The following is a 144,179-nucleotide window of genomic DNA, read 5'->3' on the forward strand; positions in this document are numbered from 1 at the left end:
GACTAGATGTCAAAACAACAGGCATGTTGAGGTTTGACAGAAAACAGCAAAATTCTGTAAAACAACCATCCTTCAATTAAAAATTGATTACTTAAAACAACAACAATAGGCAGTGGTAGAGCCTATTGAGAGCTAAAAAGTCTGTGGCCCACTAAGGGTCTTTAGACTCTAAACACTTTTCTGGCCCAAGAAAATATTTTTGTGACTCAGATTAAACGTGGGCTGTGAGTTTATGACCCATGGTTTATACTTGAAAGATACTTGTTGAAAAATAATTATTGCCTCTGAACATGAAAAGAAGCATTCCCTAAGCAAAGCCAACTGCCTCATTCAGCTGGCCCTACAGTCTTTACTCCAAAAATGTCACATGAAATGGGCTGGCGGGAACTCCAAGATGGACAAAGGGCTCGAAAATTAATAAGCATTCTCTTGGGAAGCAAAAGTAGGTGTCATATAAAAACATAAGTGAATGAACAAACGATGACTGCTTTTCTGCACTCCCTTCCTCCGTACCTGCTACAGGCGCGGAGCTCACTCACTTTCAGAACCTGGGAGTGATGGAAGATGCATTTATAAATACACCCACACTTGTGAATCTCAGCAGCTTCACTCCACATCCCTGGAGGACTGACTATAGGAATCCATTAAGTTAATGAGGGGTTGGGCGCAGCTATATCTGCAACATGTGACAAGCATCACCCCCTAATTGAATCAGGAACCTTCTGCAAAGACTCTGAGGGAAAAGTTCTGGTTTCCATTTCTTGAAAAGCAGAGTGCTGGGCACATAAGGGGAAGGTTTTACTAGGACCTGATGGCAGGTGTGTGAACTGTGAGAACACGAATACTGTATGAATAACTCCCTTTTCCTCCTCCTTCAAGGAATCCGGTTTGCTGTTTCACATCCTCTTCTTTGGGGAGGGGAAGAGCTGTCAAGAGGAAGCCTCTGAGTTCGGGTCTAATTGTATGTCAGGGTATCTGGGATATGTGGGGACATTTCCTATTTTTGACTTTTTTATTTAAAAAGCTAGAAAAGACATGTCTTCCTGTGGTGTGCCCAAATCAGGGAGAGGGTCAGGCACAGACTGATTATTGATTTTCACTGAGGGTGTAAGGTGTCATTCTATTACTGATTTTTTGTTATTTGATTGTTTGAAGAGCCACTCAAATTTAATTTCTTCTCCAGACCTAGAAGGGGCATTAAGAAAAGGACTCCTCTGAAGAAATGACTTGGGATTTTCCATCAGTTTTAGATGATCCAGGTCCATCTCCCCTTGGTCAGTTTGCCTTGGAATACTGATTTCCCCAGATACTACTATATCTACTTTTTCATCTCAATTTCAGTTACATTGTTTCACTTGCCTGTTTGTCTTTGCTGGGTCTTTGCTGCTACAAGGAGGCTTTCTCTAAGTGTGGCAAAAGGGGGAGGGGGCAGGGGCTGGGCCGGGGGTTCTCTTCCTTGCGGGGCACAGGCTTCTCTTGCTGTGGAGGACAGGCTCTAGGTGCTCAGTAGCTGCGGCACAAGAGCTTAGTTGCCCCAGGGCATCCGGGATCCTAGTTCCCTGACCAGGGATTGAACCTGTGTCCTCTGCTGAGGCAGGCAGATTCTCAACCACTGCACCACCAGGGAAGTCCTGCAGTTACCTCTGAAACTGGCTACTGAGACGGCTCAATAAGCAACATGTAGGATTTGTGCTCCTTTAAGCAATTGTCTCCTCCTCTCTATATTCCTATATTCCCTTTCTCTCAATTCTCTCAATTTCCCTTTTGACTCTCCCTGGCCCTGGTACTGCCTCAGCTCAGAGATACCACTTCATTTGGGGCACACCTACACCCCCACCCCACCCCCACCCTTCTCCCCCACAATCTTGCACATTCTTCCATCTTGAAGAATTAATGCTTTTGAGCTATGGTGTTGGAGAAGACTCTTGAGAGTCCCTTGGACTGCAAAGACATCCAACCTGTCCATCCTAAAGGAGATCAGTCCTGGGTGTTCACTGGAAGGACTGATGTTGAAGCTGAAACTCCAGTACTTTGGACACCTGATGCAAAGAGCTGACTCATTGGAAAAGAGTTGAGAAAGATTGAGGGCAGGAGGAGAAGGGGACGACAGAAGATGAGATGGTTGGATGGCATCACTGACTCAATGGACATTGGTTTGGGTAGACTCCGGGGAGTTGGTGATGAACAGGGAGGCCTGGCATGCTGCGGTTCATGGGGTCGCAAAGAGTTGGACACGATTGAGCGACTGAAGTGAACTATCTTGCACAGTGGCACCTGGTGGCTCCCCTCTGCTGTTACAGCAGGACAACAAAAGCAGTCGGCCGGGGCGGGGGCGGGGCGGGGGCTGGGGAGGGGGCGAGGGGAGGTGCCGCTCATCAAATGAATGGAAACAAAGCTTTGAGGACCATTGCATGAAAGAAATCAAATGACTGATAGAAAAAAATTCCTCCTTTTGTGGAATGGCCATAAATTCACAAGTTGTATGAATGCAGAGTAAGGATTGATTCTGTAGGGACTAGTTTAACAAACATCAAAACTATATTCTTATCCACATCTTTGAAAACACCTTTTATATTGTATTTTGTTAGTGAATGAGGGTGACTTTGGAGTGGTTAACCACTCTCTATGGAAGTCCTCCCTTTATAGGCTTCTGAAAGCAAAACTGTAAATGGTTTTCTATTATCTAGCAAATTATGATGAATCATCAATATTATTGATACTTAAGAGTTTATCCTTTCAAACAGCTGCAGCGACCTTAGAACGAAAATTCCTGCTTCATACAAAGCATCTCCCTCTCACAATGGCTAGCTCAGTACTGTCGTCCTGGGTCCTGGCTGATATTTCGCCACGTGAAAGAAAAAAGAACCAAGTGGCAGTAAGCCTTTTATCATTTATCCTTTTTTTCCCCTTTAGCTGTGCTTTGGAAATAACTAAAAATGTTTGTCGGTGTGATTTTTAAGTTTACCTGTTTTAAAATATAGGTGCTGCTTAGTGATTTCCACTTCATAGTTACCTGTGGTCAATGCCAGTCTAGAAACTGAGGGAAAGAGGTCCTTTAGCCACCAGCTTCGTCCATCCCACTGATTTCCTCGCCCAGCACAAGCCCCTAATGGAGCTTGAAATGAAGGCAGCTGTGCTTTTGTTCTCTGCCTCTGTGGGCACTCCTCTGCCAGAGGCCAGCGGTGGTCTAAGCCTGGGGCACTCACTCTGCAAGAAGGCTATCTGCCCCTCCCAGTGCCTGACAAACGGAAGGTTGGGGTGGGGGGGGGTGCCATTCCCTTCACTGGGCCTGGAGCTGAACTACAGGGGAAGGGCTTGTAAAAGACATCGGAACCAAGAAATTACCAACTCAGGTAGAAAAGTAGGGTGACAGTGCTGGGCATGTTAGAAAAGGCCAGAGGACGCCACTCCTATCTTAAAAACTACAAAATAAGACAGAGTCACAGATGTACAAAATAAAATTTTGGTTACCAGGGGGTAAGGGAGGAAGGGATAAATTGGAAGATTGGCTTTGACACATACATACTGCTGTATATAAAATAGATACCTAAGAAGGACCTCCTGAATAGCACAGAGGACTCCACTCAGTACTCTGTAATGGCCTCCATGGGAAAGGAATCTGAAAAAGCATGGATCTATGTATATGCACACGTATGGCTGAGTCACTTTGCTATAAAGCAGAAATTAATACAGCATCGTAAATCAACCACACTACAATAAAAACCATCTAAAAACACAAAATAAGAATTATAAAATGCATCCCAAACAGCCCAAATGGGGATTATGCACACAGAGGAAAAGTGAAAAGGAAGGACATGTATACAAAGTCTTCCCGAGCTCTCCAGCAGCCATGGGTCTCCCTCCCCTCCCTCCCCTCCCTCTCCTTCTTCCTCCCCTTCATCCCTTCTCTCCCCTCCCTCCCGTTCCTCTCCTTCCTCCCCTCCCTCTCCTTCCTCTTCTTCCTCCCCTTCCTCGTTTTGCTTCCCTTCCTCTCCTTCTTCTTCCCCTCCCTCCCCTTCTTCCACTTCCTACTCCCCTTCCCCCCTCCCTTTCCTCCCCTTCCTCCTCCCCTTCCGCCTCCCTTCCTCCTCCACCTCCTTCTTCCACTTCCTCCCCTCCCTCTCCCTTTCCTCCCCTCCCTTCTCCCTCCCCTCCCTCCCCCTCCCGCCCTTCCTCCCCTACCCCTCTCTCCCCTCCCTCCCCTCCCCTCTTCCTCTCCTGCTTCCTCCCTTCCTCCTCCCCTCCCTCCCCTCCCCCTCCTCCTCTCCTGCTTCCTCCCCTTCCTCCTCCCCTCCCTCCCCTTCCTCCCCTCCTTCCTCCCCTTCCTCTTCTTTCTCTCTCCCCCTCTTCCTCATAGACTCAGGAAGACTATCCCCACAAACAGCTGAATCAGTGAGTGTGGCCGAGGACCCCATGGACCCTACGAGAGATAAAATAACCCACAACGGGGCCCTTCTGGATCTGAGATCCCAGTTTTTCCTTTTGGAAGAAAACTGAAAGAAAAATTTGGCCTTCTTAATCTCTCCCAGACCCACCGCTGCTATATTGGGAAGACCACGTGGCATTTCTCCGACTCGGTATGAGAGTAACTGAAGCTCGCTGAGGTGGCTACGAGCCCGGTCTACCTCACTGTGAGGTCAGGGGGCTGGGGCTGCTCCCAGGGCCTCTCAGGGAAGTTTACTCAACAGCTTTCAGCCAGAAGAGTGACCCAGTTCTCATCAATCCCCTCGGGGAATTTCCAGAAACCCAAGAATGGACTATATTTCTCCACTGGTTTAAGATTACAACTGGGGTTCTGTTACTGGACTTGTGTGTGTGTGTTAGTCACTCATTCGTGTCCGACTCTTTACAACCCCAGGGACTGTAGCCCACCAGGCTCCTCTGTCCATGGAATTCTCCAGGCAAGAATGCTGGAGTGGGTTCTCATTCCCTTCTCCAGGGGATCTTCCCAACCCAGGGTTCAAACCTGGGTCTCCTGCATTGCAGGCAGATTCTTTACCATCGGAGCCACCAACTATCACCAAAAATACGTGGCTATAAAGGCAGGAACAGCTACCACTCTCCATAATCATTCTGAATTGTCAAAATTGTCTCCCTCTTGGTAAACTTTTAGTCTAGGCTTCAATATATGTGGGATTCCAAAGTGCCACGAAGAATATATGTAACATAAAAACATGCAACTCTACTTGGTGGTAGAGATAATCTCAAACAATCAGTCACCATATAAATGTTGAGTAGTAATAATGCCCTTTTAGAGTGTGGAAGAGTTTGAGACAATTTGGATTTAATAAATTTCTTTTTAAAAAAAATGTTGTCTGGGGAAACTTAAATTACTGCGTTCTTTTTCATATCAATAAATTTCCTCCCAGCAAAAAAATGGAAGATATTCCAAAATGTGTAGTCCTCACATAGGTGCATTTCAGGTGAGGATTATTCTTCTCAAAGAGAGCAGTGCACCACAGGATGCCCTGAAGACCTGGCCAAGAACTTTGTGAAGATGTGAAAAGAAAGGATGCCTTTATGATCTTCATGTTTCTTTCACCCTCCACCCCTCATTTTAACAGATCGGCAGTACTGCTGCCCGCATCAGACCGTCATCAGCAGAATTTGAGCAATGGTTGGGGGAGGGGGCTTCCCAGGTGGCATTAGTGGTGAAGAATCCGCCTGCCAATGCAGGAGACCTAAGAGACACAGGTTTGCTCCCTGGGTCGGAAAGATCCCCTGGAGGAGGGCATGGCAACCCACTCCAGAATTCTTGCCTGGAGAATCCCATGGACAGCGGAGCTTGGCATGCCATAGTCCATAGGGTCGAAAAGAGTTGGACATAACTAAAGTGAGTCAGCACGCACTCACGCACAAGGCCAAGGGAAAGTGACCCCCGCGGCCCCCGGGAGTTACAAGATTTGTTGGCGCCCCCTCCTCTCCCTGCAGGTGGCTCTCTGAATCGGCCCTGTGCTCCAAAAGCTGAGGCCGGGCTGTGATGCAAGACAATCAACAGAGAAGTCCAGGTTAAGTGATGATCAGTGACATCAGGTGAGAAGGACAGGAGTGAGAAGCATCTCCAGGGCTCCTGGGATGAGTGGGGCAAGTTTTTGTAGGCTGTGCTTTCCTTCATTGGAAATTGCAACGTGAATATGAGGTAGATGCTTACAAAACATCAAAGAAAGATTGGAATTTGTTTGCAAAACCAATTTTCTTTACTTAATATGTGTGTTTATATTGGGTTATTGAGAAAGAATATTAAACTCCGGCAGGAAAAAAGAAATTCAGTGCAGAGAAAATAGGCACAACAAATTTTAATGACATTTTTCTTGATTACAGAGTCATTTATGATCATTGTAGAAAATTTATAAAACATAGAAAAGTATGTAGAAAAATACAGATCAACCCAAGTTTCACCATCCAGCGATAACCACTGCTCACATGCTATATATAGACTTTCTTTTTTTGTATTTTTCTAAGTGATAAATCAAAGTCCATATGGGGTGAGCACTTTAGGCTAGGATTCCATGTACTTTAGGAACATTATCTTAATTTGTTCTCACTGAAATTCATGAGTTAAGTATTGCTATTTTCTTCCTTTCATATTTAGGAGACTGAAACTTGAATTGAGATCACACAAAAAGGTAAGTTCTGAACAGTGATTCGCATGATCTCAAAATCAACTCTAAGCCAGAACTACTCAAAGTGTGGTCCATGGACCAGTGCCAGACTGTCTGTTACTGATCCCTGCAGAGACAAGTACAAAAAAGTAAAGACAAGCACTTAGCAACGTCTGTAGCGATTTCACATTTGCAACATCAGGGGCTCCTCTGGATGAAGAGGTCTGGGGACCCCCAACACACACAGTGGGTCATGGAGTGAACTGCATACTAGTTACCCAGGAGGTCATGCACTGGTCTGCAATCAATGAGAGATTTAAAATGAAATGAAATGAAAACCCTGGTCTTGCACCAAGAATACTTTGAGGAGCACTGCTCTAAACCACGTAAACCATGTTTTTAAATGTAGGTGTTATTATTTGTTGTTCAGCTATGGTGAGCCAAATGGATGAGGGGGGCCACTGAAAAGATAGTTCGTTACTCACAGTTCCAAGAGGAGGGGGTGCAACACGCCATGCAGGGCCACCGAGGGGAGCAACAGGGTCAGTTGGGAGGTGGAAGGCGTAGGAGGAAAATGCGGGCAAGAGCCGTTGTTGTGGTTTCCATGGAAAAGAACAGGTGAGGCAGGATAAGCAGACTTAGAATTTGCCGGTTTGCATAATTTCAATGGGCACTGGGGCATAGGGGCTGACTCTAGTGTCTGGTACTGGCCTTAAGATGCTTAGGACAGGGGGTTAGTGGCTCAGACCATGCGAGTACCATCAAGAGGTGGCTGGGGTGTGGACCCTGGATTGTTCCACTTGCACGTGGAAGGCAGATCCTTTGCCATCTCTAGGGACTGACAACCCTGGGCAGGGCAGTGTCTCCAGGGTCAGGAAGGACTCAGATGTCGAAGTATTAGAATCAAAATATCTGCTTAAGACAAACAATTTGCGTTGCCTCCTAGGGTGATAACAGTGAAATAAAGGTAGGAAAATTGGCTGCTAAGAAATAGAAAATGCATAATATGAAACAGCTACAGAAACACTCTGCTGCCCACACACACACACATGCTTATTTCTGGTCAGCAGCTTCTGGCAAGTCCTTGTTTCACACAATCATTGAAGGCAGGCTGGATAGGGGGTTGTATGCAAAGCTGGGGGTGGGAGAAAAAAAACCTGCCAAGGTCTTTTCCATCCCCATTGCGGCAGAGCCTGCCGGTTGCCCCTCACATCTGTCCTTCCCTTCTCTCATAACAGACTTCTTAGCTGAAGACACAGAAAGCCAGAATAAAGATTTGTTTCACGCTTCCCTTGCAGCTAGGTGTGGCCACGTGACCATATTTAGAAAAAAGTGGACAGACTTTGGATCTGTAAATGGCCTTCCACCCAGGACTCCGAGCTGCACAAGATCAGAAACTGTGCCTACAGATCCCCACTACATCCCAGCCCTCTGGCGGAATTCCAGACACATGGTAAATGATGCAGAAATACTTGTTAAGTAAATAAATGGCCAAGCACTGCCTCTACCCACTCTTCCAGCTCTGAAATGTGGAGGCCCATGATCCAAACTGAGGCTAAGAGAAGTGACACATGACTGAGGGCAGGGTGGCCGACTCAGGCCAGTTTCCTTGGGTGCCTCCAGGGGTGCCAGGGTGAGAGGGTCACGCTGGACTCTGAGCACAGTTGGGTGAGCTGACTCAGAGAAAGCTGATGCTGTGGCCTCACTGGTAATTTCGCTGAAGCACTGGTCAGAACAGAGAAAGGGCATTGTTTTGACCCTGAGAAAATATTTTTAGCATGTGTATCTGACAAAGGACTGTTATCATGGATGCCTTTATTTTTAATTGTATGATTTTTTTTTTTTTTTTTTTTTTTGGTTAAACCTGTTTTTACTAAAGTATAGTTGATTTACAAAGTTGTGTTAGTTTCAAATGTACAGCAAAGTGAAGTCATCCTCTTTGGTTTATCGTCTCCATCTGGTACCTGACTTCATGCTTTGGTTCAAAACCACCTTAGTTTTTCTTTTTTTGTTGTTGTTGTTTTTTGTAATTTTCCTAGAGCACTAGTAAAAACCAGAATAAAGATTTGTTTCATGCTTCCCTTGCAGCTAGGTGTGGCCATGTGACCATATTCAGAACAAAGTGGACAGACGCAGAAGCCAGTTTTAGACGCAGACAGTTGTGGCCAGTTTTAAAAACTTTCTTTTAGTCCTTTTTTTCTTTAAAGGGGTAGTGGCTAAGAGACGTGACACAGACTGAGGGCGGGGTGGCCGGCTGGGGCCACAGCTGACTTACAGCGGTGTCTTAATTTCAGGTGCCACGCAGTGACTCAGTCACACACGGACTCATTCATGTGCAGATTCTTTTCTCATATAGATTATCTCTGTGCTATACAATAGATCCTTATACATTATATATAGTAGTATATATTATATATATAGTGTGTATATTCTTCCCAAGCTACTGATTTGTCCTCTCCCCACCTGTTTCCCTTTGGTAAACATAGTGGTTTTTTTTTTTTTTCAATATCAGCAAGTCTATTTCTGTTTTATAAATAAGTTCATTTGTATTGTTTTCAGAATTAGACTCCACGCATGAGAAATATCATATATTTGTCTTTCTCTGGCTTACTTTACTTAGTGTGACAATCTCTAGCTCCATCTATGTTGCTGCCAAAGGCATTATGTCATTCCTTTTTACGGCTGGGTAATATTCCACTGTGTATATGTACTGTGTCGTCTTTGGGTTTCCTAGCTGGTGCTCATGTAAAGAATCCACACGCCAGTGCAGGAGATGGAAGAGATGTGGGTTGGATCCGAGCCTGGAAGATCCCCTGGAGGAGGGCACGGTAACCCAACCCATTTTTACCTGGAGAATCTCATGGACAGAGCAGCCCTGGTGAGCTACAGTCCATAAGGTTGCACGGCTGAAGTGACTTAGCACACACACACCAGATCCTCTTTTCCCTTTCCTCTGTCGATGGACATTTAGGTGGTTGCCATGTCTTGGCAGTTGTAAATTGTGCTGTAAGGAACACTGGAGTACATGTATCTTTTCAGATTTGGTTCTTAGTTTTATCTAGTTAGGAAATAATCTGCTTATTTCACAGGAACACATTGTCAAGAATTTAAGTAAGAGATGGTTTACGATAAGTAACTTTTATGATTCCTAGCCCCTAAATGTTTATAATATAATTTCAATATTTTGTCAGTAGTTGAATGGTTACAGATTTCTACACTGAAAGTCAGTCACCCAAAGCTTAAATGTTCCATTTCATTTTCTTCCAATATTAAAAGCTGCTAAAATTTTTGATACATGAGTTCTCTAGTCTTTCATATAAGACAAAACCGTCCTTAATACCATTTGAAGGATTGGAAAATTCCTAACAAAAATGAACCATTTTCCCACTCTCTGCTAGCATCTCCAGTTCCCTGGGGAGCAGTTCCCAAGGCCCTTGCAAGATCTCCTGCTGATAATCCTAGAAACAGCTACAGCAATTGCCTGGATACATCTCCTTCCTTACTTTGACTAATGTACAGTGTTGCCATTTACAAAAGCTACAAGTGAAAAGCAAATGTGCCCCATACTTGTCTTGTTGTTGTGTGTGCGCACTCAGCCGTGTCCAACACTTTGTGAACCCGTGGACTGTAGCCCGCCAGGCTCCTCTGTCTAGTCTATTAGTCTGTTCCCACTATAATATTCCAGCTCTTCACACACACACACCGCACACACACCCCTACCTCACTCTGCCTCAGGTATAGCTGTTCACAGCTTCTGCTTCAGAGATGACGAAGAAGTCAGATCATCACCACTTGGCAGATTCTTAACACTCTAAACTGCTTTCAGAGTTCAAAGCCGTTAGGTACCAGGTCAGAGTTTTGAATGGGAAAATTATCATTTATTACTGAATTTTGAAAACAAGTTTGGATTGACTGAAAGGCCTACGCTCTTTCATGTGGAAAGACAAAAATTGAGATTTATGATCATGGCGTTTCTACTGATGAAGAGTGTGCAGGGAGTGAAGATAAATTTGTTCCTTTTATCCTGACATCCCAGAACTAAGGGGATATGGCAAAAATCAAAGGCAATGCCAGCTTACAAATCCATTTAGTAATGCCCGGGGTACTGGAAGGACCCTTGGCAATCCGATCCCAAAAGTTGCTGAGGCTCAGGGGAGGTGAACTGAATTAAAAGTTCCTCTCTGCTGGGCGAACCATTGCGGGCAATTTCGCTCTTTTGAGCCTCAGATTCTTCAAGTGTAGAAGGTGGGGACCCATGTGAAAGGACTGCCAAGACGATTCTTCTGAGAACCTGAGAAGCAGTTCTGGTTTACATACATACCTGGAGGGGGGGGGGGGATAGTTAAATGTGTAAATAGTACTTGCAGTTTTGGGTTTCCCTGAATTTCAGCTCTGGGTGCCAGGTCCCACTCCTGGTCCCTGAAAGGGGAGCCAAGCCCTTACCCAGTGCCGGGATGAGAAGGGGCTGCCCCGTGACTGGGTATAACTCTGGCCCCTCTGGGGCTCTGCTTCCTGCTCCTCTTTTCCTCATATTAAGTATTTCTAGGGACCTGATGAGGTGACTAAATAGCTAATATATTTGATATGCATGAGTGCTCAGTCACTCAATCCTGTCTGACCCTCTGCGACCCCATGGACTGTAGGCCACCAGGCTCCTCTGTCCATGGAATTTTCCAGACAAGAATACTGGAGTGGGTTGCCATTTCCTACTGCAGGGCATCTTCCTGACCCAGGGATCAAACCCCTGTCTCCTGCATTTCCTGCATTGGCAGGTGGATTCTTTACCTCTGGGCCTCCTGGGAAGCCCAAGAGACACTATTAATTTGAGCTAAAATGTTACTGGTTGGTAATGACTTTTGACTTGCTGCCATTCCCATAAACTCCTATATTTTAACCCAAACATTCAATGACTTAGCTTAAAGAAATGATTGCTTTGCGACCTTCTAGTTTCTCCGACAAACCAAGGCAGGAAAAAGTAACGTGTATAAACAGAGGGCTCAGAAAGAAAGGAGGCTAGCGCCAAGAGTGTGCCCACACACAGTTTACCCAGCATCAGCAGACTTGACACTTCCAACCCAATCATTCTTTCTCTTTCCAGATCCCAGGAACAAACTCAGTTTTCAGAGGCAGCTGCAAGGAGCAGTGAATGTACACAGATCACTGTAAAAGCAGCTGGCTCGTGAGGATTCAAACCCACGTGCTTAGGGACAGCATCCCACGATCAACTATCACAAGGGTTCCCTAAACTCTCTGAGTAATATCCCATCTCAATGACTCTCAGTGCAAGGACAGCCTCCCCGTTACAAAGCTAGTGTTACTTCCCAGCAGATATACTTGAGGAATGTTTCTCTGTGGGACTGGTTACAAGATTTCTTTATAAGAGAGCAGTGTCCAACCATTCTGGCACCAGAAACCAGTTTTGTGGAAGACAATTTTTCCATGGACAGGGCAGCGGCGGGGTGGGGGTGGGGGATGGTTTCGGGATGATTCGAGTGTATAACATTTATTGTGTACTTTATTTCTATCATTATTACATCAGTTCCACCTCAGATCATCGGGCATTAGATCCTGGAGGCTGGGAACCCCTGCTATAAGGAATGGAACTGTTCACCAAGTTTCTACTCCTCCTGGCCACTTATAATGATTTCTCAGGTGAGTCCAAAAAAGGAAGCCTCTGAGGCTGGAATGATAACACAGGTCACCTAATAGAAAATGGAAATAGACTGTCGTAGCAGAGCTTATAGCAGTGACGTTTACCTGACTGGGATGAATTAAGGATGGTGGCAACCTCTCCATGATGTTCAGCACAGTAAGAATGTAGTTGGTAGAGAAGCAGAGAGGAAAGGCCAGCCAATTTCTTCTTGCTTTGCGGGGACAGGGGTGATCCCATTTATCAGTGGTAAGCCATTCAAGAGACCATAGCTGTATTGTAGCTCTCATCCCCTGTGCATGCATGCTAAGTTGCTTTAGTCATGTCTAATTCTTTGTGACCCCCATGGACTGTAGCCTGCCAGGCTCCTCTGTCCATGGGATTCTCCAGCAAGCATACTGGAGCGGGTTGCCATGCCCTCCTCCAGGGGATCTTCCCAACCCAGGGATTGAACCCGCATCTCTCTGTAGTCTCCATTACTACAAACGTGCAGGTCTGTCTTCCTCCTGAACTATGAACCACTAGAGGGCAGAAAACATGTGCCTGTTTGTAGACTATCTCCGGCCCCCTAGCACAGAGCCTGGCACAGACTAGGTGTTCAATAAATATTGCCGAGTGAATGGGGGAGTGATCGAAACACGGAGCAGCATAACAGTTGCCTCCCATTCTGTTCGCTCCCTCTTCCAATGTCCGAACCATTTATCTCAGAAAAAACAGGCCAAATGATACCAAATACAACTCCTACACACAAGGAGGCAGAAGGACTCAGCACAGCCAGTGCTTTGGAGGAGAAATCAAAAAGGCCAATTCGTACCACCCCAGGGCTCCTCCGAAGGGGCTCAGCCACAGCCACCTCTGCTCCAAGCCCCTGTGGGAGCTCGCTCAGTGTGGGCGAGGCAGCAGCCTCTCCCATTCATTCTCCAGTGCTTTCCAGAGAGGCCCTTGCATGTAGCCTCCCTTTCATAGCCAGCTGATCGTTTCTGGGAAGTTTCCTGATTTCAGGACTGTTACAATTAGCGCAAGAAGAAGAAGAAAAGTTGGGTAATTATCTAATTCCAGTAAAACTTAATGGGGCCCTTCCCACCTCAGGCTAATGGGTGATGCAAAATGTTAATTTGAGTTAGGCTGTCTAAGGCTGGGGAAGTGTAAACTATTCAGCGGGGGAGGGGGCATTACCCCTCCTGAGAGGCAAATTTTATAGCAGATCTTTAGATCAAGGTAGGATCCCCGCCCCACCCCCCGGGGGGGGGTATTGATTTTGCCAGAAGAGGTCAAGAGCTGGGAAGATGACGCCCTGCTCAGAACTAGCAGCCGGAGGGCCCAGGCGGGGTGAGTGCTGTGTCTGCCACTGTGGATAGAGCAGCAACGCCGGCAGGAGGGCCCGAGTCGGGGTTCTAGCCAAGGCTCCAATAGCCCAAGCAACTCAGCGAGCCCTCTCTGGACCCAGTCTCCTTGGGTCTGTCAATGGAGACCAAGAGAACCGCCTGGAGGGGCTGGTTTCTCTCGGGGGCGGGGCGGGGGTGGAGTGGGAGGCGAGCACCTCGCCCACAAATTGCAATCAGCATCTCCGCCTAAGTTGGCCTGTCTCTGATGTCTTCTCCCGTCCCCTTCCCCCACCACCCCTCCTAATTCGTCAACTGCTGAAACATCTGCCTGGCTGAAACCAGCTCCTCGCCGCGCGCCGGGGACTGTCCCCAGGTGTTGCTCTTTGTGTTGGGAAAACTTTGCGAGAAACCGAGGGCGCTGGACAAAGAGCGAGAGAGGGAGGGCGTTTGCCAGGCGGCGGGGCGCGCCGAACGGTGCGCGCTCTTCCCTGGGGCTCCGCTTGGTACCCGGACGCACGCGGTGCCCCCGAGCCCAGCCTCCCTAAGTGGGGAGTGGCTGGCTCCGGCCACATTCCAGCGTCCTCGGGAGCGAAAAGAAGGCAGGCGGGAGAAGCAAAGGCCGGAGGCTGGACACTGGAGTTGCCTAGAGTGGGAGGAGGAGAGCAGGGGCGCGGAGCGAAGCTGTCAAACTGCGCGCGGGCCTCGCGCGGGGCGGGGGAAGGGAGGGGAGGGGAGTGGAGAGGAGGGGCGGACGCGAGCTGAGAGCGAGCGAGCGGGCTCGCGGCGCCGGAGCAACCCTTGTCTGCTGCCGCCGCCGCCGCTGCTGGCCCGGACTCGGCCGGAGCGCAGCGTGTCTGCCCGGCTGCGCGCCGAGGCTCGGGCGCCTGCCGCTGCGCCCCCCAGCTCCAGCTCTTCTCGCCGGCCCGCGCGGGTCCCGGTGGGCGCGAACCCACCATGCAGCTGCAGTTCCGGAGCTGGATGCTGGCTGCGCTCACGCTGCTCGTGGTCTTCCTCATCTTCGCAGACATCTCCGAGATCGAAGAAGAAATCGGGTAAATAAATAGCTGCGCCGGGGCCCGTGCCGAGCCCGGGCGGAATCTCTTCCACCCCGGCACTCTGTATCCACCCTTGCACCCGCTTTGTGTGCGCGCCGCGCCCCCCTGTCGCTCGCCGGGAGAGGTGGGGAACGATTTGGATCCCGGGTGGCGGTGCCGGGGGCCCGGGACTGTCTGCGCAGCGGAGGGCGGGGGCGCGGCTGCCGCGGGAAGTGCCCGGGCCGGGATCACTGGCAGTCTCCAGCCGGCCCGCGTAGGGGAGCAGACTTGCCCACCCTGCCTCCCTTCCTCGGCCTGTCCGCGCGCGTCGTCGCCGGGGTCGAGGGAGGGCGCCGGGGAGTGTCTGGGGCGGGCGGAGAGGCCGAGAGTGGAGGAGGTTGGAGTTTCTTTGTCTCCGGCTCGGCCGCTTTCTCGCCTTAGCAAAGTGGGCAGGGGGCGCGCGGGGATCTCTGTGCTGGGGGAGGGGATCCCCGGGCCCAGGGGGAAAGGCGGGGGCTCTCCACGGGCTCCCGGGAAGGCGAGGGTCCCCAGGACACCCAGATACGCACACGCGCCTCCCGCCTGCCCGGGAGCCCAGCACTGGGGCGCGGGCTGGTAGGAGCGCGCAGGGGTTAGCTGACATCCCTTCCCCACCCTCACGTGGTTTTGGACATTCAGCTAATTCCGCCGCGCCCCCTGCGCCCCCGGGTTCCTGTGCGCTCTGGTCTCGGAGACGGAGACCTTTCGGCAAAGTCTAGACCGCCACCCGCTTGTCCTGGCTGCGGGTTGGGGCGGGGCGGGGGCCCGGGGTTCCCAGGCACACGGTCTAGCCCTCGCTTTTCTCCCGATCTCTCCAAGGGCGGGACCGAGAGCCCCGGTCCTGGCGCAGGACTTCCAGGAGTGCGCACTCGCGGCGCGGGACGCACCGGCTGTGGGTCCGGGAGGCTGAGGCTCGCGCCCCGCCCCGCTGCCGCCCGCACGCTGGCCAGCCCTTCTCCACAAAGAGCCTCCACCCCGCGATGGGCAAGTGTGGGGAGGGGGCTATCCAGGGTTCTGAGAGGCCCTTTGGATAGCCTCCTGGCCCAGAGCAGAGAGAAAGCGAGGTCACAGAGTGGGCAGAAAGTCCCTTTCCTCCGTGGGGCTAGCCCCGGGCAGGCTACCTCCCTCTGGTCCCGCGCCGCGCGCGCCCCTCCATTGTCCCGCTGGTTATTTCATTCACTCTCGGCGCTAGTTGAGGGCGGGCTGAGCCGACAGGTTCCTCCAAAGGGAAATGCCAGCCCTGGCCCAGGATGCCAAGGCCCTAAGGACTGAAACCGGGGGGCGGGCGCCACTGCCTGCTCTCGCCTTTGCTCCCCGCCCCTGCCCGGCTTGGCCACCCCAGCATTTCTTCTGGGAAGTCCCCTGCTCTTCAAGAACCCGCTCTCTTTCTCTCCCTCCTCCTCCTCGATTTCTCCAAGAGCTCAGAAAACTTTCACAAATACTGTTCAAGTAATACACGACAGGCTCCCACGCGGAGATAAGAGAAACGCTCCTTTCGGTAGCCGTTCGTCTCAAAACTGTGGATCGGAAAGCAAATCCGGTAGGACAAGTCTTGGGGTGACGGAGGACGCGGTGGGGAGCGCCTTCCTCTCGGCTCCCCCCCTTCACACACACACACACACACACACACCCATTCTTCCCCAAGATGTGGGCTCTGCCTGGCCGAGCCACTTGGTGACCTTGACCCACGGGGGAAGGAACAGCGGCTGCCCATTGTTGTGCCAGGAAAACTTAAGAGCTGGGCGCTGTTAGGGATTGCTTGCTTGTCCCGTCACTGAAATTTTCCCGAATTTCTTCTAGAGACCAGTGACTTTTAATTTGTAAAATATGATCAGGAAATCACTTTGCATATAATGCTGCGTTTTCCTGCCAAATACCTTGTAAACCCACTCCCCAGTTTAGGTTGTTTCAATAGGGTATCCGGAAATAAGCTCCAAGAGGGGAGCTAAGAAGGACATTTACCATATGCTTAAAAGCCAGGGCTCCTCTGCTGTGGGTGTGTTTCCTTAGATCTATTTTATTGGGGTTGGGGAAGGGGCACATTTCTGCTTGAGCCCACTTTGGGGAAAATTGTCAAACAAGTCAAATGTGTTCTATCGTGTGGCATTACCCCCTCCCCCCGCCTCTGGTGCTGCTGTCCTCAGGCTGACCCCTGGCCTGACCAGTCCTGACCCAGGCCTGAGACAGTCCTCTCCCTCAGCCCTCCTCAAGCGCCACCCCCAGTCTGCCCCACACATGGGTCACTCATCTGGGATTTGCCATGACTCGAGGAGGAAGAACATGGAGCCCAGGAACAGAATCCAAGCTTACAAGCCGAGTTGCAAGCTCAGTCACTTATTTAATCCTTGGGAGCACCCCAACTTTGGACAGCCAGTGGGGGCTCAGTGCAGTAAGTGCCCTGGCACAGTAGCCGGTGAGGGGCGCCAGGCACCGGACTCCTATCTTCCTCAACCTATGCCTTGCCTTCCCGGGAGACCCGGAATCGAACGTCAGACCATGGGGCTGTGGCGCCAACCCTGTGCCCCGGAAGACTGCAAATCAGCTGCCGCAGTGCTGGTCCCTAGGAGAAAATAGGGGTTCTGTTAAAGGATGACTGTTTCTGGAAGACAGTGGTAGGACCCTGTGATCTGTTAGGAAGGAAGGAAGGGGAAAAAAATCTCTTTTTGGAGTAAAATTTCCAAGGATTAACAAATGAGAAGTAAAACAGGAAAGACGATTTCATGTGTGTTATCTAGAGGAACAAAACTGAGATACATTTTTGCTAAGCTCTTGATTCCTTTTAGTATTAAGCCTTTTGATGTGGTGTTCTCAGAAGTTCTGTCCTGCCCAAGGAATCGTCTAAGGGGTTTCGAAGGGCACGGCTTTCTTCCAGGGGCTATTTCCCTAGAGACACGTCTCTTGCTAACTAATGATTTTCACAGTTCCTTTTCTAACTTACTTGCTTGTGGAAATGCCTCCCTGGGGTTGAATGGGAAAAGAAAATGTAAGAAGATGAGTTCTTTGTTAAGATTTTGAAGAGTGAATTCAAATTCTCAATCAGAGATTGGGTGGAACTTTGGTAAAAGCTCCCCTCAACTTATGCAGCAGCCCCAAATTTTAGAGTCCATTGGACAAAATCATAAGCCAAACTTTTTCTGATCATCCCCTGAGCTTTCGTCTTGAGTATAACCTTCAAGAGAGAGTTGTGAGCATGGCTGTTTTGCCCACCACGGTGGCCTCAGAACCTGACACACAGAAGGTATTCAGTAGGCATCTAATGGATAAATATCCCCCTGGGGTCTGGCCCGGTGATGGACATGCATGGCATCCTTAGAGAAGGCTAACACTCACAGTCTTGAAACAAAAAGGGAGTGCAGGGCTCCGCCTAAGAAACCTCCTCTCTTTTTGTAATTGGGGTAAATTTGACCCTGAGAAGTAGCATCACTTACCCAAGATTACACCCTGGCTGGTTGAGGACAGAGCAAGCCTGCTCATTTAAGCTGGTGTCGTCACTTATAACCCCATGCCCCAGTCCCCAAGTGAGTTCTCTAATCATAAAAGAATAACAGAACTCTGGACAAACAGGATGTGCACACATGCTAAGTCGCTTCAGTCATGTCTGACTCTTTGCGACCCTATGGACTGCAGCCCACCAAGCTCCTCTGTCCATGGGATTCTCCAGGCAAGAATACTGGAGTGGGTTGCCATGCCCTCCTCCAGGGGATCTTCCCGACCCAGGGATTGAACCCACGTCTCTTATGTCTCCTGCATTGGCAGGTGGGTTCTTTACCACTAGTGCCACCTGGGAACTCCCAAAGAGGATGTAGCTAGTAATAATAATCATAATAGAAAGCATGGCAATGGCACAGATGAAGACGATGAGGGTCATTAACGTTTATTGATTTATTGAGTGCTTGAAGCAAGAGCTACGCCAAGAGTTTTGTAGATGTTAACACGTGTCATCCTTGTGGAGACCCAGTGGTCCCCTGCTAAGTGGCCCCAAGAGCTACTGTTTGTCAAGCACAAATAGCGCCAGACGCCACACTTACTGCTTTAAAGCACTAGTTCGGGACTTCCCTGTCGATCCAGGGGTTAAGACTCCGTGCTTCCACTGTAGGGGTGAAGGTTTGACCCCTGGTTGGGGAACTAAGATCTCACATGCCCCCAGGATTATTTTTGGCATGGTAAGATCAAAAAATCAATTTAAAAAGTGAAATCAATAAATGACTTAAGCGTTAGTTCACTGAGTCCTCACCAAACTTCTTGGAACTAGCTAGGTACTATGGCTACCTTGAGGTCATCAGTGAAGACACTGAAGCTCTGAAAGATTGTATAACTTGCTCATGATAAAGCCAGTGACCCTAATTCTATGAGAAGCCCAAGTCCCTGCCTTGATTGCCCTTGATTGCCCTAGACTGCCCTTTATCTGAATTCTTTGCCCCCTGTACTGGCAATACAGAATAGGTCTCAGATCTGGCCTTCCTAACTCATTCCCCTGAGTTCTTCCAAAGGCCCAGTTTCCCTAAGGATGTGGTCTGACTTAGTAGTAAGCACCCCCGCCCCAGCAGTTTAGAATGAGGGCAGGTGAGTGATGAAGACTGAGAAGGACTTGGGGCTCATCTCCCAAAAGTGCCCCCGGTCCGCTCAGGTTCAGTTTGGTGCTGTCCCCTGGTTACAAGTTCACTGGCCATGGGCTTGGGCATCCCAAACTCTCAGGTGTGGCCTTGGACTAAAGCTTCAGAAGGGGGGAAATCTCCCATTCCATTGCAACTCTGATTCTGATGTCAGTTGAATGTACCTTCCTCACTTCTACACACCATGTGATTGGGCATCCAGGCTTCTGGACTAGGGCTGACAGTAAAAGATGCTTAACAACTGGTCCCTCTAGGGCACCACCCTCTTAGAACGGACATCTGATTGGTCAGAACTGATGCCCTCTAGTACATCATGGCCAGGGTCCTGGTGCACCCCAGTCAGACATCAGACGCTGTCTGGGAAGGTGATGAATGAACCAGCTCTGATCATCAGACCCGTGAGCTGGCAACTACTGCCATCAGCCAAGGATGAGTGAGGTGCACCTTTTGGTGGATGAGTCCAAGTGGGGATGAAGGGAATGACCTTGGACAGTTGAAGTCCAGGCACTCCGTAAGAAACACACATACCTGTACAAGATGAGGCAACGTTTTGTTTTTTTTTTTAAAGCCCAATCTTCGCCCCAGTCCTCGTGTACTTCACTCAAGTATAAACATGATTGGAGGATAAAATAGGACAGAAAGAAAGTCTGGTTTTTAACTGACTTGCTCCAAGTCCTTGTTGCCAACTGTTCCTAGCATCAAATTTAAATTGTAAATAGATATCCTTCTTAGAAACCAATTCGCCACTCAGGGCCTCTTTCCCCTTGTAAAGCAGGGTTGCTAGGTTTTAAAATTGCTTAGGTTTTACAAATTGGGGATGTTGTAGATTACAAATTATAAATACTTCTCAGAGAGAGTGGAATTCTGTAAAGGCTCCCATTGCTTTTAGTGTGGCATACAAGATAATACGTAATCTGGTCCCTGCCTGTCTCTCCAGTCTTCCTGGGCTCCAGCCATTCTGTATTGCTCACATTTCCCTGGAACATACCATGACTTCAGGCAACTGTGCCTTTGCTTGTGCACTTACTGCTTTCTGGAACAGCCTTCTTGCACACACTATTCTTCCTGACCCCGCCGCATCCATCCTGCCTTCCTCTGACTCCTCCTTTAAGGCTTAGAGCTAGTATCACCTCCTTTGCAAAGCATTCCAGGACCCAGACCTTCCTTGGACAGTCTGGTGTAGCTGCTCCTCCTCTGTATACCCTTAGTATCCCAGTATCCTAAGGAGATGGACTCAATGATTATGTCTTTCCCCCTTCCCCCTGGCCCCTGGTGATAAGTATTGCCATTTAGTTGCTAAGTCATGTCCAACTCTGCAACCCCACAGACTGTAGCCCACCAGGCTCCTCTGTTCATGAAATTCTCCAAGCAAGAGTACTGGAGTGGGTTGCCATGCCCTCCTCCAGGGGATCGTCCCTACCCGGGGATCAAACCCACACCTCCTGCATTGGCAGGCAGATTCTTTACCATGGAGCTACCTGGTGATAAGTATATGGTTTAGTAAATAGAGCCCATAAAGTATTTTTAGAAGGAACAAACTTGGGCCCCAGTTCAGTTCAGTTGCTCAGTCATGTCCAACTCTTTGCAACCCCATGGACTGCAGCACACCAGGCTTTCCAATCCATCACCAACTCCTGGAGCTTGGTCAAACTCATGTCCATCCAGTCGGTGATGCCATCCAACCATCTCATCCTCCGTGGTCCTCTTCTCCTCCTGCCTTCAGTCTTTCCCAGCATCAGGGTCTTTTCCAATGAGTCAGTTCTTCGCATCAGGTGGCCAAAGTATTAGAGCTTCAGCTTCAGTATCAGTCCTTCCAATGGATATTTAGGACTGATTTCCTTTACGATTGACTCGTCTCGGGCCAAGCACATGGCAAATATAAGCATTCACCCTTTCTGCTCCCAAAGGTCTGTGTGTTAGTTTCTCAGTTGTGTCTGACTCTTCGACACCCCATGGAGTAGCCCACCAGACTCCTCTATCCATGGGATTCTTCAGGCAAGAATATTGGAGTGGGTTGCTATATCCTACTTCAGGGGATCGTCACAACCCCAGGGATTGAAACCAGGTTTCCTGCATTGCAGATGAATTCTTTACCATCTCAGCCACCAGGGAAGCTCTCCCCCACCAAAGGTCCACACAGTTGTAAAGCAATTAAACATCCTCCACTTGCTCAGAAAGCCCCTTGCTTTTCACTACATGTGGTTCCAACATGGAGGTCACAGCCCAGTTGAGGGCCCAGTTTTTGTCATCTCAAAGGCTGGGGAGCAGGCCATGGGAATAAAAGGAACTTTTTAGTTTCTTAAAGAGGGGGCCCCAGTGGTAAGGCTCCTGCTGCCAGTTCAGATAACAATGCAAAGATGTAAAGCTCCACTTCCAAGACTCTGTCCAGTTCTTTTTTCTCCAGAGAGCTCTTTCTAGCTCTGCCACTGCCTATAATGCCAGCACCCCCACCATCCTCCTCTTGCCTCGAAAGGAAGTGCCCACTATGTCCATCTTCATCATCTCCACACTGGCAGTGAGAGCAGACTTAACTTGAGGCCAGCCGTTTCCTTCCAAGGGCTGGTCCCCGGAAAGGATGCCGAACAGAAACACAACAGAAAGATGTTGTGTGTTTGAAACATTGAGGGAGGAAGAATTAAGAGGTCAGATTGATGCATTGTTGTTTAGTCGCCAAGTTGTGTATGACTCTCCGCAACCCCACGGACTGCGTAGCACGCCAGGCTTCCCTGTCCCTCACCGTCTCCTGGAGTTTGCCCAAGTTCATGGCCATTGACCAATGTGCATCATCTCAAAGATCTTCTCTACTAAGCACCTTTAAGTGGCGTTCTGATAAACACTGGTCAAACCAGGGAATCATGATGGATCGGCCAAGACGTCTAAGCAGCTTCTAGGACCCTCAGTGGGGTTCAGGAGCCTTGCCCTTTTCAGCTGCCTCAGGCAAAAATGACTTCATGAGGCAGGTGGAAAGATACAGTGAAAAGAGTTGGGCGGCGGGGGGCCTTCCCTAGTGAAATAGTGGTTAGGTGTCTGCCTGCCAACGCAGGGGATATGGGTTCGATCCCTGGTCGGGGAAGATCTCACATTCTGCAGGGCAACTCAGCCCATGTGCCACAACGTTTGAAGTCTGTGCTCTGCAACAAGAGAAGCCACTGCAATGAGAAGCCCATGCGCCGCAACTGGAGAGTAGCCCCCACTCGGCACAACTAGACAAAAGCCTGAGCAGCACCCCAGACCCGGCACAGCCAATAAATAATCACAAAGAATGGGGGTGGGTAGGAACATGAACACCACTGGGGGCGGGTGGGGGCGGGTGGGGGTGGGTGGGAGGGGTGGTCAGGTGGCAGCCTCCCACGAGGAGGCGGGCACAGATCCATGTCTCCAGGAGAAGCCCCAGGGAAGCCCCATGTGCAAGCAGGGAAACCATCCCCTGTGTCTGAGTGACTGCTGGTCTGGGGCTTGTCCTTAAGTGTTGAGATTAGTCACTCTTCTGGGCGGCAGCTGGGCTGGTTTTAAATTCTCCCCAGTCTCCTGCAATTTGTCACTCGGCTAGGAAACCGCCCAGTGTCCGGACGGGACCTGTTTGTCCTAGCATTTTCTTAGCTTCAGCTGTCGCAGACTTTGCAGTGGCAAAGGGCACTGCTCCAGAGGTGTCTGTTCCATGGTGGCAGGGAGTGGGCTCCTCCCGGACACGTCTGGCACTTGGAATCCTGGTTGACTGCTCCTGGAAACCCCGAGTCCCTGTGTGGGTGTGTGTTTGAGTTCTGAAATTGCTCTTTGAGAAAGAAGCTCTCTGCTCTGTCACAGAGTTCTCCAGCATTTGGCTATCATTATTACAGGAGCACGGAGGCACGCAGCTCTGGTTCCTGGTCCCCTTTAAAGACTCAAGGCTGCAGTTTCTCCTCCGCCTCTTAGTTGATGGGGGGAGGTTGAAATGACCCTGAGGCCAGCGGTTCAACATGCTGATCTGCAGATGGGTGGTGACCCAGGAGGAAAAAGGAAAGAGAAAATAAGAGATACAATGTAGCCATGACGATTCTGTTAGTTTCAAGTTTTTAACCTGTCATTTCCTGAGAACTCTTCTATCTTCTGAGATGATGTTCTTTTTCTTTTGGGTGTTGATGTCCTTTCTTTCCTAAAAGAGGGTGATGGTAGATAGTAGTGTTACACATTTTTCCTAAACTGAGCGCCAACATGTTTTTTTGGAGGAGTGCAGTGGGGGATCTTAGTTCCCCACCCAGGGAGCAAACACACGCCTGCTGTGCTGGAAATATGGTATCTTAACCATGGGACCATCCCAGAAGTCTCCCAGCCCCAATTTTTTTGGAAATGTTATTGATGGCTGAAACCTATAGTCTGGGATCTGAGTTTACCTTGTAAACAGAGAGCATTGCTTCTAGAAACAGGGGCTCACTCCTCACACATCTTTTCTCAGCGGAGGCTGACGGCAGCAAAGAATAACAATGGTCTTATTATTATTATTATTATTTTGGCGTATCTGTTGCGTGCATATGACAGCCTAAGCACCTTAGCTCTGTTCGCGCCTGTAATATTCCCGACAATCCTATGAGGCCCATGTTGTTATTACCTCCGTTATACAGATGAGCAACCCGAGGCATAGGACAGTTAAGCAACTTGACCAAAGTCACCCAGCCAGTCAGTGGCAGAGCTGGGATGTGAACCCAGGTTCCACGGAATCAGGAGAGCGATCTATAACTGATGTACGAGATGACATCCAGTGAGGGAAACATGCACGCCCATTCCCCCAAAGGATAAAGCCGGGAGAGAGAGAGGTCTGTGGGAGAGAGAGAAACCTGGGAAGCAGCCACGCTCGAGGAGCACTCCGGAGAAGGATGCTAGAGGCGAGGCTGTAATGGAATATGGCAGCCCGGGAGATGGATGCGATTCACGATGGCCAGCTCCGCGGCGTCTTGTTTTGGATGGTGCTCCCCCGCTGCCTTCCCTCCTTCCCTCTCCCCCAGCCCCCTCCTTGCCCCCGCCGGGTCTCATCAGAGTGGCTCTGGAGTGCATTTGTTTGATCAACTCACTATAGGAGACACACACACACACTGATGGAAGAGAAAAAAACAACACAAATGATTAAAGCCTGGAAGAATTTTTTTCTGGGGAAAGACAGAAGGGCTAGGGTGGTCAGCTTCCTGGATCCTGGCAAGGAAGGAAGGAAGCAGGTGGGGAGGAGACTTCTGCAGGGAGGTTGTAGGGGCCCAGGGAGCCTCTTTCCTAGGGGCTGACGTTGTACTCGGAGCTGCCGAGTTGGTTCACCTGCAGATGAGGGACTGGAGGCCCAGAGAGGACCAAGTCTTGCTGAGGTCACACAGCCAGTAACAAGGAAATGAGATGCCAACCAGCGTTGCCCAACTCCATCACCACGCTCTCGATGACTTCTGTGTCCCCTGTCTCCCGCCTCCCACCCTGGGCCATTTTCTGTACCACAAAGACGGTTTGCAAAAGGAAACTGGAAACACTGGGACTTCAGCAAGGGCTCAAGGCCGGTCAGATGAGCCTCCCGAACACCGTGGCGACCCCATACGTGGGTGCAGCATTTCAGCCCACGTTGAGGAGGGGCAGACACACCCTTGGACAGTCCAGTGACACATGGGTGCTTGCCATTAGGTTTCCGATATCCAATTTCAAGCACAAGAATATCGGCCGCGCTTGGAGGAGTGATCCGCAGGATTAATTCACACCTTCTTGCTTAGTAAATGCCAGAGTGGCTTAAATAATGGAGCAGGGAGGCTAAGACACCCAGAGAAAATGAGCTGGTAAACTGATCCGGCAGGTGACTTGCACTTGCTCTTCTCCTATAAGCAGCAAACCCTCTCCTACTGCATTCTGAGGCTCCTGAGGTTTGGGAGCTGACTCGTAAGTGAACTCTGCCTTTTGTCCAAACTACACCCCAGTCTATAGGCTTTGTTCGAAGGAGAGGTGAAGCGAAGGGTGGGAGAGGAACCCGCAGTGGTGTGAGGGTCCTGGCCGGAGCTGGGAGCCTCTTCCCCCGAAGCAGCAGGGCAGCAGCCCTCAGACAAGTAGCTCCTTAAAGAACAGCCAGCCTTGGGGATGGAGCCAGCCCAAGGTGCCGCAGCCCCATCCCCAGCCTACGGGTACCCAGGCCAAAGCTCTGCCCTTCAGCATCGTTAGAATATGACTCCCTTAGGTCTGCATTGTAAATCTCTCCCAGCTGCCAGCCTAGGGTCTTCCTTTTCTCCTGTCTGTAAAAACTGGGGCTTCGCTGGTGACTCAGACAGTAAAGAATCCTTCTGCACTGCAGGAGGCCGGGTTCGATCCCCGAGTCGGGAAGATCCCCTGGAGAAGGGAATGGCTACCCACTCCAGTATACTTGCCTGGAGAATCCCATGGACAGAGGAGCCTGGCGGGCTACAGTCCAGGGGGCTGTAAAGAGTCAAACACAACTGAGCGACTGACACACACAGAAGAACTGGCAAGTCTTCCCTACGAGCCAGACTCACTGTTCACGCTTGGAGACCCTGGACCGCACCTCTGGAGGCCCTGGGAGCTGCTGCGGGACTGATCACTGATGAGACACTCATTGCCTGTGTGACCTCAGGCAGGGGGCTTCCCTTCTCTGAGCCTCAGCTCCCTAAACTTTCTAAAGGAGTTGATGGTATCCTGTTCATAGTGTTCTGAGGCATCAGTAAAATATAACTGATGGGAATGTAAAATGGTGCAGCTGCTGTGGAAAACAGTAGGGTGGTTCCTCATAAAATTAAAAATAGAATTACCATCTGACCCAGCAATTCCACGGCTGGGCACATACCACAAAGAATCCAAAGCAAGGATCTGAACAGGTATTTGTACACTTGTGCTTATAGCACTATCATTTTCAGTAGCCAAAAAATGTCCATCAGTGGACGAATGGATAAGCAAAATGTGGTGTATACATAAGAAAGGAATGTTGCTGTTATTTAGTCGCTAAGTCATGTCCACCTTTTTGCAACCTCATGAACTGCAGCACAACAAACTTCCCTGTCCTTCACTGTCTCTCTGAGTTTTCTCAGACTCATGTCCCTCAAGTGGGTGATGCCATTCAACCATCTCATCCTCTGTTGTCCCTTTCTCATCCCTCTTTCAATCTTTTCCAGCATCAGGGTCTTTTCAAATGAGTCAGCTCTTCGCATCAGGTGGCCACAGTATTGGAACTCCAGCTTCAGCATCAGTCTTTCCAATGAATATTCAGGGTTGATTTCCTGTAGGGTTGACTTGGTCTCCTTGCAGCCCAAGGGACTCTCAAGTGTCCTCTTCATCACCACAGTTTGAAAGCATCAATTCTTCAGCACTCAGCTTTCTTTATGGTGCAAGTCTCACATCTATACATAACTACTGGAAAAACCATGGACTAGATGGACCTTTGTCAGAAAAGTGATGTCTCTGCTTTTTAATATGCTGTCTAGGTTGGTCATATCTTGTCTTCCAAGGAGTAAGTGTCTTTTAATTCCATGGCTATTTAATTCATAAAATAATGTAGTACCAAAAAGCATAGTGGGGAAGGAGCAGAGGGAGAAAAAGAGGAAAGAACTGGTACTAGAATTAGAAAAACATCAATGTGAACCATTACTGTGTTATGAGTATATTTGGTTACACTTGCTAGAGGGGGAGGGCAAATTCCCAACGCCTGGGATTTAGGACTGTGTATGTGCAAGTAAGTGTATGTGCAAACATACACTTTTTGTGGACACTGTAAATACTCATTGGCCTGCCTTGCTGTCTAACTTCAGTGGAGGGACCCATATGGTCTGGTAAAAGTCTAAACTGCATGGAAGTCATGGAGTGGTGGGGAAGGGGAGCAGGGGAAGGAAGGGGAGGCCAAGGGTGCAGACAACCCAGACCATCCCCCCTCCCAGACCAGGTTCCCAGAGGTCTTTTTCCTTACCACCTGTGTGTGAGTAGCTTTCGCCAGTGTCTGTGGCTCAGGGTGAGTCTGAATAGGGAGACCCAGAATACTCATCCCCAGAGATCGTCCTGCTGGGCTGGGACCTGCTGAGAGGCAGCTGTCTGTCGCCTTTAGGCTCAGGCGGGACAACGCCCATACAACCACAGACCTGAGCTGGTGCTGCGGTTTCCAGGGGCCGGAAGTGCCAGAGCTGGGGGCTGTTACAGACAGTGCTGGCCACCCCCAAGCTTCTGATTCAGCAGGTCCAGGGTGGAGCCTGAGAACTGGTGTCACTGACAAGCTGCAAGTGATGCTATACCTTTGACCCCTCCCTCCGAGGACCCCTACTGGGAGAACCGTTGAGCTAGAGCCTTGTGGATCAAAGTGCCGCCCTTGGCCCCGCAACAGGGGCCTCATCTGGGGTTTGGGTAGACAAGCAAAACCTCAGGCCTCACCCTGGAACCCACACCTGGTGAAATTGAATCTGCATCGGAACAAGGCCCCAGGCAAATTGTATACACGCTCCCTGCATTGGTGGGAATAATTGGTCTCATGGTCTTTCAGCAGAGCCCCAGCCCAAGGCAAAGACCTTGGTTTGACCCGTCAAACCAGGGGAAAGTTGTCTGACAATCCCTGTTGCCCATCAGAGTTGGCTTTGACCCTTAGATGGATGTCAGAAAAATCAATAATGGCTATTATTACAGCCAGATGCCTGTGTGCACCCAGGAGTCTTCATATGCTGTTTCACACATGTATTATAAAACCCTGGACAAGACTTCCCCGGTGGTTCAGTGGTTAAGACTCTGAGCTTTCAATGCAGGGGGCACAGGTTCAATCCCTGGTTGAGAAACTCAGATCCCACCTGCCACATGGCAAGATCTAAAAAACACACACATTAAAACCCTGGAAAGAAACCATTTTATGGATGAGTAAACTGAGATTCGTGTAAAGTAACTGCTTAATAAACACAAAAAAATAACTGAATTTCATCAAGGGCTGGCTCCCTGTGGATTAAGCTGCTTCTCTTTCTTTCCCCTCCCAAAGTGAGGCCCTGGCCGTGAAGTAAGGCAAGGAGAAATCGTAAACAAGTGTTAAATTGACGTATTAAGTGAGCTTCAGGAGGCTGCAGTGTCTGTACCAGAATAACCTTGACCCACGGCTGGGGCGAGTGATAGAAATTTCCAGAGAAAACTGCTCAGCCACCTGGCCTGTGTCATTAAGCCCCCTCCTGCATTTGGCTTGGATGTGATCATTCACACAGCTGACGGCCCCACTTCACAGCTGGCACGCGCAGTAACAGTTCCCTAGAGTTCTTGGGGTTCCTGAGTGGTTTTGGTGGCCTGCCCAGCCAGCAATCCAATTCCAAATTCCATCCTCAGTTATAAAAAGCAGAGGAATTGATGAGGGAGGCCTCTAGGGGCGATCGAAGGCCAGTAGAGGGGAGCCTTTTAAAACCAATCTGCTACTTCAGATAAAGACAGCCTCGAGGCAGGCTGGAAGCCAGGAATTTAATTTTATTTATTTTTGCCGTTACCTTCTATTTAGGGCAAGGGATATTGGTATTCTATTTATGGCACTGATATTAAGGGTTCCTTTGATGATAAACTCATTTATGTTTTTAAGTGAGTCAGTTTAAAGAAAATATTGTCAGTAAAGTGGAATTAGCAAAACACATGGAAGTAGACGCCAAAAATGACTGAAGTTGATGCTGTGATGTTGTGCTTGCTTGACTTCTCTTTGGGACTATTTTCTAACCCCTTGGCAGCAGAGCCCTGACAAGTCCTTGTAAAACTTCTATAGAGAGTGAGTTAATCTTCCAAAAAAGTACCTAGTTCCAGATACAATGTCTCACTGTATCTGGGAAATTGCCCAGTGCACAAAAAAAAGAGAATCCTCCAATGAAACAATATTGTTGATGACTTAAAAGGCAAGGACGGTTGAGCTCCTCCCCAGCCCCCAGCAGCACTACTAGAGACCCCCTGGGCCCCTCCTGGCCCCCCAGCTCCCAGCAGCCTCTGCTGTTGCTGCTAGGTCACTTGAATCATGTCCAACTCTTTGTAGACCCCATCAACTGTAGCCCGCCAGGCTCTTCTGTCCATGGGATTTCCCAGGCAAGAATACTGGAGTGGGTTGCCATTTCCTCCTCCAGGGGATCTTCCTGACCCAGGGATTGAACCCATGTCCTTTACGTCTCCTGTATTGGCAAATGGGTTCTTTACCACCAGCACCACCTGGGAAGCCCTGTTTTTCAGAGTTCACATTTCTTGCATGGTGCCTCTCCTGCCTGCTAGACTGTGACTTTAGGGGGGCTAGGACCATTTCAGATCTGGGCTGCGTCGGTTTAGTACTTTCAGCCCCTTGCACGGTGCCTGGTAGAGAGTGAGTGCTGGTTTGGAGAACAAAGAAAGTAAAGGAAGGAGTCAGTTCCAGAGAAATGCTCAGAACAGCCCCTGCCACCCGCATTCCACAATCATTTATTTATTCCTTTCCATGGTCAAAGAAGAGAAAATACAGTGGGTTATATGGGCTCCGTGTAACTGTGATTTGAGACCCATTGAGTTCCATCTGGTTTATAGAGGAAACCCACTTTTCCTTCTTCCTTGATTCCATGGACAAAGACCAGCTCACTGATAAAGTTTTCTTAGCAGGGTAATTCACGGTGCTATATAAGCTCCATGGCCTGGTACACAGAAGCAAGGCAGATGTGGATGTGGCCAGAATTGGGAATCTAGCAAGCTGGCTCCTGGCAGGCTAAGATCATGCTGATAACAAGGAGATTAATAAGGGTCTGCAACCTCCTCTATCCTGTAGTATCCAGGAGGGTTTTTAAATCAATGCTGGTCTAGCCGGCTTAATGGTACCTAATCTTACCTTCTGAAGCTGGAGCATTTGAGAGTTGAGATCAATTGAGATAAAATAAAGTAAAATGTGTTCAACTTTTCAGATTTGGGGTCTTCATCAGGGTTCCATTGTGCGTGTTGTTTTTATTTTCTGTCTTGAAAATAGGCAGAGATTAGCCACTGGAGAGGGTTGTTCTGCCAGGATCAGATGATGATATGTTTGCTTTTGTTCTTCTTTTTTTTCCTCTTGCACAAGATGATTCTTCATGAGGGAAAGATCCATTCAGTCCTGTTCATCTCCATATACCCAGGGCATGTCATCTGATAAATGTTCAACGACTATATCTCAAATATAGCGTTTCAGTGTAGCCAGCACACTCTGTGCCCTGGGCCACGTCTGCTGGAAGAGTCAGTCTGTTCTCGATTTGGAGCAGAAACAGCAGCCTTATAAGGCATCCCAGGACCCTGGAGAAATGCCTCAGGATGGCTCACTGGTACCTGTTACCATGAGCTTTGTGTAGTCATCACAAAACATCTGATTTGTCACATGCAGGGGCTCACAAACCCTGTGCAAGATGCTGGTGATATGCAAAGATGTTGTTGATCAGTCACTAAGACATGTTCAACTCTTCATGACCCCATGGACTGTAGCATGCCAGGCTCCCCTGTCCTTCATCATCTACCAGAGTTTGCTCAAATTCATGGCCATTGAGTCAGGGGTGCCATCTCATCCTCTGTCACCCCCTTCTCCTTTTGCGTTCAGTCTTTACCAGCATCAGGGTCTTCTCCAGTGAGTCAGCTCTTTGCATCCCGTGGCCAAAGTATTGGAGCTTTGGCATCAGTCCTTCCAAGGAATATTCAGGGTTGATTACCAACATTTGTTGGATCATAGAGAAAGCAAAGATGAACTCAGCACAGAAAAAGTGCTCGAGGAGTTTGTGATCTGATGGAGGAGAGAATTCTTGTGTGATGATGAGAAACGTGTCATCATCACCGGTGAGGAAGAGTTGGGAGAGCTGTCACCTCGAGGGCAGGCCCTGAGCTCTGAGGACCTCAATTTCCCCATCTGTAACGGAGCTTCCAGAAAGCACAGATCTTCTCCAGCTCCCCAGCATCACCACTGGGTACCTTCCCTGTTGAGTGAGTTCAGACTCGCTGGAAACATCTAATCCTTTTGCTATGCCTCTAAATTTCTCGCCCTGAAATCCTAGAGCAGGATAATAAATAGGTGCTGAGCTATTTTCACCTACCACCTGCTCTACATTTAAAAGGAAAAAAAGTCACTCTAAAGGAGGAGGAAGGCAAACTTACACACGGAGGGTCTTCCGCATGCCCAGCATCTCAGTAGGTGTGTTCACATCTCAGTGAAGCCTCTTGATGAGCAGGCAAGAGGAGCTCACGGCATCCTTATTCCCCACATCTCAGTACCACTTGGAGAATCTTCCTGTTACAGCAGGACTGGTGTTCGAGATGAATCATGCTCAGTATACCATGCTTCCCTGATGGTAAAGAATCTGCCTACAGTGCAAGAGACCTGTGTTTGATTCCCGAGTCAGGAAGATCCCCTGGAGAAAGAAATGGTTACCCACTCCAGTATTCTTTTTTTTTTTTTTAATTTATTTTTTAAATTGAAGGTTAATTGCTTTGCAGAATTTTCTTGTTTTTCTATCACAGATTGACAAGAATCAGCCATAGGTATGCCCATGTCTCCTCCTTTCTTAGCCTCCCTCCCCCTTCCCTCCCCATCCCACTGTTCTAGATTGTTACAGAGCCCCTGTGTGAATTCCCTGAGCCGAACAGCAGATCCCCGTTGGCTATCTATTTTACTTATGGCCACGTAAGTTTCCATGTTACTCTCTCCACACATCTCACCCTCTCCTCCCCTCTCCCCCTGTCCATAAGTCTGTTCTCTAGTTTCTCTATTGTTGCCCTGTGAACAAATTCATCAGTACCATCTTTCTAGATTCCATATGTATGTGTTAGTATATGATATTTATCTTTCTCTTTCCGACTTACTTCTCTCTGTATAATAGGCTCTAGGTTCATCCACCTCATTAGAACTGACTCGAATGCATTCCTTTTTATGGCTGAGTAATATTCCATTGTGTATATGTACCACAGCTTTTTTAGCCATTCATCTGTCAGTGGACATCTAGGTTTCTCCCATGTTCCAGCTATTGTAAATAATGCTGCAATGAACATTGGGATACATGTGTCTTTTTCTTGCCTGGAGAATTCCATGGACAGAGAAGCCTGGGGAGCCATAGTCCATGGGGTCACAAAGAGTCAGACGTAACTGAGCAACTAACTTTCACTTTCATACTATGTTTTAGAAAACACATGGGTGTGTGTAATAAAATATAGAAAAGCTGGCATCACTCAGAGCCCAGCTGGAGCCTTTTGGAAGCCTTCTTCCTGCAGTCATCAGGAAGATTCACTATCAGCAGCACGCATCTCAGCCTAGTGACAGTCCCTGGCCTCAGGGGTGAGCCTCGCCGTGTCATAGAAACAAAAATTGACCTTATCATGCTTATGGCTGATGACTCAGACCTACAGGAGCTCCAAAGAGGAAGTCCACACGGGGCGGAGAGCAAGAGAGACCTTTTCTGGAGCAGGTGGAATTGGTGTGGAACTTGAAGGAATGCTCCAAGACAGCTGTAAGAAGAAAGAAGTTGATGATTCAGATGGGGAGAATGGCCTGAGCCAAAGAAGGTTCACGTGCCCATCAAGGAGCTGCTGCTACCTTCGGGGCTTGGCTGGAGTGGGGGCTTTAGGAGGACCCGAGGGTGGAGGGAAACAGGATAGAACGGTGGGTACAGAGTCACATTGTCAGGGGCTCTGGAACTCAAAAAAGGAGGTTCTTTGAGGGGTAGCTTTGGTCTCAGCTGGTTTCTAAAGACCTCTAAAGAGCCTGTGATACATTTCAGAAGATCCATAGTCGCTCAGTTGAGTCCGACTCTTTGTGACCCCATGGACTGTGGCCCACCAGGCTCCCCTGTCCATGGGACTCACCAGGCAAGAAGACTGGAGTGGATTGCCATTCCCTTCTCCAGGGGGTTTTTCCCAACCCAGGAATCGAACCCGGGTTTCCTGCATTACAGGCAGATTCTTTACCATCACCACCACGAGGGAAGCCCATAGACCTCTTGACATTTTAGGCATTTTTCTGGACAGAGGATCCATACATTTTAAAGGATTCTCCAGGGAACCCACAAAGCTGAAGACGAGCTGCTATGAACAATTGTGACCCTTGAAATATTTTGAATGTGCAGATTGTATGTTGCTGCAAGGGGCAGAAGCTGCGGGGCGGGGGGGGACCACCTGGGTCATCTGTAGGAGCAGCATGGAGGGAGGGCTGGAGGGCAGGGGGCTATGAATGGAAAGGAAGAAAGAATTAGGGAGTCTTGGTCACAGAGAAGAAATGACAACACTCTGGGATCGTCAGGAATGGCTGAGCCCACTGTGTGTATCAGAATCCAGAGGGGTAGCTGTGCCTTAATGGGGAGTTTAACTTTAAACATGATGATTTTAAGAGGACAGAGTTCATCTATATGGGAATGAAGACATTTAAAAATCATTGTGTCACCAATTATTGGAACTTAGGGACAAAAGAAGCCAGCCAGCCCATTTCCCTGTATTTTCCAGGTGTGGCAGTGAGACCCCAAGATGGGGATGGACTTCTCTAGGGTCCCGTAGATGGTAGATAACTGTGACCAGTATGTAAGGAATAATATTTAGGGGAGAGGTCAGAGCTCAGATGGAGATTGGAAGCCAGCTGGAGGGAGACAGTTGAAGCCTTCTTTAATGTTGCTGAGATCCCAGGATTAAGCTACGAGAGTTGGACAAAGGAACAAAATGAGCAAAGGCCATGGTGAAGGACCAAAAGTGTGAGAACCAAGAGACCAAAGCGGTCACCCGGGTGGTGCAGGGTGGGCGTGAGCAGCCCTGCCGGAGCGTGCCTGGGATGAGGGTGCTCCAGGGCCACCAGCGGGGCATCCGCGGGCTCCTGGCACCAGGAGGAGGGGCGACAGAGGATGAGATGGCTGGATGGCATCACCGGCTCCATGGACATGAGTTTGAGCTAACTTCAGGAGTTGGTGATGGACAGGGAAGCCTGGCGTGCTGCAGTCCATGGGGTTGCAAAGAGTCGGACACGACTGAGCGACTGAACTGAACTTTCCTCGGCGTGGTGAAGTGATGTGAAATTTCAGAGAGCTCCCTGATCAAAGCGGGACGTGATTACAATCCAGCCTTGCCAGAGGGTTGAGAAGCAAAGAGAACCAGGTCAGGGGCAGAGAGCAGTCAGGAGGAGAATATTTTAGAAATAAAAAAGCGTATTTGTAAACATAAGGTAAAGAAACAATGAGGGAAGAGAAGGAAAGAGGGGGGAGGTTGTAGGAGAATGCCACAATCTTGAGGCAAAAATGGGACCAATAAACAGAGGTGAGGATGAAGATTCACAGGCCATATTATGGGGCAAGGAGGTCCCAGAAACAACATAAATTTTAAATTGGGAAAACTGGGATCCAGGAACACATCAGGCTCCTCTTGCTTTGGGACCCTGGCTTGTGCATACTCCTCTGCGTGATGCTCTTCCCATAGCGCTTCTGAGGCTGCCCCCTTGTATTTTAGGGTTCTAACAAAACGCCACCTCCCAGTCAGCTCTCCCCTGCCCACTCCCACATACACCCTCAGTCTTGAATCACTGCTTCTCCTGGTTCCTTCTCAGCATCTCCCGTGTATGGCTGAGGGCTCTGATTCTGTTCCTTTGTTGGGGTGTTTCCTGTGCATGCGAGTGTGAGCTTCTCGTCTCCAAATTTCAGTTTTAAGCACCTTCAGACTGGAGACTGTCTCCATCCCCCACCGTGACCCCAGAGCCCAGCCCGGGGCCCATTACAAAGTAGGGGCTCCCTGAACACACGCTTATTGGAGCAAAAAGAAGAGAAGGCCTCCTCTCAAAAAGGTTTACCAGGAACAATAATGAAAATTAAATACAAACAGGATCTGCCAAGTTGTTCATACATACTCATCATCTCTTTTACTCGTCACGGTTTACTCATTTTAAGGGCTGAGGAAGCTCCATTTGAAATGCTCCGCTACTGAAGGGAGAGTCAGCGATCTCATCACAGCCTGTGTTCTTTCTGGCAGCCTCATTTCCTGACAGTTTTGGGTCAAAGAGGCATTTCCATCAAGAGAACTAGAGGCTAGACCTCGTTCCCTGGTCCCCGAGGCCAGGTGCTGGGTAAGCCTTGTGCCCCCCTCCCGGTTCTCGCCGGCAGCATCACGCAGTTCTGCGTGTACCCATGCAAAGCGCTCACGTGCGGGTGTTTTACTAGGTAGAAGAAAAGGCCTAAATTTCCTGTCCACTTGTCGCTCCACTGCGGTCACTCCACTGGGAAGTCTGCAGGTAAAGAATTCCCTTTGCATCTTTTTTGTTCCCTTCTGGCCTCACTGGGTCTCCGCCCCCGCGCGTGGGCTTTCTCCGGTTGCGGTGCCAGGCCTCTCGGCGCAGTGGCTTCTCTCCTTCCGGAGCACGGGCTCTAGAGTGCGGGCTCAGTAGTTGGGCACACGGGCCCAGGTGCCCTGCAGGCGGCATGTGGGATCCTCCAGGACCAGGGATCAAATTCGAGTCTCCTGCTTTGGCAGGCAGACTCTCAACCCCTGGGCATCCAGGGAGGTCCCTTCTCTTTGCATCTTGATTATTCTAAGCCCCAGGGAGGGGCCAGGGTGTCACCCCTTCACCCTGGCCTTCTCCCCCGGCATTTCCTACAGGAATGTGAGAGCAGGAGAAATGGGAAGAGGATGAGGCTCTGAGGGAATCCCCAGATACTGAGCCCTCAGTGAGAACTTGGGCCACTGTCCCCCCGGGCACCATCCAAAGCCACCAGCCCAGACCCTGGAGGTAGGGAGCCTGTAACTGTGATGCCACCTCGGGCCCCAGCCCGCCCTGAACGTCTGGGCCGATGCTCAGGGCAAGAGGAAAAGCAAAGGAGGGGGTACCCTGTTAACCCACCTTTGTTCCTCTCCCTCCTGCTTGTTTAGAACAGAAACCGGTTTCCCAGCCTTCTGCACAGCCTGAACATCCTGTCTGAGGCTGCTGGAAACATTCCAAGTATTAGGGCCAAAGTCTCCTGGAGTGAGGGGGTAGGGATCGAGTCAGATGGGACGACCCCAGGCCCCTTGCACACTCCCCGTGTCCTGACTTGGCTTCACACCTCTTCCTCGTAGCTGTGGCCGGTGGTGGCAGGGGATGTTGCAGGCAGGTGATGTTGCAAGCATTTCTGGAGTCAGGTATGGTGTCCCAGGTAGAAGGACTGCCTGGCCCTGCTCTCCAGCTTCTCTTCGGGGTTTGCTCCTATTACACTAAGCCCCAGTTTTGACTGAGCTCAGGCTTTCACCTCCACCCCCACCTTTTGCAATATTTCCTGATTTGGCAATGATCCATCAGACTGAGGGTCAAATCCTGCAACTCTTGGATAGGCTGCTTAACCTATCTAAGCAAAATAGGGGTCATAAAAAGGCCCACCTCTTGGGACTGCTATAGGGACAAAAGGAGAAAAATCCACAGTGAGAATTTGGTCCGTGTCTGCCCCGTGGTGAGCGCCCAGGCCGTGTTAACTCTGTGCTGCACACTCCTCCCCTGTCCACCCAAGGAGAGTGCTCCTCAAACCCCCGTTCAGACGCCTGATTTAGCATCAGCCTGGGCACAGCCTTAGGTGCCACCATCTTCCCTACGCCCACCTGCACCCACCCCCTACCTGCTGCCAGCTGCAGTGGTATGTTTTGGGAGAAGTCTGTTTCCCTGCCTTCACGCACCAGGGCTGGCGTTCGTTTTCTCCGCCCTGAGCTCTGTCCCTGGGCTTTGCTGTCCGGGCTTTGCTCCCAGGCATTCCGAAAGGAGCTCCCGGAGAGGACCTGAAGGGCAGGTTCCACCCCTAGTTCCTGTCCAGAGCCCTGGAGTCCTGTAGAACACGGGGTGGGGATGTGGGTGGAGACCGCAGCTGACACCTGAGACTTCAGGGCTGAGGATCCTTCCAGAGCCCAGGCCTGCTTCCTCTTAATGGTTTATCAGTTGGTGACTCAACCAGCAAGTCCCAGAAGGCAGCCTCGTGCCACTTCACAGAGAGGAAGGAGCTCCCAAATCCTCACCTCCAGAACTTTTGTCTTCTGAAATTTGTGTGTGGGGTGGGGAGGACAGTGCCCCGGTGGTCCTCTTCTGCTGTGGTTGATTGTATCAGTCAGCATCTTGTCAGTTGTCATTGAAAGAGAACAGGGAACTAGTAACCCCTGCCACTTCCTGTTGGGCTTCCCCGGTGGCTCAGTGGTAAAGAACCCACCTGCCAACGCAGGAGACGCGAGAGATGCCGGTTCGATCCCTGAGTCGGGAAGATGCCCTAGAGGAGGGCATGGCAACCCACTCCAGTAGTCTTGCCTGGAGAATCCCACGGACAGAGGAGCCTGGCGGGCTGCAGTCCAGGGGATTGCAAAGAGTTGGATACGACTGAGCATGAACACACGCCACTGCCTACACACCCTCGGGGCCTGTAGGCTTGCTGTACCTGCGTAAGTGAGGCTTCTGGGTCAGGAAAGGTCATGGGGAAGGTGACATGAGCTGACTTTTGCTGCCTGAGTAGTAGCGGGTCTGGGGATCCCAAAGTCAGATGCCTTCAAAGTCTAGACAGGTCACGTAAATAAGTGAAACAGCTCAGTGAAGACAATAGGGAGTGGTGTGGACGGTGAGAAAAGATGGTTCATACCCGCCCACCCCTGGTGAGGCACGGCTGTTTTCATCTCCATCAATTCATGTGGGTGAGGGCTGCCACTACTTCTAATTGTTGAAAAGAAGTCAAAACTTGATATTGAGTTGGCAAAAAAATGCACCCGGATTTTTCCATACACTGCTGTATTTAAAGTAGATAACCAACAAGGACCTATTGGGTAGCACAGGGAACTCTGCTCCATGTTATGTAGCAGCCTGGGTGGGAGAGGGGGTTTAGGGGACCATGGATACATGTATGTATGCCTGAGTCCCTTTGCCTCTTCCTTGCAACTATAACAACATTGTTCATCAGCTATACCCCAATATAAAATAAAACGGTTTTAAAACGAACAAACTTGTTGGCCAGCCCAATGTTTTATGTTTTATAATGGCTATTCCCTTGAGTTTTTACCATTGGCATTTTAATTATAAAAGATTTAACATTATACAAGCCACCCCCCGCCAAATACATATTTATGCCAGGTACGACCTGGGGCTGGCAGGTCATAAATGCTGACTTAAGTCAATGGAAAACAGAATAAAGGATTCTGGGGAGAGAGGATAGTGTTCAAAGGACGATCTTGTGACCTGACACATTCTGGAAACTGCCCCTCGCTCCGTGGAGGCAGCTGGTGGGTGTGTGAGAAGGTGAAGGTGAGGACCGAGAGAGCCAGCCCAGAAAGGGTCTCCTGTGTATGGCTAAGGATCTGTGCTGACTCATTTTGAAAGCAGTGGGACTCGATGAGGGAACCCAGAAGAGTTTCAAGGAGGAAGCGCCATGTTGCACTGTGCATTTTGGAAATCTGGGTCTCACAAGGGAGCACTTGGCAAGGAGTGCTTCTCTGCAGACAGGGAGCTAATATAGAAGCCACAGCAGAGGGCCCGAGGGAGTGGTCCCTGCTGTCCTTGAGTGGGAGGGTCTGAAGGCTGGGCGATCTAGAGGGGAAACCTGGGAAGAGAGGGTGGGGAGTGCCCACAGCACCCTGATTCCGCATGACTGGGTGGCTGCCATCCCCTGAGAGAACCCTGGGGGAAGGCAGGTTGGGGCATGAGTGCCGGTCAGGTCTGAGGTCTGTGGGGGGCTGTCTGTGCTCTTCTGTGATTCTGGCACCTGGAACACACCATGCCTGAAGGTGCATTGGGAGTTGTGGGCATGTAGATGAACAATGGAAGAGGGGGCTTCACAAGGCCTAAGGGTAGGCTCTGAGAAACTGGGATATGTAGGGGAGGGGCTAAGAAGGAAGGGCTGGAAGGAGCAGCTGAGAAGAGTATCAAAGAAAACCCGAAGGTGTTGACACGTGATGAAGGAGGAGGGGATCTAGGACCTCGGGGACACTTCCGGGTCCATTCAGGAGAAATGATGTGTAGTTAACCCACCCAGGGACCAGGCCATGCTCTGCGGGTCCCGTAGGGGCTCCATCCAGCACAGCCTTGTGGCCGTTGGACAGGCCACACCCAGGCCTTGGCAACATGACTGTCAGAGATGCCTCTGGGCTGTTCAGCTGAGCACATCTTGCTGAAGAGAAGAAAGGGCATTAATTTACTCCTGGGCAGGGCTCCCCTCTGGACGGCCTCAGAGACATCAGACAGCGCAGCAGTGGCAGCGGGAATCAGGGTTCTGCATCCCGTTTTCCTCCATCCAGACGTGCACGTGTGCTCAGTCGGAGCCAGGCTTCTCTGTCCATGGGATTCTCCAGGCAAGAATACTGGAGTGGGTTGCCATGTGGAATGGGTTACCATGCCCTCCTCAAGGGGATCTTCCTGACCCAGGGATCAAACGCTGTCTCTTCTGCCTCCTGCATTGGCAGGGTGATTCTTTACCCCGAGCACCTCCTGGGAAGCCCTTTTCTTGCGTCCCCTGTGCTTGATTTCACCCTAATGGACCGCACTTGGTGGGAGACAGCCTCCCTGAGGACAGCTGTTCCAAGGGGGTTGGTGGCCTGAGGCAGTGGTTTATTCTGATTCCCAAGGCTGCAGCCATCACCTTCAATAACAATATTACAACTAACACTCACGTCTGCCCAGGGCTTCTCGCTGTAATCCCACCGCAGGACCCTGCTTTGCAGAGAAGGAAGGATGTCAAGACCTCAAGAGGCCAAGGGCTGCAAAGCTAGAGTCTGATGAGAGTCAGATCTCCAGCCCCCTCATTGATAGTCCCACTGTCCCCTTTCCAGACGACAGCGAGGTTCCACGAGCGGTGACTGCTGGTTGGGACCAGCAGAGTGGGGAAGGGGGCACATCAAACATCTGGGAGGAGAGTGGCTTTAAAGTCCTCCCCAACCCGAGGGCCCTCCAGAGATTTTCTCGGGGAAAGGCTGCAACTTTCTTAATAGGGACACGGCCTCTGAATGCTGGTCCGTCAAGAAGTGAACAAAGGAGAGGGAAGAAAGGCCGGCTTAAGGCAGAGGCCTTTCAAGTCCCAGCAAGGCGGGTTCAAGAGCGCGGCATGTGGGATGGCCATTCTGCTTCTCTTTAAAGAGCACGGATTTATCCATACCATGTGACATGAATGAAATGAGGAGTTTTCGGGGCTGCCAAACCTCTCCATTAAGGTTTTGCAGGAGGCAAAGGCACTGTCAGTAGCAGACACGCATGGAAGTGCGATGGCTTGAATGTTTTTGTCCCCACCAGATTCACACGTTGGAATCCTAATGCCCAATGTGATGGTTATAAGGAGATGGGGCCTTTGAGGTAGTCAGGTCATGAGGGTGGAGCCCTCATGAATAGGGTTAGTGCCCTTATAGAAGAGGCTCCAAAGACCCCTCAGCCCTTCTGCCTTGTGAGGATACAAGATGCCTGTGACCCAGGAGGGGGCCCTCATCTAGCCACACTGGCACCCTGATCTTAGACCTCCAGCCTCCAGAACACTGAGCGATCAGCCAGGTTGTTTATAAGCCTCCCAGGCTATGGCATTACGTTCTGGCTGCCCAAATGGACTAAAATACGGTTGAATGAATTTTCATATAAAACTGCTCCTAAGCATAACTCTTCATGGCTAGATCATATTTTATCCTTATTGGTGTGGTGCCAGTGGAGAATCTGACTTGAATATTTTCCCAGTTAGCTCATCACATGTCTCACAACTACTTATTGAGTAATCTTTGCGTGTGTGTGTGCTAGGTCGCTTTAATTGTGCCGACTCTTTTGTGACCCCATGGACTGTAGCCCACCAGGCTCCTCTGGCCATGGGATCCTCAAGGCAAGACTACTGGAGTGGGTTGCTATGCCCTCCTCCAGGGGATCTTCCCAACCCAGGGATTGAAGCTGCATCTCCTGTGGCTCCGACGTTGCAGACAGATTCTTTACCACTGCGCCACGGGGGGAAGCCCTGAACAGCCTTTGCTTCCCCTTAAGTCTCAAGCATCTCCCTGACTGTATATTAAATCCTTATGTGCAGCAGGTGAAGGGCAGGGTACAGGGGCCAGCGTTCTGCAGGCACACGAGGTTTGACCACATGCAACTCAAATCCCTGCTCTGCCAGTTTATTTGCTAGGGTTGACCCTGGGCAAATCCCTGAACCTTTTTGAGCCTGTGTGTCCTATTTATAAAACCAAAATATGCAAATTAACATGCCACTGGACATAACCTCAGATATGCAGCTGACACCACCCTTATGGCAGAAAGTGAAGAAGAACTAAAAAGCCTCTTGATGAAAGTGAAAGAAGAGAGTGAAAAAGTTGGCTTAAAGCTCAACATTCAGAAAACTAAGATCATGGCATCTGGTCCCATCACTTCATGGGAAATAGATGGGGAAACGGTGGAAGCAGTGTCAGACTTTATTTTTTGGGGCTCCAAAATCACTGCAGATGGTGACTGCAGCCATGAAATTAAAAGACGCTTACTCCTTGGAAGGAAAGTTATGACCAACCTAGATAGCATATTAAAAAAAGCAGAGACATTACTTTGCCAACAAAAGGTCTGTCTGGTCAGTCTATGGTTTTTCAGTGGTCCCATGTAGCCGATGTGAGAAGTGAACTGTGAGGAAATAGCTGAGCACAGAAATTGATGCTTTTGATACTGTGGTGATAGAGAAGAGCTCTTAGAGTCCCCGTGGACTGCAAAGGAGTCCATAAACCAGTCCTATTCTAAAGGAATCAGTCCTGGGTGTTCATTGGAAGGACAGAGCTGAAGCTGAAACTCCCAATACTTTGCCACCTCATATGAAAGCAAGTTGACTTATTGGAAAAGACCCTGATGCTGGGAAGGATTGGGGGCAGGAGGAGAAGGGGACGACAGAGGATGAGATGGCTGGATGGCATCACCGACTCGATGGGCATGAGTTTGAGTAAGCTCTGGGAGTTGGTGATGGACAGGGAGGCCTGGCGTGCTGCGATTCATGGGGTTGCGAAGAGTCAGACACGACTGAGTGACTGAACTGACTGACTGACTGGTACAATGCCTGGCACAGGGTGAAGCTCAAGCATTTTCACTGCTCTCTTGGAATCCACATCCCTGTCCTAAGGATGTGTTTTGTTAACATGTCTGCCTGCCACTAGGATTGTCACCTGGAACAATGAAGCCATCGCTCTTGGAGAGTAAATTCTGGTGGAGAGGGGGCCAGGAAGCTGTTGAAAAATAATTCAACCATATTTAGTATTTGAAAATTTTGTGAAACTAATATATTTTGTAAGAAAAATATTTTCTGTGTTTTGAAGAAGGAAAGCAATGCTGGACACAATCTTGTTGGGTGTGAATATAGAGAAAAATTGAGATTTTAATTGGGGAGGGTGCCCTCTGTCAGGGGAACAGAATCAAGGAAAAATTTTGTGTCATTTTTAGTAGAACCTTAAAGTGTTTGAGAGGAGATGATTTAAAATAATGGATTTCCAGAGCCAGAAGGAATCTGAAAGATGCCCCGAGGACTCTAACCTTTCTCTCCACTTGAGGCCATTTATCACGTCTCTTCCCAGTAGCTTATTTCCTCCAGAGGAAGAAGGTTTATCCAGGCCCACCCTGTGGCCAGACCCAGGAAGCCCTGACTTTACTAATCCAGGAAGGGGGACATGCCACCGTCATCAAAAGTTGACAGAGTTCAAATACGATGGAGACAGACTTGCCCATCACAAGGTGTTCATACAAGAGCACTTTTGAGAGCGTGATGGAGACAGGAACCAGAATGGAATGGTAGGGGGAGATGGTGAAGTGAGGAGTCACAGACAGTGTAGAAGTCTGCAAAGTGCTGGCGAGAGACACAGGAGTAGCCAAGGGGTGTTCGGAAGGAAGGTCGGGTCGTTTACTGAAGCTGAGAAAAGCAAACATACATAAACGCTAGTGGGGATGAGCCAGCCACATGGTGGGGTGATCAGGAGCTGGTCTGAGCCAGCCTGCTGGGATCAAACCTTGGCATCCCTGCTTGGTAGTTGTGTGGCCCCGGGCAGGATTTTGCCCCTTTCTGTGCCTCTGTTTGTTCTCATGTAGAAATGCATCATCATTTCTGCATCCTCAGGGTACTGTGAGGCTCACATGAACTAATATAAAATTTGCAGAATGGAGTCTGACATATACAAAGACCAAGATAAAGACCAGAATTATTATGCAGCTGAAAGGAAGCTGTAAATAGATGAGGAAGAGAGAAGAAATAGCTGATAAAGTAATAATCACGAAAGACTGGAAGGGATGCAATTCAGAGCATAGGTGGAGGTATCGGGTTTGGGTAAGAGGACAGCTGGCTTCTCTGTTGTAACAAAGGATGGGAGGAGGCAGCTTCCTTCTATTTGTAAATATTCACAGACCTCTCATGATGTCCAGGCACTAGAGGCACAGCAGTCAATGAGACAGGCACAGTGCTTCCGTCATGGCGCTTGCAGTCCTGTGGCAAAGGAAGATCATGCATATAATACATGATATAGTGATAAAAGTGTTAGTCACTCAGTCATAACTCTTTGCAACAATATGGACTGTAGCCTGCCAAGCTCCTTTGTCCATGGAATTCTCCAGGCAAGAGTACTAGACTGGGGAGTCATTCCTTTCTCCTAGGGATCGTCCCGATCCAGGGATTGAACTCGGGTCTCCTACATTACAGGCAGATTCTTTACTGCCTGAGCCATCGAGGAAGCAGCTATGGTTTTTCTAGCAGTCATGTACGGATGTGAAAGTTGGACCATAAAGAAGGCTGAGCACTGAAGAATTGATTCCTTTGAACTGTGGTGCTGGAGAAGACTCCAGAGTCCCTTGGACAGCAAGGAGATCAAACCAGTCAATCCTAAAGGAAATCAGTCCTGAATATTCACTGGAAGGACTGATGCTGAAGCTCCAGTACTTTGGCCACCTGATGCAAAGAGCTGACTCATTGGGAAAGACCCTGATGCTGGGAAGGATTGAAGGCAGGAGGAAAAGGGGGGTGGCAGAGAATGAGAGTTGGATGGCATCATCAACTCAATGGACATGAGTTTGACAAAACTCCGGGAGATAATGAAGGACAGGGAGGCCTGGCATGCTGCAGTTCATGGGGTCACAAAGAGTTGGACACGACTGAGCAACTGAACAAGTGATGTAAAGATAAAAGGAGATGGGAGAGAGGAGGACCTCCATGGAGGAGGAGGACAGCAGATGCCATGTTAAATGGGACGGGCAGGGAAGACCACTCTGAGAAGGTTTGATTTGACCCAAGACTTGGAAAAGGGGGAAAGAAAGGAGGGAGCCATGGATTATCTGTTGGAAAAACTTTCCATGGAGGGAGAACAGCCAGTGCAAAGGCCCTGGGTCTGGATCCCTCTTGGCAGCTATGGGTAGGTGGGTAGTGGGGGTGGGAGTGAGGCTGGGGTTTCCCTTCTTCCTCCCCGAGCCATGCTACCAGAGGGGCTGAATCCTTTTCTCTCCAGAGAAGGAATGGCCTCAGCTTTCTTGACTCATCTATTCATCCAGTAGTCATCTTCAGAAGCACATTGAATCTGCAGGAGACACGTGACCTCCCCTGCTCCATGGCAATACAGAGATGAGCAGGACCTTGTCCCAGGCTTGCCCCCAGTCTAGGCAGGCAAGCCATGTGCTAGGTGAAGCTGCAGTGGTAGCTGAGTGTAAGGAAAACCTTGCAGTAGGTGTGACCACGATACCAGGACAGGTTAAGGGATGCTGACTCACTGTAGAACAGAGTCTTCAGAATGGGTGGGAGGGACAAGGGACTCACAAAAGGCTCTACAGCCAAGAATTACTTACTGGTGATTCACTGGAGAAGGAAATGGCAACCCACTCCAGTATTCTTGCCTGGAACAACCCATGGACAGAGGAGCCTGGCGGGCTACAGTTCATGGGGTCACAAAAGAGCAGGACATGTCTTAGGGACTAAACAACAACAAATTACTGAAGAAATATTCTTTAATGATAGCTTTCACCAGCTTCAACTGCATACATAGATACATATCCAACTCAACCAGCTACGCAGAAATGTATCACCTCTGAGTTGTAACTGCCTTGGTTTCTAGGGTTTTGAGTGATCTGGATTTGTAATGCAGCATTCTCTTAAAAATCTTTATATTATAAAGTCTGTATCCTTTATAAGATGAGTGTAAATTGGAGGAGGACCATTCCTGCATGAATTGGTCATCTCAATTCATGTATCCTTTCCTGCCTCAGTTGTTGAGTCGGTTTATTCCGTAAGTGTTCTGGTCTGGATGACAAATTCTCTGGTATGTCTTCTGGTTGTTGGTGACAGTTTCGTGATAAGAAAGAGGAAAGATCAGGAGTAAGTGTTAGGGAAATGCTTGGCATCCCAGTGGCTTGTTTACTTTTCTGATGTGCGGATGACTAGCATAAGAGACTGGGGAAATTGGCTGGAATCAAAGCCTTCGGTTCTCACGGATGTTTTCTGAGGTGGAGCAGAGGAGAGAGCCGAGAGTGAGCTGGTATCTTTTTGTTCCAGCTGATGGAAGCCGATTCACAAACAAAAGTTTGCTGAAATCACATCCAGCGGATACATCAAACCATATTAAGCTTGAAGGGAGAGGGGATGGCAGAAGAAGGAGCTGAGTGTTCAGGAGGAGGGCAGAAGAAGACAGAAGCCCATGAGCTTGCTGACATGACACCCATTGGCACTTGTAACACCCAGTAACCAGAGATCTCGGTCACCATGGAAACCCCACTGTCAAGGATACCACCTGTCTCCTCCCAGCTCTGTGACTGTGAGGCCCACGGGCTCTGGGGCAATGATCAGACCTGCTGAACAGTGAAAGGCCTCTCAGGGACTGTTGAGGGAGACTGTTAGGCCTGAGATGCCGGAAGTGGAGTGGGCGGACCTGGAGGGGGGTAACCACACTGGTGCCAGACACGGGTGGCACTGGGAATAAACCTAAATTTGGTGCAAGTATCATACTATCAGCAGGGTCATTTGCTGCCTGTAAGGCTGAAGAGGAGACGGGGACGACAGAGGAGGAGATGGTCGGATGGCATCACCGACTCAATGGACATGAATTTAAGTCAACTTAGGGAGATGGTGAAGGACAGGGAAGCCTGGCGTGCTGCCGTCCATGGGGTGGCCAAGAGTCAGACAGGCCTGAGCGACTGAATAACAGCAATAAGGCTGAAGCTGCTGAGAGGGAGCCCCCTATACCTACCCGGGATCCTGGCTGGCAGTCCAGAAGTGACTGGCCTGATCACTCCTTACGAACTGATCTACATAAGGAGCTAGCAGTGCAGCGGTTTGTAGTCCTCACTGTTGGAGCTGTGACTTCAGGAAAGCCTTCCTCTGGCAGTAGAAGCCTACCTCCACCAGAAGGATGTCATCAGGAGACATATGGCAAAGATGCCATGTGGAGGGGCATTTTGCTCCTAACATCCTGGAGAAGAATATTCAGGAAATCAGTCCTGAATATTCACTGGAAGGACTGATGCTGAAGCTGAAACTCCAATACTTTGGCCACATGATGCAAAGAATTGACTCATTGGAAAAGACCCTGATGCTGGGAAAGATTGAAGGCGGGAGGAGAAGGGGTCAACAGAGGATGAGATGGTTGGATGGCATCACTAACTCGGTAGACACGTGTTTGAGTAAGCTCCAGGAGTTGGTGATGGACAGGGAAGCCTGGCGTGTTGCAGTCCATGGGATGGTAAAGAGTCGGACATGACTGAGCGACTGAACTGAACTGAACTGATCCTAGAGAAGGAGTTAACAAAGCATAGCTCACAGGTCAAATCTGGGCAGCTACCTGTTACCATGTGCCTCTCAAGTCAAGATGATTTTACTTTTTTTAAAAAAAGTACTTATTTATTTACATATTTGGCTGTGCTGGGCCCCAGCCACCGCACACAGGATCCTTGATCTTCATTGAAGCATGCGGGATCCCCAGCCATGGGATTTTTTAGCTGAGGCCTGGGGGATCTTTAGTTGAATGGGGGATCCCAACCAGGGATCAAATCCGGGTCCCCACCCCAACACTGAGAGGGCGGAGTCCCAGGCCCTGGACCTCCAGGGAAGTCCCTGCATTTTTAAAGGGTTGCAAAAAGTCAAAATAAGGATAACATCAATATCAAGTTCTTTACGACGTGTCATGCACTGTTCTACATCTCCGCATTCATTAGCTCATTTAATCTCTACAGTCACTCCATGAACAAACATAAGCCTGGAGCAGTAGTCAAAGATCACACAGCTAATGATTAGTTCAGTTAGAATGCAGACCCTTGGAGTCTTATCTCAGAGCTTGTACCCTTAACTTGCTTCCCCTTATGACAAGTTCTCCACACTGTTAGGGCAGATAGAGTGTAAGTCTAGGAGAGAGATTCAGGTAACACAGTCTGGAGAGTTCACCAGAAAGAAGCAGGGGGACAGAGTTTCTGTTGGGAGGGATGAAAAAATCCTAGAGATGGTGATGGCTGCACGATCTTGTGAACAGACCAGATGCCACTGAATTGTACACTTAAAAGAACAAAATGGAAATTTTGTGTTATGCATATTTTTCCACAAAAAGCCTTTGACTGTGTGGATCACAACCAACTGCAGAAAATTTTTAAAGAGATGAGATTACCTATCTCCAGAGAAACCTGTATGCAGGCCAGGAAGCAACAGTTAGAAGTGGACATGGAACAACAGACTGGTTCAAAACTGGGAAAGGAGTACATCAAGGCTGTATGTTGTCAGCCTGCTTATTTAACTTCTATGCAGAGTGCATCATGTGAAATGCCAGGCTGGATGAATCACAAGCTGGAATCAATATTGCTGGGAGAAATATCAACAACCTCAGATACACAGATGATACCACTCTAATGGTAGAAAAAGAGCCTCTTGGTGAGGATGAAAGAGGAGAGTGAAAAAGTTGGCTTAAAACTCAACATTCAAAAAACTAAGATCATGGCATCTGGTCCCATCACCTCATGGCAAATAGATGGGGAAAAAGCAGAAACAGTGACAGATTTTATTTTCTTGGGTTCTAAAATCACTGTGGATGGTGACTGCAGCCATGAAATTAAAAGATGCTTGCTCCCTGGAAGGAAAGTTGTAACAAACCTAGGCAGCATATTAAAAAGCAGAGACATTGCTTTGCTCACAAAGGTCCATATAGTCAAAGCTATGGCTTTTCCATTTGTCATGTACAGATATGAGAGTTGAACCATAAAGAAGGCTGAGAACCAAAGAATTGATACTTTTGCATTGTGGTGTTGGAGAAGACTCTTGAGGGTCCCTTGGACTGCAAAGAGATCAAACCAGTCAAGCCTATAAGAAATCAACCCTGAATATTCATCGGAAGGACTGATGCTGAAGCTGAAGCTCCAATACTTTGTCTACCTTACGCAAGGAGCCGACTAATTGGAAAAAGCCCAAGATGCTGGGAAAAATTGAAGGCAGGAGGAGAAGGGGGCAACAGAGGATGAGATGGTTGGACATGACTGACCCTAGATCATCCTTTCCCTTGATTTTTTCCTCACCATGTGTCTGGGGCACCACATACTTGCGTGTCCTTGGATGGCATCACCAACTTAATGGACATGAGCTTGAGCAAACTCCAGAAGATAGTGAAAGACAGGGAAGCCTGGTGTGCTGCAGTTCTTAAGGTTGCAAAGAGTCAGACATGACTTAGAAACTGAACAACAACAACCCCCAAAAAGAAAAAGTCATTTTAAAAACCACCATTGGACCCCGTTGGGAGCTCTCACTCTTCATGTGACTGACCCGAAATCATTCTCTTCCTTACTCCCTCCTCACCATGTGTCCGGGGCCACATAGCTATCATGTGTCCTTGGAGGAGCAGCAGAGGACCAGCAGTGGAGGAACCCCAGTGGTTTCTGTACACAGGTTGAGCACACACATTCAGTATCCTCCTGAAACTGGGAAGGAAGAATCAGTCACCTGCAAATTCATGACTTTGCTTCAGTTTAATCTTCTATTCTCAGGACTAATCAGCTGTTTAAGTTGGATGCAGACTCTTAATTAAAGCTGTCAGCTCTTGAAAGTTCATTTACTGAGCCTGACTCTCCAGTGAGAAACCAAGGATGTGGGAGATTATAACACAGTTATGAGACCCCAACACACTAGAATGTGACCTTACCTACAAACAACTGGGCTTGGATGAAGAGGCTAAACAGAAGTGCAGTTTTCAGGTTTGCTCATTGTTTTTCACTGAAAACAAATCCAACTATGCATGTTATTCTCTTTTAACATGCTATTTTTATTTACTATCTTAGCTACTGCTTGGAAAGAGTATTATGTTTGTGGTGGGAAGGAGACTAACTTCTCAAAATGTAGAGCTTTGGAGTAATCAACCTCCATCCTAACTATGGCTGAGAATATTGGGCAGGTCATGTGGACAGTGGTTGTTACTAACATTAGAGAGTTCTTTATAACATGCATACATTTTCCCATACATTTTTTTTCACTTGGATGATCTAAGCATCTTTGTTTCTATGATTTCAGAAGTTGATTAATTATCTTTAGCAGATTTTTCTCACCAGATCATCTTCTGTCACTCAACCAAGCAGGTCTCAGCATTCCCCTGTCACAAGGGATGCAGACTTATTTGAATAACAATAAAGGCCAAACCTAATTAGAAAAAAAATCCCTTGCCAATTCAGGCTTCATTTTGAGCCAAACATCTGCAGCCTGAGTTTCTCTGAATGACAGTTTCTCTGAATGCCCCATTCTCTGGGTATCTGAGAGGTGAAACAGTGTCTTGCACAGGTATAAATAATATGTGGGAACACACTATGCAAGCTACTGGAAGGACTTAGGAAGAAAAGTCCCACTTGAGCAAGGTACTGTGCAAGGCTGAGAAGGTGAACAAGACAAGGTCTCCCTGTTTTATTATGTTTTATTATCATTTAATAATAGATAATATCTATTAATGTATTGTATATTAATAGATGTAATATCTATTATTTAGATAATATCTATAATAATAATTTATTGTTTAATAATGATAATTTATTATTATTTAATAATAATAGGCCAACAGATCAGGAAATGGCTGCTGTTGAAAATGGAGTTTGTTATTCTCCCAGACCCCAAGAGAGGTGGCATACCACATCATGCAGGGCTCTATGGAGTAGCACCAGGTCCCTTAAGAGGAAGGGGGAGCTGTGGACAAGAGCCTTTACTGTGGTTTGCAGAGGAAGCAAGGGTGAGGCTGGGTAAGCAGCTTTGGACTGGCTGTTTTGGATAACTTCAGCAGACTATGGGGCATCGGAGCTGACCCTGTGTGTCTGGGATAACTGTAATTCCTGGGTTTATTAATCCAGTAGATGCATAGAAGTACCTAGCTCTAGGTTGATTATGGCAGGTGGGTGGTGACCCAGGGTGTGAGATCCCAGTAAGGGAGGTGGTGGGGCAGGAGGGGGTTGGGCTCTAGATTGGTTGGTTTGCATTTGAAAGGTGCCCGCCCAGGCCAGTGGTTTACTGTCTCTAGGAATTTACTAACCCTGAGAGAAGCTGTCCCTCCAAAGTCAGCAAGCCCGCAGATGTCAAAGCATCAGATAAAGAAAATAAAAGACATGGTTAGTGCACGCCCCCCAGGGGCTTCCATTCTACTGTGGTGAGCAGCCAAGGAAGCTGAAACCAGAACCAAATCTCGAGACCTTGGTTCCTTCAACTATAAGAGGAGGAGTTTAGACTAGGTAAATGACAACATTTCTTTCAAGTCTCCCATCTGTGATCCCATGCAATAATTAAATATGAAAAAGGTGACAAATGCTGTAGTGGGACGCTTTGGGAGGAGAAGGAAAAGGCGGCTGAGCGTTGAAATTTGGGTTTTGAGCAGAAGCACGGGTATTGGGCTTGGAGTTTGGCATGGACTCGGGCTTGGGAAGGTGATGGAACGGGTTGGCTGGTGAGGGAGAGCAGGGGCGGGGATTCATCTCAGAGGCACAGGTGGAAGACAAGAGTTGGAGCAGAGGTTCTCAAGCGGAGGTAATTCTGCCTCCCTGCCCAGGGGCATGGTCTGGAGGCAGTTTTGGTTGTCACAGTTTGCGGGGTGTCAGGAGGGCTGCTCCTGCCTTAGAGCAGGTAGAGGCCAGGGATGCAGCTCACAATTAGCTGCCCCGACAGCCAACACCAACCCTGAAACATCAATAGTGCTGAGGCGGGGGAAAGCCAGGGTTAGAGGAAGTTTTAGTATGAAACCCCAGAGAAGGGAAAGGCTGCCCACTCCAGTATTCTGGCCTGGAGAATTCCAGGGACTGTACAGTCCACGGGGTCGCAAAGAGTCGGACACAACTGAGCGACTTTCATTTACTTTCTTGGTATGAAAAAGTGCCTGGCCTGTGGTACCCCATCAGCAGGCCTCAGTGCTCCTCAGGACCCGGCCTGGAGGCAAGAGAAGAGAAAGATGGTAGGAGGCAGTTGTACTCAGCGTCACGTCCTCTCCAAACCCCTGGTTACAGTAAACCAGATAGATACCCCAATGCAGGGTTCCCCTCACCTGGAGCCCTCATATTCCAGGAAGGACGCTGGAGAGAGTTTGTTGAGCTTTGCAGTTTGTATAAGCAGAATTTTAAATTTTTATGAAGTCAAATCTGTCTGCATTCCCTCTTAGGGTTTCTTCTTACACTCCTGAATTTTAGAAGTCCTTCACATTTGCTCCTCATACCTCATCAAGATTTGATAAATATTCTCTTCCATCTTCATACCAATTTCGTATGGGTTGCCTTCTTTAAATATTTAACTGTTTAATTCAGTCTTTTCCAGAGGTGGTACAAGAGTTCTTGGCGATAATGTAAGATGATCTTGGGAATTCCATTGATAAATATTTTGGGGGGTAATGGTTTTGTGTTCTTTTCAAATGAGTATATTTTCATGATATGAAACCCATATTTTCACCGATGGCATTGCTTAGGTTAAGAACTTTTAAAAAGATGAGTCAATTAAAAAACTTAAGTAGGTAGTAGAATGGGTGATAAACAAAATATGGCAAACTGCTGATAAGAATAGGAGCATTATTAGGGTCTGAGAAACACTAGTTAAATCCACTTGAAATTTATAAATCAGGGAACACTTAACCTGATTTCCCTCCAACTCACCTCCAGATTATTAATCAACTACTTCAAACCATTTATCGAATTTCTCATTGATGTAATTTTTAAAAAATAATACATCAGTTCTAGACAATCTTTTTGTTCCATTAACTTTTCATTAATCTTGAGCTGTGACCACACTTTTAATTACTATACTTGACTTAATATCTGGCCCAGCAAGTGTTCCCTCCCGACAAGGAGTGCTGATTTTGAAAACAGGGGTTGGTGTCAGGGTCAGGGCATGGTGAAAGGTCAGTGACTTGTGGACAGCAGCATGCCCAGGAGAGCCCCTGGGCTCTGACCTAAGTATAATAGATGATGGTTACAGGTCGGAGCTGGCCAGGTAGTCCCAGACCCTTGAATTAGAAGTGTGAGTGATCTGCCATCCCAAGGGGGAATGAAGAGAGACAAGAAAGAGATATTACGCATTGATTGCAACGTGAGGAACCTATGATACTCTGTGCAATTAAAAATTAGACTATGTGTGATGAAATCTGAGACCTGAAGGGAGGCCTGGGCGGAGGCACAGGATGAGTCATAGCACCCTTCCTGCTGCCGGCTCATCGGGCTATGAGGCAGAATGATTCTCACTGCAAACAGTGTTGAAAAGGCATTTCAATCTATCAGGAAAACAAACACACACGCAGTCACATATACACACACACAATGTTATATCTACAAGTATGTGAATCGTAAAGAAATTAAGGATTTCTGGTTTCAGACTTAAAACTAGTGAGGAAATAGGCATTGGCTTCCCCCACAGAGTTCTTTAAATTAATTAATTAAGTTAAATGTTAATTAAATCACAATGATTTTGCAGTGATTTTAATTGTTTCTTTGAAGTATACCAGCACCTTGGCTGAAGGTCTAGATGGAACTTTAAAAAAATGGAAAAAGCATGGAGAACATCTCCTCAAACCACATATCCTACAAATCAGTGGGGGAAATTATTTAATTTAACCATTAGTCTTGATCTTGGGCGGCCTTGGCCTGCAATGGCTTGGGTTCCCAGCCAGAGATTGAGGCCAGGTCATGGTGGTGAAGGAAATGGCAACCCACTCCAGTAATCTTGCCTGGAGCATTCCATGGACAGAGGAGCCTGGCAGGCTACAGTCCATGGGGTTGCAAAGAGTCAGGCATGACTGAGCAACTATTACTCACTTACTCACGGTGGTGAAAGCACCAGATCCTAGCCACTAGACCAGTGGTCAGTGACCAGGGCCCTGGCCTTCAGCTTTGCAGAAAAGAATTCCAACAAAGACGGAAATAGTGAAGCAAGTCAAGTATTATATTAAGAAGAGAAAGAATTGCAGTACATGTGGATAGACACATGGGTGGACTCAGGGAGAGAAATAGAGTCACTGAGTCACACCCTCGTGGCAATTTGAATTACTTCTATGGGACATTTCTTCTGGGTGTCCTTTGGCCAATCATTATGATTTGCCTGGTTCACAGCCCGTATTTGATATATCGCAGGATCCTCCCATGTGTGCACACACATCCCTTAGCCAAGGTGAGTTCTACCAAAAAGGCTTCTGGGTAGAACCTCCCTTAACATGACTCCCCTTTGGCCCCCAAGGAGCTTTCTCTGTGCATGTGTGGTTGGGAAGGTCAGGAAGACAAGTGGTCTGAGCAGGGCCCAGCCTCCTCCCTTAATTGTCCTGCTAGCCTCCTCTTGGCATTTCAGTCAATAGGGAATGAATCTCCAATAGCTTTGCCCTGGGTGGGGGAGGACCATCTGCCTCCTGCCTCAGTCTCACATACAACTTTTTAATAAAAACACACACAGAGCACAAAGTGGGCTGAATACCAAGGGCAGATAGATTTCTCTCTCCCCTGACCCAGTGCCATTGGCAAAGTAGGGTGAAACTTCATGGCCCTATAGCCCCCACTCAGGACCGAGTCTGACAGAACTGCAGAAACGGGGGGACTGGAAAGGGCCTTAGAGAGCTTCGGCTCCCACAGCTTATCCTCCAGAGAAAGAAGCAAAGGACACTCATACTCACCCGTCTCCTGCTCCCCCACAAAGTGACACTGCTATTATTTTTCCTGCCACCAAAAAGCAAATCATTTTCACATTTGGTTGGAGGCACTGGTTGAGTCAGTCTCGCTACCTCTGTTAGCTTCTGAGATCTTAAGTTTGGAGACAGTGTGGTGGACAACATCTCACCACCAGCTGTTGTTGTTGTCACTCAGTCATGTCCAACTCTTTGGGACCCCATGGACGCAGCACACCAGGCTTCCCTGTCCATCACCAGCTCCCGGAGCTTGCTCAGACTCATGTCCATTGAGTCGATGATGCCATCCAACCATCTCCTCCTCTAGTCATCCCCTTCTCCTCCCGCCTTCAATCTTTCCCAGCATCAGGGTCTTTTCCAGTGAGTTGGCTCTTTGCATCAGGTGTCCAAAGTATTGGAGATTCAGCTTCAGCATCAGTCCTTCTGATGAATATTCAGGGCGTATTTCCTTTAGGGTTGACTGGTTTGATCTCCTTGCTGTCTGTCCAAGGGACACTCAAGAGTCCTCTCCAACACCACAGTTCAAAAGCATCAATTCTTTGGCACTCAGCCTTCTTCATGATCCAATTCTCACATCTGTACGTGACTACTGGAAAAGCCATAGCCTTGACTATACGAACCTTTGTAGGCAAAGTGATGTCTCTGCTTTTTAATACACTGTATAGGTTTTGTCATATCTTTTCCTCCAGTGGGCAAGGGTCTTGTAATTTCTTGGCTGAAGTCACCATCCACAGTGATTTTAGAGCCCCAGAAAACAATCTACCACTATTTACACTATTCCACCATCTATTTGCCATGATGTGATGGGGCCGGATGCCACGATCTTTGTTTTTTGAACAAAGTTGATTTTTAGGTCAACCTTTTCACTCTCCTCTTTCACTTTCATCAAGGTAAGTGAAAACAAAAGACAAAGGGCAGATGCTGAGTCAGGCTATAGTAAAGGCTGAGTCATGCTACAGCCGGTGCTGAGTGGTGCTAGAGCATGCTAGCCTGCGGGGTTAACCAGAGGGGATGAATCCCAGAGGAGTCTGTCTCCAAGTCAGATGAAATTCTCAGGTGGAAACCTAGGTGGGAATTGAAACAATGCTCAAGTGGGAGGCAGGAAAGGACCTGAGGTCAGCTTCCCGTCAGAGGCTTGGGTTTGTGGCTGGATCAGGATGCTGTCCCTTCTGGAGAAGCCGGGGTGAGGACGCATCCTCCCTCTGTACTTCTCCAAGGCGGGCTGCAGGAGCTCCTGGTGACTGAAGAGGGCTTTGCAAAAAAGAGCTGGATTTATAAATAATGCATTTCCTTTGTCTTGCAGGAATTCTGGAGGCAGAGGTACAATCAGATCAGCTGTGAACAGCTTACATAGCAAATCTAATAGGTTTGTAAATTAGATTTTGTGTTCATTTGTTTTTGCTGTAAGGCAGCTATTAATCTGCTTCTCCTCTTTGCTGGATGGTGCCCTTCTTACTTAGCAAATAGATCTGTTTCGTTTCACTTTGGCTTTGCATTTCCTAATCAGTGTGAGGGGGGTGGGGAGCTGTTGATAGAAGAGCCCAGGAAATGGCCCCCGGTCTAGGGGCTGCAGGAGATGGAAAATTCAGATGGGTAAGAGTCTTTCTGAAAAGGAGCCCACCCACTTGGAGGCACTTGAGCCACCAATGAGCTTATTCATAACTTGAATTTTTGCCAGATAATGGAGACTCAGGAATCAGGATTTTCAGCCCGTTTCATGGGGAGAGATAAAGATGGAAAATAGAGCACTCAGAAACTTTGTTGAGATCTCTTAAAAATATTTAGGAAGTCATCTCAGAACTGTTAACCTTGACTATTGAAGTCACCAAGTGAAGTGAAAGTCACTCAGTCATGTCCCACTGTTTGTGACCTCATGGACTATGCAGTCCATGGAATTCTCCAGGCCAGAGCACTGGAGTGGGTAGCCCTTCCCTTCTCCAGGGGATCTTCCCAACCCAGGGATTGAACCCAGGTGTCCCGCATTGCAGACGTATTCTTTACCAGCTGAGCCACAAGGGAAACCCATGATTACTGAAGGCACACTCTAAATCTAAAAGAGTGTTTCCCCAAATGACAGTCTTTGGCCAGAGGACAGCTTGATGCTGGAGAGTGAGAAGATGCTTTACAAGCCAACAGGCCCAGGCTTAACACTGGGTATGGTTGGACCATGCCTAGTCCCCATTCAGAGAATCTTCCTCTTGCACACCCTCTTTCTGTAAATGGGGAAACTGAGGCTCAGAGTGATAAAGTAATTTGCCTGTAGTCTCACAGCTTGTGAAATCTTTCCACTACACCCTCTGCCTCTGTTCATGAAGACAGCAGAACTTGCAAAGGGTCAGGTCTTCTGTTTCCTTTGATAGCTCCCTTTAGGCCTGTCAGCTGGAGGAATACCCAAACCCTTGAATTTTCTATTCTCTGCCAAAGTTGCATATTTTTGAATCTCTGACAAGTAGTATCAGCCAGAGGAGTCAGAAATATTGGGAACGGAGGTATGTGGGGAGAAAGTGCCTCCCCCAAATAAATTTCTTCTCTACCTACAGAAGGCAAAATAGAGCCCTGGGTTTAGACCTATTAAAAGAATTTCATCTTTTTTAGCGTGGCTGTTCCAAGGTAAATGCAGAGGCCATAGATGTTTGGTTTGAATCCTTTCAAGCTCCAGAATTTGACATCACAAATCCACTTGTCATTCTAACTGAGAGAATGTGCTGTCAGCACACACAAAAGGAACTTGTGATGTGACCCACATGCATCACTGTGGTTCCTGCGCTTTTAGAGATGTGATTGTAACCTGGTTTCTTAGAAACCCACTAGCTTAGATTTCAAGCCGCTGAATTCAAGCAGGTCCTGTACTGCCTGAGTCAGGTGGGAAGATGATGAAGGCACCCAGAATTATGTATGAGTGGCCTCAGGCATTCAGAGCCAGCCAGCAACTTCATCCATCCAGGCTCCCCCAGGGTCAAATTCAAATTCAGCAAGCACTTATTTATTGAGCATCTGCTATGTTAGACCGTTGGGGAATGCAGAAACGAGTGAGGGAGGTCCCCTGTTGACAGTCTAGTGGGAGAGAGAAACAGAGCTCGAATAACTCTGGAACAAGGCGGGTATTTGAAGAGGCATCTTACAAATGAGGGATAATGAGATAAGGCTACATCCCATTGCCCCAGTATGAGTTTTTGTTTTCCTCTTTATTACATTTGTAAACCATCTCATGATACGAGGTTGTTAATGCAAGTGCTCTGCTGAGTTTTGCAAAAGTGGCCTGAAGAAGGATTACTATTCTGTCAGTGACTGCTAAGTTTCACTCAGAGGAAACATTGTGGGTGGGAGAGGGGAGAGAGATAGTTTATCACCCCCTTCCTGTCTCCCAGAATATATGTAGGTTATACCTGAGGGAGAGAGTTGGTGCATTCTAGAAGATAAATAGACTTCCTTCCCATCCCAGGTAATAACTGCAATTTTGCTCCTCCGAAGAAGTTTACATTCAAGCTCGTGCAAAAACAAAACTATTAGGCTTGTCATTGGCTTGCTAACAGATCATGTCTCCCCTCTTCCTCTTTTCTCCCCTCCTCTTCCAGAGCTGAAGTTGTGATAAATGGCTCCTCGTTGCCAGCTGTTGTTGACAGAAGTAATGAAAGCATTAAGCACAACATCCAGCCAGCCTCGGCCAAATGGAGACACAACCAGACGCTCTCTCTGAGGATCAGGTAGTGGTAATTACCTCTAGGACAAGAGACAGACTTGGCCTTCTTTGGCACAAGCCAGCAAATTGCCTCTCTCCATCACCTAAGGAAGTCAGAATAGAAATAAAATGTTTACCTCCCGCCGAGGCAGGTTTCATCTCTAAGCGATCAATTGAAAATAAAAACCCCAGACAAGCCCGGCAGCCCATGTGTGTGTGGCGACTGGAGTCGGGAGGTAGCAGGAGCAGCCAGCTGAGGTCCTGGGTTTTCGAGGAGCCAGGCTCCAGGTCAGCAGCAGAGAGAGCCTGGTGGGGGTTGGGGGGGATGCACAGAGATCACAGATGGCTTCTTTCCAGAGGAGCCTGAAGCAGCAGCCCTCGCTGCTTCCATCCATCCCCCCCTTTCAGCAGCCAGAGTCCTCCTGTTTGCCTTTGGGGAGTGGTCCACTCCCGTGGTCCTTGAGTCAGCAAGCCCCTCCCTGATGACATGAAAGTGAAAAGTCACATCCCGGCAGCAGGTGACCCAGGAGCTGACGGGACACCTAACCGCAAAGGGAGGGTCTGTTTAACCAAAGAGCAGCTCTAGTCCTGATCTTTAAAAAAAAAAAATTGATTCATTAAGTAATTTTTGGCTGTGCTGGGTCTGCTCGGACTTTCCTCCAGTTGCAGTGCATGGGCTTCTATTTGCAGTGGATTCTCTTGTTGCGGAGCACGGGCTCTAGGGCACGTGGGCTCAGTAGTCGCCGCGTGCAGGCTCAGTGGTCGCTGCGTGTGGGCCCAGTAGCTGCTGTGTGTGGGCTCAGTAGTCATCATGTATGGGTTCAGTGCTCGCCACCTGTGGGCTCAGTAGCTGCCACATGTGGGCTCAGTAGTCGCCGCGTGTGGGCTCAGTAGTCATCATGTGTGGGCTCAGTGCTCACCACTTGTGGGCTCAGTGCTCACCATGTGTGGGCTCAGTAGTCATCACGTGTGGGGCTCAGTAGTCATCGCGTGTGGGGCTCAGTGCTCGCCACATGTGGACTCAGTAGTCACCGCGTGTGGACTCAGTAGTCATCACGTGCAGGCTCAGTAGTCGCCTCGTGTGGGCTCAGTAGTCATCATGTGTGGGCTCAGTAGTCGCCGCGTGTGGGTTCGGTAGTCATCATGTGTGGGCTCAGTGCTCGCCACATATGGGCTCAGTGCTTTCCACGTGTGGGCTCAGTAGTCACCACGTGTGGGCTCAGTAGTCATCGTGTGTGGGCTCAGTAGTCATCACGTGTGGGGCTCAGTAGTCATCGCGTGTGGGGCTCAGTGCTCGCCACATGTGGACTCAGTAGTCACCGCGTGTGGACTCAGTAGTCATCACGTGCAGGCTCAGTAGTCGCCTCGTGTGGGCTCAGTAGTCGCCTCGTGTGGGCTCAGTAGTCATCATGTGTGGGCTCAGTAGTCACCACGTGTGGGCTCAGTAGTCATCGTGTGTGGGCTCAGTAGTCATCACGTGTGGGGCTCAGTAGTCACCCCGTGTGGGTTCAGTAGTCGCCACATCTGGGATCAGTATTCATCATGTATGGGCTCAGTAGCTGCCACGTGTGGGCTCAGTAGTCATCATGTGTGGGCTCAGTGCTTGCCGCGTGTGGGCTCAGTAGTCATCATGTGTGGGCTCAGTGCTCGCCACATGTGGGCTCAGTGCTCACCGCTTGTGAGCTCAGTAGTCATCATGTGTAGGCTCAGTAGTCACCACGTGTGAGCTCAGTAGTCACCACATGTGGGCTCAGTAGTCATCGTGTGTGGGTTCAGTAGACATCACGTGTGGGGCTCAGTAGTCATCGCGTGTGGAGCTCAGTGCTCGCTGCATGTGGGCTCAGTAGTCATCATGTGTGGGCTCAGTGCTCGCCACGTGTGAGCTCAGTAGTCACCACATGTGGGCTCAGTAGTCATCGTGTGTGGGTTCAGTAGACATCACGTGTGGGGCTCAGTAGTCATCGCGTGTGGAGCTCAGTGCTCACTGCATGTGGGCTCAGTAGTCATCATGTGTGGGCTCAGTGCTCGCCATGTGTGGGCTCAGTAGTCACCGCGTGTGGACTCAGTAGTCATCATGTGCAGGCTCAGTGCTTGCCATGTGTGGGCTCAGTAGTTGCCTCGTGTGGGCTCAGTAGTCATCATGTGTGGGCTCAGTAGTCACCATGTGTGGACTCAGTAGTCATCACGTGCAGGCTCAGTGCTCGCCACGTGTGGGCTCAGTAGTCGCCTTGTGTGGGTTCAGTAGTCGCCACATCTGGGATCAGTTGTCACCATGTATGGGCTCAGTAGCTGCCACATGTGGGCTCAGTAGCTGCCTCGTGTGGGCTCAGTGCTTTCCACGTGTGGGCTTAGTAGTCATCATGTGTGGGCTCAGTGCTCGCCGCGTGTAGGCTCAGTAGTCACTGCATGTGGGCTCAGTAGTCACCGCATGTGGGCTCAGTAGTCACCGCATGTGGGCTCAGTAGTCACCGTGTATGGGCTCAGTAGTCATCGTGTGTGGGCTCTGTAGTCATCGTATATGGGCTCAGTAATCACCTCATGTGGGCTCAGTAGTCATCATGTGTGGGCTCAGTAGCTGCTGTGTGTGGGCTCAGTGCTTTCCACATGTGGGCTCAGTAGTCATCACGTGTGGGCTCAGTGCTCGCCGTGTGTGGGCTCAGTAGTCACCACGTGTGGGCTCAGCAGTCGCCACATGTGGGCTCAGCAGTCGACGTTCCCGGTCTCCAGAGCCTGGGCTCAGCAGTCACGGTGCACAGGCTCAGCTGCCCCTCGGCATGGAGAATCGTCCTGGATCTGGCATCAAACCCGTGTCTCCTGTGGATTCACCACCACTGGGCCCCCAGGGAAGCCCCTCCTGTCCTGATCCTTGCGGAGCGATGTTTCCAGAGCGGTGTGGTCATTGTTGGGCGGTGGGAATGGGGAGCTGTTGCGGGGGGATTCTGAGGTCAGCACGGTGGCCACTTGGCTTGGACAGAGCTGCGGTAGACCGGCACAGACTGGTCAGTGCAGCATCCATTCCCTTGCAGGCGTTGTGCTGGGAGCTGACGTGAATCAGACCTGCTCGCAGCAGACCAAGTGTCCCAAAGCTAGAGCCCGGCCGTGAGATACTGACAGTGGGCTGTGTCACCTCATAGAAATAGGTGGGAAAGCTCCTAGAGCTGAGCGCTTCATTTGGTAAGGGGGCTAAGAGGGCCGGCCAGGAGACACTTGCCAGGTGCAGTGGGTTTGGAGGGATACTTAGGAGTTTGCCAGGCATGCCATGCTGCTGCCTGAAGTCTGGTGTCTGTGCTCAGCATTGCTGGAGCACCCCTCGGGAGGAGGGGAGGAGGGGATGATGGTGTGGTAGCCAGGACCAGGTGAGAAAGCTCTGACATCACGGGGAGGCCAAGAACGGGGGACGGGGGCCCGGGAGTCAGCCTGGACCTTAGCCGCTAGAAGGGCCACCACGCAGAGTGGGGAGCTGCCCCCTCCAGGTGGGCTCACTATCAAAATGCCCCCCACCCCCTGGTTCTTGAAGCTTGGCTTTGGGACCTGAGGAGGTGTGGGGAGTAGGGAGGATGAGCTGGGAGGGCTGGCAGCTGACAAAGTGCCTGAAGGAGTGGACCCCTGTCACCTCCCTTCTGCCCACTCTCACATCTCTTCTGAGATCCGTGTGGTGGGGGGCCCGGCCCTCGTCTTACACCCCAACCGCTGCCAGCCTGCCCTTACTGACCCCCGGTCAGCGGCCCCGGGGAGCACTAGGCCTGAGGCTGCTGTCACAAATTTCCACCAACTTGGTGGCTTCAAACAAAAGAAAATGCATTCCCTTACTGTTCTGGGGGCCAGAATTGTGAGCGCGGCCTCTGAAGGCTCCAGGGGAGACTGTGTCTTCACCCTTCCAGCTTCTGCTGACTCCAGGCGCTCCCCATCGTGTGGCTGAGCCACTCGTCTCCGCCCCGTCTTCACAGAGCCTTTCCCTCTGTGTCTGTGTGTCCCCTCTCCTATCTCTGATAAGGACACTTGTCGTTGGATTTAGGCCCAGCGGGGTAATCAAGATGACCTCGAGATCCTTAATTTAATTACATTTGCAAAGATGCTGTTTCCAAATATAGCACCTCACAGTTCTCAAGGGTTAGGAAAGTGAAAGTTAAGTGAAAGTCGCTCAGTCGTGTCTGACTCTTTGCGACCCCATGGACTATACAGTCCAAGGAATTCTCCAGGCCAGAATACTGGAGTGAGTAGCCTTTCCCTTCTCCAGGGGATCTTCCCAACCCAAGGATCAAACCTGGGTCTCCCACACTGCAGGCGGATTCTTTACCAGCTGAGCCACAAGGGAAGCCCAAGAATACTAGAGTGGGTAGCCTGTCCCTTCTCCAGGGGATTTTCCCAACCCAGGAATCGAACCAGGGTCTCCTGCATTGCAGGTGGATTCTTTACCAGCTGAGCTACCAGGGAAGCCCCATGTATTTGGGGGAGCCCCTATTCACCCCAGGCTTGCCTGGTGGCTCAGATGATAAAGAATCTGCCTGCAATTGAGGAGACCCAGATTCCTTCCCTGGGTGGGGAAGATCCCCTGGAGAAGGGAATGGCAATCCACTCCAGTATCCTTGCCTGGAAAATCTCATGGACAGGAGCCTGGTGAGCGATGGTCCATGAGGTCACAGAGTCAGACATGACTGAGCAACTAATACTTTCACTTTCATTCACTCCAGTGTGGCTCAATGGTAAAGAAACTGCCTGCCAATGCAGGAGATGCAGGTTTGATCTCTGGGTTGGGAAGATCCCTGGAGAAGGAAATGGCAACCCACTCCAGTATTCTTGCCTGGCAAATCCCATGGATAGAGGAGCCTGGGGGCTACAGTCCACGGGGTCTCAAGAGGCGGGCACGATGAGTGACTGAGCAGACATGTGCACCAGCTGTGAGTGAAAGCTTTCTGCCAGAACAAGCCCACCTGTGATCTCCGCTTACCCTTTCTCCCACCACCGGGTAGAGAAAGGACATCCCCACCCCTTTGGAGAAGAACAGACTGTGGCCTTCGTAGGGAGCCTGCAAACGCCCAGCCACCCCGGCAGGAACAACGTGCCTTCACCCAGCGGGGAAAAGGATCTCCTTCATCTTCCTTCAATTAGTCACCAACATTATTCATAATAAAGATTCTGCGAGTGATTTGGAATGCTGTTTAATAACTGGTAGTAATTTCTCATAATTAGTTAGAAATTAATTCAGGCACAGAGGAATTTCTCTATGGGCTTTCTGGGGGCTCTTTGCTTTTAAATACTCTGGGGTAAGCAATTGCAAAGGTTTCAGCAATTTCCAAGCCATATTAGTTTGTCAATTGCGTCACCTTTGGTAAAGGTTCAGTAAATAAAAACAATGCCTCTGTTTTCCATTAAGAGATAGAAATTATTCATCAAGGGTGGTTTCCCATGCATGAAAACATGAGATTCAGGTCATTAATAAGGCAAGACCAGTGGAAGAAGAGCATTATGCCCTGTCAAGCATTCTAGCCACCCCTGGGCAATGCCAAAGGCTCCCAAACCTGGACCCACCTAAGAGTCCCCTGTGGGCCTTTCAAAGCGTGCTGAGACCCGGGCCATGCTGAGAATCAGGATTTCTCAGGTGTCAACCTGGACCTTCTGAATTCTTTATGGTTCCTCAAGTGATTGAATGTGCACCCCACCAGGATACATCACAGGTTGTGACCATCTCAGAGAACACGGATTCTTGGGGATCAGTGTTACCATCTGTCCAATGGGGCAGCCACCTTGCAAATCCTTACATTTGCAAAATGTGTGATGGTCCTGTCCGTCTGGAGCTTGGTGGAAATGAAGAACAATCTCATCCTATCTGTTCTAGATGGGGGCTCGCTTGCTATAGGAAGTGAAGTTAATTCCAGCTGATCTGGGTACCAGATTTCCTTCTCCTGATGACTTGAATCATGTCTAAAAATCTTTGGGGCAGTGTGTGTGTGTTAGTCACTCAGTCATGTCCGACTCTTTGCAACCCCACAGACTGTATAGCCTGCCAGGCTTCTCTGTCCATGGGATTCTCCAGGCAAGAATACTGGAGGGGGAAGACATTCCCTTCTCCAGGTGATCTTCCTGACCCAAGGATTGAACCCAGGTCTCCTGTACTAACCGGTGGACTCATTAACATCTGAACCTCCAGGGAAGCCCTTGGGACAGTATACAGTTTTTGTAATAAAACCTCCAGTTAGGATCCCCAACTTCTTGGGATAAAATTCCCCAGGGGATTCTGAGAGGATTCCGGTCCCTTCTCTGACCACATCCCATCCCATTTATGTGCTTTGCTAGATGATTCTGGAACTTTCCCCCCAGAACTCACCCTGGAGCTGAGAGAGCTGTCCTCTTATTTTGTCCTCAACACAAAGCAGTGCTGCTCTATGGGACCAGACCTCTCTGGGCTTCGTAAATCACAGTTGACAAACTCCAAGCTAGATAGCAGTGAGGAGGGCCAGAGAGCCCACAGCACAGAACGGACCAGCGCAGAGACTTCAGGCCGTGTTCTCGGGCCCACCGAGGGGGAGTGGCTGACACCCCCCACTGCCGTCTGGGAGGCCCCTGTGCCCAGACACGGCTGCCAAGGAGGAAAGCGGGCTCTGAGAAGAAGGGACAGGTGTAATCTTGGGTTCCAGTTCCAACTCAGGACTGCTTGTCAGACGGTGACCCTGAATCCCGCTCAGAGAAGGGGGTCCGACATAGGATGACTACAGTCTGGGTTTGCCCAAGGTTCAGAGACACAGTTTGCCCCTGGGGCACAGAGCTTTCAGCCTAAGACCGTGCTTTCCTAGGCAAACCAGCTCGATGGGTCACCCTTCCTTCAAGATCCCTCCGTGATGAACTCGCATTGAGTCCTAATGACGGCATTTCCCAGGGCGGGTATCTTCTCTTAGAAAGCGGGTGTGAGCACAGCTACCAGATTGGCCTCTGGGCCATTTTGCGAGTCTCTGCCTGGAACCTGTTCTGAGGGCATCTGACCTCTCACTTCACCTGGGTGCGGGTCTGCGGCAGCTCTGCAGGGTGACCGAGGAGAAGAAAAGCCAGGTGGGCAAAAGGCAGCTGGCAACAGCAGACTTTTTCCTCATGTGTGTTTGGCTTTTGCAGGAAGCAAATCTTAAAGTTCTTGGATGCTGAAAAGGACATTTCTGTCCTCAAGGGGACCCTGAAACCTGGAGACATTATTCATTACATCTTCGACCGAGACAGCACAATGAACGTGTCCCAGAACCTCTATGAGCTCCTCCCCAGAACGTCTCCACTGAAAAACAAGCACTTCGGGACGTGTGCCATCGTGGGCAACTCCGGGGTCTTGCTGAACAGCGGCTGTGGGCAGGAGATTGACACCCACAGCTTTGTCATCAGGTAACCGCAATAGGTGCTCTGGACCCAAAGTGGCAGGCATTGCCAGTTATCCCAAGAGGCTGAAACCAGGCTAGTTGGCTTAGATCCCTGTGCATTAGAATTGCTTGGGTAGCCTTGAAAAGTCTCAAAGTCCAGGCTGTGCCCCAGACGATTTAAATCCATCTAAAGGGTCAGAGCCCAGGGAGCCTTAGGGCTTCTGATGTTCAACCAAGACTGAGTATCGCTGATCTAGAACGGAAGCAGGCAGACTCTGTCCCACCGCCTGTTTTTATCAATAAAGTTTTATTGAAACAACAGCCAAGCTCATTCATTCTTGTATCCTCAATGGCTGTTTTCTCACGGCAGTGGATTAGTTGGGCAGAGTTGAAGAATCAAAACAGAGACAGCATACAGCCCACAAGCCTAAAATAATATCTGGCCTCTTAACAGAAAAATTTGCTGACCCCTGGATAGAGCCCAGGACAAAATGTCAGTAAAAAAAAAAAAATAGTCCCTTGGCCAGTTTTTGGCCCAAGCTTATAAAACTCTTTTAAGGTGTATGCTACTAGTATCTTTATTACCCTGTAGACAAAACCTGGGAACTGAGGGGGCAACAGAGAAATTTGGATTTGTACATGACTGTTACTCTCTCCAAAGCATCAGCTCTCATTTTCCAGTCACCTGGGGACACATTTGGACCCAGTTACCCACGGCCCTGACATCTGACCCCCCAACCCAGACTCAGAAACAAGGCCTTGCTGTCCCCTGATCAAAAGTAGGGCACACAGAGCCTCAAATTTCATCCCAAACACACCCCGGCCCTGGCGGAACCGCGTCTCATGTTTCTGTTGGGCCCATCTTGATGCAAAGAGAGCCTTGTCCTCGGCTTTGGGAAGTGGCCTTATCACAGAGCTCCCTGGACCTCAGGACGTGGGACTTGATGGTGTCCTGACTCCTGTGTCCGCTGTGATGGACGCGCCACCGCGGCCTGGAACCCACCCTTGTTTTAATTTGTTATCTTTGCCTGGTTCTGTCTGTGCCTGGCATCCCCGGTGGCTCAGTCCTTTTTTGCAAAGCCCTTGAGTCTAAAGATTGGAGACAGAGGCGAGAAGGGAAGGGAAGTGGCAGGTTTGTCTGATTAGAAGCCAAAGCGGTGAGGGTAGGTGAAAGTGTTAGTTTTTGTTTTTTTTTTATTAGTTGGAGGCTAATTACTTTACAGTATTGTAGTGGTTTTTGTCATACATTGACATGAATCAGCCATGGATTTACATGTATTAAAGTGTTAGTTGCTTACTCGTGTCTGACTCTTTGTGACCCCATGGACCGTACCCCACCAGGCTACTCTGTCCATGGGATTGTCTAGGCAAGAACACTGGAGTGGGTTGCCATGCCCTCCTCCAGGGGATCTTCCTGACCCAGGGATCAAACCTGAGTCTCCTGCACTGCGGGCAGATTGTTTTCCACCTGAGCCACCAGGGAAGGCCTTGGTAGGAAGAATATTAAAGATGCAGAGGGACCAGTCACCTCCTGGGGACCAGGGCAGAGGTGACCTGATTTTCACGGTGATCTTTCTTTGCTCCACCCAGCCTGGCCCCAAGATTTCCAGAGGCCGCGGCAGGTTCTAGTCAACATTTTGTTTTGGACACTTGCACAGAGAGATGAGCAGCGTGGTGTCCAGAGTCTGGTCTTGGCTCTGGTACCCTTTTGTCACTTGACTCAGAGTGTGTCACTCCCCTTTCTGGGCCTTGGTTTCATCGTCTGTAAAATGGGTAGTTGGGCTGGTGGTCTCTGAACTTCAACGAGCGTATGAACCACCTGAGCTTATCAAGAGGCAGGGTCATCAGGGCTGGGGTGAGGCCTGACTGATGCCCATGTGCCGATGCATGGACCCCACCTGGAGAGGCTCAGCCACAGCCTGCTTTGCCTCTCCTGGGACCCACATCCGCAGTGGTCCTCACCCACTTAGAATAGAGGGAGCCGCTTGAAGCAACGTGTGGTTGTCCTTTGACCTTGACTCCATGGCTCTTGCAGATCTGCGTGTCTGTGGGGCAGCCTTGTGTGGTCTTTAGGGACAAAAGTCAGATGGCCCGGCTGTGTACACACCCCCATTTGATGCCAGATGGCAGCACCCCCGACACACAGGCCCTTTGCCATCTCACTCTGCTTGCGGCTCCAGCCTCATCCCCACTACGCAATGTGCCTCTCTCAGACCACATCACCAGCCTTCCCCTACATACCAGCACGGGTCCACACCTCTATGCCCCAGGGATACATTCACTGGGGCCACAGTGTGATGTTTCCTAAGCTGCCCAGTTATAAGACTCAGCTGAAGAGCTTGTAAAAGTATCTATCAATTCCTCAACTCGCCTGCTGAATCCAGATCTCCAGGTGAGGGACCTGGGGAGTCTGTATTTTTAACCAGTGCCTGAGGTGATTCTCCAGCTCTTGCAAGCTGGAGAAACACTCTCCTGAGTAGCCTCATCCACAAACAGGCTTCTGCTCTTCCATCCTCCTAGACTTCCCGCCACGGTTCCCACCTCCGGAAGACCACCCGAAGCGCCTCCTCCCTGGGAGGATGCTGGTAACTACACATGTACTGCGCTCTCCCTGTGGTCCAGCAGCTTTCTAAGTACCGTGGATGTCTAGGCACTGCTTTCATCCCTAGGAGGGGGTCCTGCTGTGATCTCCATCACAGAAGCTGTTGTGACTGTTCCTTAGCCAGCAGGGAAGCTCTCAGAAAGCAGAGAGGTTGAGCAGGTGACCTGGAGTCACACGGGTAGAACGTACTAAGTCGCTTCAGTCGTATCTGACTCTGGGTGACTTTACGGACTGTAGCCCGCCAGGCTCCTCTGGCCATAGGATTCTCCAGGCAAAAATACTGGAGTGGGGTGTCATTTCCTCCTCCAGGGGATCTTCCCGGCCCAGGGACTGAACCTGCATCTCTTATGTCTCCTGCATTGGCAGGCAGGTTCTTTACCACTAGCGCCACCTGGGGAGCCCAGGTAGAAAGTATCAGAACTGAATTCTGAACCCAGGAGTGTGTCTTTGGAGCCCACGCTCTGTCACCTGATGTGACCAGGTCACACTTGCTTATAGCATGGCCATCATGTGGACTAAGGGCTCTTCTACAAGATCCTGAGCGCCAGAAGGCAGGCACTGTACCACTCCTGGGCCCAGCAAGTTTCTGTGAATGTGCTGGAGAGAGTGTGCTCAGTCGTGTCTGACTCTTTGTGACCCCATGGGCTGTAGCCCATCAGGCCCCTCTGTCTGTGGGATTCTCCAGGCAAGAATACTGGAGTGGGTTGCCATTTCCTCCTCCAGGGGATCTTCCCGACCCAGGGATCAAACTCGTATCTCCTGCGTCTCCTGCATCGGCAGGAGGACTCTTCCACTGCTGAGCCACCTGGGAAGCCCACAAATATGCTAAGGACCTGATAAATATATGTAGCAGGAGAAGAAACAGGGATGCCAGAAGGGACCAGAAAGTGCAGGAAGGTGCCCTGGGTCTTTGTTTGGGGATGAGGAGGAAGCAAGGGGAGTAAAGGATGGATAAAGTTAAGGATACGCAGTGGTGCCTCAGCTTTCCCCAAAGGGTCATTCATTGCTGCCTCTTTGTCCGGCAGGTGCAACCTGGCCCCCGTGCAGGAGTATGCCCGGGATGTGGGGCTCAAGACTGACCTGGTGACCATGAACCCCTCCGTCGTCCAGCGGGCCTTCGAGGACTTGGTCAACGCCACGTGGCGAGAGAAGCTGCTGCAGCGGCTGCACAGCCTCAACGGCAGCATCCTGTGGATCCCCGCCTTCATGGCCAGGGGCGGCAAGCAGCGTGTCGAGTGGGTCAACGAGCTCATCTTGAAGCACCGCGTCAACGTGCGTACTGCATACCCCTCTCTGCGCCTGCTGCACGCCGTCCGCGGGTGAGCGGCCCCGGGGTGCGGGAGGGGTGGGGAGGCCGTATTCCTTTCCCAGCTGCGTCTGCAGCCCTCACCCACTAGTTGTCTAACTTCTGCAAGTCTCCTGGCCTTTCTGAGCCTCGTGTCCTGGAGAAGTGGGTCGGCAGATGGGCAGCATGTGGCATGCCGGTGTTGACCAAGGGGTATTGCTTGCCCAGAGAGCCGCGTGGAGAATGATCCTCCGACAGCTGTTGAGCGGAGAAGGAACCATAAGGGGGCAGGAACAGAAGCAGGAATATTTGTTGGGAAGCTCTTGCAGGAGTCCAGGCTGGGACTTACAGTGGCTTAGACTGAGATGCTGGGCGTGAATGTGCCACAGTGTGGCCAGATTTGCTAGAACATTTGGAGTAGCGTCTAAGTGTTAGTTGCTCAGTCATGTCCAACTCTTTTGTGAAAGCCACAGACTGTAGCCCGCCAGGCTCCTCTGCCGTGGGATTTCCCAGGCAAGAACACTGGAGTGGGTTGCCATGCTCTTCTCCGGGGATCTTCCCGACCCAGGGATAGAACCTGGGTCTCCTGCATTGCAGGCAGGTTCTTTGCTCTCTGAGCCACCAGGGAAGCCATTTGGAATAGAGGCGGCAGGACTTGCCAATGGATTCTATTTAAGGACCTCAAGGGGTGAGAGAAAGAGAAAATCCAAGGTGACTGTCAAGATTAGAGGTGGAGCAGATGCTTGGTAGGTGATGTCATTTTCTGTGATGGGAGAATTTGGGGGAAGTTTGTGTGTGTTTGGGCATGTTGAGAAACAGAGCTTTTTCTTGGACATCTTAAGTATGAGATGTCTATCACAAATATACCCCGCCACACTCCTGACCCCCATCTTGGTCCTGCATCTAATGATTCATCCAGTCTCCTGGCAGTTCACAGTCTTGCTCTGGTGTCATAAGACAGTTTCTCAGGCATATTGGAATGATCTTCACTGGGGCCTTACTTAGCCTAACTCGGTGTGACCTGGGAAGCCCTCTGAGCCACCCAGAGAGGACTCATGCTATTCTCATAAAGGTGACCCCTCGAGGCACCCAAGCCTGTGACCCACACTGGTCTCATTAGAGTAGGTATCAGTACAGAAACTCATTGCTCCCAAGAAAGACCCAGAGAAACATGCGGTGAGAGACATTCGTGGCTGATGGAGCAGAGCGGTACCTGCATGGACCAGGGCTCACTGCGGCCACATCCCTCATCCTGGAGGCTGACCTGTCAAGCCTCCCTTTAGCGCCCACTTCACCTCCCCGCCCGCCCCCCCCCCCAGGGAGCTTCCCTGGTGGCTCAGACAATAAAGAATCATCCCACAATGCAGGAGGCCCAGGTTCACCTCTGGGTCCGGAAGATCCCCTGGAGAAGGGAATGGTCACCCACTCCAGTATTCTTCCCTGGAGAATTCCAGGGACAGCGGAGCCTGGCGGGCTACCGTTCATGAGGTCACAAAGGGCCAGACACGACTGAGTAACTTTCAGCTCAGCTCATCCCCTCCCAGGGTGGGGCTGCCGCAGCAACCCCAACTCATCGGTTCAGTCTCCATGCCTTTAACGTCATTTCTTCCTGGAAGGAGGTCTTTAGGTGATTTGGAGGTCAGAGGATATAAGGGAAGGAGATGAACTGCCTGTTGGTAAAGAGAGAAAAAGTCCCTTGGCTGGGGAATGGGCAACCACCTGGAAGAAATGATACAGCCAGAGCTATTTCCAGCTATCATTGACTCACTTTCACCTGTCAAAATAGCATTAAGAGCCAGTAATAAACCCTTTAAACAAACAGGCTGTTAATCCTGAGATTGCCTCGTCTTCCTTTGCAGGAACTCCCCGGAGGAAACAGTGCAGGAGAGACAAATGGGGAGGGCTTCTCCTTTTAGCAAGCGGAGGAGGTGGGGGATGAGGGCTTCAGGGGCTTGGGACGGATTTCTGCCAAGGACCGCCTCCCTCTACGGGGACACTGGGCCTTGTAGGGTTTGTGTCAAGCAGGGATCATCGAGGAGATGAACAGTGTCTGTATTGAGAGGAAGGGCTTGCCTCTGTCCTGATGGGAGCTTATCTGGTGTTTACTGCAAGAGGAAGAATGGGCTGATAAGGGGTGCAGAGCAAAGGCCCCTGAGAAAGGACCAAGGGGTCATAGAGGAGAGGGCTCAGGAGGAAGCTGGCTAAGCGGCAATCTGGCCTAGCGTCACAAACATGGGTTTGGGAGGGAGGGACACCCGGGTTCACATTCCCGCTCGGTTACTCCTTAGCTGCGTAACGAGCTTGACCAGGCGGCTTGTCTCGCAAGCCCTGCTTTCTCTGTGTGTCCACGACAGAAGGTACTGTCCTCGGTCCTAGACGGTGCGGCCGCTGCCACACCGGGGGACAGGCACACAGTCAGGCGTGCCTACTGCCGTCACGGCAGCTGCCTCCAACCCCCAGCCGGGGGAGTAGACTGCTTCTGTAGCCTCAAGAGGTAGAATCAGGATCAGAGGGTGAAACCACAGAAGGGAAAGTACACTTAGGCTCCATCTGATAAAGGTTTCTAAGGAACAGTGGACCAAGTCAAATTCACCTGTCAGGAGCCCTTCACCTCAAAGTTCCAAGATGGGCTGTAGTTTGCAGAATAATCTCATTTCCTTATTAAAAATCTATTTATGAGGTTCTTAATCCAGTCTCAACCCTGTTTATGAGGTGAGACCAGATAAACACTTTTTATTGTGGTAAAATATGCACCACACAAAATTTACCATTTTAACCATTTTTATCTGTACAGTTCAGTAGTGTCCAGCATATTTACATTGTTGTGAAACCGATCTCCAGAACGTTTTAATCTTTCAAATCCAAGATTCTGTATGCATTAAACACAAGTCCCCTTTTCCTCATTCTCTGGTATCCACCTGGTCCCTCAAGCTCTGGTATCCACCATTCTACTTCAGGCACTTATAAATTTGGCTACTTTAGATACCTCATATTAAAGTTGCTCAATTAAAGTGTAAGTTGCTCAATTGTGTCTGACTCTTTGTGACCCCATGAACTGTATTCACCAGGCTCCTCTGTACATGGAATTCTCCAGGCAAGAATATTGGAGTGGGTAGCCACTTCCTTTTCCAGGGGATCTTCCCAATCCAGGAAGATCAAACCTGGGTCTCCTGCATTGCAGCCAGATTCTTTACCATCTGAGCCACCAGGCAGGCCCATTAGTTCCCCTAAAAGACACCTCCTATAAGTAAGTAAAGTAATACTTATATGAGCTTTACTTATATAGTATCTTCTCCTTTGTGACTGGCTTGTTTGGCTTAATGTAATGTCCTCAAGGTTCATCCGTGTTGTAGCACGGGTCAGAATTTCCTCAGTTTTGAAGGCTGAATAGCATTCTATTGTGTATAAATGTCATGTTTTGTTTGTCCATCCATCAATGGACGTTTAGGTTGCTTTCACCTCTTGACTCCTGTGAATAGTGTTGCTATGAAGATGGGTGTGCGAATATCCCTTTGAGAACCTACTTTCTATTCTTGGGATATACACTCAGAAATGGAATTGTTGGATTATAGAGTGGTTCTATTTTTAATCTTTTTAGGACTCTCTATACAGTTTTCCACGGTGGCAGCACCATTTTACAGTCCACCGACAGTGTACAAGAGTTCCAGTTTCTCCACATTCATGCCAACATTTGTTGTTTGATTTCTTCACATCCTTACCAACATTTGTTATTTTGTTTTTTGAGAGTAGCCCATTTTAACCATTTTAAAGTGTACAGTTCATTCAGAAGAAATTCACTATTACAGAAAAACATAGGCGAATGTCTATGATCTTGGGTTTGGCAATGGTTTCCTAAGAATGACTTGAAAAGAACAGGCAACAACGACAATAATACAATAGATAAAAACGGACTTTGTCAAAATTAGAACTCAGTGTGTGCCAAAAAAGCAACACATCAAGAGAGTTAAAAGATAAACTGTAGAATAGGAGAAAATATTTGCAAATCATGTATCTATCAAGGAATTAACGTCCAGAATATATAGAGAAGTCTGATAACAACAAAAAAAATCAAACAACTCACTTCAACAATGGCCAAAGATTTGCATAGACATTTCTCCAAAGATATACAAGGGACCAATAAGCACATGAAAAGGTGCTCAACATCACTAATCACTAGGGAAATATAAGTCAAAACCACAATGCATTGCCACTTCACAGCCACTTGGATGGCTATTATCAAAGCAGTGGAAAATAAAAAGTGGGAGGAAATTGACATCCTTGTGCTTGCTGATGGGACTGTCATGTGGGAATTGACTTTGAGACACCCTGTGTCTCTGTTTTATAAATGAGGAACCCGATGCCCAGACAAGTTTTATGACTTGTATGAGGTCACCCAGTTTCTGTATTTGGGCACACTACAACTGTGTGGATCACAATAAACTGTGGGAAATTCTGAAAGAGATGGGAATACCACACCACCTGATCTGCCTCTTGAGAAACCTGTATGCAGGTCAGGAAGCAACAGTTAGAACTGCACATGGAACAACATTTCTGTTATTGTGTTAGTTGTTGTAGAAAACCCAATTCAAACTGACTTGAGCATGAAAGGGGACTGACCTGATTCAAACAAATGAGGACGCTGGGTTATAATGACCACTAGGATTGTGTGGTACGCTGTAACTCTATGTGTGTGTGTGTGTGTGTGTGTGTCTGTGTCTGTGTGTGTGTCTGTGTGACTCGGCATTGCACATCTCCCTTCAGGCTTGTCCTGACCCAACCACAGATGGCTGTTAGGAGCACTGGGGGGTTCTGTGCTTTTTTTAGTTCACATCCAGGAGACAGAGCACTAGGACCAACACTGAGGCCTGAGGAATATCTTGAGCTGTTTATTTAGACCATCATTAGATGGGAATACCAGACCACCTGACCTGCCTCTTGAGAAATCTGTATGCAGGTCAGGAAGCAACAGTTAGAACTGCACATGGAACAACAGACTGGCTCCAAATAGGAAAAGGAGTACATCAAGACTGTATATTGTCACCCTGCTGATTTAACTTATACGCAGAGTACATCATGAGAAACGCTGGGCTGGAAAAAGCACAAGCTGGAATCAAGTTTGCTAGGAGAAATATCAATAACCTCAGATATGCAGATGACACCACCCTTATGGCAGAAAGTGAAGATGAACGAAAAAGCCTCTTGATGAAAGTGAAAGAAGAGAGTGAAAAAGTTGGCTTAAAGCTCAACCTTCAGAAAACTAAGATCATGACATCCGGTCCCATCACTTCACGGCAAATAGATGGGGAAACACTGGAAACAGTGGCTGACTTTATTTTTTTGGGCTCCAAAATCACTGCAGATGGTGATTGCAGCCATGAAATTAAAAGACGCTTGCTCCTTGGAAGGAAAGTTATGACCAACCTAGATAGCATATTAAAAAGCAGAGACATTACTTTGTCAACAAAGGTCTGTCTAATCAAGGCTATGGTTTTTCCAATGGTCATGTATGGATGTGAGAGTTGGACTATAAAGAAAGCTGAGCGCAGAAGAATTGATGCTTTTGAACTGTGGTGTTGGAGAAGACTCTTGAGAGTCCCGTGGACTGCAAGGAGATCCAACCAGTCCATCCTAAAGATTAGCCCTGGGTGTTCATTAGAGGGACTGATGTTGAAGCTGAAACTCTAATACTTTGGCCACGTGATACAGAGAGCTGACTCATTTGAAAAGACCCTGATGCTGGGAAAGACTGGGGGCAGGAGGAGAAGGGGACAACAGAGGATGAGATGGTTGGATGGCACCATCCATCCACCCGGGTTTGGGTGGACTCCAGGAGTTGGTGATGGACAGGGAGGCCTGGCGTGCTGCGGTTCATGGGGTTGCAAAGAGTCGGACACGACTGAGCGACTGAACTGAGTGAGTTCGGGGGGCTGGGAGCTGCTGCACTCCACAGGTGGTCTGAGCAAACCACAGTGGGTAGCAGCGTATCAAGACTCCACAGGCACAGCACCATTGTCCCAAACACAGGTCCGCTTCCCCACCAGGCGGGACAAACAGGAAGGTCAGCACACCTCAGAATAAACGCATGAGATAGATTTCTGTTTCCAGACCCATTTTACTCATAAGGAAACAGGCTCAGGAATGCTAAAAGAGAGAATCACCTGAGCTCACTCAGATGGGGAGGAGGGGGATTAGAATCCACAATAGAGGTTTCAAAGTTCTCTGCTCCTCCCACCGCCACCCTGTTCCCGTGTCCTTGACAGACAGACTGATCTCTGTCTGTTGACCACTGATGCCCCAGAGTCACTAATTGATTGACTACCAGCCTCCTGTCCTGCCAACTGTCTCCATTTTTTTTACCTGTGACTTACATGAAGGCAGGGGCTTCGCAGGTGGCTCAGTGGTAAAGAATCCGCCTGCCAACGTGGGAGACGTAGGAGATGCAGGTTCAATCCCTGGGTCAGGAAGATCCCCTAGAGGAGGGCATGGAAACCCACTCTGGTATTCTTGCCTGGAGAATTCCATGGACAGAGGAGCCTGGAGAGCTACAGTCTATGGGGTTGCAAAGAGACAAGACCTGGCAACTAAACCACAACAGCACAGACGCACATGAAGGCGTCAGTTGTCTGATTAGCAAATTCACAGGTGGTGTGACTTTGGGGGAATTCCCAATATTTGGGTCCTCAGCGTTGAATGCAAATCTCTCTTGTCAGGCTGAAGTGAAAGTGTTAGTCACTCAGTCATGTCCGACTCTTTGCAACCCCCTGGACTATAGCCCGCCAGTCTCCTCTGTCAATGAAAATCTTCAGGCAAGAACACTGGAGCAGACAGCCATTCCCTTCTCCAAGGGATCTTTCCAACCCAGGGATCAAACTTGGGTCTCCCACATCACAGGCGAATTCTTTACCGTCTGAGCCATGAGGGAAGCCCTTGTCAGGCTGAAACAATGAGCCCATCTAAGAGGAAGATATTTCATATGAATGAATGAATGCAAGACTCTCTACTTGGGTTCCAAACGATTGTACGGGTACAGAGGGATCAACAGATGTGTGGTCGCTCAAAGGGATAACGTGATCGTAACATCTTATCTTTGAGAGTCAGGGAGTTCAGTTACGCCTTGGTCAAATCCCACTCAGAAAACCTCATTCAGTTTTGGGTACCAGGCTGGAGAGGGGCCACAGGGGCAAAGAAATTCAAAAGTTGAAAGGATTTGAAAAGAGCAGTCTCCAAAGAGCATGACAGCAGTCTTTCTTCATTCAGCAAATACAGGCACCTTGAGGGTTCCAGGCCTGTGCTGGGGAAACACAAAAATCATTAAATGAAGGCTCCTGCCTTGAAAGAGTCACTGATTTGGGCTGTGAGGCTGCAATGAGTTCTGGGAAAGAATCTATAGCAGCAGTCCCCAACCTTTTTGGTGTGCATGTGTGCTAAGTCACTTCAGTCGGGTTTGACTCTGTGTGACCTTATGGATTGTAGCCCACCAGGTTCCTCTGTCCATGGGATTCTCCAGGCAAGAATACCAGATTGGGTTGTTATGCCCTCCTCCAGGAGATCTTCCCGACCCAGGAATCAAACCCACATATCTTATGTCTACCTGCATTGACAGGCTGGTTATTTACCAATAGCACCACCTAGGAAGCCCAACGTTTTTGGCACCAGAGACCAATTTCATGGAAGACAATTTTTTTCACGGGCCGGTGTAGGGGATGGTGTTATTCTAGCACATTACATTAATTGTGCACTTTAAGGCTGCCACTGATCTGACAGGAGGTACCAGTCCGTGACCTCGAGGCTGGGGACCCCTGATCTAGAGTGAGCCCAGTTTCCTCTGGACACTGGGAAGAACATTCCATCAAATACGATCATCTGAAGTGAGGGTTGCCTCTTAGGAACGGATGAGTTCCGCATTCTTGGAGATGTCCAGTCTGCAAGGCATGCCCCTTCCTGGGCTGTGGAAAGGGAAATCCGTATTATACGGTGAGTGTGTTAGTTTGCAAGGGCTCCCGTAACAAAGCACCACAGGGCGGGTGACCTAAAGACAGAAATGTGTTGCCCTACAGTTTTGAGGCTAGAAATTCTTCTGGGGGCTTTAAGGGAAGAATCTGTTCCACGTGTCTCTCTGTGGCTTGTAGGTGGCCGTCCTCATCATCCTCCCTGTGTGTCTGTCTCCAGCTTTAAGGACATCAGTTGGATTAGGTTAGAACTCAGTCTCATACCCTCACTCTAACTTGGTTATCTCTATAAAGACCTTTATCTCCAAAGGTCACATTCTGAAGTACTGGGAGATATGACTTCAATATACAAGTTTTTTTTTTATAAATTATTTTTAATTTTTTTTTTTTGATGTGGACCATTTTTAAAGTATTGAATTTGTTACAATACTGTTTCTGTTTTATGTTTCGGTTTCTTTGGCCACAAGGCAAGTGGTAGTAGTTTGCCCCAGTCTCCTCCGGCGAACACAGATACAGACGTGAAAGTGTGTTCCATGGTGGAGGTTTAGTCACTAAGTCGTATCCAACTCTTTACCACCCCTGTTTGGACGGTAGCCCGCCAGGCTTCTCTGTCCATGGGATTTCCCCAGGCAAGAATACTGGAGTGAGTTGCCATTTCCTTCTCCTGTGGATCTTCCCAATCCAGCGATCAAACCTGGGTCTCCTTCATTGCAGGCAGTTTCTTTACCAACTGAGCCACCAGGGAATCTCATGGTTGTGTTACCCAAAGAAAGGGAGGAAGGCCAGACTCCCTCTGCCGTTTCTGCGACCTGTTCTCGAGCGCTCAGCGTGGTCCTCCTTCCGATTCGAGATGCCTGTCTGGGGAGGCGGCAACAAGTGCGGGGCCTGTGGGAGGACCGTGTACCACGCCGAGGAGGTGCAGTGTGACGGCCAGAGCTTCCACCGCTGCTGCTTTCTGTGCATGGTCTGCAGGAAGCATTTAGATAGTACGACAGTGGCAATTCATGATGAAGAGATCGACTGCAAATCCTGCTATGGAAAGAAGGATGGGCCAAAAGGCTACGGGTATGGCCAGGGCGCAGGAACGCTCAACATGGACCGGGGTGAGAAGCTGGGCATCAAGACTGAGAGTGTTCAACCTCACAGGCCGACGACAAACCCAAACACTTCTAAATTTGCTCAGAAATACGGAGGTGCCAGGAAGTGTTCCAGATGTGGGGATTCCATATATGCTGCCGAGAAGATCATTGGAGCGGGAAAGCCCTGGCACAAAAACTGTTTCTGATGTGCTAAGTGTGGGAAGAGTCTTGAGTCAACAACTCTGACTGAGAAAGAAGGTGAACTCTATTGTAAAGGATGCTATGCAAAGAACTTTGGGCCCAAGGGATTTGGCTACAGCCAAGGGGCAGGAGCCCGTGTTCATGCTCAGTAGAGGTGCAAACCCAGAACCGAGAAAGATCACACACTGAGAATCTCTACATAATCTAGGCACAGATAATCTAACACTAAACTACGGTGAAATTCTACAGTACTGAAGTACGTATGTTGCCCTGTACTTGGATAGGCTGGCTGACTAGTAGGAAGACAGGACTATATCTTTTCACTTTATTCATCTGTATTTCAAGAACTATTTCTTTTACATTTTAAATAAAACTTCAGCTTGAAAAAAAAGAAAGGGAGGAAGGACTGGGGTGTTAAAGCACAGATGGCATTTGGTCATTTTTAATGGATTGTCTTTTTTCTTAATAGCAGTGTACATAGTCCAAAGAAAAAGTCAAATAGTACAGAAGGATTTCAAGTGAAAAGTGAGCCCTTCTCCACAGAGACAGCCTGTTAAACTGGTTTTTCTATGTGTAACCTTCCAGAGATATCCATTTTCACACCTTAGGGAACATGTTTTAAGTACTGCATTTGCTAAATTCTGAAAATTATTCCATATCGACATGCACCACCTCATTCTCCTTCACAGCTGCCTAACAGTCCGCCGTATCTGGACCATAATTTCTGTAAGCAGAAGGCATCAGTGGGCATCACAGCCTTTTCCAATCTTCTGCTGGTATAATCATTATTACAGAGATCATCCGAGTCTGACATCTACACACATATGTATGTATGTAGGCTTGCTTTTTAGATGTGCTGTTGCTACAAAGAGATGGTTTTTGCTACACACATTGTTAGTTTTCCTAGAGATTGCCAAATTGCCCAACCTAGAGGTAGGTACCAATTTCCACTTCCACCTATGATTATTGAAAATGCCTGTTTTCCCTTAACCTCGCCAACATGACATATTATTAATACCTGCTATCTCTGCCAATCTGGTGAAAAAAAGGACATCTGATTGTTGTGTGAAATTGGATTCCTTCCATTATGAATGAGGTTAAATGTATAAATATATATTTTCTGTTCGGAGTGGCATCAGTTTAGATTCTAGAATCTAGCCAGAAGGTGTTTGTTTTGTTTTGTTTCTTATTGTGCTGGGTCTTTGTTGCTGCTTGGGCTTTTCTCTGTTGCGGGGGGTGGGGCCACTCCCTAGCTGCGGTGCGCGGGCTTCTCATTGCAGTGGCCGAGCACAGGCTCCAGGGAGCACGGGCTTCCGTAGCTGCAGCATGTGGGCTCAGGAGTCATGGCTCATGGGGCTCTAGAACACAGGCTCAGTAGTTGCAGCGCACGGGCATAGTTGCTCCAAGGCATGTGAGATCTTCCCAGAACAGGAATCAAACCCGTCTCCTGCATTGGCAGGCTGATTCTTTACCATTGAGCCACCAGGAAAGCCCTAGCCAGAAGGTTTAAACCCCCAGGAAATGGTTTTGCCAGGTCCCTACATGGCCCCTAGGGACATATGCAATACCTGTGTGAGTGTGGCTGTCTTTTGACTCTCTGAGCAGGGAGCTCCCCGACCCATATGTAGCAGGAGGAACCCGTTAAGTAACCAGCATCTTGTTTTTCCTCCTTTCTTTGGGCAGCATACTGTCTAGGATGCTGTAAACCTGCCTTTCACATGTGAGGATTCAGTGTCTGCCCAGAAGGGTTTAGGGTAAGGCCGGACTCCACCTCTCCTGCCAGTTCCCCCAAAGGGAGACACTAGCCTCTACTTGCTCATCTTCACTCATTGCTTCATTAAATAAAGATTGTGAAGCACCCACTTTGTGGATGAGCTATACTCAGATCTGGGGTAATATGGAAGCAGAAAGTCAACCCACTTGTCTTAGAAATTTAAATTGTAGGGGAGGAGAAAGACAAGTAAGCAAGTCATTATAGTGTGGTTGGTGCTACGATAGGAAAAGAACAGCACACAGGACACAGAAGCATCCAGCTAGGTCCTGGAAGGCTTCCTGCAGGAAGTGGCATTGAAGCTGAGACTATAAGAAGGAGTCAGGAGAAGCAGGAGGTAGTGGTGTCCTGGAAGAAGCCGGAAATCCCTGCTAATGGTGTGGCTGGGCACGCCAGATGGTGGGAGGGATTTCAGGCCCAGATCTCAAGGGCTTCACCAGTTGGGCTGAGGATATTGGATGTCCTCCTGTGGACCCCAGGAGTCACGGGGGCTCTATTGGTGGCATGGTCAGACTTGAGGCTAGCCTGGCTCACTGGAGTGAGAGTGCTGACTTGGGTAATGAACATGGAGGCCTGGAGACCAGGCATCAGCCTCAAGAATCCCCCGCCTCTGAAACAAGCCTCCGATCTCCACTTCCACAAAGCTGGAAAGCCGCATCCTGAGATCCCCCCAAGACACCAGAGCTTTCATGTGCTGCCACGGAAAGGACAGTGATGGGCTGTGGGGTCCCTGGACCACTGCTGGCTGGCGATGTAGTTGACGAGAGACCAGGCTGTCTGAGAGCCCTGCTCCTGGCTTTGCTGCTGATCTGTGCAAAGCATCCCCAAGAGTCCCTCCGCGACCACCTGTGACGCATTCCTGTTCCTTAGGGATGATATGAGCCATATCCCACGAAGTGCTCTCAACTTGGAGAAAGCCCTCTTGGCCACCTTTTCTGACCATGGCAACTGCCACGCTTGCCATGTGCTGAGCATGGGAATCCAGGGAGAAAGACAAAAAAGGCAGTTTGGCGATGATTTTTGGCCCTCCTCATTTATTGCCGTCCACGCTCGTAAAACATGGCGCTTAATCGTCTTGGCAATTGGGGTAACCACTTTGAAAAATAATTACTGCTTTCTTGGAGATTACTTTGCCTTCTAATTAAAACCTCCAGACTGGGATATTAAAGGTGCATTGTCAGTGCAGCATCCCGGATACACCCAGCTAACCTCATTTGGGAAGGCAAAATTAATTAGTCTGTGTTTTAACACCCAGCTGTTATCCTAAGGAAAAGAAATCGTCTACAAGTCGGCCACGCACACCGTCTCTAAATTGGCCAGGGTGGCTGAGGAGAGATAAAGGAAATGGAGAGTGATTTGTTCCTGCATCACCCTGCCGGCTTCTAGAACAAGCTGCTCGTTAGACGGCGGCCCCATGTCCCTGTCAGACCTCGCTCAGGAGTTCTTGTTTACCCAGACAGGCAGAATCGGAAACGAGAGGGTCCCTCCTGCCTCTGCGCTCAGTTCACTCTGGAGCCTCTCCTGCTCCTAATACCTTTCCCTGAGTGATCCTGGGCAGCAGATCTGAGAGGCTGGGCCTTTCTCTTCCTGTCCCAGCCGATCAGACTCACAAAGCTGCGTGCACTGCTAGCCGCCCCTTCCTTTTCTACCACTTCCCCTTTTTCAGTTCCATTTAAGTCCAACACTGGCCGCGCGCCGTGGAAGCTGGGATAATCAGTTCTAGTTTATACTATAGTAACAATCCCTGGAGCGCTTGTGGTTTCGCACAACAGAAGTTTCTCATCCTCGCAAAGTGTGATGCAGGTTGGCGGGGGCTCTCTTCCAACCAGCGATTCAAGGACTTAGGATTCTTCTATCTTAGGCTGACATCTTTCCAGGAGTCACTGAGGTTCTCCAAGGCAGGAGAAAAAAAGCACTGGAGGAACCATTAGTCCAGCAGGGGGCCATCTCCGGCTGCAGCCTGTTGGCCAGAACTGGTCACGTGACCCCAGCTCCTTGACAAGGGATGCTGAGAGATGTAGGCGAGCCCAGGGAAGACTGGTCGAGTGATGCTGTCTCTGCCACAGTGGCTTGCCTGCAGCACACACCGCGCCAGGGGCCTCTGATCGCCCCACAAAGGAGGGTGAGGCATGGCCCCCATTCCTGGGGAGATCACAGTGTAGTTTCGAGTGGAAGCCCAACCCAGACAGTCATGAAGGATCAGCCCCGGTTGAGAAGCACAATAGGAAACATGGGAACAAAACGCATGGTAATAACGGGGGAATGACTAACTCAGTTTGAGCAGAGGAGAAGAGAGGGGAACAAAGGGAGAATTTCCAGGAAGACGTGATTCATGAGCTTAATTTGGGGGCGGCGGGGGTGGGGGCAGAGTTCACCCAGAGGACACATAGGGGACAGGCGTATCTGTGAGGAGGGCACAGCACAGGTCTGGGTAACCTCAGACCCACCTAGGAGCTACCTGGACGTTTCCCCACTGATTTCATTCTTCCCAGCCCCTCTCTGGGCAGAGCATCGATAGCCAGGAAAAAAAAAAAAAAGTAATCTCTAAAGGTCTTACCCTGCTAAAGCCTTGCGATCAGAAAATAAACAAACTGCAAATCCCGAATATGGCATGTGGCTGTTGTTGGGCTTGAATATCTCAGAAAGTGAGCAATCTGTGAGATGCTCCCTTGTGGGGACACAGCCCATGGCTCATGTGTCTGGATAGCGTCAACAGCGGCTGCAGCCAGCTCATCTCAGCCCCGACACCCTCCCCCGCAGAATCACCATGGCGCACAAACAGCCCAGGAAACAGGAGCGGGGAAGCTGCACTTATCCGAGCTCTGTGTGACCAGCTGCGTGAGAAGTTTGCCTCTTCTCAGGCGGGTCACCCTGGATTCTCATTTTTCCCTCTGTACATTGAGAGACGAAAACGAGTTTGATCCAGGAGACCCGTGGATTACTCACAGATGTGGTCTACTAACTCACTCAAGAGGAACCCATGTGATTTTTTTTTTAATGTTTTAAATTAGTTGCCAGCATTTAAAAATTTGGATAATTTGCTTGAAAATCCAGATTTCGGATAGCTTTGAAAAAACTAGAAAACTTGACACCACACAGGACAACCGTAAAACCGGGCGCCCTGTTGGATGCCGCAGGCCACGCTGCTCCCGGTTTCCTTGGCAACACAGAGGCCAGTGTCAGTTTTCCCTCCACACGTGTCCCAGCTCGCTCTGTTATATCCCCTTGCCAGGTTGTTAAGCTGGATGAGTTCTCCAGGCCCAGTCGTCTTTAAAACTCCGTGACTATGCCTCATGCTTACTTTTACCCCTCTCTTTTCTCTAAGTAAGTCTCCTTCTTAGGTTCTTGTAGCAGAACTGCCTCCCAGTTAGAGCAGGGCTTCTTAGCCTTGGCTGTACAGTTGAATTTACTGGGGGAGGTTTTTTTAAAAATCTCAGTGTCCAGGCTGCACCTGGATGGTGGGAGCCAGGCTTTGGTCCTCTTAAAGCTGCAGGCGATTCCAGTGGGCAGCCTAGGGTGAGAAGCGTTGAGTTAAAGCTGAAAGTGCAATGGACTAGCTCAGGAGGGGATGAGCTCCCCGTTGCTAGAGATGGTTAAGCCGACATAGATAAGCACTTAGCAGGGACCAGCTGCTGCTCTTGTGGATCCTTCTCCTCCTTGCACTTTCCCTGTCTCCCTGTCACAGGGTCCCCACAAGCTCAGCTCAGTGCCATTGAGCCTGCACATTACACTTACAGGACTTCAGGAAATCCCTGACCATCCAATAATTAAGACTCCACACACAGCACAAGGGGCACGGGTTTGACACCTGATCAAGGAAGATCTGGCATGCCATGCGATGGGGCCAAAATTTTTTTTAAATCAAAAAAAATAAAGGGGCTCAGCATAGGGTAAGTGGAAGGTTTTACTAGAGATAAAGAGGTTGGACCACACTCTCATTCTAAATCCAAGCAAGAGAAAAACCATGATGGGAAACAAAAGTGATGACAACGAGAGTGGCTGTTTTCCCACTTCTGGATTATATGGAACTTGGAGGCTGTCTTTGTTGTTGTTTAGTCGCTCAGTCATGTCTGAATCTTTGTGACCCCATGGACTGTAGCCCACCAGGCTCCTCTGTCCATGGGATTCTCTAGCAAGAACACTGGAGTGAGTTGCCATTCCCTCCTCCAGGGCATCTTCCCAACCCAGGGATCGAACCTGCATCTTCTGCATTGGCAGGTGGGTTCTTCACCACCAAGCCACCTGGGAAGCCCCCGGAGGCTGTCTTGGTGATCCCTTGGTCTGTGCCCCGTCATCGTATAAACGAGAAAAGTCGGTTCAGCAGGGAGAAGCAACTAGCTCAAGGGCACACAGGTGGCTGTTGACAGAACTGTCACTGATACCCCCTTCCAACCTCTGTCCCTTAGTCGGTGAAATGGGGGTGGTTTCTTCCTGACTGTTCTCTTGTGCAGGTAAACTGAGGTCCTCTGTGCACGGAGGGAGCTCAGTGCCTCACTCACAGGAAGCCTTAGCCTAAGGCTCCACTCTTCCCCATACAGGAGACGTGGGTTCAACCCTGGGTCGGGAAGATCCCCTGGAGAAGCACATGGCAACCCACCCCGGTATTCTTGCCTGAAAAATCACATGGACAGAGGAGCCTGGCGGGCTACAGTCCATGGGGTTGCAAAGAGTCGGGCATGACTTAGTGACTAGACAACAACAAGCACTCTTCCCCACCCCGCCCCTGTCTCCTCTAACTCTCCTGGCAGACTCCGTTGCAGGACCCAGCCGCATAGGGCAGGCCACTGTTTGCTGCTCCCTCCCCCCAGCCTCCAGCCCTCCAGGGAAGCCACATGTGCTCAGAGATGGGCAGCCCACATCAGAGGGTTGAGGGGCCTGTGGGCAGGGATGGGAAGGAAACCTGATGATGCTTAGAAGGCAAGGAGATCAACCCCTGCCAAAGCCAGGCATGGCGCTAGGTGGTGGGCATCTTGCAAGAGGTGGCCCCTTATCTGAGTTGGCCAGAGCACTAAGATCGGCCACACCCGCGTGTGTGGTCTGTGGCTCTATTTAGCGCCATGACGGCAAGTGTGGCCACCACCTGGCCCTTTACAGAGAAGGTTTGCCAGCCCCTGCTTTAGATTTCAACAGGCCTGGGCTTCCCTGGTGGCTCAGTGGTAGACAATCCGGCTGCCAATGAAGGAGACACAAGAGACTCAGGTTCAGTCCCTGGGTCGGGACTGTGCCCTGGAGTAGGAAACGGCAACCCACTCCAGGATTCTTGCCTGGAAAATCCCACGGACAGAGGAGCCTGGCGGGCTACAGTCCATGAGGTTGCAAAGAGTCAGACACGCCTGAGCGCACACGCACTGCTATGCGCTGAGCTCGAGGCAAGGTCGTTTCCTTTCTACCTCGGTGACCTTGGGCAAGCCACTTCCATCTCTCAACCTCGTGTCTGCATCTGCATGTATTCATAGGCTTGTGTTCTTGACATCCAATCACATATATGAAAGCACAGAGCCTAAGGGCAGTTCCAATACTTGATAAATGATGGCTGTCACTATTTACAATAGCTAGGACATGGAAGCAACCTAGAGGTCTATTGGCAGATGGATGGATAAGGAAGTTGTGGTACATTTACACAATGGGATATTACTCAGCGCTAAAAAAGAATGCGTTTGAGTCAGTTCTAATGAGGTGGATGAACCTAGAGCCTATTATACAGAGTGAAGTAAGTCCAAACGAGAAAGACAAATACTGTATGTTAACATATATATATATGGCATTTAGAAAGATGGTACCAACAATCCTACATGCAGGGCAGCAAAGAAGACACAGACGTAGAGAACAGACTTTTGGACTCTGTGGGAGGAGGAGAGGGTGGGATGATTTGAGAGAATAGCACTGAAACATGTATATTACCATATGGGAAAGAGAGGACCAGTGCAAGTTGGATGCATGAAGCAGAGCACCCAAACCCAGAAGGATGGGATGGGGAGGGAGGGGGTGTCAGAATGGGGGGAACACAGGTATACCTGTGGCCGATTCATGTTGATGTATGGCAAAAACCACCACAATGTTCTAATTATCCTCCAATTAAAATAAATTAATTAAAATGGTGACTGTCAGTCCTCTGTGAAAGGACCTTGGAATCAGTCGCTCAATTGGTATCTGCAGTTCCTGGAGTGGCAAGAGGCAGGCTGTGGAGCAAGATAAAAATCCCCCCCTTCCTGGAAAGGATAATTCATAAACTCATGTTAATTTTTGTGCGTTTCTTTTTTTTCCACTTTTTTTCTCCAGATACTGGCTGACTAACAAAGTTCACATCAAAAGACCCACCACGGGGCTCTTGATGTACACCCTGGCCACGCGTTTCTGCAACCAGATCTACCTCTACGGCTTCTGGCCCTTTCCGCTAGATCAGAACCAGAATCCTGTCAAGTACCACTATTACGACAGCCTCAAGTATGGCTACACTTCCCAGGCCAGCCCCCACACCATGCCCCTGGAGTTCAAGGCCCTGAAGAGCCTCCACGAGCAGGGGGCTTTGAAACTGACTGTCGGCCAGTGCGATGGGGCCACGTAAGCTGGGCGCCCTATGGGACTCAGTGGCTCACGTTTCCTGCCAGCTACACCACAGGCAGATGGGAGTCGGGGTGGCACAAACTCTAGAACAAGCAGGCTAGTGGTTTTCTTTGTTCAAGTGTAAAACAGTGACCAGAATATATATATCTATTCCTGCATATATATATTGACCTGAGTATTTATAACTGTGTGGTGTTCATCTAGCATTAGGCAGATAAGCCACAAGAAGAAGGTGTGGAGAACCCACCTGGACCAGATTGAGACCCAGTGCATCTTTGGAGGCAGAAGGACTTGACATGAAAAGAAGCCAGTCCCACGACTTGGGATGGCACGCTGCCTCCCGGAATGGAGAGGTCTTTGGGCTCATAGGTGATTGGAGAGCCACCTGTGGACAGCTGCCCCGAGCCTCTGAGAAATGTGGATTCTAGGTGAGCCAAGACCCAGAGGGGAAAACTGGACCCATGTCTAACATGGTGCTGTCCTTAGAGCAGAGGGAGGTTGGCATGTTCAGCCCAGCAAAGGAACACATGGTCATCGAGGAGCGGAGGCCAAGTCAGAGCTTAGCACTTGCTTCTGTGAACTTAGAGTTGAACTGTCCACAGGATGAACCATGGTTGACCTGCCTGTCCAAGACTGACCTGCACAGATCTGGGGAGAAGGGTGGAGAAGACACGGTGGACAGATCATATTCCAGCTTTGCAAGAACCCCCAGGAACCCGGCACGGAGCAGGCAGATGACACCCAATTGCTAGGGTGTTCCAAGGCGTGTTTTTGAAAAATCACAACTCCCTACCAAGAGAGTTGGTGCTCTGGCCCAGAATAAGGCAAACGAGGGTCCCAAGTGTGGTGGTGGTTCTTTAAAGCAACTTGAGTCCATCATGGAGGAAGGGAAGCTGGGGTTTCATCCTCAGGGTTAGCCTCCTTCCTCGCCCTGTTAGAATGTCACTACAGGGACAGTCCTGTTCTCTTCGGCCACCAGGGAAGCCACTGCAAAAGCTTGAAAGGGCACGACAAAGATAAATGTCATCCTTCTAAAATCGCCTTTCTGGGTGCCTCGGGAGGCCCAGAATGTGAGGCCAGGAAGAACGGTAAGTGCCGCGCTCCGTTTCTCTGCGGCCACTGTGTTTGCTTCTGCGTCGTGCACGCTGCGGGGCCGCTGCAGCTAGACTGCTGTTTCACTGTCACTTTCTTGTCGCTTTCTTTTCCTGATGGTCACACTAGCCAGCACTGAGCTCCAACACTGAGGTTTTCAGCTCTCCGGGGAGAGGGTTCAACGTCCATCCCCACCTCCCTGTTTTCACAGAGGCAGTGATTTTAGAATTTGGTACAAACCCTATGAAGATGAAGAGTTCAGACTTTTTTTAAAACCCAAATATCCAAATGCAGTATCCACATACTGGATATAATCTCCCTGGGGAAACCTTGGCTCCATGCGGATAACTTGGGGCTAGAATCACAGGTCACGTGTATATGAGCATTAGCCAGCTTGATTTGTTAGCTTCATTCTCTTGCCTGATAAATAAGTGTTTTAAAATCTACTTGAAAGATAAGTTTAAAAAACAACACCACCAACATTGTCTTGAAGGTGAAGGGAGTTAAGAAAAGGGATCAAGATCCGCTTCCAAGCCTAGGAGGCCAGACATAATCAATGATGATTCAGAGCAGGACATTTGCTCGAAATTAATGCCTGATGGGAAGCCAGTGGGGGTGGTGGAAGGATGCTCGGAACCTCTTAACCCCACACGCGGACGCTCCAGCTCAGAACCACATCCGCATCTCTGTGTTACCTCCCTTGTTGTTGTTCTTGTTGACACTTGAAGTCTGAGATTTGGGATTTGCATTGTAAAGTGAATATTTTAAAAAGCAACAGCCCTCACAGCCTCTGTGGGAGCAGAGTGGTTTGGACTTCTCACAAGAAGTGGAAATTAACGTCTCGTATTTTGCACTTCTCCCGGGCCTTTCACCCTTAAGATCTCAGAGGCCCTGGAAGACGTTTCCTTGTTGAAGCCTCCAGCATCCTGGGGAACAGGCAGAATTTCCAGGCTCAGGGGATTAGCCAAGGCCTTGGGTTCCAGCAGGTTCCAGTGGCAAGTGCAGAGAGGAGCCTCATGTCATGTCCGTAGTCAGCCCTGCGTCCATCTTCCCGTCAGTGTTCCCCCCTGCAGGGGAGTCAAGGGGCCAGAGCTCTTTTTAAAACATGGCTTTCTTTCTGTCTCTTCTTGGTCTTGGTTCCTTAAACTGAAACTAATAGAGTTGAAGGGGCAGGGACCGTCTGCCTCTGGGCTCTCTATAGAGAATGCTGGGGACCCCGGACAGTCCACGTGTCCCCACTCCCAACCTGCAGGCTGTGCCGCCAAAACACTTCGGCTATGTGATGGCAGGAGCTCCGAGGCCTTGGCTTCCCCTCCCCATTCACCCCTCTCCATCTGAGCACCGCGATCAGGAGGCAGCCGTCTTCTGCTACTTAGAGCTCAATTTGCCTGAGAGTCCACAGTAGCGTCTGACCCAGCCCGGCTAGCCTGGGGCAGCCCCAAGGAGTCCCAGTCTGTACCTGGTATCCGGTACCCTGATCTGCTGCCTTGTAACAACAGTGGCCACAGGCCTCCGGGAGCGGGTGCTCCCCCTGACCCTCAGTCATCCCCAGTCCCCTCGTCCTCACCCACCCTGAAGCCCCTCAGCCCTTCTGCGTTCTCCTCAAGCCCCCAGATGAGCCGCTCTTAGCCTGCTCCTTTGCTGCAGAGATGGAACCATCTGAAATGCAGTGTCTCCTCCAGATCTTTTGGCCTCCCTGCTCCCCTTTCACTGCCTTCCTCCCATTTCTGAGGGGACATCCAGCCCCTTGCTGGTCCTCAGCCACTCTGCCCTCTGTGCTCTCTCTCCACCAACGGGCACGCACCCGCCCGTCCTGACCCGCGTGGCCTCCCCCCTTCATCCCCAGGCCCGGGAGGGGCTCTCTGGTGCTGGTGCCACCTTCCCTCTCAACCCCCTCTTGGCCTCCACGCTCCTGCAACCAGAGACTTCAGGTCAAAAGCCCCTTCTCATCACCAAGCCCTCTGCATTGCTCAGCCCCGCACTGACTCCTGGACGTTCCCTGTCCCCAGGATGCCCAGAAGGCCACATTCTCATGATTTTCCTCCCCTTTCCCATTGCCCCTTCATCGTTTATTTATGTATTTATTTATTTATGTATTTATGACTATTTATTGACTCCCTTAGCTTAATCTAGAGAGTAGCCATGGTAGACCTGACTGTTGTATCCCTCTCCCCCTTGGCCCACACTCAGACCTCCCCCACCGTGGCGTGCTCTCCTTGGGCCCCCTTTCATCACAGCCCTGCATGCTCTTTTGGCAACCCCCCACCTTGCTGTGAAGTCATCCTCCACTTCCTGCAGCTCAGCGCCTCCCTCGAGCTCCAGGCTTGACTGTACACTGCTCACTGATCATTCATCCCATCTGCTCTGGCGGTGCCAGAAACTCAGTCTCTCTGAGGCCAAACCTGTCATCTCTGCCTCCTCTTCTTCCACAGTCTCTCCACCCAGTTCTGAAACCCTGAAGTCATCTTGGTTTCTTCTGCATGCATTCCCTTGTTGCTCTTGCACCATCCTTGCCTTCTGGTTGCTCCAGCAATTTCAACATCGGTCTCCTCTCACAGGGCTCCTCTGGGCATGCTTGCACGTTCTCCAGTCTATCCTAAACATTCCTAGAGATTTATCTTTTTAATCTCCAGCCATTCACAAACTTTTAAAATCATGTGCAAGTCTTTGTCCTGACGTCACAGGCCATCCAAGAAGGCCCCATCCTTCCTTTATACCCTGTGCTGGTCCATCTAGAATGGTCGTCATTCCTCAAAGAGGCGCCAGGTCTCCCTATCTCTGTGCCTTTGGTCTTGCTTTTCCCATCCCCTGGAACACTGTCTTCTGGTTCCTTCAAGGCCCATGCAGAAACCACATCTTTCATGAAGCTCCCCTGATCGACCAACCACTGGGATCTCTCCATCCACTGAACCACCATAGCACTTTATTTGTACCTTTCTCATGGCACTTACCATATTCTGCCTTGTATTATAGTTATTGTGCACTTGTCTTATGACCGTTCTTAGATTGTAAGCTCGCCAAGGGCAGGGACCGTGTTTTATTCATCTATGTCCATCACGGCACCCGGGGTGGTGCGTAGCACACAGCAATTGCTCAATAAATGTTTGTTGGATTAAATCCTTAATGCCTATCAAGGACTATATAATTAAGAAAATCATTTTGCCTCATATGATGCCACAGGAACCTCCAAAGAATCAGTGAGTTGAGAGGATACAGAAATCATTATCCCCACTGTGTAGATCATAAGACTGAGGCAAAAACCATGTGAAGCCACACAGGTCACCAAAAGAATTTGCATCCAGGTCTTCTGGTTCCCACTTCAGGGCTTTTTCTGTTGATCAGTGCCGCTGAGTCACTGTAAACTGAAAACCGACCCAAGGCACAGTCCTGGCTCTCGTGAGTCTGGGCATCAGTCAGAGAGTCAGGAGAACCTCGGTGTGAACCGCCGCTTGTGTGCCCAGCGGCACAGGTGAAATCTCGCTCTGTTTTGGAGAGGATAAGAGCCCTTCAGGTTTTTCCAGGCCCAGGGGGTGGAGCTGTGGGACCTCATGAATCATTCCCACTGCCTTTGTCACAGGGCAGAAACTGTCCGTCCAGATGGCAAAAGAGACTACCCGCTCCACGGGAGCTGCTGTTTGATAAATCTCTTCATGCCTAATTAAGGCTCCCCTTCCAGAATGAATAGAATAGGAAGGGGAGTGAATGATGCCAGTCAGATGGGGCTCCAGACGCGCGTGCTGCCTCCTACATGCCCTGATCGCATTCCCGGTGACGCTGACAGCCTGCCCCAGCCTGTCCTGCTCTCACCAGCGCTGCGGGGTGTCACCATCTCCTCCCATCTTTATCCCCATCCTTTTGTTTTCTCCTCTCCAGGGCTCTTTCCCTTGGTACCCACCAAAATCAGGTGGGTACTTGGAGAGCCAAGTCACAGCTCTTTTTGGGAACCCGAGGCTTGGCCTAGAGCAATGGAGCAAGGAGGCAGAGGGGCCCTCAAGGCCGTTGAACAAGCTGTTCTGGTGGCGGGGGGAGGGCATCCACAGCAATGGGAGGTTTCCATGGCTACTGTAGAGAAGCAATGTTTTCGTTGCCCTTGGGCCTCATGATGAGGGCAGGAGTCTTATTTCCATTCTTAGGTGGTGGGGCCAGTTTCCACACAGTGCATCGAGCTCGCCAACCTCAGATCATCCAGATCTGTAGCCAAAGTTCAACAGACCCACCCAACAAAGACGCTGAAGATCCTTGGTGGCCTTTCTCGGTCTTCCTTGCCACTTCCCCAGCCATCCATCGCACGTCCCCCTGGAACCTGGGGTGGGAAATGGGGTTCCCAAGGTGTTTAAGAAGTGTGTCAAGAAAACACCAAATACTGTAGCCATGAAGATGAGTCCAGCGTTAAATATTAAACATGCTTCTCTAACACTGATCCAGCACCAGCTGTCCGCAGCCAGACCTTGGGGAGGTAATAGATTATGAGGAGCTGGCAGCCAGGCTCTGGGGAGACAGCCCCGTGTCCCGTGTGGACCAGGCAGGCCAGGCCCAGCCAACGAGGAGTGCAGATTCCAGGTGAGTCAGGGTGAGACTCATGCTGCAAAACACCTCTTTTAGTTCAAAGCATCGTCATTTTCTAAACCGAGGTTGTCACACTGGAGCTGCTGGGCCGCCTTTGAGATGGGATGGCCAACTCAGCACCCTTTGAAAGGAAGACCCATTTGGGAGCGATCTGCTTCACTCAAGGAAAGCCAAGATGGAGCTTTCTCATCCTGATGGCCAGAGTGCATGTAACTCAGTGTAGCAACTGAGGCAGCTCCTCATGCTCAGGAGTATCTCTAGGCAAGAGCTCTGGGACGGGTACCAAAGGATCCAGTTCAACAGCCCGGGGAACATGGATGAGACACTCAACACTGGTGCCTTCTCAGCTGTAAAATGGAGAAGATATCTAACTACATCTAACCAGCTCCTTGCAGGAGTTATTGTGAAAATGCAGATAAAGGATTGGGCAGAGAGGGAAGTCCAGTGGGGGTAGGTAGGAGCAAATGAAATGCATGCAGCTCTGAGTTTCAGAATTCTACTCATGCAATTGCCCTGCTTAAAGCTGTCAGTGGCTTTCCTTCACCCTGGGAAGAAAATTCAAAGCATCTTTTCATTGCTCATGTAGTCTTGAATGCTTCTCTACCCTATGGCTCCCTACATGCCAGCCACACAGGCTTTTTTGCTTCTCCTCGGACTTGCCACGCCACACTCATTTCAGCCTCAGGACCTTTGCACATTCTGTGTCCTCTACCTGCAAAGCTTCTTCTCCAGATCCTTGCAGGACATCTCTGCCTTGTCTTTCAAGTCTCAAACTGAATGTTACCTCCCGGAGTGACCATCCCTGATCTCTGAGTCAATCACTCTCTATTACATACACATTGTTCTGCTAGGTGGTCCTTAAAAACCATCTGAATCATCTCACTTATTTTGTAGTTCTCAACCCTGGGGAAGGGCTTCCCAGGTGGCCCTAGTGGTAAAGAACCTGCCTGCCAATGTAAGAGATGTAAGAGATTGGGTTCTATCCCTGGGTCTGGAAGATCCCCCAGAGGAGGAAATGGCAATACTCCACTCCAGTATTCTTGCCTGGAGAATCCCATGGACAGAGGACTTTGGCAGGCTACAGTCCACAGGGTCGCAGAGAGTCAGACACGACTGAAACAACTTAGCACAACATATACAACCCTGCAGAAAATTTGTAACAGACCCCCTTGCCAAGGCCACAGTGGGGTCCACAGTATCTCTAGAAACGAATGAGGGGCTCCGTATTAAAAACAAACAAACAAACAAAAAAACACCCTCTAGTGCAGAGCCAGGGTTGGGAAACCCTGACGTATTTGCTATTTGCTCCCTGGTTTATTGTCCGCCTGCCCTTCTAAGATGTTCAGTGGGGACTTGTTTTCCATAGCAGTTGCTTGTGCCCTGGGTAGCGGAATTGGCCACCCTCCAGGGTTATGGATAATGTCTCTACTAGGGGTGCTGGCAGCAGACCGCTTTCCTGGCCCTCTGCGGAGGCGCAGAGTAGCTCTGAACTCTCCTGGTGACACTTGGTCCCTGTGGTCCCCCAAGTGGATGGCCAGCATAAACCCTTTCCCTGAGCTCTGGCTGGTAGTTCTCTAGTCCAGCTCTTCATCTTCAATTTGTCTGTTCTCTGTGACAACCTCTACTACTGAGAGGAAGCATAACTTGGAAAGAAGCCCTAGGGACTGAGTCCACATACCTTTGAAGGCAGCTCCCCTTCCCTCTAAACACACACACACAGACACACAGACACTCTGGCCCCTCCCCTCTCATATACCCAAAGATTGGTGAGCACCCAGTCCTGGGGGAGTTGTCGGGTGTAGTCCACATGCATGGTACCCAACCCCCAACAGTGGGCCACTCAACAGATGGAGTGAGCAGGAACAGGTAAGGAGGAGGCTCCCAGTGTGCCCAAGGACATCTGCTTTCAGTCATTCATTCAATTTCAGGGACACACTGCGTGCCAGCAAGGAGTTAGCCCTGTTCCGGGCACTGTGGGAGATCTAACCTCTGCCCCTGGAGGCTCAAGTCTAATGGGACAATTATGCACAACTGATGGCCTGCCAGCCTGCTAAGTCACTGCAGTCATGTCTGACTCTTTGCAACCCACTGTAGCCCAGCAGGCTCCTCTGTCCGTGGGATTTCCCAGGCAAGAATACCGGAATGGGTTGCTGGGCCCTGCAGGGCATCTTCCTGGCCCAGGGATCCAAATCACGTCTCTTATGTCTCCTGCATTGGCAGGCGGGTCCTTTTAACACTGGCGCCACCTGGGAAGCCCAACCAATGGCAGAATGAGATAAAAGGGAACCACTTATCCAAGCTGGGGGGATTTAAAGCAGGTTTCACAGAGGAAATGCTGGATGAGCTGGGCCTTGAATGAGTGAAATTTTGAGAAATGGACAGACTCTAGACTACCCATTCTAGGAAGTTTCCCCTCTCCTTGGTGACAGCAAAGGACAGGGGATGACTCAAGCATATTGTTGCCATATTGTTGCCAATTTCCGCCAGTTCACAGAAGCCACCAAAGGCATCAACTGTGCTATCATTGGTCCAGCCACCCCTCTAGATCCAGATGCTGTCCCTGGAGAGACCACCTGGATCCATGAGATCCTTGATTTGTGTGTGGTAATGGTCTCTGCCGAGCCAGGAGAAGGAAGGACAGGGAGCTGCCCTCTCCGTCGGCAGCTGAGGTCCACAGAGTCAGCTTATTTCTTGCAATCCAAGCCCACCCTCCGTGCCCTCATCCTCTTCCCATGGTGCCTTCCCCCGAGGTACGGCTACCAAGACCTTGGTGTTACACTTCTAGTCCATTACCTTGGTTGGTTTGCACTTCTCACTGTAAAACCCATCACCCATCCAGTCCTTGAGGAAATGCTGCAGCATTTCCCAGAATGGCAGTTAACTCCAGAAGCCACTGAAGCCCCATCCTCTCCTGGTCTCTCCGGGGGAGGACTGCAGTCCTTTGCTGCTCACCAGTGGGAGTCAAGTGGATAGAACGGAGGCGCTAAAGATGCAAGTAGTGGCAGCTCTTGCACTGGGCTGGGGGAGGGGGTGGGCAGGACGCCGTTCTTTTCCTTGCAGAAGACCCTCTAACCATGGCAGCTGGAGTGGGCTGGGGGGTGAGGAAGGGGGAAGGGGGGACTGCTGAGTGTGTTCCTGGCTGTGCCCTCCGCTCTACCCAAGCATCAGTCAACTGTGCTCTTGGACCTCCTCACTCTGGCCTTGCACTGCAGCGCCCTCCTCCTAATATCTTCTTTCTCCCAGTCCCTGCTATAGGGGATCTGCTCTCCTGATTTACTTAACACTTTTAATTCTATCCAGGTAATGGGCAGAATACGTCCATGTATAAATAAGGACAATCTTAAGTCTTTACAAACACCCTGAGTAGTTTCTTAAGAAATTATCATCAACATGTTCAAGCATTATCAACATGTTCATTGCTTATCCTAATATATGTGTATCCTCCAAAGCAGTAGATTATCTGATCACATCTACCCAATGGTAGAAAAAGTTGGAGTGAGAAGTAGCTAGACCCTTAATGCATTCTGGCATGGCAATTCAAAATTATACATGAAAGATGCCCAACCCAGCAATCACAAGTTCCTCCGGCTGTGTCCGGGATGAGCTCTGAGTCTGCTCCCCCTCACATCTGGAGCTGCTGGCATCACTATGCCCAGTCTCCAGCTACAGCATCTCCATTTCCCACTCCTTGTGACCTTGACTAGCCACATCCTCCCTAGTTTGTATCCATTCATTATGACCCTCTTCCATCTGGCCCAGTACACTGAGTGGACCCCAGAATGACTGAGCGCCCTGGCTCATCTCTGAATCTCTCCAAAGAAATTTCCCCTCTGTGGCTTAAAGTAAAAGTCGTTCAGTCATGTCTGACTCTTTGCAACCCCATGGACTGTATAGTCCATGGAAGTCTCTAGGCCAGAACACTGGAGTGGGTAGCCTTTCCCTTCTCCAGGGGATCTTCCCAATCCAGGGATCAAACCCAGGTCTCCCACGTTGCAGGCAGATTCTCTACCAGCTGAGCCACAAGGGAAGCATTGGGTGGGTTAGGTTTGTAAACATGGGAATTTCCTGGACTTCACCCTTAGGTACTCTACTTTCAACCAATCAGATGTGAGCGTTGGAGGAAATTGCACTCAAGCCTCAGAAGAAAATGGAAGCTCAGATCCAAGGAGCCACCAGGACAATTCAAAATATTGAAATTGTTCTCTCAACCCCAGTCTGATGGGGGGAACCATGAACAAATCATGGAAGAGACACACTCCTGTTACTGGTTCATATTTGCTTCTTTATCTTAACTGATTTTTTTGTAGAAAATAAGATAACAGACTCAGAGTTTAAAATAATGTTTTGTCTTAGGGAACCCTCCTACACGGTTGGTGGAAATGTAGGTTGGTGCAGCCGCTGTGGAAAACAGTGTGGAGATAGCTCAGAACACTAAAAATAGAATCACCATATGATCCACTAATCCCACTCCTCGGCATAAATCCAGACAAAACTATAATTCAAAAAAGATACATGCAATGCTATGCTCGTAACAGTACTATTTGCAACAACCAAGACAGGGAAACAGCCAAAATGTCCATTGACAGATGAATGGATAAAGAAGATGTGGTACATATATACAATAGAATATTACTCAGCCATAAAAAGGAATGAAATAATGACACTTTCAACAACATGGAGGCAACTAGAGATTATCATACTAAGTGAAGTAAGTCAGAAAGAGACAGATACCATATGGTTTCAATTATATGTGGAATCTAAACTGTGACACCAATGGACCTACCTGTGAAACAGAAACAGAATCGTGGACATAGAGAAGGGATTGGTGGCTGCCAAGAGGGAGGTGGTTGAGGGGGTGCTGGAGTGGGAGGCCGGGGTCAGCAGATGCAAGCTTTTATATATAGAATGAATAACAAGATCCTAGTGTAGAGCACAGAGAACTATATTCAGTATCCTATGATAAACCATAATGGAAAAGAATATTACAAATGTATAACTGGATCACTTTGCTGTATATCAGTAATTAATACAGCATTGTAAATCAGCTATACTTCAATTAAAAATAAGCCTTTGTCTTTACCAAAAAGCTGCATGGAAGAAGAGGGTGAAGTGAATTCACACAAGTAGAAGACACAACCCCGCGTCCACCGCTGAATGCATCAAAATTATAGGCTTTCTGTTACACCAAGTTGCAGCCTGAGATCCTCTCCATGAAGTGCCTTGTGGTCTGCCTGGGAGGAAAGGCCCATGCTTTTCTTCAGATAATAGAAAGACAAATCTTACCATTTAGCCAACTCTGAAAGGACTATTTGAACGGGGTGCAGATGACATTTATTTAATGTCACTTCTGAGGGCCAGGAGGTTTGCCCAGTAAAACGTTAAAGAGATATCATTTTATTGCAATTATAGGTTTCTGCCTCCCACCACAGGTTACGCGGGTGCATCTCTGTCTATTATGGAGTAAATCTCTTTATTTCAACCTCCCCTTCTCCACCTACAGTCTCATGTACATCAGTATGAGGAAGATTATTTTGCCACTCAGATTACATTTTTCTTTGTTCAATTCATTCTGCTTGAGATCATTCTGCTGTCAAGAATTCCCTGTCCAGTGGCAGCGAGAGAGAAATAATTTAAAATTTCACTTCTTACCCAGATGCCTATGACTTCCCATCCACTCTTCCGCAAGCTCTCCTGGTTAAATCTGAGCCAAGATTTTGCAAGAGTCTATCTTTCAGATTTTCAAATGTTCCTCTTTTTATTAGGAAAACATAAGATCATTCCTTCTGAACAGTCTTTCTATATTTTCCAAACTCAGATATGTTTGTAAGATTCAGCCAGGAAAACAGAAACCTATCTAGGTATTTTGAGCAGGAAGAGATTTAATGCAGGGAGTTAGAGGTTTGCAATATTATTGGATAAACAGAGATGATAAAGTCAGGGAAAACCAAAACTAACTTTCAGGAAATAAGAAAATACAGAGACCCCTAAAATGGCCACGGGTGATCTATGCTGCTCATCGCCATGAAGTACATCATCTTTAGAGGGTGGTGTGAGAAGACCCTGGCAAAAGCTCATGTCTACTGTCTTCTGAAGTTCATGTGATTGTCCAAAAATTTGCAGGTACAATAATGACTTCTGCTTTCTATTTTCTGCTTCTGAATCATGTTGAATGCCTCCCATTCTGAGTCTAAATCAGAATCCTGCTGATGAGGGATGCTGGGAAATGTAGTTCTCAGAATCCAAGCCCACAAACACAGCAAAGACTTTATAAGGAAATAGGGATGAATGTTAGTTTCCCACAACAAACACACCAAGTGTCCACATTTTTCCAAGTACTATGTTAGTGCGATAGACACCGATAGAAAGATAGAGACAACTCTTCTACATTTCCACATTTTCCACATGAAGAAGTGGAGCTCAGGCTTGTTAGGTAATTTGTCCAAGGACGTACAACCAACAAGTGAGAGTTGACCTCACTTCTGAGCCCACATTCTTTCTACAATGTTCTCCTGCCTCATATAATGTTTAGGACACAAACTTTCATAACCAATACTATCCTCTTGCAGTACATCTTCAGAAACTATCCAGGAATAAATTTCTCCTACTTCAGGAGCCAGTTTAGATGTCTTATTTCATAGCATTTCCATGCAGGTTTGTCTCCCCCCTCTCCAGTGATATTCTGCCTCAGATGGTCCTGATGCTGGATGTCCACATCTCCTCTACCAGTTTCCTTTTTTAAGAATTAATTTATTTCTTTTAATTGAAGGATAATTACTTTACAGTTCTGTGATGGTTTTAGCCATACATCAACATGAATCAGCCATAGGTATACAAGTGCCCCCCCAATCCTGAACCCCACCTCTCTCAGTTTCAACTGATCCTTAGTTGTCTGACGTTTGCTCACTTTCAACTTGATATTATTAACTTCCAAGCTAGTACATAGGGGAGTCCCCACAAGCCCCTACTTCAACTTCTAAGGCACCTCTTCAGAAGGTCTGTGATGACCTCTGAAAGTCTCTTGAGTCCCCAGTACAGTCTTTGAGGAAATACTAGAGTTTCCCAAGATTGCTTTCAACTACATAGGCCATTCAGGTGCAACTTGGCTATCACCTGATCTTTTTCAGAGATAATAGAAGTCTTCTGCCACCTTCTAATGGCAGTCAAACTAGACAGAGAAGAGGAGTTGAGGAGGAAAGAAGTGGCAGCTCCATAAATTACTCAGCTGGGCTAGCAGGAGCCTATGATTTTTCTTCTGCCCTAGAGACAAAACAGAGAAGGCAATGGCAACCCACTCCAGTACCCTTGCCTGGAAAATCCCATGGACGGAAGAGCCTGGTAGGCTGCCGTCTGTGGGGTCGCACAGAGTCGGACACGACTGAAACAACTTAGCAGCAACAGCAGAGACAAAAGTACCATTCTTGGTGACGAGGAGCAGGGTCTCAGCACCTAATGACGTCATCAGTCAGGATACCACTAAAATGAGTTTATCTCCAATTTCCCATCCTGAACAAGGGCATTATTCTTACCCTGCCCATGGACATGAAGTGCATACACTCTTAAATCCAAGCCCCCACCCCGCTTACAAGAGGAAGAGATGAATGCAGGAATAAATGTAGTTTGGTAAATAGTGGGGTGCTTCACAATTTGCTTTCTCAGTTAAAAAGGAAAGCAGAAGAACTAACAGGAGTGTCTCCCCTGAATCATATCTAGAGATGAGGGTAGAAGACAGAAGAGAAGCCCATTCTACAAAGTGGTGGCTTTTCAAAGCTCTTTAAGGTAACACCTTAAGTCCCCTACATACAAACCTTTAAGTCTCAAACTTGCAAAGATGTGAATGTGTGTTCCATCAACGTCAGGTGTGTGTGAGTGAAATCACAGCTTGCCCTCTGTCTCCTGTTGCTGACGACCCTTCAGCTCTACCATCTCCCGCCTCCTTTCCCTCCTCCATCACCAACTCTTTTTGCCTGTTCACTCGATGCCAGCCCCTGCATGCCAGCTGTTGTCCTGTACTACTGTACTTTCCAAGGTATTGTACTAACTTGCCAGGAGAAATAACAACTTCAGAGATGCAGACGACGCAGCTCTAATGGCCGAAAGGGAAGAAGAACCAAAGAACCTCTTGATGAAGGTGAAAAAGAGTGAAACAGCTGGCTTAAAACTCAGCATTCAAAAAACTAAGATCACAGCATCCAGTCTCATCACTTCATAGCAAATAGAAGGGGGAAAAGGGGAAGCAATGACATATTTTATTTTCTTGGGCTCCAAAGTCACCACGGATGATGATTTCAGCCATAAAATTAAAATACACTTGCTCCTTGGAAGGAAAGCTATGACAAACCTAGACAGCATATTAAAAAAAAAAAGACATCACTGTGCCCACAAAGGTTCATATAGTCAAAGCTATGGTTTTTCCAGTAGTCATGTACGGATTGGAGAGTTGGACCATAAAGAAGGCTGAGCACCAAAGAGTTGATGTTTTCAAACTGTGGTGCTGGAGAAGACTCTTGAGAGTCCCTTGGACTGCAAGGAGATCCAACCAGTCCATCCTAAAGGAAATCAACCCTTAATATTCATTGGAAGGACTGGTGCTGAAGCTGAAGCTCCAATATTTTGGCCACCTGATATGAAGAGCCAACTCATTGGAAAAGACCCTGATGCTGGGAAAGGTTGACGGCAAAAGGAGAAGCAGGCAGCTGAAGACAGAGTGGTTAGATAGCATCATTGACTCAAGGGACTTGAATTTGAGCAAACTCCAGGAGACAATGGAGGACAGGGAAGCCTGGTGCACTGCAGTCCAGAGGGTTGCAAAGAGTTGGACATGACCTAGAGACGGAACAACAGCAACTGTAAGATTAAAAATATTTTCTTTATTTTTGTTTGTTTTTTTATGTATTATTTGTGTGAAAAGTATTATAAACCTATTACAGTATAGTCCTATATAGACAATGGTGTTAGTTGGGTACCTAGGCTAACTTTGCTGGACTTAAGAACACACTTTCAGGACAGAATTCATTCGTATGTAAGGAATTTATTATAAATTGGCAGGAAAATCAACAAGACTGATGAAAAGATGCTGGAAGAAGCAAGGTAAAATCGAGACACCAACTCCACTCCTGCCTATACTAGATGGTGAATCTGAACTCAGCCTATTTAAAAAGAACACACACACACTGAGGGGGATCTAACCTTTTTCTAGAACAGGGGCACAAAGGAAAGCAGGCACTGCTTGCTTATGACTTACGCATCGCCCTTGCCAAGCCTGAGAGAGACTCAAGAACAATGACTTCCATTATGGAATTACAATGAAGCTTCCCAGGGAAACATTAAACATAGGTTAGATTCCAACCAGACTTTTACTCCTGCATGTGCTAGAGGCAGAAAGCCAGCCTAGATGGTGTGGAGGACATTGTTTCAGTCCCACAATTCCAACCCCTGGTTCCTATGCGTTACATCAGGGACTCCCATCAGAGCTCAACTCAGAAGGGCCTTAGCTGTACACCAGGGAAGAGGAAAATGTCAAACATTCATGTGTAAATCTGTTTATAAGGGCTAGACCCCAGATGACTGTGTTAAAAGCAGTGTCAATTAACTGAGTCCTAATAATCTTCCAAGGACTTCCCTGGTGGCTCAGCAGTAAAGAACACACCTGCAATGCAGGAGATGTGGGTTGGATCCTTGGGTCGAGAAGATCCCCTGGAGAAGGAAATGGCAACCCACTCCAGCATTCTTGCCTGGAGAATCCCATGGACAGAGAGGAGCCTGATGGGCTACAGTCCATGGGGTCACAAAGGTCAGATACAACTCAGTGACTAAACCACCACCACCAATAATCTTCCAAACACTGTACCAGAGTTCAGAAGCTAATTTCCAAGCGAAAAGCACTTGTTTGTCTTCCCTTTGGAAAGCACATGCAATGGCTCATTTCTGCTGGAGACAAAGTGAAGCCCGTGAGAGCCCAGTCCAGGCTGTGACTTCAACATCGTGTCTCTGTGTCTCACATACACCACCCCCTCCCCAATCTCCCTTCATCCTGCCATATCCTCCAAGAAGAAAAAAAGAACTGGCTAAATTACAATGTGTTCTGGAAATCAGCTCTTTTATGACTCCCTATAAAGAGAACAAAGTGGGCTTTCATCAAGCTTTAAATAAACCATTAAACAAACTCTTAAAACCTTAAGAGACACTCTGCCTCTTCCATGTTGAAAAAGTTTGTAATGAAGCCATACTGTGGTGGGAGGTGGGAGGGAGGTTCAGGAGGGAGGGGACATACATATACCTACGGCTGATTCATGTTGATGTGTGGCAGAATCCAACACAATATTGTAAGGTAATTATCCTACAATTAAAATAAATTTAAGGAATAAAATGAAATGCACTTTTAAAAAGCCACACTGTGCTTCTCTTTCACACCCTGAAGGTTTATAGTACCAGTTATAGCACAAGCTATGTTTTAGGTCTTGAGGGCATATTGGGTGGATGAATTTGTGATCTAGATAATGAGAAAGGAAAAGCCCTTGTCCGACTACACTGACCCTACTCCACAAAGCTTCCTTAAATTAACCATGTTCTGCCATCTACAGAAAATATTACAGAAAGCTAAAAAATCTGCTTATCACCCTAGCTAAAGAGGAGAAAGACAGCATGAGTAAAAATGCCCTTTCTGCTTCCTGAAAGATAGTTGGACAGAGCTGTCCCAAGTTCCAATAAAAACAATTTGAAGTAAGATGCATGCACAGTCCAGGTGTGGGTGTCCAATTGGAAATGGCGCTTTTTAAAAACTATGAGAATAAGTCTGCACCAAGATGGGGATTTAAAGCATCCATGTACCTCTACCTGCTTCAATATTAAAATATTTTAAAAGGGATACAAATTCATTGGCACCTACAGAATGGGAGAGAAAATGAGAAATTGGAAAGATGAGAAGCAGATGGGTGAATGGGAACTGACTTGGCAAAGCTGCAAGCTGGCAGCAGGAAAGGTGGCTCCAGGTGCCTATAAACTGGGGTATGAAGATGAGGCTAAAAACAGGAAAATTGGTTAAAAGACCATAAAGAAGTGATTGGGCCTCCCCAGTGGCTCAGATAGTAAAGAATCAGCCTGCTTTGCAGGAGACACAGGTTTGATCCCTGGGCTGGGAAGATCCCCTGCAGAAAGGAATGACTTATGCACTCTAGTATTCTTGCCTGGAGAATTCCATGGACAGAGGAGCCTGATGGGCTACAGTCCATGGGGTTGCAAAGATGGAGATGAGGCTAAAAACAGGAAAACTGGTTAAAAGACCCTAAAGAAGTGATTAGACCCTCTAATTCCCTTTCCCCTCTAAGAAACTGGATGATGGCTCCACACACACCTAAACTTAAAGCAGATGAAACCAAAGAACAGGCATAGGACAGAGGGACTGAGTGACCCTGTGCACACCCAGTACTGAGACTCCCCTCCCACTGTTCCAGCTTCCTTCCAGAGATGGGCTACTATGCCTCACTCCCCAGGGAAGAGGGTAGAAGAGACTTCTTCTGGAGTATGACCAACTCGAGAGAGAAACACACAAAGATACTGACGTTAGAGGTCAGTCGGATCTCTGTACACTGACGCTCACAATCCAAAAGCCTGTGGCACAGGGAGCTCTGCTCAATGTTATGTGGCAGCCTGGATAGGAGGGGAGTTTGGGGGAGAGTGGATCCATGTACACATGTGGCTGAGTCCCTTCGCTATTCACCTGAAACTATCACAGCATTGTCAGTCAATTGGTTATATCCCAATACAAAATAAAAAAGTTTAAAAGTTTGGAAAAAAAACACCAAAGCCTGTGGCAAAAGCAGCAGTGAGCATTCCATTGGTCATCGAGATGGTCAGTGAGCCCTCTGTCTGCCATCCATGCTTTCCAACCCACTTGCATTTAGCAGTAACTGTAACTAGATCTGACCAGCTGACTATAGGCAGACGTGGCATGGTACTTCTGGAATGAAGCATAAGAGCCAGCACACAACCATCTGGCTGTCTATTTCCCTATGAGGTGCACAAACAGGCCACAGGATCCAGATGAAACATCTCCAGGATGAGGTACCCTCCATCAGCCTGGGTCACTGAGCGTGGAATAGCATTCCATAGCAAACTTCACTGCTTGTGTTATGTGCGAAATTAACCTTTATTGTGTGAAGCCACTGAAGGCTGTTTCAAAACACAAGTCTAGTCTCTCCTGACTAACACAAAGCCATGCACACACACACACAGGGTTTTCAAACACCATTTAGGTGTACAATGGCAAAAGGCAAGCACTCAAAGATGCTCAGGTATCTGGTCCATCACACTTCCAATTGTATCTCTTGTCAAAGTCCCTCTTAGGGAATCTCTAGATAAATCTTTTTTGACTCCTGAGAAATATACCACGCCATCACCCAGCATCCCTGGTTCTCCCAACCTAGTGCCTTCAGTTTTAACTCAGATATATATCAGGTCACAGTCAACTATGTTCCCCAATTCCAGGGAATAATAGCTTTCCAGGTGGTGCTCCAGATGGCCTCGCTCCCCTACAGTGTGGACTGGGGTACAGAGTGGGTTGCATCACATACCAACAATTCTCCCCACAAATACCTTTTCTTTTCAATTTCCAGTTTCAATTACTTTATACCTTTGAGATGGGTAATGGATGAAGGGTCAAGACACTGGTTTTTAGGTCACTGTCTTTGTAAACCCTGTTTAGATGTCTAGATCCTGGCTTTGGAATATGAAGGTGCGTGCCTGCTTTTGTTTTGTTCTTGGCTTTTGGCATCTCAGCTAAAAGAAAGAAATTCAATGTGCTGTTACAGGTAATGGTTCAGGCAGCTTACTTGAAAGCCCATGCTACAGGGTCAGATAATGTCAGAGACCTAAGTTTGTACTTAGAGCTCTGTCTCCAAGGAACCAGAAAATAGACATATGGTAACTCGAGAGCCATGATTACAGCTGATTGAAACTTGAAGAACTGTAAGGAGATGTGGGCCATATTTTAGCAATCTGAAACAAGATGAAATTCCATTATCTGCCTCTTGCTTCTGGTTTACAATCTCATTAAAATCAGAGTTCCAGATTAGCTGCATCTGTGTTACCATGACATCAAACGGTTTGTTGTTAGAACCGTTTCCTAGCCAGGAAGTTAAACCTCATAGCAATGGGCCAATGGAAATAGAGTTTGCACAGAAGCTCTCCTGGGGTTAGAGAATGATTTGGAAACTGAAGTGTCCTTTTTCTTTGACTGGGAGGTTTCCCAATGATGCCCAGGCTTCTGAAGGTCAATTGTTGAACAAACCGAATCATAGTTACCAAGTGTTATTGCCGAAAGGGACCTTGGAGGCATTTGAAGCTGGATCAAGTAAGTTAAACACACTCAGTCTTAGGTCCCAGGCTCGTGGCAAACAATTAATTTATCTCACCACGTGGCCGCATCCACAAAACCCAGCCTCAATCAGTACCCATCAATGCAAGATGACACCAAAGATGAAATTGATTGGCCAGTTCTACCTGATTCCCTGGTTGTACAGGTGAGGAACATTGTCCTATTACTTGTTCAAGGTCAAAAGTAGAGAAATGATGAGACCTCTGTTCCATGTTCTTTCAATCACTTCACCCTGAATAAATGGGAAAACGAGCATTTCTTTCTTACATACCTGTGGTCCACTCTTCCCATCAATCCCTCCAAACACTCAAGGCTTTACTCTAGTTGTAGATGTGACTCAGATGTCATATTTACCAGTCTCTTCTAAGCCACAGTACTTCTGCTTTTCCATTCTGGGACTACTCACACCCCCGGTAAGAAGCATCAAAATAAGATCTAATACTTTTGAATGGGCCAGAACCACTAAATTCATTATTTCTAGAGCCTCCTGACCTTAACAGAAAGTCAATGTTATGCTTTCAAGTTAAAAGGCCTAACTTATTCCTGGAAAAGTAAAAATGGAATACTTCCAAGTGCCATATTATGGATGCACTAAGATCTTGGAGCTGATTGCATTTGAGGTCTTGAGTCTAGAAAGGACCAAAGAAAACAAAAATCAACTCTTTGGACTCTTAGCACCTTTCTGAATCTTTTCCAGATGAACCTGCCTACCTCGGTCCAAAATAGAAAGCAGTTGTAGGTTAGAGGTGAACCTGAAATGCAGACATAGACAAATAGTTCATTCTATTCTTGGATTGAATATTACTGCTCCATATGGGGATGGGGTGGGGGTGAGCCAAAACATATGGTACTCCATCTGTAAGATGGAGCTGGCTGGGTCCCGTGAATGGCTTTTAATGCAAGTAGATTCAGCCTGATTTGGTCTGCCTCCAAAGGAGGCGGAAATGCCAGTGATTCAAATATTGTGTAAAACCATTGAAATTAATGGCACAAAACAAGACTCATTTGTATTCCGCCTAATTTAAAAGATGTCTGCCTGGTGTAAAGTAATGAATTAGTTATGGGGGTGTTTGGACTGAGTATTCAACATCCTCTTGGAAGGAACAAAATGCCTTTCTTTTTCCTTCTTTCAAGCCATTCTCTGTTATTTTGTACCATTTCCCCCCAGGAAATCCACTAAGCATTTTGGCTTCTGACATAGGCTGAATTTCATGAAGTTCACAGCACTGGACACAGATGATTCTACTTTAACTACCCAAGGCCAAGTTGGGAAGGAGAATTCAAGAAGATGCTCTTTCAAAAGCTGCCTCGTGGAGCCATATTGTTCATGCTTTTCCAGGAAATCTCCAACAACTACTCATCATTAGCATACCCAGTGAGTATGAGATTGTGCCCTTTCTGAATGCACCAGGAGAGAACTTGAAGCTCATCCTTGGATGACCACACTGGGCTTCCATGCCACACACTCCTTGGGAATGTCTCCAAAGGCTCATGTGCAGCCCCAGCCCCATTCAGTCAATAAACCAGCCATCCACTCTCAGGATGATGATGGTAATGGGACTAATGCATGCTGAGATCCTGCTCTATGCCAGGCATCATGCTATGCATTACATGTGAAATAAATGATTCCATTCTTACAATAATATCATAAGATAGGCTCTGTCCTCCACATTTTTTAGATGAAGAGGCTGAAGTTTAAAAAGTTGTCAAAGAGACAGTGACTGGCACACCAAGAACCCCAGTGTTTCTGCCCCAAATGCCACGCTGAGATTGAACAGGAAAATGTGGTGCAGCTACCCCTGTGGGCACCCACCCGAGCTGATGTGTCTCTCCCTGGGACAGCCCTGCCCCATTGCTGTTGTTGTTCAGTCTCTCATTCGTGTCCAACTCTTTGCAACCCCATGGACTGCAGGATGCAAGGCTTTCCTGTGCTTCAGTGTCTCCCAGAGTTTGCTCAAACTCATGTCCACTGAGTCAGTGAAGCCATCCAACCTTCCCATCCTTGGTTGCCCCTTCTCCTCTTGCCCTCAATCTTTCCCAGCACAGGGTTTTTGCCAATGAGTTGGTTCTTTGCATCAGGTGACCAAAGTACTGGAGCTTCAGCATCAGTCCTTCCAGTGAATATTCAGGGTTGATTTCCTTTAGGATTGACTGGCTTGATCTTCTTACAGTCCAACGGACCCTCAAGAGTCTTCTCCAGCTCCACAGTTCAAAAGCATCAATTTTTTGCCACTCAGCCTGCTTAATGGTCCAACTCTCACATCCATACATGACTACTGGAAAAATCATTACCTTGACTATACAGATCATTGTCAGCAAAGTGATGTCTCTGCTTTTTAATACAATGTGTAGATTTGTCATAGCTTTCCTTCCAAGGAGCAAGCATCTTTTAATTTCATGGTTGCAGTCACCACCCACAGTGATTTTGGAGCCCAAGAAAAGAAAATCTGTCACTGCTTCCACTTTTTCCCCATCTATTTGCCTTGAAGTGATGGGACTGGATGCCATGATCTTAATCTTTTGGATGTTGAGTTCCAAGCCAGCTTTTTCACTCCCCTTTCACCCTCAAGAGGCTCTTTAGTTCCTCTTCACTTTCTGCCATTAGGGTAGTGTCATCTGCATATCTGAGGTTGTTGATATTTCTCCTGGCAGTCTTGACTCCAGCTTGTGATTCATCCAGCCCAGCATTTCACATGATGTACACTGCATGTAAGTTAAATAAGCAGGGTGACAATATACAGCCTTGTACTCCTTTCCCAGTTTTGAACCAGTGAGTTGTTCCACTTAATTTAAAGAACTAGTTAACTCAAACTAGGAATAAGAAAAGCAAGCAGTCTCTAATCATGACCTTCAGTCAAAGCAGGGCAGGGAAAAAGCCTGCACAAAATCTCCATGGCACCATTCCCACCTGGATGGGACTGGTTTCCTCAATACTGTATTATGTAATTCAGATCAAGACCCCCTGATCAAGGCCAGAGTTCACCAGAAACCCCACACAGCCCGTCTTTCTCTTTGAAGGAAAGACTCTGTGATTTGTGGTCCATTCTTGACTGTCTTAGTCAAGTAGTTTTCACATCTATTTTGGTAACATAGACCTTACCTCCCTCAAATGAAATTGACAAATGGAAACCCTTCATCTTAAGAGGAAATAGATGGCTCTTAGCTTTCTTCTCCTCCAAAGGACAAACGCTGAAGATTCTAAGAAATTTCCAAACATCACCACTGGAAATCCAAAGTTTTAGACCCATTTTCCACCTCCTACCTGAAAGGATCCTGGTAGACCCAGAGTCATGGACATAGGTTCCTCGCTAGGAAGCAAAGCTCTTGTGGAAAGCTACCAGACTTAGTGTTAACAAGAGCCATTTTTATAATTGCACCCATTAAGCTATCTATACCACTTAGGTGATCACAGAAGGTGGAGTTCAAGGGAGCCCAAGCCTGAATCATTTCTGGGAGACAGTGTTAATAGAACCCTTTGGTCAGAAGCAGCCTTTCTTCTGCAGGAGGTCCGGGGCACCGGCCTTGGATATTACTTGGTTTGAAGGAGGTCATTGCATCTGTTTATTTTGTATTAAATATTATCTGGAGCTTTCAAGATGGGGATGAAAGGTATAAAGAAAATGGTTTTAGATTCTTAACACCCATTCTAAAAACAATTATCCTAAAAATTAAATATAGATTTCTTGAAAAGGTAGATGAGGGATTTCATTTGCTGGAAAATCATAGAGTTTCTTTTCTTTCTTTCTTCTTTTTTCTTTCTTTCATTTATTTATTATTATTATTATTATTTTTGGTGATCCCTTCTCTTCTTCATTTCGACACCCAGCATGAGGCTTAGCACAATTTATTTCAGGTTCCCTGTCACAGAGCACACCCACCAGAGTTCTTCTTGGAGAAGCTATTTGTCTGTGGCTGGCCCAGCAAGTGCCAGTGTTGGCGAGTTCCATGGGCACAGTTATAGAGGTTTACAAGTGGTATGAGGACATGCTGAGCTGAGCTGAGCTGGAGCTTGGTCCCAGGGAGAGAGCCTGGCTGCCCAGGCTCAGGGTCATCTCCTGCTTCTAAAAGAAATTGCCCTCCTGGGCCCAGGTCCTGGAAAACTGATGCTATGCTGAGTCACTGGCCCCCTGCCACTGTACCCCCCACCACGCGCCTCCTCCTCAGCCCTCATCTGCTCCTGCACATACAAGCCTGCGTGCCCTACTCTCCCCTTCAGGACCACCCTCCCTCCTTCTCCAACACTGAATCTGTAAATAAGGCCAGAGTTCTGCCGCCTGAAGAAAGGGCCTTTCAATCTTGAAACACATGTAGCTGACACGAATTGCAGTCTTCCACTGGGTGCACAGGTAATAAAACTTGCCTCATCTTTCTGTAACTCAAGTTTATTTCTATTCTGAGCTATCACTCCACAAGGCTGGGAGAAACTCTTAACTCGGTCAATTAACTTTCCTGTGACTGTGCCTAAATCCTAGGGACTTACTCTGTGCACAACTTGGGGGCGGGGGTGCCAGCTGGTCCTTGATGTCAACTGCCAACTTGGGTGTCCACCAGCACCGCCTTCGTTTCTCTCCTCCACGCGCTCAGGCCAGCTCTCCACTGCTCCTCTGCCTGTGGAGGGTCCAGGAACGACTCTGCTCTTCTGGGCCTTGGGGTGGGGCTGGGAGGGCTGTGGGTGGTCACCCTGCCTCCAGGTTCTACCCTTGATGTCTCCATAAACACACTCACTCACCTTCCCTGAAGCTCAGTCAATTGTGGACGCCGCTGGATTTGTTCAGTTTGACATAACTTGTTGCCGCTGTGACTGCCAGATAATCACAGTGGAGTAGAGGAGGCAAAGACAGGAATTATCAAGGGACAAAAACAGTCAGTGCTTTTAAAAATATGACACCACCTTCCAGGTGACCTCACAGCAGCAGCCCTCATGTGCTCTGTTTGCCACCCTTTTTATTTTTCTTTAATTTTTTAATTGGAGGATAAAACTGCTTTACAATGTTGGGTTGGTTTCTGCCACACGACTACACGAATAAGTCATATATATATATATATATATATATGCCTCTCTCTTAAGCCTCCCTCCTCCCCCCATCCCACCCATCTGGGTTATCACAGAGCACAGGTTGCGCTCCCTGCGTTATTCAGCAGCTTCCCACCAGCTGTCTATATCACACGTGGTAGTGTGTATATGTCAATGCTATTTTTTCAATTTGTCCCACCCTCTCCTTCCCTCGCTATGTCCACAAGTCCATTCTCTGTGTCTGCATCTCTATTCCTTTCCTGCAAATAGGTTCATCAATGCAATTTTTCTAGATTCCGTATATATGCATTAATGTACCCATGCATGCTAAGTCTCTCAGTTGTGTCCGACTCTTTGTGACTCCATGGACTGTAGCCCAGGTTCCTCTATCCATGGGATTCTCCAGGCAAGGATACTGGAGTGGGTTGTCATTTCCTCCTCCAGGGGATCTTCCCAACCCAAGGATCAAAACCACACCTCTTAGGTCTCCTGCATTGGCAGGTGGGTTCTTTACCCTTAGCACCTCCTGGGAAGCCCATATGCATTTATATACAGTATTTATTTTTCTCTTTCTGACTTCACTCTGTATGACAGACTCCAAGTTCACCCACCTCAGTTCAACTAATTCACCACCTCCCTTTTTAGAAGGTGATATAAGAGAGGGTTGGAGACAAGGCAGCCTGTGGTCATTGTGGGGACAAACCAGGACCCCCTCTCTGGAAGATAAGGTGTGAGCTGGAAAGGACAGCAGGGTATTTTAGGAAAGAACATCCCCCCACGCAGACGGGCTGGCCCTCCCCAGAGCTCCTGGGTATTTGTGTGGTGAGCTCGTATGGCACTTGGATCTCCTTGCAGCTGACGCCTTCCTTCCACCAACACAACACACACCACATGATCAGGACAAGCATCCCAAGGTTCCTGGGGTCCTTCCAGCAATTCAGGGAGTGGGGCTTGTGGCTGCTACTGCAATAAGCCTTTCCTCCTTTAGCCTTCCCCTCACAGATATGAGTCTTCCAAACCCAAACAGGGCTGCTCTTCCTGCCAGGAGAGACAGAGGTGATTCTGTGGCCAGAATCCTTGAGATGGTGAGCTCTGGAGTCAGGAGACTTAGGTTCAAAATTCTTGCCATGACTCAACCTAGCAGTGTGATCAGGTCTCACAGAAGCTCCCCTTTATCTGTCTGTAAACTCACAGTTCAGTTCAGTTTAGTTCAGTCACTCAGTTGTGTCCGACTCTTTGTGACCCCATGGACTGCAGCACACCAGGCTTCCCTATCCTTCACATCTTCTGGAGCTTGCTCAAACTTACGTACGTTGAGTCAATGATGCCATCCAACTGTTTCCTCCTCTGTCGTCCCCTTCTCCTCCTCCCTCAATCTTTCCCAGCATCAGGTTCTTTTCCAATGAGTCAGCTCTTCACATCAGGGGGCAAAGTACTGGAGCTTCAGCATCAGTCCTTCCAGTGAATATTCAGGGTTGACTTCCTTTAGGATTGACTGGTTGGATCTCCTTGCAGTCCAGGGGACTCTCAAGAGTCTTCTGCAACACCACTGTTTGAAAGCATCAATTCTTTGGCCCTCAGCCTTATTTATGGTACAACTCACACAATCATACCTACTACTGGAAAAAGCATAGCTTTGATTATATGGACCATTGTTGGCAAAGTAACATCTCTGCTTTTTAATACTCTGTCCGGGTTTGTCATAGCTTTTCTTCCAAGGAGCAATCATCTTATAATTTCATGGCTGCAGTCACCATCTGTAGTGATTTTGGAGCCCAAGAAAATAAAGTCTGTCACTATTTCCATTGTTCCCTCATCTATTTGCCATGAAGTGATGAGACTGGATGCCATGATCTTGGTTTTTTGGGTGTTGAATTTTAAGTCAGCTTTTTCACTCTCCTCTTTTACCTTTATCAAGAGGCTGTTTAGTTCCTTTCTTCACTTTCTACCGTTAGGGTGGTGTTGAGGTTTAAGCCAGCTTAAACTCACAGATGCCCAGGAGAACGGAATGAGGACATTTGTCTGGAATCCTTAGCATGGTGTCTGGCACATGGCAAGAGCTGATGACCCAGGAAGTCAGCTCATTCCATTATTATGACCACCAACTTCGCCCCAGCCCATCGCCTTACCCTTCTCCCTGGACAGGCAGATCTTGGGGTGGGGGGTGGGTCCTCCAAACTCCCCTCCTCCCAGGAGTGAGGCTTAGGCCTCTGCTGACCTGTCCCCAGGGAAGCCCTGTCTTTGCAAACTGACCCAGGGGGCCCTGATTTTTGTAGTGTGTTTGTGGAGAGAAGGGCTGACTACAGTACCCTCTCTTCCTCCCCCCTCCACTCAGCCTTAGCAGTCCTCACTCCTCATGGGGAACATGTTCTGAGTGGCCCAGTTAGCATCAGGGAGCTGAGACCACATCACTTATGTGCCAGTCACTCCCCACCAGGCAATCTTACAGCCTTTGCTATAAACTGACCTTTCCAGGCCAACTAACTGTGCCCCAATGTCAACTTGGCCCCAGTTTATGGGTAAAGAGGTCTGCAGAACAAGGGTATCTGACCCTGAGTCCCAATATTTCTGAGGCTCAGATGGCCAGAAGTCAGGGCCTGAAGCCCTTATTTCTGGTGGCTTTGGGGAAGAAGCTGTGATTTTCCCTTGGGACAGTCTCTCCCTGGTTCTGGGAAAGACCATTCTGGTGCCTCTTTTACAGGATATAGACACAAGTCCCATGTTAGTATCCAGGTGAACAAATCTGGAAGCAATTTCTCCAACTGGACTGTAAACCTCCAGTTTTGATAATTTAGAAGACAATCTCTGCAGCAGTCAGGGATACCGCTCCAAAGATGATTTTGATGCTAGCTAATTTCTTTTCTTTTCAATTAATTTTTATTGGAGTATGTGCTGTGCCATGCCGTGCTGAGTCGTGTCTGACTCTTTGGGATTCTTTAGACTGTAGCCGCCAGGCTCCTTCGTCCACGGGATGTCCGAGGTAAGAATACTGGAGTGGGTTACCATGCCCTCCTCCTGGGGATCTTCCTGACCCAGAGATCAAACCCACGTCTCCTGTGTCTCCTGCCCTGAAGGCTGATTCTTCATCACTGAGCCACCGGGGAAGCCCTATTGGAGTCCAGTTTGCTTTATAAAGTTCTCGTTTCTTGCTGTACGGCAAAGTGAATCAGTCACATGTACACATATATTCACTGATTTTTGGATTTCTGTCCCATTTAGGCCACCACAGAGCGCTGAGTTCCCTGTGCCATACAGTAGGTTCTCTAGTTATTTGCTTTATACATAGTAGATAATGTGTATCTCCCAACTCATCCCATACTCCCTTCCCACCTTGGTGTCCATACGCTTGCTCTCTACATCTGTGACTCTATTTCTGCTTTGCAAATAAGTTCATCTGTACTATTTTTCCAGATTCCACATGTAAGCAATATTATACAGTATTTGCTTTTCTCTTTCTGACTTACTTCCCTCTGTATGACAGTCTCTAGATCCATCCACATCTCTGTAAACAGCACAGTTTCATTCCTTTTTATGGCTGAATATTCCATTGTATATATGTACCACATCTTCTTTACCCATTCCTCTGTCATGGAACATTTAGGTTGCTTCCATGTCCTGGCTATTATAAATAGTGGGGTGGGAACACCAGACTGACTCAGGTGTGGAAGGAAACATCTCATAATTTGGGCAGGCATGGGGCTCAGCGAAAAGGTCACTGTGGGGAGGGCAGTGGGGACAGAGGCAGGAGTCCTGTGAGATCCGGGGGTGATGCCCTTTGCAGGAAGTGAAACCCCAGAGCCGATTTTAAGGTTCTATTTTCTTCCATGTAATTCCTTCAAGTCTCAGTGAAGTTTATACACAGGTCAGTGTTTGGGTTAGTCCATTAGAAGATAAAGGAGGGAGTCAGTGTTTAAGTCTGGGGCCAAGGCAGACTGCGGGAGGAGGGGGACCCTTCTCTAAAGGAGGGTCCCCCATTCAGCAGCTGGGGTGGATTTTCTGGATATGTGTGGACGGTGGACACTGCCTTGCCTGAAAAGCATCTGATGCTGTGGACATTTGTTTTCTTGATAGAGGGAGACGTAAGAATGCATATGAATTCATTGACTCAGAACTTATTATTTTTATAAACTTTTAATTTATTTATTTTTACTTTTGGCTCTGCTGGGTCTTCACTGCAGCACAGGCTTTTCGCTAGTCACGGTGAGCGAGGGCTTCTCTCTAGCTGTGGTGCTGGGGTTTCTCCCCGCGGCGACGTCTCTTGCTGTGGAGCACGGGCTCTAGGGCACACAGACTTCAGTGGTTGCAGCTCCCAGGCTCTGGAGCACAGGCTCAAGAGTTGTGGCCCATGGGCTTTGTTGCTCTGCGGCACGTGGGGTCTTCTCAGATCAGAGATAGAACCTGTGTCTTCTGCACTGGCGTGTGGATTCTTCACCACTGAGCCAGGGGAGACCCTCACAATTTATTTTTAAGTACACATTATGTGTCAGGCCCTGTGGGAGATGGTCAGGGTACAGAGAGAAGAGTGGTAGTTCTTGCCCGGATGGAGTATCTGTCACCAGGCATTGATGAACAACAACATACTCATCCTACAGGCAATGCAATAGGCTTCCCAGGTGGCACTAGGGGTAAAGAACATGCCTGCCAATGCAGGAGGCATAAGAGACACGGGTTCAATTCCTGGGTCAGGAAGATCCCCTGCAGGAGGCATGGAAAGCCAGTCCAGTATTCTTGCCTGGAGAATCCCATGGACAGAGGAGCCTGGTGGGCTACAGTCCATGGGGTCACCAAGAGTTGGGCACAACTGAAGCGACTTAGCACTCAAGCACACAGGCAATATATTGATTAGGGCTCTGCTGAAGGCTACAAGAGAGAAGAACAGAGGACTGTGACAGGATGTTACCAGCAACCTAATGTACCACTTTGATTATTTTATTGAAACTTTATATTTTATTATGGTTTCAACAGCAGATTACTATATTACTTAAACCCCAAATTTTATTGGCACTTCATCATAAAACAGCAACTGACATCTACTAAAAATGAAGTTCCAGACACTGTGCTGATTTGTTTGCTTCTGAGATACGCTTCCAAAACAGAATTCTGGCTGCTCCCTCCCAACCACAAATACAGTGTGGGGGCAAGAGTGACCCAGAAAAGAGGGCTGGTCAGGAATAGGTGGGTATAATGGGCTGAACGAGGAACCATCAAGATTCACATGCTGAAGTCCAGAGCCCCAGAACCTCAGATATAACTGTGTTTGGAGACAAAGCCTTAAAAAAGATAATTAAATGAAACGAATTCATTGGGGTGGGCCCTAATCCCATAGGCCTGGTGTCCTTATAAGACAAGGAGATTAGGACACAGACACACAGAGGGAAGACAGTATGAAGACAACGGGGAGAAGACGGCCGTTTCAAGCCAAGGAGAGAGGCCTCAGGAGAAAGCAATTTGGCCAACATCTTGAGCTCAGACTTCCAGCCTCTATTTCTGTTGTTTAAGCCCCCTACTCTGGTAATTTTGCTACGGCAGCTGTAGCAAAACAACACAGTGGGTTAAGATCTTCCAGAAGGAGGCAGAGGAGCCGTCTCCTCCACGTGCCCAGCATCCCACGTCTCTTCTCTGTGTGCTGTGAGTCAGGCCTTCTTCCTCTCCCAGCAGACATGGGGCCTCTGCTTCTAAAGGCAGGGGTGGAGTTGGGGGGTGGGCAGGGCGGTCAGGGCCCGAGGGCAGCACTGCTCTTTCCTGGAGCCCTATTTATTTTCCCTGATGCCCACTCAGTCCTTTGCCAGACTGACTGTTCCCCAAAACTGAGCACCTGATCTATCCTCCTGCAGACTCTGTGAATGTCACATGTTTCTCGCCTTCTCCCCTCTTCCTTCAACCATCGGGTGAATACAAAACAATCTCCTGAAAGCCCCCAGCAGCAATTGTCTCTCCCAGAACGAGGGGCATGGAGCTCATAGTTTAAAGGAGATTACCTCCTCGGATTTAATAAGAGCCACTGTGAAAGCAGTGTCCCAGAGAAAAGGGGGAAAAAAACACCATCAAAAAAAAAAAAAGAATAGCCATCCAATTAGTGTCTCTAACACGGCCTCATTATAATCCATGTCTGACATTTGCCAGTGGTGTTAGATTTAAGCTGCAAAAAATGTCTTTTGAAAAGCAAATTGACATTTGCCATCACGCTCCCCCACCCGCTGGAGTCCTAAGACTTAAGCACTTACCGTGGCAGCTGGGATTAGTCAAAGAAGGCAGAGGGACCACTAGAGAACTAAGTCATGACTGGGAAGGACGAGACGCCTGATGGAGGAGGGGGAGAGGGCAGAGAACGGCGCAGCTACACGGGAACGACCCTCACCTTCCATGTCCCTGTGTCATTTCCTTTTTAGGGAACATTTAATAAGAGACAGAAGCCAGATTTGGTTGAGCTGAATGCAGGATCACCATGGCAACCTTCCTTTGGAGGTTATCCAAGTCAGGTAGTGACAGCAAAGCTGAGTTAAAGGTCATCCCTGCCGAGAAAGATGGGCATTGATAAAGTATTTTAACAAGACCCAGAGGAGCTGGTATTTGAGAGCAACCCACAGAGGACCCACTAGACCCTAGGAAAGAGACGCAAACAACAGCAGGGTGAGAGGGGGCGTTCTGTGGGGGATTCCATCAGAGCCCCACGCTGGAGCTCTAAATACCTCGCCCTCCACGCAGAGAACTTGGGTCTCCACCAAAAGCTCAGACTTGACACCATTCATATTTGCTCAAAGGAAGGGTCAAAACCCATTGGCCTCTGGATGGTAAAGAAGTACATCTGTGCAATTCTGTGCCCAAGACACTTTCAGGCATTCCTGAAAAGTTCTGAACGAGCCAAATTTTTGCAAATGGAACAGCACTGACCTTCTTTACAGCTCCCAGAGATGCTTTATTTAGTCTCTTTTCTATTAGAACATCACTTTAAAATCTTAGAGGTAAGAACCCTTTTCTAGCACGACGCTGAAGCCAGAAATCTCTGAGGAAACCACATAAATATGAATGTGTGGCTGGCCGGGAGGAGAAGATGTAAAATGAATTTTAAACATAAGAAAATATGACAGAACTAAGATCCCACATGCTGTGGAGCAACTAAGTCCATGCGCTGCAACTACTGAACCTACGTATAACTAGAGTCCGTGCTCCTCAATGAAAGTCTCCATGCGAGGCAAGGAGAGTCCTACATGCTGCAACCAAGACCCAGTGTAGCCAAATAAACAAATATTTTTTTAAAAAGGAAGAAAATGACAAAATAACCCAACATCCCTCATAAATAAGCAAATGCCTATTTAAGTGATAGCAAATAAACATAGGTACGTGAAAACAATAGTATTTTACTGTCGCATAATCGAGGATCTAGCAGTGTGGTGATACTTAGTTGATGGGGTGTGAGGAAACGAGCGTTCTTACACACTCCTGGTAAGAGTGTAAATTGGTGCCACTGGGTGGTAGACAGTTTGTATAAATCTATCAAAATTTAAAATGGACCTCTCTTTGAAATGGAAATTCCACTTCTACATAGCTGCTCTCTTGCAAAGATATATGGACACAGGTGTTCATTCATTGCAGCATTGTTTATACTAGCAACAGATTAGAAATAATGTGAAGGTCCCACAGGAGACAGACGGAAGAAATTATGAAACATCCATAACATGGAATAATAGAAAGAATGAGACATGTATGGGTGTTGACATAAAATAATCTCCCTAATACATTACGTGAAAAAAGCAAGTACAGAATTGTATCACATGCTCACCTGTACTTTTCCCACAATTATAGAATTTCACCATGTGCATATATTAATTGCTTAATTTTAAAAGCCAGGCTTAAAATGTCATCTGGGATTTGAATTATGGACCATTTGTTCCACATGGTTGGAGGTTCCCAGGTGGCTCAGATGGTAAAGAATCTGTCTGCAATGCAGGAGACCTGGGTTCAATCTCTGGGTCAAGAAGATCCCCTGGGGAAGCGAATGACTACCCACTCCAGTATTCTTGCATGGAGAAGTCCATGTTGGTAACCCCAGCATCCATTTCTCCTTTCCTCCTTCACAGAACCTCAGGACTCCATCCATCCCTTAAGTAGCCCATGTGATTCAAAGGACCCAACTCCAGTGGTGGGCCCTGAGTCAGGGGGTTTCAGATTTCAGGAAGCATCAGAATCAGCTGGAGCGTTTATTAAATCAGAGAGTGTCCGATGCAGTAGATCTAGAGTGGGGCCCTGAGAAGTTTCATTCCAAAGAAGCACTGATATTGCCAGTCTGGGGACCATACCTGGAGAACCCATGATTTAAACCAGAAAATCCTTCCTTTGTGTTAATGATGGCTTCAGAGCTATAGCAGCAACACCATTTGAGATATCTGATGTGAGTCTGATGGGATGTTTTGTGGAAGAACACCTCCTTCTTTTAAGAGAAGCACAGAGAAAACTGCACTTTCTTTCCTCTACCTCTCACCCGAAAGTGAATGGGACAGGGATGAAACCCTGACTGTTATTGGGAGGTATCTTATAACCACAAGAGAAATCAACCTTAAGATGCTCCTGATACTGTGAAAGGAGCAGAAAGGTGAAAAGCCCAAAGTCCTGGATCTGAGGTCCACCCCACGGCTAGATTTCCTTCCACACGAGCCAGTGCATCTGATTACAGTTCAGGCCCCCCTACGCCGTGTCTTTTGAGTTGCTGTTGTTCAGTCACTGTCGTGCTCGACTCTTTGCGACCCCATGGACTGTCGCCCGCCAGGCTTCTCTGTCCATGGGGTTCTCCAGGCAAGGATACTGGAGTGGGTTGCCATGCCCTCCTCTGTTGGGATCTTGCCAACTCAGGGACTGAACCCACATCTCTTACATCTCCTGCCTTGGCAGGGGGATTCTTTACTGCTGAGCCACCAAGGAAGTCCTTTGTTTTCTGTTATCTGCACATAGACATTTTCCAACTGACACAAGCCTAGAAAAAACATTATTTTTAAAATATTTAAAGTTAAAACCATTTTCTTTATGGCAAAATGCCATAAACTTAGCATAGACTAATAGCAGATTGGGGAAAACATTTGCAACATGTGCTTTATGTGTCCCATCTCAGTTAATACTCTGGTCAAGCAAGCCTTCTTGCTCTCTCTCAGTCCAGTGCCACACAGAAGTAGGTAATGAAGAAATACAACTCTGAATCAAAGCTCAGGGAAAGAACATTATTTAATAAGTAGCTCTGCAGGGTCAAAGCGTACAAAGAGGTTGGAACACTCAGAAAAAACATCCTTTATAAATGTTTATCCCATCTATCTTCTCTACAAGCCACAGAGCCCAGCAGCCACCCCCAATCTTCTCTGTCTCCATCCGTCCTCCAAAGCGTTGCTTGATTCTTCTCTTTATGATGCCTGCCCTCTCCAGATAAGTCACTATCGTGTAAAGTCATCCAGTCCTCTTGGCTGCTACCAATACTGTCTTTCCCATTTACTCCTGGTGCAGTTGAGGTGAGGGAGGGGTGAATGAGAGGAAAGCAGTGACATTTATACCTGTAACTAATGTAGAGATATAAAAGTGACAAGGATATAGATATACACAAACCAATGTAGAGATGAAGAAGTGACAGCAGAATTTAAGTAACTTAGTCCAAAGTCACACCTGGAAAACCCAAGCTGTCAATCATCACACTAATCTGCCATCAACAGAGGACTGCGAATATTAATACAAAAATCACTCTTACACATCAAAGAAGAGGAAAACCACCCTAATGGAAGCATTCTCAAAGAACATGCACAAGCAAATTAAAGAGAAACAAATTGAAAAAGAGGTTCAAGCTCACTAGTTATAAAATAAATGGAAATTAAAACAATATTTCAGTAGCAGATGACCGAAGTTTTTTTTAATTAATTATAATTCATGTTGGCTGGGGCATGTAGGAAAAGGAACTCCCACACTCTGCTAATGGGAGAGTAACTGAATAAAAATTAGGTAATACCTCCCCAAATTTAAAATCAGCATACATTTGACCCTGCAATTGTGTTTCTAGTCATTTATCTTAATGAGTTCATCAGACAAGCCGAAAAGAAATATGTACAAGAATGTTTGCAAAGCCTGTGTTTTAGCAGTAAAATATGGAAAGAACTTAGAGCCCATCCATAGGGGATTAAACACTGTATAGCAGAGAAAGAAAAAAAATAATACTTGTTACAAACTTCCCAATACAGAACCCCACAACTGACTTCCTTGCCTACTTGATCCTAGGCCACACTGGACAAACACAGGCTCCATCAGCAGAACCCAATCTTGTCTCTACACAACTCACAGCAGGGAACCCCACGGCAAAATGGGGGATCCCAGCCTATCCCTGGAAAGTAGAGGGGCTAAGCCTCATAGACCTAGCTTCTTCTCCAAGCCCCTTCTCTTTGGAGGATTAAGTAAGGCATTAGAGAAAGGCTGAGGCATTATTCTAATAGAGGTCCTACTATCCGGAAACATGAAGACAAGAGAAAAGGGGTTCCCCTTATCCCAACCTTACATAGGTTTCAATATTCACAGAAAACATGTCTGGAGATGAATATCTATCAGAATAGTCTCAGTAGTGGAACTATTCCCTTTTCTTCTTTAATTCACTTTCTAGCATGTTTCACTAGTGACAGAATCAGAGCCAGACATGTGGCTGCCTGCTGAAGAACGAGAAGAGAAGGAAAATAGCTTTACATACCTAGAATGTGCTGGGCTGGGCAGCCTTTATCTGTGCTTTGCTGTGCTGTGTACACATTGGACACTTCAAGGATGTTTCCCTAATGAGCAAGCAGCCAGAATTCTCACACTGCCTTACCCTGGGGAATTTAGGAAGTTGTAGAATGTTGCAAGGCAGCAGGCCCGTGGTGAGGCTACCACGATGGGGGGTCACCATGGTTGGGGGCAAGGGGAGTCCATGGGAGGCAGAGGTTGCAGAGGGGATGGCCCAAGCCAGCAGCCAGATGGAAAGTGTGGCTAGACTCAAGATCTGCAAGGCCAACAGAATTAAGCAGGGTTTAGTCAATAGGGTAGGGGTAGAAACGGGACTCATCTTCAACAGGTATAAGTGGCAGATACCAGAAGGGTGCCCATTAAGCAGGAATGACAAAGGCTCTCTCCAGAGGAATCATAAAGAATCCAGAGGATGGCAAAAGGATTCCTTAGTTGCTATGAAATCACACACATCTATACCTGTACCCCCAAACCATCCTGAAAAGACAGCAAGAATAAAGCATTTGAAAGAAGAAATACTGGCTTGGTAGAGGTCTGAACATTGACTTTGATTAGATATTTATAGATGACAGATAGGACTAACTTGTGAGAACTGTTACAAGACTACAAAAGTGCTAGTTGTTCAGTTGTGTCTGACTCTTTGCATCCCCATAGACTCGCCAGGCTCCTCTGTCCATAGAATTTCCCAGGCAAGAATACTGGAGTGGTAGTCATTCCCTTCAGAGGATCTTCCTGACCCCAGGATCAAACCTGTGCCTCCTGCATTGCAGGTGGATTCTTTACCATCTGAGCCACTATGGAAACCCTCAAGATTACAAGACTGCAAAAAAAATTTTAATATACAGTGTTGACTAGTTGTTGTTCAGTCAGTCAGTCGTGTCCAACTCTGCAAACCCATGGACTACAGAACGCCAGGCTTCCCTGTCCTTCACTATCTCCCAGAGTTTGCTCAAACTCATTTCCATTGAGTTGGTAATGCCATCCAACCATCTCATCTTCTGTTGACTAGAGTATAGTGGAAAAAGAACCATCACATTTGGCTGATAGTAGAGTGAATGAAGAAAAATTAGGTAATACTTCTCCAAATTTAAAATCTGTGTATGTCTGACCCAGCAGTTCTGCTTCCAATATTTATCCTAACAAGTTAATCAGACAATAAGAAAGAAAGAAATTCAATCTCTGCCAATAGTGGCAATAAGGGACATTTCCAGGTGGCTTTTGAGATCTGAGTTGGAATGTGTTAATTTCTACCATAGTATTTCTACCATATTCTTCTAGTATATTTTAAAGGACAGGAAGGAAATGCTTTGCTGTGGCTAGTTGACCTCTTACCAGCATAATGCAAAGAACTCAAGGAACATTTCTAGAATGAGAAAATGATGTGTGAATCTTAATGCAAGAAGAGATACTTAAGGCCTTGGAGTCAACTCACTCCATGTCTTCAGATAAACCTATCAGGATTCTTGGAGGGGGAGGAATAAACTGGGAGACCATGTACACCCATATAGACCATTACAGATTATTGAGATGAGTTCCCTGTGCTATACAGTAGGTTCTTATTAGTTATCTATTTTAATAAATAGAGCAAAGCCCAGAGGCCCCCTCAAAACAGAGTGTATAATTGGAGACACCAGCAAAAAGCTGGAACCCTAAATGCTATCCCCATTATACGAGTGATCTGGAAATAAACCCCCCTCTCTAAAGACTACAAGGAAAACGATCTGCTTCAAAAGTCTGTGAAAAAAAGCATCTCCCCTGAGAGTGTGTAATCTCAAGTCAGATTCAGGTAGGTTCACAGGCTGAGTTTAAATTATCTGGTTGATTTGAAAAACCTCAAGGTAAGAATTTAGTTCAAATAGCACTGGGTTGTTAATTCCCTAGACAGCTGACAGCAAGCAGTACCTTTCCTCTCTGAAGAAAGTCATCTTCAACTCCACCCTCAAAGTATTCCCACAGGTAAAGTTCTAAATCAGAGTTCATAATTGACAACAAGAAATCATGAACCAAAGCCAGCTGGAAATACAGACAATAGGATAAGACCTAAAAACATGGTAAGATACTAGAATTATTAGACACAGAATATAAACTCAGTCTTTTAAAAGTAAACTTATATATTCTAGTATACAGATGTCAAATTATAATGCTGCACACCTAATATTTGGGCTTCCCAGGTAGCTCTAAAGGTAAAGAATCCTCCTGCCAATGCAGGGGACACAAGAGACTCAGGTTTGATCCCTGGGTCAGGAAGATCTCCTGCAGTAAGAAATGGCACCCCACTCCAGTATTCTTGCCTGGAAAATTCCATGGGCAGAGAAGCCTGGCAGGTCACAGTCCATGGGGCTGCAAAGAGTCAGACATGACTGAGCACACACACCACACACCTAAAACTTACATAATAATTTTTAAAAGTAAAGGAGAGTTGAGTAAGAAGAAAGCATATCTAAAAATGACTAAGCATATTTGGGGTAAAAAAGATTAGCACGTCTAGAAATAAGAAATATAATCATTGAACTTGAAAATATATTGCAGAAACACTGGACACCCACAGCATTGGCAAAATGTAAAAGCACTGCCAATATCAAGTGCTGTAAGGATTGGACCATTTGGAATGCTCATTCATTGCTGGTGGAAATGCAAAATGGTACAGAAACTTTAGAGGAAGTTCTGCCAGTGTTTTATAACATTAAATATACATTTACCATGTGGCCCAGAAATCCCATTTCCAAGTGTTTACTCACAATAAGTGAAACATAAGTTCACACAAAGACCTGTAAGCAAATGTTCATTGCACTTTTATTTGTTATAGCCAAATATTGGAAACAACATAAATTCTAGCAACTGGAAAAAGGATAAATAAATTGTGGCACACCCATACCCTGGGATACTCTTCATTGGCTAAAAAAGGAAGAGGAAATAAAATAGAATGCATCAACATGAAAGATTTCTGTTCTATGTAAGACATCATGGACAAACTTAGTAGAAAGTAGACAGACTAGGAAAAGATATCTACGAATGACTAAAATCTATAGGAAATAATCTATAGAATATATAAGAATGTCTGCAAATCAACAAGAAAAAACAAACACAACAGAAAATGAGGAAAAATATAAACAAGCATTTTACAGATGAGAAACCTCCAAACAAGTATATGAAGAGGTGCTCAAACTCCACTAGGAATCCAAGAAATGCAAATTAAAATAACAATAAAATATCCACTTACATGTATGAGATCAGCAAAAATTAGGGAAATGGCATAATGCCAATTACCAGAGGACACTTGGAGACACAGAAACCACAGGTACTGCTGGCAAGAGCTGCCCTGAAGCTCCAGGCGGGGCCACTTCATCTAGTTAGGAACATGCATTCCCTAGGAGCCTGCCATTCCACCCCATTAGATCCCGAGTATACTAGTATGCAGGGCTATAAGGGGATATATATGGAGATGCTTGTTGTAGCTGTATTTGTGGGGCAAAAGGGTTTTCTGGCATCTGTTACTGAGAGAACAGAGAGGCAAAACACTACACATTTACTATGAAGCAATTACAAACTATGGATTAAGTACTCATATACTTTATATATATATATATATATATTTTTTTTTTATTGAAGTATAGTTGACTTACAATGTTTCAGGTGCATAGCAAGGTGGTTCAGTTATCCACACATGTGCATACATGCTAGGTCGCTTCAGTCAATTTTGACTCTTTGTGACCCAGTGGACTGTAGCCCACTAGGTTCCTCTGTCCATGGGTTTCTCCAGGCAAGAGCACTGGAGTGGGTTGCCATGCCCTTCTCCAGGCGAATGTCCCGACCCAGGGATTGAAGCTGTGTCTCCTGCAGCTTCTGCCTTGGCAGGTAGATTGTTTATCACTGAGCCACTAGACAAGCCCAGTTATACATATACACATATATTACTTTTCAGATTATTTTCCATTATAGGTTATTACAAGATAATGACTATATTCCCTGTGCTATACAGTAAAACTCTGTTGCTTATTCCATATCTAGTTCATATACTTAAATATAAAAAGAAACAGAATGATCTATATAACACAAGTTAAAAATATATTCCCATATAAAAACAATATCTATCTTCCAAGAATACATGCAAAAGAAAAGCTGTACATTAAACATATTAGAGCAGTTGTCTCTGGAGTAGGAGGCAGGGTGGTGGGAGGAAAGAGTGTTAGAAACAAGCAATAAATAAATGATGGTAGAGAAGTGCTTTGCATGAACCCATTATGATAATTCACCATGAACTGAGAAGCATAATTAACTTGACCCTCTGATCTTGAAGCCTAAATAAAAAACCATCCAGAATAATAAAAAGAAGAAAATTTTTTCTCCAAGAAAGAAAATATTTAAGGATTGAAAAGAAAGAAATGAAATTATCATTGTTTGGAGATTATATTATGAAGTACATAGAAAACCCAAAAGCATCTACAGGTAATTAGAATTAAAAATAAGAGAATTTGAGAAGTTCGTCAGATTTGAAACCAAAATATAAAAATATTTGTCATTTCCATATACCAGTAAGAGAAAAGTTCAAAATGTAATTTTTAAAAGATGTAATTAGAATAGTACACAACTTACAGCAAAATATATCAACATACAGGCTAACAAGTTTATCAAAGAATATATTTCATTAAAGTTGTACAGGACCTAAATTGCAAATTATTAAAGACTACCTAAAGAGATAGATAGGCTTATCATAACAATGGATTGAGAAACCTAATATCATATAACGGTTAATTATCCTCAAATTAACATTTAGGTTTAACACTATTCTAATCAAAATTGGAAAAGACTGAAGGCAGGAGAAGGAGACAACAGAGGATGAGATGGTTGGATGGCATCATCGACTCGATGGACATGAGTCTGAGCAAGCTCTGGGAGTTGGCTATGGACAGGGAAGCTTGGCGTGCTGCAGTCCGTGGGGTCGCAGAGTCGGACACGACTGAGGGACTGAACTGAACTGAATCAAAATTCTAATAACTTTACTTTAGTGGAACTTACTAAGCTGATTCCAATATGGATGTATTGGAATACAATAGAAGAACAAAAGGCCAAGAAGGAGTAGAAGTAATTTGTCTCAGCAGATAACAAAAATAGCTCAGCAGATAACAAAAAATGAAGATAGTAGGTTTTGGTACGAAATGGACAAAGAGATCAATGACATAAAATAGAAAGCCAGACGCAGCAAAGGAAACCATCAACAAAAAGAAAAGGCAACCTAATAAATGACAGAAAATATTTGCAAATCATATGTCTAATAAGAAATTAATATCTAAAATATATTTTAAAAACTCATACAACAGCATAAAAAAAATCTGACCAAAAAATGGGCAGAGGACCTGAATAGACATTTTTCCAAAGAAGATATTCAAATGGCCAATAGGTACATTAAAAGGCACTCAACATCACTAATCACCAGGGAAGTGCAAAACAAAACCACAATGAGGTATCACCTCACATCTACTTCCCTGGAGAGGGAAATGGCAACCTACTCCAGTATTCTTGCCTGGAGAATCCCCTAGACAGAGGAGCCTGGCAGGCTACCATCCATGAGGCTGCAAGGAGTTAGACATGACTGAGCGATAACACTTCACATCTATTTAAATGGCTTTTATTATTAATAAGATAACAAATAACAAGTGTTGGTGAGGATGTGGAGAAAAGGGAACCCTCATACACTATTGATTGAGATGCAAGTTAGTTCAGCAAGTACAGAAAACATTACAGAGGCTCCTCAAAAACCTAAAACAACTACTGTATGATCTAGCAATTCCATTTCTGAGTATCCAAAAACACCAATTAAGAAGAAAACCATAGTTCAAAAAGTCCTATGCACCCCAATGTTTATTGCAGCATTATTTCCAATAGCCAAGATATGGAAACAAGCTAAGTATCCATCAACAGACAAACAGAGAATGAAAATGAGGTATATATACCTAATGGAATATTATTCAGCCATAAAAAATGAAATCTTGCCACTTGTGACAACATGGATGGCTTCTGAGATAGCATATGATCTCACTACTATGTGAAATCTAAAAACAAAACCAAAAACAAAATTTACGAAGCTCGTGAAAGTCAAACTGTTAGTCCCTCAGTCGTGTCCAACTCTTTGCGACCCCACGGACTGTAGCCCTCCAGGCTCCTCTGTCCATGGGATTTCCAACAAGAATACTGGAGTGGGTAGCCATTCCTCTTTCCAGGGGCTCTTCCCGACCCAGGAACCAAACCCAGGTCTCCTGCATTGCAGTCAGATCCTTCACCGTCTGACCCACCAGGGAAGCCCCTAGTTACAGCGAATATAACTGGTTGCCTGAGTCAGGGGGTAGAGGGTGAGAGAAATGGGTGAGGAGAACAGAAGGTACAAACTCTCAGCTATAAGAAGAGTAAGTCATGAGGATGAAAGCCGGGAGTAACATCACCACAAGTGTCAGAGGCCGACAGGGGCCGAAGCGGCAATTCTGAGAGTGTCCAAGGAAGCCTGCGTCCCTGCCTGGAGAAACCACTGCGCAGGCGCAGACACGGTGGCCCAAGGAAGCCTGCGTCCCTGCCTGGAGAAACCACTGCGCAGGCGCAGACACGGTGGCCCAAGGAAGCCTGCGTCCCTGCCTGGAGAAATCACTGCGCAGGCGCAGACACGCACGAGCCCAGCCGCGGCAGGTCCTGCATGGAGCCAGCGGCCGCGCTCTGACCAGACCCGCACCCACCACCTCGTGGAGCGAGTGTCAGGGCGATCGCCTTCAGTTAGCTGACACTTCCCCCAAAAGCTCAAAGTTCAGGCCAGAAATGATTGTGTCCTGTGATGGCAAGTTTCCCGTTTCTCCACCCTCATAGAAACGGGGACTCCTGATCTAAGGTAAGTTTGGATGGAGAAATGAAAGAAAATCCATTTTTGTAAATGGAAAGGCTGGGTTTTACAAACTGCCTGACCTCTGAAACATCATATACAATACATTTACATATATATGTGTGTGTGTGTGTGTGTATATATATATATATGTGTGTGTGCTAAGTCACTTCAGTTGTGTCAGACCCTTTGCAACCCCACGGACTGTAACCTGCCAGGCTCCTCTGTCCATGGGATTCTCCAGGCAAGAATACTGGAGTGGGTTGCTGTGCCCTCCTCCAGATCTTCCTGACCCAGGGATCAAACATGCATCTCTTATGTCTCCTGCATTGGCAGGCGGGTTCTTTACCACTAGCACCACCTGGGACACTTATATAAATGTGTGTAAAAGTGTTAGTTGCTCAGTTGTGTCTGACTCTTTGCAACCCCATGGACTATAACCCACCAGGCTCCTCTGTCCATGGGACTCTCCAGGCAAGAATACAGGAGTGGGTTGTCATTTCCTTCTCCTGGATATGTGTGTGTGTGTGTATGTATATATAGGAACACACACACAAGGACATGTACATTTATGTGTATCTTTGTCAACATTTTTAAACAGAACGTGAGGGCTCACTAAGCATCCTGATTGTGACTGGCTTCTTCCAATTCATGGTGCATCAGGGGCTCTTTGCCGGTTACTTACATAGTATTCACATTATGAATTATATATAACATTGATTTGAAGACAATTACCTGGGTCCCCTGAGTCTTCTCTTCAAAGCAAACATCTCCCACTCTTCCAGTGCACAGTTCAGACCCCTGTTTATCATATTCTGGGAAAACTCCAGCTTGTTGCTATCGCTCTTATTAAAGTGTATTGACCAGGGATACACCCAGTCCAGGCCTGGAAAATGAGCAAAGGCAGTTTAAAAGGCGATTTTTTTCAGCATAAGATTCAGCCACCTGCCACTGACATGGATTTAGCCTGTGTCATGACCCTCTTGAGAGTCCCAGCTTGAAAGTCTCATTTCAACGTGTTGGCAGCCACTCAAAGACCCTGACTTTTGACCTTGCTCTCTGGCCACCCCCACCCACCACCTGCCCAGAACTGGTCTTGCAACTCAGACTTAACACTTTCTCCACCAAAACCAAACCACTGGCCTTGGTTGCTCAGGTGTTGTTTATCTTCCAAAGTCCTCTTATAAAAACCTGCAGCTGAGTGTTAGCAGGTCCTTCTTAGCAAAAAAAAAAAAAAAAATAACATGGTAAATTGTGTCAGGAGGAAAAGCAGGGGAGGGATGAACTGGGAGATTGGGATTGACATATACACTACTATAGAGAAAACAGATACATAACAAGGACACAGGGAACTCTACTCAGAACTCTGTAATGACCTACATGGGGAAATGATCTTAAAATGAGTGGGTCTGTGTGTATGTGGGGGCTTCCCAGGTGGCGTTAGTAAAGAACCAGTCCGCCAACACAGGAGATACAAGAAACGCACTTTCGATCCCTGGATCGGGAAGATCCCCTGGAGGATGGCATGGCTATCCACTCCAGTATTCTTGTCTGGAGAATCCCATGGACAGAGGAGCCCGGCGGGCTACAGTCCATGGAGTCACACAGAGTCAGACATGACTGAAGCGACTTAGCACAGATGCATGAACACCTATGTATATGTATAACTGAATCACTTTTCTGTATACCTGAAACACAGCATTGTAAATTAGCTATACTTCAATCAAGATTTTTTTTTAATTGCTGAATCTTGGTAGTAATAATATGGTTGATGATTATACTCAGTTCAGTTCAGTCGCTCAGTCGTGTCCGACTCTTTGCGACCCCATGAATCGCAGCACGCCAGGCCTCCCTGTCCATCACCAGCTCCCGAAGTTTACTCAAACTCATGCCCATCGAGTCGGTGATGCCATCCAACCATCTCATCCTCTGTCGTCCCCTTCTCCTCCTGCCCCCAATCCCTCCCAGCATCAGGGTCTTTTCCAATGAGTCAACTCTTCGCATGAGGTGGCCAAAGTACTGGAGTTTCAGCTTCAGCATCAGTCCTTCCAATGAACACCCAGGACTGATCTCCTTTCGGATGGACTGGTTGGATCTCCTTGCAGTCCAAGGGACTCTCAAGAGTCTTCTCTAATACCACAGTTCAAAAGCATCAATTCTTCGGGCCTCAGCTTTCTTCACAGTCCAACTCTCACATCCATACATGACCACTGGAAAAACCATAGCCTTGACCAGACGGACCTTTGTTGGCAAAGATGATTACACTACCTTTTTATGTTTTCTGGAATTTTTTGCAAAAAGTTGGAGATGAAAAAAACATGGTAAATTTTGTGTTAGTTTTGTTTTTTTTTTTTAACAACCAGTGGCTCAGTGGGTAAAGAATGCGCCTGTAATAAGGAGACACAGGAGACATGGGTTTGATCCCTGGGTCAGGAAGATGCCCTGGAGGAAGAAATAACAACCCACTCCAGTATTCTTGCCTGGAGAATCCCATGGACAGAGGAGCCTGGTGGGTTACAGTCCATGAGGTTTCAAAGAGTCGGAAATGACTGAGCTAAGCAGGCACACAGCCAGGCAAGAAGGAAGGGGCGGGAGGGGGAGAAGCGCCGTGGGAGGTGCGGGCCCCATGCAGCATTTGTAGCGCCCAAGAGAGGGGTGCCCCAGCCCCAGCCCTCCACCCTCACTTTCTGTGCCCATCCTGGCTTCACAGGATATCACAAAAGGCCCCCCAAGCACCTTGGTGTCTGTCGGCCTAAGTTCACGCGACATTCCTCTCCTTGGAACCGGCCTCCCCTTGGCTGTTGCTCTGATGGTGCAGGCCCTGGAAGCACAGGTTGGGGCCCTCTGGGAGGGACGTTCCTGGTCCTGACAGTGATGCTGAGGAGTGGTCTCCAGGTGCCCGCAGCCAGGCGGGCTGAGCTGCGCGGAGGAGGCCCGCCCAGGATGGCCCACCCCAGCCGGCTGCCCAGACCAGTGTCTCAGCTGAATCTTCAAGGACAGGCAGAGCTGTGCTCCTTTTCGGCAAGAGAATGACGGTGAGAGAGAGTCGGGCAGTTTTCTCGGCAGCCAGCAATCCTGTGCGAGGGGCGAGATTGCCTGGAGGCAGCGGGGAGGAGCGGAGGACGGAAAGGCGGACAGGAAAGGCCCCCCAGGCCCCCGAGGCCGGCCTGCCTGGATTCTGTCCCGAGTAATTGTATGCTAAGGGGGAATGCGATCAGATTTGTATTTTAAAGAGGCCATGGAGGGAATAATGGAATAGAAAATGAATGAGAACAAAAGATAATGGCTTGGAAAACAGAAGCTGCTGAGAGCAGATGTTATGGGAGCAGGGGGAGAAAACGAGGGTCAGGGGGCGGGGTGGGAGGCAGTCTGGGGAGGTGCAGGGAGTGGGGGGCACTCTGCAGCTCTGACTTGAGACTTGAGCTGAACCCCAGGTCTTACTGGGGAGGACAGTAGCAGTGCTCTTTGACGTCCCTGAGCCTCAGTTTCCCTTTTCTTTAAAGCAGCATGTTGTTGCTGCTGCTCAGTCGTGTCTGACTCTTTGGACTGCAGCCCACCAGGCTTCCCTGTCCTTCACCATCTCCCAGAGTTTGCTCAAACTCATATCCATTGAGTTGGTGACACTATCCAACCATCTCATCCTCTGTTGCCCCCTTCTCCTCCTGCCCTCAATCTTTGGCAGCATCAGGGTCTTTTCCAATGAGTCAGCACTTTGCCTCAGATGGCCTAAGGACTGGAGTTTCAGCTTCAGCAACAGTCCTTCCAGTGAATATTCAGGGTTGGTTTCCTTTGGGATAGACCACCAGGCTCCTCTGTCCATGGGATTTCCCAGGCAAGAATACTGGAGTGGGTCCTTCTCCAGGGAATCTTCCTGACCCAGGGATCGAACCCACATCTCCTGCACTGACAGGTGGATTTTTTTTACCACTGAACCACCTGGGAAGCCCTTAAAACAGCATAGAGATTTATAAACCAAGAGAAGTAAAATGCATGTGAGAATATAACTCTCTAAGACAGGTCTGACTCATCACAAAGGTTCAGGAAGCTCTCCATGGAAGGTGATTGTGGAGTTCCACAGAGCAATGGGCCATGGCAAGGAGGGCTGGGAAGAAAAGCAGCAGTTAATTCACAATTTTGCCGGAAGCCTTGAACACAAAGGGAGCCAAAGAAGGAAAGAGCAAAACAGACAGGGTGGAGCTTTATAAAAAACTGTAGAGGCCCAGACTGGCCTTGAGGGGGTGGGGGTAGGGAGTGGGGTGGGATACTGCATGCTTCTTGGAAAACCACTCTGTAATCTGCTGGAAGCAAACTGGAAACAGTTTTGATTCACTAAGAGCAACATTTGGTGAGACCTGGGAGAGCCATCAACCTCAGAAGCCAAGAGCCACCCCAGCCTACCCACCTCCATCAAGAAACGCGCTTCCAGGGCATGGGAGTGGGCCACACACTGGGAGATTCCCCAGTCTAGCTTCTCAAGGAGCTGTTCCCACAGGAGGACCTTAGGCAGAGCCTCAGCTTACTGGTGAACAGAGGAGCCAATAACTGAATGACCAGGACATGTAAAACTGGACAGTTTCGAGGAAGGCTCTGAGAAGTGCTGACAGCAACTGTACAGACTGGAGTCGGAGGAGAAAGAAATCCAACAGCTGGGCTAAAAATCCAACAGCTGGGCTAGGCTGAGTATCCATTTTTCTTTTAAACCTCTGCATAAATAAGGCCTTCATCAAGAAAGAACATTTAGAGGGCTAGGCAATAGATATTAAAGTTCCATTTAATCAAAATCAATTAATCGTAATCTGCAGCCATTTAATTTAGGCTGAGTTAAAGCTTACCCTCAACCTATGGCAACAGGGCTTTCCTCCCACACCATAATCAGGACGGCAGGAGATATGGAAAACCATCCCACACAGGTCTCCCTCCTTGCCATTTATATCCTACATGTCAAACACACATTCTCTTGTTTACCCATAGGGTGACATTCAAGGCCACGTTTAAAAGTAGTACCCTCCATTGCCACCCAGAGTGTGTTAAGTCACTCAGTCGTGTCCGACTCTTTGCGATCCCAGGGACTGTAGCCCCGCAGGCTCCTCTGTCCATGGGATTCTCCAGGCAAGAATACTGGAGTGGGTAGCCATTCCCTTCTCCAGGGGCTCTTCCCAACCCAAGATCAAACCTGGGTCTCTCGCACTGCAGGTGGAACCACCAGAGAAGCCCACCCCAACCTGGCCGTAAAGTCCTTTCCTCTGTTGGATGTAATGCCTTGCTGGTCACCACAGCAGGAATGATAAACCCGGAGCACACACAAAACGTCTCATCCTACCCAAGTTCCCTGCAGACATAACCAGCTGATCTCAGCTTAAGGATCCTTGTCAACCCAGCGCTCCAAAACAAGCAAGGCATTCTAAATGTTCCTTCCTCCCAATTAACAAGCATGTCATCCTCCTTCCAATGAGAAAATACCTATGCTGTGCCCAGGGTCCTAAGGGCTGAGGGTACTCAGTAGGATTACTCTTTCTACTTTAGCAAGAACTGACAAAACGTGTGGTTGAATAGGGCTTTCTGGGGTAGAGGAGAGCTTCCCAGATGCTCATTCAACCAGCACAGTATAGAGCCTGAACACATGGGTTCAAATCCAGCCTCCATCCCACTTACTGTGCACCCTTGTGTATGTTACTTAAACTCTCTATACCTTGGTTTCTCATCTGTAAAATGGAAACAATAACAATACCTGTCCTGGAGCATTGTTGTGAGAATTAAATGAGATAATCTATGAAAAGGGCCCAGCACATGCTGGGTACTCAACAAATGTTACCTTTTTTTAATTGTAATTCCTGTGATCAGGCAGTGTCCTACTGGTGTCTGTAAGGCAAGACTCGGGGGAATCATCAATTCCCTGAATAATATTTTTATTTATTCCCAAAATAAAGACATCAATTCTGTCGGCTTGAGTCCAGAGATAGGGAGTTGCAGACACAGCTGGTTGCATCCCAGCTGCTCTGCGTTATTCTGTTCTGAATCTGCAAGAGGTCAATTAGTGTTTCCCACTATTGTAAGGTACCCCTGCATTTCCAGTGGCCACATGGCATCTAATTCCCTGGTGTTCCAGTGGTTAGGACTCGACACTCTCACTGATGGGGCCCCGGTTCGATCCCTGTTCAGGGAACTAAGATCCCACAAGCCATTCAGGGCAGACAAAAGAAAAGGTGGCTGTGGAATTTCTAGCAAAGGAGACAGAAAGAGATGGCTGTTGGGGATGGAACCAGTAGTGTGTGGCTCAGCCTGGATTCAATGGGAAAAGGAAGGTTTTCTGCTTCCTGGGCTCCATATGCTTATGTTTGGTTAGTGAGCCTCACCTGCATGCTTTCCTGACGTCCCTGGGACACGTAGAAGAATTACACTGGTGTGATCACCCACCTTGTACTGGGGGCAGTCCACATTGTCTTTTTGCAGGGCCTCTCTCTTGCTAGCAAAGCCTTCAGCTGGATTTAAGCAAATTACTTTGCTCTTGAGTAATTAGTGCTTTGAGGAATCCATCGGCTATTATTTGTCAGGTGGTGGGGCCTGTTTACTGTGAGCAGAATTAAATCTGGAAGCTCTGTCATGTGAAAACAAAACTGCCTAAAACCATATAAAAGACACATTGTTACAATCATGCAAGTAGGTAGACTTTTCCTGTGTGGGTTGTAATGTGGTTTAGAAGCAGAGGGGTTCTGAAATCTTTTAAGCAACAGTGGTTTGGAGAAAATGACACTCAATTGGAGATAGATATAGATGGACTTCCCTGGTGGCTCAGATAGTAAAGAGTCTGCCTGCAATGCAGGAAACCCAGGGTCAATCCCTGGGTGGGGAAAATCCCCTGGAGAAGGGAATGGTAGGCTGTAGTCCATGGGATCACAAAAGTCGGACACAACTTAGCAACTAAACCACCACTACCTTTGGCTGGTCTGTCAGGGATATGAGTCTCACTTCGGGTGTGAGGTCTTGGGTTCAAATTCTGGATAAGCCCAGCCTTTAAGTTGGGCTTCCCTGGTGGCTCAGATGGTAAAGAATCCACAGGCAATGCAGGAGACCTGGGTTTGATCCCTGGTTTGGGAAGATACCCTGGGAGACGGCATGGAAACCCACTCCAGTATTCTTAGCTGGGAAATCCCATGGACAGAGGAGCCTGGAGGGCTACAGTCCATGGGGTCACAAAGAGTCAGACACGACTGAGCGACTAAGCACATAGATATATAGATATGAAATTCTACAGGTTTAGGAATAAGGCCTGGAATATCTTCTGGCTCCCACCATTGTGTGACCTTAGGCACATTATTTAACTTGCCTGAAACTCAACTCAGTTTCTCTACCTTTAAAATGGGCACAATAATATCTACTTCAGAGGCTGATTGGGAGAAGAAGTCAGATAAAACCCAGACGTAGGCCTAGCGGCTGGCACTTAAAAACTATTCAGGTTGAATGGTTGAACTATTCAGTTGAATGGTGGCCACCAAAAATATGTCCACTCAGAACCTGTAAATGTGACCTCACTGGGGGGGAAAAAGTGTCTTTGCAGATGTAATTCAAGATCCAAAGTGAGACCCTCCTGAGTTATCCAGGTGGTCCCCAGTGATGAGTATTCTTACATGAGAAAGGCAGAGGGAGATTTGAGATGCACAGAGGAGAAGCACTCGGGACCAGAGAGGCACCCGAGAGACGTTGCCGCAGGAAATCTAGCAACCACCAGAACCTGGAAAAGATAAGAAAGGCTATTCCCCCGGAGCCTCGGGTAGGAACGTGGCCCTACTGATGCCTTGGCTTCTGGCCTCCGAAACTGCAGGAGAGAAAAAAATTCCTGTTGTCATATGCCACTAAGTTGGTGGTTATTTGCTGCAACAGCCCCCAGGGAACACATCCCAGAATGTGTGAATTCCCCATATTTGCACATAAGATGGGGGAGAAGAGAGGCTGTGTCTGAGTGATTCCTGATGTATCCCCATCAACAAACACGATCATCATCGGCATTTCCATTTAAACAAGCAAACGACTTGTCCCTTTGTCTTGGCTTTTCAGTTGTAAGACTGAAACTGTAACTGGTTTCAATATGTGTTGATATGGTGCTGCCTCCTTCAGCACAGGCATACAGACCCACCCCAGCCCAGTGACCAAAAAATAGCAAGTTGGTTTCTCGCTTACATGACCTGTCAGCCTGGGCTGGACTTGGAGAGGCTCTACTCCCCAACACCTCACTCTGGGCCCCGGGCTGACAGACGCTGCTCCTTCTTACATGCATGTCATCCTCAGACATGCAGATGACACCACCCTAATGGCAGAGAGGGAAGAGGAACTAAAAGAGCCTCCTGATGAGGGTGAAAGAGGAGAGTGGAAAAGCTGGCTTAAAACTCAACATTCAAAAAACTAAGATCATGGCATCCAGTCCCATCATTTCATGACAAATAGAAGGGAAGAAAATGGAAACAGTGACAGATTTTATTTGGGGGTTTCCAAATCACTGTTGGCAGTGACTGCAGCCATGAAATTAAAAGACGCTTGCTCCTTGGAAGAAAAGCTATGACCAACCTAAACAGCAGACATCACTTTGCTGACAAAGGCCCATATACTCAAAGCTATGGTTTTTCCAGTAGTCATGTATGGATATGAAAGATAGTCCATAAAGAAGGCTGAGCACCAAAGAATTGATGCTTTTGAACTGTGGTGCTGGAGAAGACTCTTTAAAGAGTCCCTTGGACAATGAGATTAAACCAGTCCATCCTAAAGGAAATCAACCTTGAAGGATTGATGCTGAAGCTGAAGTTCCAATACTTTGGTCACCTGATGCAAAGAGCCAACTCATTGGAAAAGACTCTGATGCTGGGAAAGATTGAGGGCAGGAGGAGAGGGGATGGCAGAGGATGAGATGGTTGGATGGCATCACTGACTCAATGGACATGAGTTTGAGCAAGCTCTGGGAGATAGTGAAGGACAGAGAAGCCTGGCATGCTGGAGTCCATGGGGTTGCAGAGAGTCAGACACTACTGAGTTACTGAACAACAACTCCTTCTTAAGGAGCTGACTTTTGCACAAGGTGGCCCGGAGGGCTGCTGCAGGGGAGGAGACATGGATATCAGCACTTCAGTGCTTATGCCTATAATGTTACTTCCGTGACATTACAATGACTCGAAGCCCCGGCATGGGAAATGGCAATGTTCAGTGGACCTAAATTAGCAGAGAACTAGATACTGGGGAATATTTGAAACAGCAGCCACAAATGTGGATTCAGTAATCTCCTTTTCTCCATATTTTGATGATTACAGAGAACACCAATGTGAGCTGACAATGAATAAAAAGATCATGGGACTCAGTGTTTTCCATTGAGTGATTACCATCTAAATGTTGGCCCTGACTCCCCAGACTCCACGTTGAGGCGTTAATGGATAAGAAGCCCTGCGTGAGGCTGTCGTTTTATTTTCTCTTCCTCTGGACAAACCATTCACCCCCACACACCAAGATTCATGGAAACTCAGGTCCCAAGAGCCTATTAACCTCAGACGCCCCATGGGGTCCAATGCAAAGAGCCCAGATTGATGAGATCAAGCAGGCAGTCTCTCAGAAGTCTAGAGCAAACAGCAGACGTCTGGCGGCCAGCGTGAGACACCAAAGCTGGTCTTTGTGAGCGGCTGGCAGGAGCCTGGCGAAGCTGCCATTTTTCTAATGGGCTCAGGATGAGGATGGATTTTTTTTTTTTTTTTAACCTGCTAGAGGAGCCACCGGTTAGCAAACACTGCTCTGCCAGGAAAACAAATACACAGCTGGGAGACCCATTTTTCCCCCATGGTTAAATATCGTTCACTCAGATAAAAAAGATTTCAAATACAGAAGCTCTTTAAAATCCCCTCCCTCCCTTTCTTCTTCCCTTTCTCCTTCTCCTCACCCTTTGATGGAGTTTCAGTGCCCGCACGCAGCACTAACAACCACTATTTCATCTTCGTTTCTATAGCAGAAAATGTAGGTCACTGATCTTCCGAGTGGCCTAGTTTTCCAGCTCTAAATAGAAATCTTTCCCCAGGTTAAGGTTTTTTTCCTAGGTTCGTGTCTAATAAAAGTGAGACCCGCTTAGACCAAGAGGCTGCGCTCTGGCCGCTCCTCGCCCCGCAACTGCACACCCGGGAGGCTGGGGGAGCATCCCGAGAGCTGACGTCCTCAGTGAGTCCCAGGCCACAGCCTCCCCTGCAGGCGACAGGAGGGCCAGAGTGCACCTTTGCGGGCACGGCGGGCCGGGGCTCACAGGGAAAACAGGGCCACTTATGCTGGACCAGGCATAGGACAGAGCAGCCAAGACTTGCCAGATGCCCGCCCGGGCTGAACACCCGCTTCCTTCACGCTTCATCCCTGCCCAGGTTGGCCGGGGGCTTTCTCGTGTTTTCTTTCTTTCTCTTCCTTCCTTCTTCCCTCTCTCCTTCCCCTCTCTCCTCCTCTCTCTTTCTTTCTTTCTTCCTTTCTTTTTTCTTTCTTTCCTCTCTTCCCTCCTCCCTTCTTCCCTTCCTTCCTTCTCCAAGTTATTGTAGGAAACTGGAGAACACAGATGAGCAAAAAGAAAAACAAAATTAACCACAACACTATCAGAGAAAAACCCTGCTAACATTTCTCTGTGTGTCTTCCCAGTTATTTTTCTATGCACATGCGCTGAAATGGACTTACTTCTGACAAGTTTGGGATCACAATGTTCTGTGGCCTGGTTTCCTCCCTTAAACTACGTTGTAAATGTAAACACTCTTTCTGGTCAATTCAGGTGTGTGCATTTGTGTGTATGACCTTGGGTTCTTTTCCTAAAACTACTCACAGAAGTTTATAAAAATAAATTCTAACCTGGAAGAGAAAGATTTGCATTTTTAAAGACTTTTTAAAAGTTTTTTTTTTTAAAGGGGAAAAATTATTTCTAATTGTATCATTTAAGTCTACTTCTCCCAAGGTGCTGCCTTTCCAATCCTGATATCTACAGGTAACCACCGTTAGTAGCCTCACGGACTAATAAACTCTCACCTGATATTTTTCATACAGAACTGAAGATATGTGTGTGTGTGTGTGTGTGTGTGTGTGTGTGTGTGTGTGTGTGTATGTATTGGGTTGGCCAAAAGGTTCGTTTGGATTTTCCTGTACAATGTTATAGAATATCATACAGAAAATTCAAATAAACTTTTTGGCCAACCCAAGACAGATAGATGATAGATAGATTGATTGAATGAAGAGGTAGATAGATGGATACACAGATAGATGATTGATAGATAGGATGGGTAGATGATAGACAGATAGATGATTGAATAGGGAGATATATAGATGTGTGTGTATACATGGGAACACACCATCTTTTTTGTTTTGCAACTTACCTTTTTCATGGAACAATACAGCATGGACATCTGTGTGTTAGTACAGGTGTGAGATGTAGAACATGGTTGCATGGCTCTTCATTATGAGCATACAATAATGCATTCAACTATTCCCTTCTGAAGGGAATTAGGACTTTCTGTGTTTTTCTATTAAAATCTTGTTTATAGATATCACAGTAGGCAAGGCTCCTATTAGAAGAAACCAGGTTACCTTTTGATGGATTCTGACAAATAACCTTCCCTATGAAGCCACTGTTTTACTCTCCCACCAACGCACATTAAAATTTATATTTCTACATATCTCATCGACATAGGAAAATTTTTCATTTTGCTAATAAGATAGAAAAATGTGCATCATTTTAAATAGTGACATTTCATTTCTCTTTAGGATGGTATCATAATTTATTTTATCAGCTTTTGGACCATGGAGACTGTTTGTGATTTTTATTCTGTGCAATGTTAAAATAAACACCTTTGCACATATGTCTTTTCACTTTCCAGGTTTTATTTGTATTTTACACACACACATAAATTTCTACATTAAGGAGTATTTCTAAGGTTTAAATTTTTAAGTTTTCAATAATTGTCGTGTACACTGGCAGTGTTAAATATCATACCTGATATTTAACTTGGGTGAAATACCTGATCACCCTAGTGGTGGAGAGAATAAAGAGAAGACATGGTGGGACTTCCCTGGTGATGCAGTGGCTAAGACTTCACATTCCCAAAGCAGGAGACCTGGGTTTGATCCCTGGTCAGGAACTAGATTTCACATGCTATAACTAAGAGTTTGCATGCCCCAACTGAGCTCACATGCCACAACTAAAGATTCTGTATGCCACAACTAAAAGATCCTATGTGCCGCAACCAAGACCTGATGCAGCCAAGTCAATAAGTATGCTTTTTAAAGAGAGAGAGAGAAGACAGGACAACAAAGGATGGGAGAAAATCCCCAAATTGAAAGTTCTGAAATAGCATTGCACAGCATGGTTTTCCTAAACTAAGCACACAGCAGAGAGGAAAGACTGTGTCTCCTGATAAGGTAACAGAACAGCTTGAAGGCTCTTGTGTTCAATACCAGTGGTGACATCCCAGCATTGGCCATCCCAACCTCATGACCAGCAGCTGGATCTCGTGGACAATCCAAAACCTCCTTCCATATGATGGTTACTGTCTTGGTCAGTCTGTTCAAACTCAGCCTACTGAGACAGCCTCCTGTTCTCTGAGATCTTCTGAAGGATCCTTCACATAGTCAATGCATTTTTCCTGAGCCTCAGAAATGAGCAGGACTTCACACTCAAAGAGAGACAGAAGAAGGGTCTGAGAATCCAAGTTGAATCACCAGGAAAATGTATCAGGAACTCAGATGCATAGTCAAAGAAAAGAAGGGAAAACTTGAGTGTTTTGAGTGTTCTGTTAACTTTTCCCAAGTCACATCTCCAGTCTACCAGCTGTCCCAACCACCACCAGAAAGAAGAGAAAATGGACTTTAGTCCATAGTATGATCAATGGATGCATCAGCAGTTAGATGCAGGCTGCCTTAAGACTGCTCCCTGAACAGTGAAAGTCAAACATTGGAGATGATGGAGGTTTCAGAGACTGCCTCAAATGCACAACCTTCACCCAGTGGAGGGTGCTTTGGGAAAATCAAAAGCAAAATTGGTACCCTAAAGGTCAGGAGACCTCAAATCTCCAAGACTACAGCTAAAGACTAAACTAAATTGCTTTATTTATTCCATGAAAACCCTCCAAGCAATACCTGCTTCTCTGCAAGAAAATGTCAGCGCCCCCTCTCTGATCCTCCTTCCACCCACCAGAATTTGGTCTGCCTCAGAGAAAGCCCACAACAGTCCAGACCAGGGAAGAGAGGAAAACTGTTATGCGTACACTATGTAGGGGATCCAAGTTAATCCCAAACGACCTGTGGCAAAGTGCCAGAGCTGGTAACAGAAGTAGCAACTCTTTCATGGTCTGGCAAGAAGTAGTGAATTCTGATCCACAGTCTCTAATCCAAACAACTTGTAGGAGACCAGAGGGACTGGAGAAGGTGCTCTCTATAGCCCCCTGCACCATACTGACCTCTGCATGCGTGCTTAGTCGCTCAGTCATGTCCGATTCTTTGTGACCCTATGGGCTACAGCCTGCCAGGCTCTGGTCACAAGTTGTTTTGGGAGGAAACAAAGGACTCAGGGTGAACAGTCCTCCTATTTCAGAAATCAGACTGCTGAAACCCCAAGTACCCTGTTCAGAGCATTCACGGGAAATCAGGACCCTTTGCTACCAAGATCCAACAGAGAGAAGAAGCTGCAAAAATGCTTAAGCCTGCTTGCCTTCCCTGACTTTGCTCAGAGCCTGGCTGTTTCTCCAAGAATGACAGGGCCCATGGCCTCTCTTGGGCTTCCCAGGTGGTGCTAGTCATAAAGAACCTGCCTGCCAAAGCAAGAGACATAAGAGATGCGGGTTCAATCCCTGGGTTGGGAAGATCCCCTGGAGGAGGGCATGGCAACCCAGTCCAGTATTCTTGCCTGGAGAATCCCATGGACAGAGGAGCCTGGAGGGCTTCAGTCCACAGGGTCAGAAAGAGTCGGCCACAGCTATAGCGACTTAGCACTCACACATGCATGGCTTCTCTTGGTAGAAAGGAGATCCAATGGGCCTTCCTTCTTAGGAAACTCAGGCCAGACATTCTTGTCAATAGATTTAACATCTAAGCACTGCCCCTAATTCAATGCGATAAATTTTTAACCTGTTAAGATTCTAAGCCATTGATGTTTCCACCTAAAGAGAGAATGATGACATGGTAGCATCAACTCTGGGGGCTTCCACAGTGGCTCAGAGGAAAAGAATCTGCCTGTAATGCTGGAGACGTGGGTTTGATCCCAGGCTCAGGAAGATCTCCAGGAGGAGGAAATGGCAACCCACTCCAGTATTCTTGCCTGGAGAGTCTCATGGACAGAGGAGCCTGACATGCTGCAGTCAATGGGGCCGAAAAGAGTCAGACACAACTGGGCGTGACGAGTGAGTGAGTATCCACCCCTCTTCTGCTTGCTCAGCCCAAGTCTCACCCATACTGCAGAGCCTGACTCCACGCTTTGTGCTTAGCACACCCACAGCTGCTGGAAGGTCCTCAATTCACTGAGCGTACAACTCTCCTTCTCCTGGTTTGGAGGGACATGTCGTGGAACCAGCACAGAAGCATCACATGCTCTCAGCTTGGCCTCCAAAGGCCTCTCTGGTGCAGCACTGCCCATACTTTGTGCGGTTCTTCTTTATACATCTTTGGTGGGGAAAGGAAGATGTGGGGCTGTGGGGAGTTGCTAGTGTTTTCCAAGGTTGGACAATACCTATATCTCCATTAACACACAATTTTTTATCTTTGGGACTTGCAGTATTGACCAAACTTATTTCTATTATTGTGTTAGTTGTTGTAGAAAACCCAATTCAAACTGACTTGAGCATGAAAGGGGACTGACCTGATTCAAACAAGTGAGGATGCTGGGTTATAATGACCACCAGGATTGTGTGGTATGCTCTGACTCTGTGTGTGTGTGTGTGTGTGTGTGACTCAGCATTGCACATCTCCCTTCAGGCTTGTCCTGACCCAACCACAGATGGCTGTTAGGAGCACTGGGGGGTTCTGTGCTTTTTTTAGTTCACATCCAGGAGACAGAACCCTAAGACCAACACTGAGGCCTGAGGAATATCTTGAGCTGTTTATTTAGACCATCATTAGATGGGAATACCAGACCACCTGACCTGCCTCTTGAGAAATCTGTATGCAGGTCAGGAAGTAACAGTTAGAACTGCACATGGAACAACAGACTGGTTCCAAATAGGAAAAGGAGTACGTCAAGGCTGTATATTGTCACCCTGCTGATTTAACTTATACGCAGAGTACATCATGAGAAACACTGGGCTGGAAGAAGCACAAGCTGGAATCAAGATTGCCGGGAGAAATATCAATAACTTCAGATATGCAGATGACACCACCCTTATGGCAGAAAGTGAAGAAGAACTAAAGAGCCTCTTGATGAAAGTGAAAGAGGAGAGTGAAAAAGTTGGCTTAAAGCTCAACATTCAGAAAACTAAGATCATGGCATCTGGTCCCATCACTTCATGGCAAATAGATGGGGAAACAGTAGAAACAGTGGCTGACTTTATTTTTCTGAGCTCCAAAATCACTGCAGATGGTGATTGCAGCCGTGAAATTAAAAGACACTCCTTGGAAGGAAAGTTATGACCAACCTAGATAGCATATTAAAAAGCAGAGACATTACTTTGCCAACAAAGGTCCGTCTAGTCAAGGCTATAGTTTTTCCAGTAGTTATGTATGGATGTGAGAGTTGGGACTATAAAGAAAGCTGAGTGCTGAAGAATTGATGCTTTTGAACTGTGGTGTTGGAGAAGCCTCTTGAGAGTCCCTTGGACTGCAAGGAGATCCAACCAGTCCATCCCAAAGGAAATCAGTCCTGGGTGTTCATTGGAAGGAC

The 144,179-nt window shown here is 47.8% G+C and overlaps 2 protein-coding genes across 2 annotated transcripts; both read left to right on the top strand.

The window, feature by feature from the left end:
• The first annotated feature begins 14,364 nt into the window (after positions 1-14,364).
• On the top strand, positions 14,365-90,899 carry ST8SIA2 (ST8 alpha-N-acetyl-neuraminide alpha-2,8-sialyltransferase 2). Its single transcript, XM_043434499.1, has 6 exons — positions 14,365-14,629; positions 55,520-55,582; positions 57,792-57,920; positions 65,000-65,257; positions 68,860-69,153; positions 86,399-90,899. Exons 1-6 carry the CDS (start codon positions 14,532-14,534, stop codon positions 86,682-86,684), a joined length of 1,128 nt encoding a protein of 375 aa, XP_043290434.1. The 5' UTR covers positions 14,365-14,531; the 3' UTR covers positions 86,685-90,899.
• LOC122419710 (cysteine and glycine-rich protein 2-like) lies at positions 77,866-78,739 on the top strand. Its single transcript, XM_043434500.1, has one exon. The coding sequence runs from the start codon at positions 77,919-77,921 to the stop codon at positions 78,351-78,353; it is 435 nt and encodes a 144-aa protein (XP_043290435.1). The 5' UTR covers positions 77,866-77,918; the 3' UTR covers positions 78,354-78,739.
• Positions 90,900-144,179: the final 53,280 nt, after the last annotated feature.

This window comes from Cervus canadensis, chromosome 17 (assembly GCF_019320065.1).
Source record: "Cervus canadensis isolate Bull #8, Minnesota chromosome 17, ASM1932006v1, whole genome shotgun sequence".
Lineage (NCBI taxonomy): Eukaryota > Metazoa > Chordata > Mammalia > Artiodactyla > Cervidae > Cervus > Cervus canadensis.

Excerpts from the sequence above, each read along its gene's own strand:
- ST8SIA2 (XM_043434499.1), top strand. The coding sequence starts at position 14,532 with ATGCAGCTGCAGTTCCGGAGCTGGATGCTGGCTGCGCTCACGCTGCTC. Across the intron at positions 14,630-55,519 it reads GAGATCGAAGAAGAAATCGG|GAATTCTGGAGGCAGAGGTA; the intron begins GTAAATAAATAG and ends TTTGTCTTGCAG. Across the intron at positions 69,154-86,398 it reads CTGCTGCACGCCGTCCGCGG|ATACTGGCTGACTAACAAAG; the intron begins GTGAGCGGCCCC and ends TTTTTTCTCCAG.
- LOC122419710 (XM_043434500.1), top strand. The coding sequence starts at position 77,919 with ATGCCTGTCTGGGGAGGCGGCAACAAGTGCGGGGCCTGTGGGAGGACC.